At 53.2% G+C, this 135812-nt stretch overlaps 1 protein-coding gene across 7 annotated transcripts; it reads right to left on the bottom strand.

The window, feature by feature from the left end:
* Positions 1 to 15012: 15012 nt before the first annotated feature.
* PTPRS (protein tyrosine phosphatase receptor type S) lies at positions 15013 to 117621 on the bottom strand. 7 transcript variants are annotated; one of them, XM_081233483.1, is made up of 34 exons: positions 117473 to 117621; positions 78664 to 78863; positions 72207 to 72352; positions 71482 to 71623; positions 65238 to 65426; positions 59086 to 59196; positions 47963 to 48232; positions 45891 to 46472; positions 44705 to 44838; positions 44313 to 44457; positions 38559 to 38864; positions 36983 to 37176; positions 34612 to 34729; positions 32384 to 32992; positions 31834 to 31931; positions 30968 to 31221; positions 29989 to 30082; positions 29668 to 29883; positions 29022 to 29179; positions 28492 to 28503; positions 28200 to 28312; positions 26633 to 26680; positions 25345 to 25442; positions 25143 to 25266; positions 24383 to 24558; positions 24184 to 24303; positions 21246 to 21400; positions 20862 to 21147; positions 20460 to 20638; positions 19588 to 19714; positions 19377 to 19502; positions 17331 to 17485; positions 17004 to 17139; positions 15013 to 16267 (listed from the first exon to the last, which is right to left on the bottom strand). In XM_081233483.1, the coding sequence occupies exons 2-34, from the start codon at positions 78752 to 78754 to the stop codon at positions 16199 to 16201; spliced, it is 5781 nt and encodes a 1926-aa protein (XP_081089609.1). In that variant the 5' UTR covers positions 78755 to 78863; positions 117473 to 117621; the 3' UTR covers positions 15013 to 16198. The 7 variants fall into 7 exon arrangements, with proteins under 7 accessions (XP_081089609.1, XP_081089610.1, XP_081089612.1 ...); XM_081233484.1 differs by lacking the exon at positions 117473 to 117621 and adding an exon at positions 85831 to 85942; XM_081233486.1 differs by lacking the exon at positions 26633 to 26680.
* Positions 117622 to 135812: the final 18191 nt, after the last annotated feature.

Raw genomic sequence — 135812 nt, 5'->3', positions numbered from 1 at the left:
TGGCCAAAATCCAAAACACTGATAACACCAAATGCTGGTGAGGATGTGGAGCAACAGAAACTCTCACTCATTGCTGGTGGGAATGCAAAATGCTCCAGACATTTTGGAACGCAGGTTACAAAACTAAACATACTCAACTGCATGATCCATCCATCGTGTTCCTCGGTATTTATCCGAATGAGTTGAAAATGTATGTCCACAAAAAAATTGCACATGGATGTTTATAGCAGCTTTGTTCATAATTGCCAAAACTTGAAGCTACCAAGTTGTCCTTCAATTGGTGAATGGATAAATGGGACATCCAGACAATGGAATGTTATTCGGTGCTAAAAAGAAATGAGCTATCAAGCCATGGAAAGACATGGAGGAACCTTAAATGCACGTTACTAAGTGAAAGAAACCAATCTGAAAAGGCTACATACACTGTGATTCCAACTATAGGACATTCTAGAAAAGGCAAAACTGTGGAGACAGTAAGAAGATCAGTGGTTACTGGGAGTTAGATGAAGAGGGGTGAATAGGTGGAGTGCATGGGATTTTTAGGATGGTGAAACTATTCTGGATGATACTACAATGATGAATAGAAAAAAGAAGGAATCACATAATAAGAACAACACACAACTGCATGCTAAAGAAAGAAGTCAGACCCCAAGGAGAATGTGCTACATGATTTCATTTCTATGAATCTCAAGAACAGGAAAGACTAATTTATGGTGATGTAAATCAGAACAGCTATTCTTCCTGGGGTGGGAGCGTTGCCTGGGAGGGGGTGTGAGGGAACCTTCTTGGGGATAGTGCTGTCTCACAGAATACCAGAGGCTGGGTGGCTTTTAAACAACAGGCATTTATTCCTCAAAGTTCTAGAGGGTGGGAGTCCAAGATCAAGGCTCCTACTAGTATACCAGCCACTTGACATCAGCAGTGGTCAAATCAGAGCAAAATCCTTACTCTCCTAAAGCTGACATTCTAGCAACAGAGAAATATAATCAGTTTTTAAAAGATCATTCTGACTTTTGCATGGATAAAGTACAGGAGGAGGTGCATGCTGGGAACAGGAAGCAGGAGCAGTTACCAGGGAGGAGTGGGGATGGAGAGTCATGGGATGAAGGATGTGGTGAGGGGCTGGATATGGGGGTGGCAAGGGAGACAGGATTCCCTGGTCATGGCCCAAAGAAAAGACTGGAAGTCCAAGATCAAGGCACTGGCAGAACTGGTGCCTGGTGAGAACCTACCTCCTGGTTCATAGATGGCCATCCTCTCACTGTGTCCTCATATGATAGAAGGAGTGAGGGAGCTCTCTGGAGTCTCCTTTTTTTTTTTTTTTTTGGCTGTATTGGGTCTTCGTTTCTGTGCGAGGGCTTTCTCTAGTTGCGGCGAGTGGGGGCCACTCTTCATCGCAGTGTGCAGGCCTCTCACTGTTGCGGCCTCTCTTGTTGCAGAGCACAGGCTCCAGACACGCAGGCTCAGTAGTTGTGGCTCACAGGCCCAGTTGCTCCGCGGCATGTGGGATCCTCCCAGACCAGGGCTCGAACCCATACCCCCTGCATTGGCAGGCAGATTCTCAACCACTGCGCCACCAGGGAAGCCCTTGGGGTCTCCTTTTTAAGGGCACTAATCCCCTACACGAGGGTTCCACCCTCATGATATAATCACCTCCTAAAGGCTCCACCTCCACATACCATCACATTGGGGTGGGGTTCAGTATACCAAGGGAGGGGGCACATACAGACTATATAGCAAGCTGGAAACATTCTAATTATCTTGATCTGGGTGGGTAAGTAGATATAAACATTCATCCAGCTGTACACTTAATATTTGGACTTTGATGGTGTGTAAATTATACCTCAATTTTTAAAAAAGATAAGAGGAGGTTAGCAAGAGGTGAGGTGGTTGTGATAAGTAACACTCAACTGTATCTTTTTGCCTGGATCTGAACAGTAGAATTAAGAGAGAATTAAAACAGAATGTCCTTATTTTCAATTCAAAGGTATCTAGTGCCATTCCCTGGGCCATCTAAAATCATCCCCCTTCCCACAGATTCTACTTCCCTTCTGTGCTTTGGTTCCCAAACTTAGGAAACCAGGTACACTGGTTTGCTTGTGCTGCTGTAGCAAAGCCCCAGTGATGGGGCAGCTTAAATAATAGACATTTATTGTCTCACAGTCTGGAGGCTGGAAGTCCAAGATCAAGCTGTTGGCAGGGTTGGTTCCCTCTGCTGCTTCTCTCCTTGGCTTGCAGATGGCTGTCTTCTCCCTGTGTCCTCACATGGTCATCCCTCTGTGTGGGTCTGTATCCTAATCCAGTGGTCCCCAACCTTTTGGGCACCAGGGACCAGGTTCGTGGAAGACAATTTTTCCATGGATGGGGTGGTGGTGGGGTGGAGTGTGGAGGTGGGGGGGATGGTTCAGACAGTAATGCGAGCAATGGGGAGCAATGAGGAGCAGTAGATGAAGCTTTGCTTGCTCACCCGCTGTGCACCTTCTGCTGTGTGGCCCAGTTCCTAACAGGCCGTGGACTGGTACTGGTCCGTGGCCTGGGGGTTGGGGACCCTGTCCTAATTTCCTCTTCTTTTTTTTAATTTTTATTTATTTATATATATATATATATTTTTTTTTTTTTGCGGTTCGCGGGCCTCTCACTGCTGTGGCCTCTCCCGTTGCGGAGCACAGGCTCTGGACACGCAGGCTCAGCGGCCATGGCTCATGGGCCCAGCCGCTCCGCGGCATGTGGGATCCTCCCGGACGGGGGCATGAACCCGTGTCCCCTGCATCGGCAGGTGGACTCTCAACCACTGCGCCACCAGGGAAGCCCATCTCCTCTTCTTTTTTTTTTTTTTTATTATTAGTTTCTGTTTTATAACAAAGTGAATCAGTCATACATACACATCTGTTCCCACATCCCCTCCCTCCTGCGTCTCCCTCCCTCCCACCCTCCCTATCCCACCCCTCCAGGCGGTCACAAAGCACCAAGCTGATCTCCCTGTGCTATGTGGCTGCTTCCCACTATCTATCTACCTTACGTTTGGTACTGTATATATGTCCATGCCTCTCTCTTGCTTTGTCACAGCTTACCCTTCCCCCTCCCCATATCCTCAAGTCCATTCTCAAGTAGGTCTGTGTCTTTATTCCTGTTTTACCCCTAGGTTCTTCCTGACATTTTTTTTTCTTAAATTCCATATATATGTGTTAGCATACGGTATTTGTCTTTCTCTTTCTGACTTACTTCACTCTGTATGACAGACTCTAGGTCTATCCACCTCATTACAAATAGCTCAGTTTCGTTTCTTTTTATGACTGAGTAATATTCCATTGTATATATGTGCCACATCTTCTTTATCCATTCATCGGATGATGGACACTTAGGTTGTTTCCATCTCCAGGCTATTGTGAATAGAGCTGCAATGAACATTTTGGTACATGTCTCTTTTTGAGTTACAGTTTTCTCAGGGTATATGCCTAGTAGTGGGATTGCTGGGTCATATGGTAGTACTATTTGTAGTTTTTTAAGGAACCTCCATACTGTTCTCCATAGTGGCTGTACCAATTCACATTCTCACCAGCAGTGCAAGAGTGTTCCCTTTTCTCCACACCCTCTCCAGCATTTATTGTTTCTAGATTTTTTGATGATGGCCATTCTGACTGGTGTGAGATGATATCGCATTGTAGTTTTGATTTGCATTTCTCTAATGATTAATGATGTTGAGCATTCTTTCATGTGTTTGTTGGCAGTCTGTATATCTTCTTTGGAGAAATGCCTATTTAAGTCTTCTGCCCATTTTTGGATTGGGTTGTTTGTTTTTTTGTTATTGAGCGCATGAGCTGCTTATAAATTTTGGAGATTAATCCTTTGTCAGTTGCTTCATTTGCAAATATTTTCTCCCATTCTGAGGGTTGTCTTTTGGTCTTGTTTATGGTTTCCTTTGCTGTGCAAAAGCTTTGAAGTTTCATTAGGTCCCATTTGTTTATCTTTGTTTTTATTTCCATTTCTCTAGGAGGTGGGTCCAAAAGGATCTTGCTGTGATTTATGTCATAGAGTGTTCTGCCTATGTTTTCCTCTAAGAGTTTGATAGTTTCTGGCCTTACATTTAGATCTTTAATCCATTTTGAGCTTATTTTTGTGTATGGTGGTAGGGAGTGTTCTAATCTCATACTTTTACATGTCCCTGTCCAGTTTTCCCAGCACCACTTATTGAAGAGGCTGTCCTTTCTCCACTGTACATTCCTGCCTCCTTTATCAAAGATAAGTTGACCATATGTGCGTGGGTTTATCTCTGGGCTTTATATCCTGTTCCATTGATCTATCTTTCTGTTTTTGTGCCAGTACCACACTGTCTTGATTACTGTAGCTTTGTAGTATAGTCTGAAGTCAGGGAGCCTGATTCCTCCAGCTCCATTTTTCGTTCTCAAGATTACTTTGGCTATTCGGGGTCTTTTGTTTTTCCAAACAAATTTTGAAATTTTTTGTTGTAGTTCTGTGAAAAATGCCAGTGGTAGTTTGATAGGGATTGCATTGAATCTGTAGATTGCTTTGGGTAGTAGAGTCATTTTCACAATATTGATTCTTCCAATCCAGGAACATGGTATATCTCTCCATCTATTTGTATCATCTTTAATTTCTTTCATCAGTGTCTTATAGTTTTCTGCATACAGGTATTTTGTCTCCTTAGGTAGGTTTATTCCTAGATATTTTATTCTTTTTGTTGCAATGGTAAATGGGAGTGTTTTCTTGATTTCACTTTCAGATTTTTTATCATTAGTGTACAGGAATGCCAGAGATTTCTGTGCATTAATTTTTGTATCATGCTACTTTACCGAATTCATTGATTAGCTCTCCATCTCCTCTTCTTATATGGACACCAGTCATACTAGAGTAGGGCCCACCGTAATAACCTCATTTTTAACCTAATCACCTTTTTAAAGACAGTATCTCCAAAGAGCCACATTCTGAGGTCCTGGGGGTTAGGACTTCAACGTATGACTTTGCAAGGACACAATTCAGCCCATAACCAGCTGGTTTAACTCAGTATAGAACCAGAAGAAAGATTCAGCTGGCTGGACAAAAGCTTGAGCAAGGGCAGTCTCCAAGTGGGTGGGGCAAATCATCCTGGCAGTACTTCCCTCACTCCAGAAGCAGCTGTTTGTAGTCTATGGAATAGCGGGGGAAGGTTGACACCCCCTGGAGCTGGCTCAAGATGGCTCTATTATCTCCCAAAGATTCATCTGGTGGAGGGGCCTGCAAGTTGGGCCTGAGCGGAATTGCTGGGATAACAACTGTCAGTCAAGGGCACAGCCACCAGTCCTCTTCCTCCTCTAGGAGTCTGTGTCCAGCTCCCCCAGACCCCGGCCGGGGTGTATGAACATTAAAACTATCCTTTGGAGGGGAGGGCCCATTGTGAGCCTGTCTGGGCCCCTCACATCAATCAAAATGTGTTGCATCTGCCATGCTGTTTTCAAATGCCATGCTCTCTGACTGGTCCTTGCGTGAGTTGTGCCTTCTTCCAGGAACCTTTCCTCTCCACAGTGAAGAAATTAAAATCCTTCTCGCCTTGACCTCTGGGAAGACTTTCCTGACCACCCTCCCATCTATGTACCCATTGACCCCATGTATTCCACCTGGCAGAAAAGAACAGAAATGTCCTGTTTATGGGTCTGTCTCCCCAACTTGGCAACAAACCTATGAAGGCAGGGGTTATATCTTATGCATTCTTAAATATCCAGTTCCCAGTGCAATGTTTCTTCAATTCCTGGCCCTGCCATTTTTCAGGCTGTGTAACCTTGGGCAAGTTACTTAACCTCTCTGTGCCTCAGTTTTCTCATCTGCAAAAAGGGGGTGATGGTACTACTTTGTCACTGTGGTGTAAAAACACCACAGTTACCACTCAATAAACAGGAGCTGTTTTTCTATGATTGTGACAGGGACCCCAGGGGAGATGGCATAGTAAGCAAGATTTAGCTGTGCTCTCATGTCTGCAGGCTGCTGCTGTCCGCCCACGATGAGCTAAGTCTCTAATACCTGATAGTGGATGGAAGGGCTTTATTTTTTTTTAATTCATTTTAATCACAATTACTATATAAATGCATTTTCCATCATAAAAACAGAGTTGTTATAAGAACTAAAGTTCTCTTTCACTCATCTTTCATCCTAGTCTGGTCTTTGCCCTCTGTTCTAGTTTATATTGCTGTACAACCTCCACCCCCAACCTCCTGTTGTAAGCATCAGTCATTTTGTTATGCTCATGGGTCAGTCATTTGGACCAAGAGTTGTGGGGATGACTTGTTTCCATTACATGACCTCTGGGACCTGAGCTAGGAGGCTAGGACTGCAGACCAGGGCAGCTATATGTGGCCTCTCTGTGTGGCTTGGGCTTCCTCACAGTATGGTGGGGATCCAAGAGAGCATCCTGAGAAGATGCTTCCAAGAAGTGAATGTCTCAAGGGAACCAGGTGGAAGCTGATAGCCTTATATGACCTCATTTACAATCTTTCTTTTCTTATTGTGTTAAAATAACATAAAATTTACCATTGTAATAATTTTAAAGTGTGCATCTCAAAAAAAGTGTACAGCTCAGTGGCATGAAATATATGCACATCCCCATAACTCTTTTCATCTTGTAAATCTGAAATTCTGACCCTAATAAACACTAATTCCCCATTCTCCCCACCTCCCAGCCCCTGGCAATCACCATTATGATGTAGTGTCTTTTTTTATTTACAGTTTCTAATTGGTTAGTGCTGATAGTACAACTGGCTGATGACTTTAAAAAATTATTATAACTTCTTATTTTGAAATTTAGACCCACATAGAAGTTGCAAAAATTCCTGTGTAACCTTTACCCAGCTTCTCCTAATGTTAGCATCTTACATAACCACAGTACATTTATTAAAACCAGGAAATTAACATTGATACAACACTAGCAACTGACTTACAGACCTTATTCAGATGTAAGCAGTTTTTAAAAAAAAAATACATTTATTTATTTATTTATTTGTGGCTGCATTGGGTCTCCGTTGTTGCCCACGGGCTTTCTCTAGTTGCGGCGAGCAGGGGCTACTCTTCATTGCGGTGCGCAGGCTTCTCATTGCGGTGGCTTCTCTTGTTGTGGAGCATGGGCTCTAGGCACGTGGGCTTCAGTAGTTGTGGCACGTGGGCCCAGTAGTTGTGGCTCACGGGCTCAGTAGTTGTGGCTCACTGGCTCTAGAGCACAGCAGGCTCAGTAGTCGTGGCACACGGGCTTAGTTGCTCCGCGGCATGTGGGCTCTTCGCACACCAGGGCTCGAACCTGTGTCGCCTGCATTGGCAGGCAGATTCTTAACCACTGCGCCACCAGGGAAGCCCCCAAATGTAAGCAGTTTTGACTCTCAAGTCCTTTTTCTGGTCCATAATCAATCCAGGACCCATGTTGCATTTAGTCATCATATTCCCTAAGTGATAGGTAAGATTCTCATTCTTTGTCTTTTATGTTCTTGCGTACCTGAAAGGGTACTGGTCAGTTATTTTGTAGAAAGTCCCTCAAGCTGAATTTGTCTGTTTTCTCATGATTAGATTGAGGTTATGCATTTGGGGGCAAGAATGTCACAGAAGTGATGTTGTGTCCTTCTCAGTCGCTATATCAGGAGGCATATGATGTTGATATGTCTCATCACTGGGGGCCTTGACCTTGATAACTTGGTTAAGGTCCTGTAGGTCAGATTTCTCTATGGTAAAGTTACTGTTTTCCCCTTTGTAATTAAAAAAATAACATGTGTGGAGATACTTTGAGACTATGCAAATACCCTATTTTTAATCCTTTTCACCCATTAATTTTTTTTTTTTGGCTGTGTTGGGTCTTTGTTGCTGTGCATGGGCTTTCTCTAGTTGTGGGGAGTGGGCGCTACACTTCATTGCGGTGCACAGGCTCCTCATTGAGGTGGGTTTTGTTGCGGTGCGCGGGCTCTAGGCGTGCGGGCTTCAGTAGTTGTGGCATGCGGCTAAGTAGTTGTGGTTCGCAGGCTCTAGAGTGCAGGCTCAGTAGCTGTGGCGCACAGGCTTTGTTGCTCTGCGGCATGTGGGATCTTCCCGGACCAGGTCTCGAACCCGTGTCCCCTGTATTGGCACGCGGATTCTTAACCACTGCGCCACCAGGGAAGTCCCAGGCCAATGACTTTTTTTTTTTTTTTTTTTTTGCGGTACGCGGGCCTCTCACTGTTGTGGCCTCTCCCGTTGTGGAGCACAGGCTCCAGACACAAAGGCTCAGCGGCCATGGCTCACGGGCCTAGCTGCTCCGTGGCATGTGGGATCTTCCCGGACTGGGGCACGAACCTGTGTCCCACGCATCGGCAGGCAGACTCTCAACCACTGCGCCATCAGGAAAGCCCAGGCCAATGACTTTTTCTGGTGGCTTTGTTAACTGGTATTTTGTTGGATTTTCTTCTTACTTATAGTACAGTTTAAGATGATTCGTTCACTGGTAGGCTGGTAGGCAGTCATATTTCTTGCAGTAATGAAAGCTTTGTCGTTTTCCATTCATACTTGTAACTCATTTCTTGCTCTTGTCTTTTTGCACTGGCTGGGGTCCCTAGTATTATATGAAATGATTGTTATGATAATGGAATTCCTTGAATCATTTCCAAGTTCACTGGATATGTTTCTAGATCAGAGACTAGCTCGCTCTGGCCTGTGGGCCAAATCCAGTTCCCTACCTGTTTTTAAAAATAAAGTTTTATTGAAACACAGCCACACCCATTTGTTTTGTCTAGGGCTGCATGTGTGCTGTAGCAGCCCAGCTGAGTAGTTGCAACAGAGACCTTCTGGCCTGCAAAACCTAAACTGTTTGCCCACTTTTGTTCTAAAGTTTCAGCATTGTCAATTACTTTATCAAATTAAGGAACGGTGGTTTGTTTTTTTTTAAATCAAATGCTTTGGGGTGATATTTCTTTTTTCCATGGATTGATTTATTATTTTCTTATTGCAGATATACAAAAGTGATATAATGATATCATGGATGCCATATCCTTAACACCCAAGTTAAAAATTAAAACATATACATTGAGTTGGATATACATGTGTACCCTTTGCTGAATGCATTCCGCTTACTCCTGCCCAGAGGGAACAATTACCCTGAATTTGTTTACAGATGAGTTTTTCTAAGAGTTTTATAGTTTTAACTCTTTTACATTTAGGTCTTTGATCCATTTTGAGTTAATTTTCATATATTGTGTGAGGTGGGGTAAAGTTTCATTTTTTGCATGTGGATTTGCAGTTGTCCCAGCACCATTAGCTGAAGAGACTTTTCCTTTTTCATTGAATGGTCTTGGCACCCTGGTCAAAAATCAGTTGGTCACAGATGTATGGGTTGATTTCTGTATTGTCATTTCTGTTCCATTGATCTGTATGTCTATCCTTATGCTTTATCACAGTGTTTTGATTACTGTAGCTCTGTAGTAAATTTTGAAATCGGGAAGTGTGAGTCTTCCAACTTTATTGTCCCTTTTCAAGGCTCTTTTGACTCTTCAGATTTCTCTGCACTTCCATATAAATTTGAGGATTAGCTTTGCCATTTCTGCAAAAAAAATCATCATTGGGATACTGATAGGTATTGCATTGACTCTGTAGATTGCTTTTAGTATTGCCATATAGATGAGTTTTTATATATTTGCCGGTTATGCATTTATCTCTAATATATACTTGCTTTATGTGTTTTAATATGTTCTATAATGGAGTTATACTTTTCTTCCTGTGGCTTGCTTGTTTTTGCTTAGTGTATTTGAGATTTGTTTATATTGTGGTGCAGAGTTCCAATTGCTTCGTGTTCATTGCTGTATAGTATTTCATTGTATGACCAAATAAGAGTTCTTTATACATTCTCCTGCTAGTGGATATGTTTAAAAAATTTTATTGGAGTATAGTTTGATTTGCAATGTTGTGTTAATTTCTGCTGTAGAGCAAAGTGATTTAGTTATTATATATATATATTCTTTTTCATTTCCTTTTCCACTATGGTGTATCACAGGATATTAAATATAATTCCCTGTGCTATACAGTAGGACCTTGTTATCCATTCTATATATAATAGTTTTCATCTGCTAATCCCAAACTCCCAATCCTTCCCTCTTCCACCCCCCTGCCCCTTGGCAACCACAGGCCTGTTCTCTACATCTGTGAGTTTGTTTCTGTTTCACAGACATGTTCACTCCTGTTATATTTCATTTTTACAATTTATTTATTTATTTATTTTTGGCTGTGTTGGGTCTTTTTTGTTGCACGCACCCCTTCTCTATTTGTGGCGAGCAGGGGCTACTCTTCATTGCAGTGTGTGAGCTTCTCATTGTGGTGGGTTCTCTTGTTGCAGAGCACAGGCTCTAGGCACTCAGGCTTCAGTAGTTGTGGCATGTGGGCTCAGTAGTTGTGGTGCACAGGCTTAGTTGCTCTGCGGCATGTGGGATCTTCCCGGACCAGGGCTCAAACCTATGTCCCCTGCATTGGCAGGTAGATTCTTCACCACTGCACTATCAGGGAAGTCCCTGTGTTATATTTTAGATTGCACATATAAGTGATATTATACAGTATGCCTTTCTCTTTTTGATTTACTTCACATAGGATGATAATCTCTAGGTCCATCCATGTTGCTGCAAATGGCATTATTTCACTTTTTATGGCTGAGTAATATTCTAGATTGTGTGTGTGTATGTGTGTGTATCACATCTTTTTTATCCATTCATCTGTTGATGGACATTTAGGTTGTTTCCATGTCTTGGCTATTGTAATTAGTACAGCTATGAACATAAGGGTGAATGATCTTTTCGAATTATAGTTTTGTCTGGGTATATGCCCAGGAGTGGGATTGCTGGATCATATGCCAACTCTATTTTTAGTTTTTTGAAGAACCTCCATACTGTTTTTCCATAGTGGCTGCACCAGTTTACATTCCCACCAGCAGGGTAGGAATGTTCCCTTTTCTCCACACCCCCTTCCTGCTGGTGGATATTTAAGTTGATTCCAATCCTTTATAAAATAAAAATATTATTTCCAGGTTTTAAATTTATTTTTTGTTTATAATAAAAATGTATTATACAGTGTCCTTTTTAAAAAAAAAACAAATAATTCCACTATGGACAAACCTCTACATGTCTCCTTGGCCATATCTGCCCAAGACAAGTCTCTGTAAGATGTGTAGGAGTGGAATTGTTAAGTCGAAAGATTATGTACATTTTCAGCTTACTAGATACTGTCAATTTGCTCTCCAAGGTAGCAATTTATTCTAACTTTAGTTTGAGTGGGCTTTTTTTTTTTTTTTTTTTTGGCGGTATGTGGGCCTCTCACTGTTGTGGCCTCTCCCGTTGCGGAGCACAGGCTCCAGACACGCAGGCTCAGCGGCCATGGCTCACGGGCCCAGCCACTCAGCGGCACGTGGGATCTTCCCGGATCAGGGCACGAACCCGTGTCCCCTGCATCGGCAGGCAGACTCTCAACCACTGCGCCACCAGGGAAACCCTGAGTGGGCTTTCTAATGTTAAACCATCCTTGCATTCCATAAATCCTTCCCTATTGAGTCATAACATCCTATTTTGAAGAGATGCTAGATTTGCATTGCTAGTATTTTCTTAGCCTTTTTGAATCTAGGCACATGAGTGGGATAGATTTTTTTTTCTTGGCTTGTCCTGTACAGTTTGAGTACTATCTCTTTTTTTCCCTCTGTAAGCTGACATAGCTTATAAAAGACTCAAATCATCTTTTTCTTGAAGATTTGGCAAAACTCACCTGGAAAACCATCCGGGAAGGTGCCTGGTACGGCGGCTAGATCTTTGACCATCATTTCCATGTTCTTGAAGGTTATTCACTTTTTAATGACTTGGTTTTCTTAGATTTTTTCCAATTTTATCATTTATACAGTTAGTGGTATAAAGTTGTATATATGTAGTATATGCTCATCCTTTAAAATATTTCCCTTGTAAGAATTGTTGGTTCCTCTGTCATCCTTAACATTTATTTGTGCTGTCTTCTTGCCAAAGGTCTTCCTCTTTTATGGGTGTTTCCAAAGATCCAGCTTTTTATATTATTTTGTTATTGTTACTGTAGTTTCCCATTTCATTAATTTCAGATTTTCTTAATGTTTTCCCTTGACTTTCCTTGGGTTTATTTGTCCTTTTGTGGGTGCTTGAGTTGAAAGCTTAACTAGTTTATTTTCAGTTATTTTCCTCATAAATTCATATAAGGCTACGTATTTTCCCTGAGTACTTTATTTGACTACATATTTCATTTATATGCAGTGATCTCCCTCCCTCCATAAATGCACTTACAACTTTGAATTTACCTCTGAGTACATTTTTGGTTACATCCCAAAGGTTTTAATTTGCAGTTGTCTTATTCCGTTCTAAATGCTTTGTAATTTACATATGGCTTATCTTTAACTCATTTAACACTTCCACCTGTGTAAATTTGAGGAGCTACATGTCATCACTGATTTATAATTTTATTGCATGGTGGCTAGTGAGTGAAGCCTGAACTTTTTTTTTTTTTTAATGGTCTAATTCATGGTCCTTTTTTTGGCGATGGGCTCTTAGTGTTTGGACAGAACATACATTCTTTATTTGTTGGGCACACAGTACTGTACGTATCTATTTGCTCACGTTTGCTATTGAATTATTCATCTCCTCAAGATCCTTATTATTTTGTCAGTTTGGTCTTTCCATTTCTGAGTTAGCTTCAGCATCCAGCATCACTGTAGTTCTGTTCATTTCTCCTCATGGGTAGTTTTAAACATTTCAAAGTGATGTTATTAGTTATGGACAAAGTGTGTATTTAGGGTATTTGCACTTTCCAGAGCACTAGAATGCTTTGGCCCCTCATAGGTCCTTGCTGATGGGAGGTGGGGCTCTGTTTTAGGACCCTGTCCCTCTCAGCTTGGTGCTGATGTTGACTGTGGTCTGGAGGAGCTCCTAGATGTCTTGAACTTTCTATCACTGTGGGAACTGGCCAGATCTGGGCCCACGTCCAGATTCCACTACTTACCATCTGGGTGATCTTGGGTAAGAAACCTGGCTCCTTTGAGCCTCAGTTTTCCCACCTGTCCATTGGTGCATTGTCAGAAGGATTGATATTGTACGAGCTAAGCATATAGTAAGTGCTCAATAAATGGGGGATGGATGTTATGGAATCCTATGGAGGGTCAAGGCAACTGGAGATGCTTAAGAGTCTTGGTGTTCCTGTTAGTGGGTTGAGGCAATTCCTCAGGGCCTTCTTGTTCCAGGAATTCGTCAGATAAATCCGTCTGCCACCACCTACCCCAACTATAGCCATGAGCATCTCAAGGGAGGAACCTCAGAGCTAAGGGTCACACACTCAAGGAGGGCAAGGCAGATCCTATTCAGACACCTTAGCCTCAGTGAGCTTGAGTGAAACAGAGAAGGGAAATAAGAGATGCCTTCTTCGAGGAGCTTTTAGTACTGGGCTTTGAGGACTGAGTATTAGTCCTATGGGCAGAGAAGCCTGTTGATAGTCTTGGATAATTTAGGTAGGACCAGGCTTGGGTTAGACTCTGACTTTTCTATCCCTTTGGTCCCCCAGTCTATTACTAAGAGGAGGACCCCTCCACGACTTCTTGAATTCAGAACTCAGAGGCTACTAGATGTAGTCCTTTACATGCTATTTCTTCACCTTCCTCTCTTTACTGCCTGCTCTTCCCACCATCCCACAAGGAGGGAGTGAGGGACTTTTTCCCCATGTCAGCTCTGCTGTCACTCCCACTATCCCTCCCTCTCTACTAGTCTTTCCTGCTTGTCTCCCCTGATACTCATCTCACAATTTAAAAAAAGCCTCAATCTGTGGTTAATGTTTTCCCCCCTTTTCCTGGATTTGGATGCTCTCTTTTCTTGACTGTACTTGCCTGAGACTTATCTATTATGCTGTTTTTAAAGAAAGGTTTTTAATTCTGTTAATGCAGAAGAACCTCAATCATGCCCAATGAGTTATTTGAACTGAAAGTTTGGTTCATATATTTTAAAAGTTGACTTGTTCTCAGAATTTGTTTTCTTATCAACATGTTCAAGGCTATGTTTTCCTCTGGGTATCCCTTTGGCTGCATCCCACAGGTTTCATTACATAATGTACTATCTGAATTGTTCAGTTTCAAAAATTTGTAATTTCTATGTTGATTCCTTAACTCATGCCTCATTTAGAAACATGTTTTTAAAATTTCTCATTGTAGGCCTTTTCAGGGGAATCTAACTATTACAGAGTCTAATCCTGGGGCCAAGATCAGGTTATCTTATCTAATATTTGTTTCTCGAAATTTATGAACATCTCCACTGCTGGTTTTTATTAATGCTGATTTTTATAAATGTTCCATATGTGTTTGAGAATTTTAGGGGTGGGGATATAGGGTTTGGTAAATCTATTTGACTAAGCTTATTACTGGTGGTGATCACTTTTTTGATTTATTTACTTACTGACTACCGGATCTGATTGCTTCTAAAAGGGATGACCCCACTCTTTCCTAGGCTGGGCCCCTTCCCTAAGACCCTCTTCTCATCCCTGGAGCATCTCTGTGAGAACAGGGGGAATCTTTCATCCATCTCAGGGTCTTAAGCCAGATGGGGAAGGGACCCAAGCATGGGTGTAGACCCAGAATGGCTCACCCTCCATCCTCCAGGGTCTGACTCTGGCTCAGAGTAGGGTCCACTCACTGGGTGCCCTACAGCGTGGGGAAGAATAGTGCTCCCAACCCAATTCTTCCCTCCATGAACTCAGCTTTATCACTCACTGTTCTGTGGGCTGTGGATGAGACTGGCTGGGGTATGAATCCCAGGTCCACTTCAAACCACTATAAATTGGGTTGACTCCCACCTCAGAGGGCTGGCCCACGGTAGATGCTCAGTGGTGGTCACAGTTATCAACAAGAGTAACTATTATCAATGCGGCAGCCCCTGCAGGGCCAGGGCTTGGGGTTTGCGTTCAAGCTCTCCAGGCCCCCGGCTGCCCCAGGGAGATGGGGTAGACGAGGTGGGGGCTTGACAAAGACTCCACCACTGGCCGGGGTCAGACGATCTTCCTTTAATACAAAGTCGATTTATCTACATACACAGAGGTGGGAAAACCACCCAGCTGCTTCCGTTTGAATAAACAGTGTTGAAAGCAACGGCAGATCTGCTCTTGTACAAAGAGAAAAACTTACTTGCTCAGGGGTGGGGGTAGGGGTGGGGAATCCCATCCTTCTGCCCCAAAACTTGCCCCATGGTCCCAGGGGGCGGAAAGGGTCCCTGATCTGGGGCAGCACATGGCCTCTCTCTCCCCGAAGAAGTGAGAACCTCCTGTTTTGTTCAGTCCTTCTCCTCAGGGTGGGAGACCGGGGGATGGGGGCTGAGGCTGCGGGGAGGGGGTCGCTGCCATCTCCTCTGTGGCTCGAGACCTCACGCTGGTGGGCCTGAGTCCCCCTGCTCCCCACCCTCACCCTCCTGGATATGTCTGAGAATTTCATTATAAAAGAAGCAAAAAAAAAAAAAAAAAAAAAAGAAAAAGAAAAATCAGGAGCAAAAGGTCCTATTCTTGAGTGAGGCACACCTTTAGATGGTAGGAAAAAAAAAAAAAAAAAGCAAGCCACAGGGGCAAGCCTAAGCCCACGCACGCCTGCCAACACAGCTGGCACACAAGAACGGCTGCTACAGTGAAAAAATAGACTGTCTGTGAACAGAATAGGAATAAGCCAAGTTTTTCGTTTTAAATTCGTTGACTGTCTTCTTTTTTTTCCCGTTTGTTTCTTCTTTAAAAAAAAAAAAAAAGGAAAAAAAATACACTATTTAAAAAAACAGGAAATGTCACTGGATAGTTACACTGCGTTCGAAAGAGAGCTGCATCGGGTCCCCATCCCCGGCGCCCTCCAGGCTGTGGGGCAGGAAGGCTCCTCGGGGAAGGACGAGGGCCAAGTTCACAGCCCCCGCCCTCCTCCGGTTCTGGGGAAGAACCCCCCCCGTTTGCTCACCGCCTCCCCCCTCCCCCCACCCCGGAATCTCTCGTTTTGGAATCTTGTTCTGGAAGGAAATGAGGAATGTGCCGAGTAGCGAAGGCGGCGGCCGGTCCAGGGGGGTGGCTGGGGCCACGCGGGGGTTTGGGACCCTGCAGAAACGCGGCCGCCGCCTCCTGCTCCGGCCGCCGGGGTCCAGGCCTCGGGGCCCGCCCGGCACAGGAGGCGTCGGGGCCGGTGGAGTCGGGCCGGGCCGACAAGGCTCTAGGTTGCATAGTGGTCAAAGCTCCCGAGGTACTCCAGAGCCGCCTGGTAGCAGAACTGGTACTCGTCCTGCGTGGGGGAGGGGAGGGGTGGGCCTCTGTCAGCGCCTCTCCTGCTCTGAAGCCTCCCAGGGCTCCCCGGGACGCCCAGAGTAGCCTGCGCCTTCGCTGGGCTCTCCCCTCCTCATCTGCCTCCTCCTCTCTTAGGCCGAGGCTGCTTGGCCATGCCCTGCGACACTCCCCTGGGGGCTGGCAGGCTGCCACTCCAGCTCTGTCTCCCCAGGCACGGGAGAGTTTGGAGGACGTTGGTTTTTCTTTTGCTTTTAATTTTTTTTTTTTTTTTTTTTTTTTTGGCAGTGCCGCACGGCATGTGGGATCTTAGTTCCCCAACTAGGGATCCAACCCATATTCCCTGCATTGGGAGTGCAGTCTTAACCACTGGACCGCCACGGAAGTCCCTGGAGGACATTGTTAAAATGTCCCATGTGAACTCGATGGCAGGAAGTCCCTCCCTGCTCTGGGCCTCACTTCAGGATTTGCGGCCCGTGCCGGGGTCCTGGCTGAGCCTGACCTTGCTGTGATTCTGGGGCCGGGATGGACGCATCCCTGCCCACTCCAAGGGATGCTTCTCAGCTCTGGCCTTCAGCTTACTCTTGGGTCAGCCCAAAGCAGGAGGGGCTGAGGACCTTCCACCCACAAGCACCCAGAGAGTGGAGGGTGGCTGTGCTCATCTCACAGGGGAGAAAACAGAGGCCTGGGCCAGCACCGGCATGGGGCCCGGCCGCCGCCTCCTGTCCCGCCCTCACCTCCATCTGCACCATGGCTGGCCTCTGGGTCCGCAGCATCTTCACGGTCTGGAAGATGTCCACCACGCCTTCGTACCGCATCCGCTCCAGCACGATGCTGAGCGTGATGAAGACACCCGTCCTGCCCACGCCGGCACTGTTGGGGACAGTGTGGGAGTTCAGGGGTGGGTGCTTGGGGGAGCCTGACCTAACTGCCCGATTCCCATCCCTCCTGCTCTGATGCCTCCCAGGGATGGAAAGAGCCCAAACGGGACTGCCTGAGGCCGTCCTCATGAGGCCTCGGTTTCCCTAGCCGGGCCATGGGCCAGGGCTCGGGGAGCAGCTCACCTGCAGTGGACAGAGATGGGGCCGTCCTGGCCAAACTGTTCCTTGGTCTTGTGCACTTGGCCGATGAAGTCTATGAAGCCCTCCCCCGACTTGGGCACGCCCTGTTCCGGCCAGTCCGTGAATTGGAACTGCCGGACAGTCCGGGACTGTCCATCCTGGAACAGAGAGAGAGAGACAGAGAGCCCAGTCTTGTTATCAAGGTCAGTGGCGGTCGTGGTTGTTTTCCCACCCTTGCCAAAGTCCCATCCTCCACCCCATTTTCCGCCTTGTCCTACACTGTCTAATGGCACCATCTTTCACTGAGATGCTCCAATGTCGTCTTCACCACCCAAGGATGCCATGCTCGTCCTCCTCACCATCCTCTAACTTCACCACCCAGTGACACCACCTCATATGGCCATTGTTCACCCCCCAACTTCTCCTCTCTGCACAGCTCCAATCCCATCCACCACTGCTATCCGCCATCTTCCATCCTGTGCCGTCCCAGAGTGCACCCAACATCTGCCCTTCTTGGTCCCATTCTCCAGCTCCCTGGCATCCTCCACTCTGCACCATCTCAGAGTACAAGAGCACTGCCCCGTACCCTCACCTTCCAGTGGTGCCATCTTCCATCCCCCACCACTGACTGCCCATTGTCTTCGACCACCCACCAGCGCCATCATCTACTATCCGTCACCACCCCAGGGCGCCATCTTCCACCAGCCACCACTGGAAGCTCACCTTCCACCCGCGCTACCCAACACCGTTCCCTCCTAACTTTCACCATCCACTGCGGGTAACTCACAGTCCTCGAGCAGCCCATGATGCCGCCTCCCACTGACGTACTCCATCCCCACCACTCAACCATCCTTCTCGCCCATCCCATCTTCCCACGACCCAGCAGGGTCCAACATCATGGCTCTCTGCCACCTTCCATTCATCACGACCCAATGGTACCATCTTCCATGACCCGTCCCTGGTAATTCAGCACTCCTCCCCCTCTAAGGACCATCTTCCACTGACGTTCACTGCCCTCCTTTACTCATCATCCACCTCTTCCCAGTCACGGTCTCTACATCAGAATGGTGCCACCCAGTGATGCCATCTTACCCTGATGGTCTCCATCCTCCACCACCTAATGCTTCCTTCCTCCAACCCCACCTTCCTCTACCTTATACCATCAACAGCACTGTCTACTACCACTGATCGCTGAATGCTTGTCATTCTTTATTCTCTCCAGTCATTTCCCACTGATCGTCTCCATCCGCCACTGGCCAGACATCTGCCCTCTCCAATCTCATCTTCCTCCACCCGTTGCTGATAACACATCACCCTTCACTAACCCGCAGTACCATGTTCTGTTGGCATTCTCCATCCTGTTATCCATATGTTCCAATCTCCAGTCCCACCTTCCTCCTGTCCAACACCATCATTGTTTACCACCCTCCTCCACTACCACCCAACAGCAGCATCTTCCACTGATTCTCCAATCCCCCCATTCCACCAATCCAACGGCGCCATCTTGCACTACCAATGCATGATGACTAATGATGCTCTTTATCCATCAGGCTTTGCCATCCACTGGCAACATCCTGACTGACATTCTCACGCCCCATCATGCCACCCATGGATTCTCCGCTTTTTTCCCTTTACGGCTCCGTCGACCACCATCTGGCACCATCAATCCATTACCTCTCCCCCAGCCCGCTTTCAGCCCTCTAACACTACTACCCTCCATGGGTTGTTGCTTCCGGGGAAACACCCCACTCACTCCCTTTAACACGATGGCCTTGGGCCGTGTTCCCTAGTGAGTGGTGTGATGCATGCTCCAATGGGGAGGCCATGGGGTCAAGGCCCTCTCTTCCCCCCACTTGGTGGTGGGAGTGACTGTCCAACTGGCCAACTCACTCCTCTTCCAACCAGCCCTGGGGGCTTCTCCTTCCCCTGGGCCTTTGCTTCTACCCCCAACTAGGGAAGCCCTCTCCAGACCACTAGCGGAACGGTGAACAGCCTGTAGGGTCCCGCCTGGGGTTCTGATCCTTCCCAGCTCTCCGACCCCAAACTCACCCTGGCGTCTGTGACCTTGAACTCCCGCAGGATGTACTGAGGCATGTTGTATTCCGCCATCGGATCTACCACGAAGTACTGGTAGCGGGCGGAGCGCTCGGCCGGCCAGTACTGGTGACACTTCTCCTGTTGGGGAGGTGGCCGCCGTGGTCAGCCCTGCCCCCCGCCACTGGCCCGGCCCCTGCCACTCCCCCCGTGGCCCCCGGCTCACCCGGCCCATCTCCCGCAGCTTGGTCAACATCACCACGATGGTTGAGTTGTTCTCCCAGAGCATGCGCCAGAAGTCCTCTGTGGTTTCCGCCAGCGGCCCCTGTGTGGCGATGTAGGCCTTCTGCTGCCTGTGGGGCGCAGTGTGTGAGCCCAGGGCCACGGGGAAACCCCCGGCCCAGGCATCATCTCCCTCCCTGTCTGGTTCAACCCTCCAAATAATCCCATTTTCCACATGGATAAACCATCGGCCTGAGAATAGATTCCCGCTTCTCCAGGAGGCTACAGGACCGTCTGCTGACCTGTCCGTCCCGCCTTCCTCCTCTGCCCGCACTCAAGCACCATTAAACTAATTTCCGTTGTTTGCACAGGCCAAGCTCTCCCTAGGGCTGTGCATAGGCAGTACCCCCTCCTTGGAACAGCCCCCCTTGGCCAGGGTTTCTCAACCTCGGCACTACTGCCATTCGGGACTGGATGATTCTCTGCGACGGGGCCGTGCTCCGTGTACCCTGGGGTGCTGGGCAGCATCCCTGGCTTCTGCCCACTAGATGCCAGCAGTAATCCTCCTCCCTCACTCCCGTTATGACCATCCAAACGTCCCTAGATGCTGTCAGATTTCCCCTGGGTGGCAGAATTGCCCAGATTGAGAACCTCTGATAGAGAAGGACAGATAGAACCATGTTACGGACAGCAGCCATCACTTAAATAGATGTCTAAAGATTCCCTCCACCTCAGCTGTGACTGAGACGGGCAAGGTCTGTCTAGCTCTCTCCCATGCAAGACTGGAGGCCCCCCGAGGGCAGGGCTGGGACCTTCCTGGAGCCTCAGCATCGCCCAGCAAAGGCCAGGGCCCCTGCAGTGGCCAGGGGCAGGTACCTGTAGCCATCAATGAAGCTGGCGTTAATGTAGTCGGAGCCCTCCACGCCCCGGATGGGCTGCAGACAGACCCGTGTGCTCTCGTAGGGCATGATGTTGACCAGGCGGTTCTTGAACTTGTTACAAGGCAGATTGGCACTGATGAAGCGGGATGTGTGGGCTTTGGAGTTGGCCAGCCGCTGTGGGGATGAGGGGACAGGGGGCCACCATCAGGACAGCCTCCGGCTGGGAACCTGCTTTCCCCAGGGATGGGATGGGCTGTGTGTTTTCAGCCAGGGCGCTAACAGGGGCCTGGCAGGCAGGGGAACACCAATGCCCCCACCCTCTGGTCCCCTTAACTCTGGTCTCCCGCTCAGCCCCCTCCCCCAGCCAGCCCACAGCAACCTCTACCCCCCAGGCCACCTTGAACTCGAGTTCCATGCCGGTGATGTGCTCGCCGGGCTCCACCTGGGTCAGCTTCTGGATGTAGGCGTAGAGGCTGCGGGCAGGCACCTCCGTGTTGCCGCAGCCCACGGCCTCCAGCAGGGCCTCGTGGATGAAGCTGTACTGGTCCTCAGTCTGCACCATGTAGTTGCGCTGGGACCGCATGAGCGTCACGTGGCCGTACACGTCCACCGTCTTCTCTGGCTTGATCCGCTCAAGCATGGCGTCGATGACAATGAAGCAGCCCGTGCGGCCCACGCCAGCGCTGCGGAGACAGGCAGGGTCATCAGGGGCCCCCCGGGCAAGGGGGTGGGGTAGGTGCGGCGGGGCGCAGCGGGGAGCCGGGGACTGGGACAGGGGTACCTGCAGTGGACCACGATGGGGCCCGCGTCCGGCGGGTTGCAGGTCTTGACTCTCCGCAGGAAAGCCAGGAATGGCGTCGGGTACTCGGGCACCCCGTGGTCCGGCCACGCCGTGAACTGGAACTGCCGGACTTCCCGTTTCTCGCTGGAGCCGTTCTGGGGGCCAAAGGGACACCGCCAGTCACCGCAGCCCACCACCCACATGCTGGGGGCCACGTTCACGCCTCCAGACCACCACTACTCTGAATGCCTGACTCAGGTGCCCGGCTGCCCCGGGGCTTGGGGGTGTCTCTGCCTGGGAGTTTCACTGGCATCTCATGCTCAACGTGGCCAGCACTGTGCCCTCCACTTTCTCCCCAAACCCTTTCCCCCCATCTCAGCTGATGGCTGTGCCATCCTTCCATGCACTCAGGCTGGAATTTAGGAGTCGCCCTTGACTCCCCTCCCCTGCCTTCCCACATCCAAGACATCAGTCAGCACCGTCAGCTCTGCCTTCAAAGTCTACCCCAAGCCCACCCACTTCTCACTTGCCCCCTCCATGGTGACCACCCTGGTCCAGCCCCATCATCATCCATCCAGACCAAAGCAGTCACCCTGGTCCCCCGGCATCCCCACCGCAGTCTATTCCCCCCTCAGCAGACAGAGGGCACTGGTGAGCACCCAAGTCAGGTCCCACCCCTTCTCTGCTTCCTCTGCCCACAGCCCTCCCTGGTGGTAAAAGCCCAAGTCTCCCCTGCAGCCCACAGAGTCCTGCACGACCTGCCCCGTCCCCTCCCTGCCCTCCCCTCCTCCCTCTCTCCCCCTCGCTCACTCTGCTCCAGCCACACAGGACTCCTGGCTGTTCCTAAAACACCCCAGGCACAGTCCGGCCCCAGGGCCTTTGCACAGGCTGTGCCCTCTGCCTGGAATGCTGTTACCCCAGATCTCCTCCCTTCCTCACCAACTCTAGGTCCTCCACTACCCATTCTATTCGTCCCTGTTTTATGTGTAAGATTTCCTGTCATTTTACATATTTATTGTCTGTGTCTTGTTCACTAGACTGTAAGTCCCATGAGAACAGGATACTTTGGGTGTCCTGATGCCCAGGTAAGGGTCTGACACACAGTGTGTGCTTCAGGTGTGAATCAACTGAAAATCCATACTCCCTCGTGTCCGTTGACTATCTTCTGGCACCTGGGCCAGATGTATGCTTAATGTTGAGAGGCCCTGGCTGGTGGCCAGGGGAACACTGTGGTGCCAGGAGCACCTCCACTCCCCATCATGACTCTAAAAAGTGTCCCCTGTCTCCCAAGGCACTAGAAATAAAAACAAAAGTAAACAAATGGAACCCTAATTAAACTTACAAACCTTTGCACAGCAAAGGAAACCATAAACAAAAAGACAATGTACAAAAAATATCTGCAAACAATGTGACCGACAAGGGCTTAATTTCCAAAATACACAGACAGCTCATACAACTCAACGACAAGAAAAACAAACAACCCAATGGAAAAATGGGCAGAAGACCTAAATAGACATTTCTCCAAAGAAATACAAATGGCCAATAGGCACATGAAAAGATGCTCAACGTCGCTAATTATTAGAGAAATGCAAATCAAAACTACAATGAGGTACCACCTCACACAGGTCGGAATGACCATCATTAAAAAACTCCACAAATACCAAATGCTAGAGAGGGTGTGGAGAAAAGGGAACCCTCCTACACTGCTGGTGGGAATGTAAATTCGTGCAGCTACTGTGGAAAACAATATGGAGGTTCCTCAGAAAACTAGAAACAGAGCTACCATATGATCCTGCAATCCCACTCCTGGGCATATATCCAGACAAAACCCCAATCCAAAAAGATACATGCACTTCTATGTTCATAGCACCACTATTCACAATAGCCAAGACATGGAAACAACCTATATGTCCATTGACAGATGAATGGATAAAGAATATGTAGCACATATATACAATGGAATACGACTCAGCCATAAAAAAGAACAAAATAAGGCCACTTGTAGCAACATGGATGCAATTAGAGATTACCATACTAAGTGAAGTCAGAAAGAAAATGACAAATACCATATAATAGCACTTATATGCAGAATCTAATGACACAAATGAACCTATCTACAAAACAGAAACACACTCACGGACATACAGAACAGACTTGTGGTTGCCAAGGGGGAGGGGGTTGGGGGAGGGAAGGAGTGGGAGGTTGGGGTCAGCAGATGTAAGTTATTATATACAGAATGAATAAACAACAAGGTCCTACTGTATAGCACAGGGAACTATATTCAATGTCCTGTGATAAACCATAATGGAAAAGAATATGAAAAAGAATGTATATTTATGTATAAACGAATCACTTTGCTGTACAGCAGAAATTAATACACTGTAAATGAGCTACACTTCAATAAAAAAATTTTTTAAAAGTGCCCCCAGACATTGCCAAATGTCCCCACTGAAAACCACTGATGTACAAGAACACACGGAACCATGTTATGCACAGCAGCCATCAGTTAAATATGTATCTAAAGACTCCCCCTGCCCCAGTCTCGACTGCCCACTGTGTCTTCCATCCAAGACTGGAAGCCCCTTGAGTGCATGGCCAAGACCCTGCCAGGAACCTGCCATAAACCCAGGCTGGGTGAGGCCAGAGAGCAAGGAAGACCTGGTGTGTGGGGCAGGATGACTGATGGCAAGGGGACAGCAGGTTCCCTGCTAAGGAGGATTCTGCTGGTTTGTCCTCCTGCTGTGGCTGGAGACAAGAGCTGTTCCCCTCTGAGTCTCAATGTCCCCATCCATGAAGTGGGCCACCCGAGAATGTGGTCAGCCTGGGTCAACATGGTTTCCTCTCTGTCCCATGGGGAGCTCCCAGGGCAGAAGCTCGTCTTCCTCCTCCACCCCCATCACCCCCTCCCCAGAGCCCCCAGTCCCGGCCTGGGCCCCACCTTGTGCAGGGAGAACGTCCGCACGCAGAACGTGGCCAGCTCGATGGTGTCCAGCAGGGTGACCTGGATGAAGCCATAGGTCTCCGTGCCCCTGTTGGGCCAGTACTGATCACATTTGATCTGTACCAGGTAAGAGAACAGAGGTGAGTGTGGGCCGGAGCCGACTGAGGGCTTGGGGGCCACAGGGTCCAGGCCTCACCCGTGATTTCTCCTCTAGCCGTGTCATCATAACGATGGTAGCGGAGCGCTGCTCCCACACCATACGCCAGAAGTCACCGAAGGTCTCGGGCAGCGGCCCCTGCGTGGCAATGTATGCATTCTGCCGCCGATAGCCATCCACGTAGTTGGCGTTGATATAATCGCTGCCCACGATGCCTACGGCCGGGGTGAGAAGCCAGAGATCAGTGGGGCCACTCTGTCCTTCTAGGCTGGTTCCACCTGGTCCACCACTTCCCACTTACTGGAAGCCCTCCTGGACTGCCCCAATCTGTCCCCAAGGAAATCGTGCGGCATGTACTTCATGGTTTCTCCACCTCAACACTATAGCCATTTGGGGCCACATCATTCTATGCTGGGGGCTGTCCTGTGCATTGCAAGTTATTGAGCAGCATCCCTGGCCTCTATACCCTAGATACCACTAACACCCCCTTCCTCTAAGCTGTGACAACAAAAACATCCCCAGACATTGCCAAATGTCCCGAGTGGTGGAACTGCCCTGATGAGCGTCACTGATGTAGAGGAGTAGATGGAAATATGTAATGGACAGTGGCCATCAGTTAAATACATATCTAAAACTTCCCAGTGGCTTCTGACTAGTGTTGGACCAGGCCTCAGTCTCCCCACCTGTCTCCTAGCTAGTCCACTCTGGCCTGGCCCCGTGGCCAAGAGGAGGCATGGGGTCTATGCACTCTCTGTGGAACGAGGCTGGGCATGATGGAGCCTGGGGCCCCGCGTGCTACCTTCAATGGGCTGGAGGATGACACGAGAGTGGTCATAGGCGATGACGTTGGCATAGCGGTTTTTGGGCTTGTTCACTTCCAGGTTGGAGTGCTCCCACGTGAACTGCTGGCCCGGATCGATGGACTGCGGGCAAGGGGAGGCAGGGGGTGTCAGGGTGGGTGTCTGTGGGCCTGGGAGAGTGGGAGGTGGGGGCCAGCTCACCTCGTACTCCTGGGAGAGCTTGAGGCTATCGTTGGCCTTGAGGCGTTCTGTGTGCTCCGCCATGTCCGCGATGGGGATGGGTGGGTGGCTGAGCATGCCTGCAGGAAGAGAAGACCCAACAGCGGGGCCGGTCACTCGGGGGCCAGCCCGGGGGCCGGCGGGGAGGGCGGGGAGGGGTGCTCTACAGTGTGAGTCTGCGATGGACGAGCTGCAGTTAGAGGGAGTGGCGGGGAGGGGAAGGTTCAGGGCAGCCCCCGCGGGGGCAGGGACCCCAGGCCTGCGGGGCTGAAGGGGGGAGCACGAGGCGGCGGCTCTGGGCTGAGCCCCAGCTCCCAGTGCCCCCCGCAACCAGCTGGGGATGCAGGGGTTGGGGGAGGGTCAACCCGCCCAGAACTTCAAGCTCCTGGTGCCTCGTGGCAAGAAGCAGGCAAGTGACACAGAGATGAAGAAGCGGATGCAGCTGGCCGGGCTTTCGGAAATACCATCCCTGGGGCAGGGGCGGGAAGCCGATACCCCTTTCAGCCCCTTGGGGATCAGAGGGACCAAAAAGTCCTCTGCCAGGTGGAGCTGAGTGACCAGGGAGGGGAGACACGGGGTATGTGTGTCTTGGATGGTGGGGCAGCTGCCACGAACCCCTGACCTCTGAAGGCTCATTTTCTCATCTGGTACATGGGATGGTGACGTCCCTTATCTTTGGAGCCCCCGGGGAGGGTGGTTGGAGGGCGTGGGGTGGGCCTGGCTCTTTCCTCCCCATATCTGAGCCTGCCAGACCCCTGTCCTCTCCTCTCCTGGGGCCTGGTGGCCACGAATGCGCTCACACATTCGCTCTGCAGCTACAAGGAGGCTGACAGCTATGCGCCAGCACCGAAGCACTGGTGTTAAACCGATAAAGACGTGCTGAGCCAGTTGGTGAAGAGCTGTCTTTCTGAGCCCCTGCGTGTTCCCCGCGACCCCGGGTGCTGCCCCAGAGCCCACATCTAAGGGGTCTGAGGCTGGTGTCCATTTGACTGGTGGGTCCCCTATCACATGGGCGATACTTACATGTACATACATGTCTCGCCTAGACTCCTGCGCTCGCTCGCTCGCTCTCTCTCCCCCCCCTCACACACACACACACATACAGAGTCACAACCCGCGACCTCAGGGCCCGGCAGACCACCCCCCTCCCCCTGCCGAGAAGCCAGCGCAGAACAGGTGGGCAGAGAGAGAGGAGGCGGGATGGAGAAACCAAGGATGAAAACAAACAGGCGCGAAAGGAAGCTAAGAACAGAGAGACACAGGAACTAACTTTCAAAGTGAAACCCCGGCTCCCTGAGGGGGCTGCTGAGGCCTGAATCTGCAGAAACAGCAAACAATAAATAAATGAAAACACGCAGGGAGGCCACCTCCCCCCGCCCCTCGCTGGGTGCACGCACAGCAGCCGGCGGACAGACGCAAAGGGCAGAGCAACAAGTGAGGGACACACGGCCGCCTGGGCCCCAACCAGAGAACCAACAGCAGCTGCTGTGCATCCCTCTGGCTGGACATCGGCCAGTCCTGATTTTCAGCTGTGACTTCGGAAAGATCCCAAAGTTTTAGGTTCTTCTATCAATCAACATGTCCCCCCAGACCAACCTGGCCTTGGATCCCCTGTTGGGGTCAGCAGAGGGGATTTTGGAGGAGAGGCAGGATGGTGAGGGAGAAACTTGGGGGCAGGGGAAGGACATACGGGCCCATGCCAGGACCTTTAAGGAGGACAGCACCAATCACTTAAACATACACATTTAAAATCCTCATTTGGATGGAAACAGAATTGATATAAGCTGGTCCAGAGACAGAAAAGAGAAGGGAGTACATTAGGGGTGCCATGAGACCTTTCATGATCTCTTGTGGAAGACTGCAGCCATCAGTTAAAATAAATGATCAAAATCCTTGTTTGGATAAACATGGAACTAACATGAGACAGTCCAGCAGCAGAAAAGAGAGACAAATAAATATATTAGGAATAGCATGCAAGGCTATATGCATGAGCCCTTCAGGAGGACTGCAGCCATCAGTTCAATATAAATGTTTTAAAATCTCCATTTGGTTGGAAAGAGTTAATATGAACGAGTTCAGAGACAAGAAGTGAAGAGCTGGGCGCAAGCAGAGAGACAGACGTTACCATGCTGTGAGCTCATAAGGAGAACAGCAGCCATCAGTTAAATTAAAAATTCCTTATTTGGTGAGAAGCAGCTGGCATGAGCCCGTTAAGAGGGAGGAGGTGAGGGAATGAGAGGATCACGGCACATGAAGATGATCAAGGGCAAGGTCCTGATTCAGTTCTCCCACCAAGCATGGCAGGCGACTCGGCTGAATCCTATTAACCTACAGGGAACTAGAAAGAGGCAGGGAGAACATGAGCATCTGCGGCCATGGAGGGGAGAGAGACAGAGTGTGGTGGAGGCGGAATTCTTACACCTTGCTAGGGGCACATCCCTGGGGATTGGGAGAAACCCTAACACCCACCACCGAGTGGCCTTAAGACTAGAGGTGTGAACAGAAGCAGAGCTCTTTCTGTCAGAAGAAATGAGGATTCAGCAAAGTTTTGCTTTTGTCTTTGTCTGAAGATGTCCTTTAAGCTCCCAGAGAAGACAGCAACCACCAGTTAAATGCAACTCTTCGAAAGCCTCCGTTGGTTGTAAGCAGAATCAACCCATGACAGTTCCAAGCCCAGAGCCACGGCGGAATTTGGGAATTAGGAACTGAATCGTACCAAGCACAGTTCAGTGGGGGCAGTCCTCGGGATCCACCGAGGTGGCAGCTTCCTCTCTTCCTATGCTACCTCTCCCCTTCCCCCGTCGCTGTCGTCCCTGGCACCTGGGATCAGCACATACCTGGCGTCTGGAAGTTAATGCGTCTCATTTCCACGGGGTCCTTGGGGTGGTGGGGGGCGAGGTCGGCATTGTTCAGTAGGCATTTGGTGCGGGGCTCTGAGTCCTTGCGTTTACTTTGTAGGAGCAAGCAGACACGCGAACATGTGACCCAGCTGCGCGCAACTGGGGTTCCCACGACCACGCACAGACACGTGTGCAATGGCTGGAGCAGCCAGGCACCCGCTCACCCAACAGGCACGATGCCACCCCAGTTCCCCTTCCTTGGCCTCCGAAGGGCAGGACCAGTTCTTACCTGTCAGGCTTACTGCTCCCGAAAACAGACATAGGTGACGAGGTGGGGGGGAAAGAAGACAGGTGAGGGTGTGCTGGCCATCAAGGGCCTGTTCTGTGACTGTGGGTGGCTTTCTTTCCCTCTCTGAGTCTCGGTCTCCTCCAGAAAATGGGGCTAATCCTTCCTGCGTGGGTCCCCCGCCACAAGGAATAACATCTCAGCCCTCTCTTTCTAAGCTGGGACGTGTCCCACGTGACCTCGTTAAACTGGACAGAGGCAGCCCCCACCCCAAATCTTGCCGAGTGGAGTGCGAGACTTAAGAGGAGTCAAATCACTGGCTGGGTTGGAACACTAGCCCTGCCATTTCCCAGGCTGTGTGACTTTGATCAGGTGGCTTAATTTCTTCGAGCCCTGGTTTCCCTGTCTGGACCACACAGGGCTTCTGCGATGATCCTCTGAGATGACCGTTCCCCGCTGGATCTTTCCAGACCCCCCTCCTTTTTTAGGAAGCCTTCCCTCCTGTCAAGTGGGGGGCGGGGCAGGGGGCTCACTTCTTATAGAGCAAGATGGCAATAACGATGCAGATGATGAAAACCACAGCCAGCACGGGCCCGATCACCCAGATGAGCCCCTCCTCGCCGTCCACAATGGGCTGCGGGTCTGGGTTATCCAGCTGGAAGGGGTCTGAGAAGGGGCTTGCTGCAAATGTCTGCAGGAATGGGGTGGGGGGACCTCCATCAGTGCCCGTCCTCCTCACGGTGGCCACATGGGTCTTTCTCAAACACAAATCCATGTCCATCCCCTACTCTAAACCCCCCTACAGCTCCCAAGAACCCTGACCCTGGTGGCCTGCATGGCCTGGCCCTTGCCAATCGTCACTCTCTCCCTTCCTCACTCTGTTTCAGCCACTCTGAAATCCCTTTTGCTCCTCTTGCACCCCAGACCTTTGCACATGCAAACTGTGGGATGCCCTTTCTTTACCGAACTCCTACATATCCATCAGAGCCCTAGTTCCAAAGTCCTTTCCTCTAACAAACCTTCCCTATGGGATACTCTCAACCTCAAACTGTTCCCTCTGCCCAACTCTGACCACAGTTAGGAGGATCTGTATCTGGTTCTGAGGTCAGGGCCCTAGGGACTGGCCTGCCTCACTCAGGGGGTGTGGCTCGATATGGGCAGACACCATTTGGGACTTACGGGTTCGCTCTTCTGCAGCACAGCAAGCACAAAGAGAACATATCGGTGGCCAGGCTCCAAGCCCCTGTTGTCAAAGCCACCGTACTGCTTCTGGTCGCCGGGATGGAAGGTGGGTGGCAGCACTGAGAAGCGAGCCGCGATGTAGGGCCGGGGCACCTCCAGCTGGCGCGAGTGCCGCAGGCTGCGCCTCTGCAGCCGTGCGATATCCTGGATCAGCTGTGGGAACAGAGATGTGGGCTGCTCAGAACCTGGCTGGGAGCAACTGGGCTCACGAAAGCTGGGACATGTCTGGGCCCCACTGGTTGGGCCCCAGGCTCTTACCTCCTCCAGGTCCATTTCCTCTGGGCTGCCCAGCGGGGTCAGGAACTGGCCACCACGAGATTTACGCAGTGGCACCATCACAATGAAGTAGTTCCTATCAGGAGATGGAATCATGGGGGGTTGTCTACTAGCATGACCAAGGGATGCTATCTAGGGCTGAGCTGGGGAGCCGCCCCTCTCTGAATCTTCCCTTCTGCTCATACAATGGGCATATGGCCCCAGTCACATAGGACTATAGTTCCTCATTCAAGCCTCCAGGCTTCTGATGATACTGTACCTTTTGCCTAGAAAGCCTACCCTGTGCAATTACAGTTGACCCTTCAACAACATGGGGGTTAAGGGGGCCAACCCCCTGCACAGTCAAAAATCCATATATAAGTACAGTTGGTCCTCTGTATCCATGGTCCTCTATCTATCTGTGGATTCAACCAGCCGTGGATTGTGTAATACTGTGGTCTGTACTTCTTGAAAGAAATATGCATACAAATGGACCCATGTAATTTAAACCTGTGCTGTTCAAGGGTCAACTGTATATTTCTCAAACTCCTATACATCCTTCAAAACCCCAGCTTCCATGCCCACAGTCTTGTAATTCTCGATTTTTCCCTGTTTCCCAGAGTCCTCCTCTCCTTACTGGGGACTCTCAGCCCTGGTGCCTCTCACTGCCACACCATAGGACTGAGAGTGTCTGTGTCCAGCTCTGTCTCCCCACCAGTCTAGGAACCTAGAACCAGTAGAAGGTCAGGCATATGGGGGCGTCAGGGAATGCTCAAGGAGCAGACACGAGGCCATATTTAGCGACAACATCTACGAGAAGCACTGGACCTTCAGGGGAATCACACGGGGTGGGGCTGATGCGATCTCTGTTTTACAGACAGGTGAGGAAACTAAGGCACAGAGAGATCAAGCGGCTGGCCCCAGTCACAGAGCTGGCTGGTGAAGGGGTGCAAGATCCCTGAGGGGGGCGAGTTGAGCTTACTGGACAGGCACAGGGCTCTGGCCGTCGGGCAGATACACCACGATGTAGCCATCGGAGTCAGGCTTGGGGGTCACGCTGGGTTTAGAGCTGAGCAGGTTGAAGGCAGTCCAGGCAGTGACCGTCTGCTGGAGGCCACCCAGGCTGCTGCCGCGGTTGGTCAGCACGAAGTTGTAAAAGGTGTTGGGCTTGAGGTGCGTGATGAGCTTCTTGGTGGTGCGGCCGTCCACGTCCAGCGTGAGCCCATTGTACTGGATCTGTGGGACGGGCCAGCTCAGCAGGGCTCTGGGTTGAGCCCCTAGTCCTGACCGAGCCTGGATCCCAGACTTAGCCCTGACCCTGCCAACTGTGACCCCAGACTGAGCCTCAATCCCAGCTGAGCCCCAATTCTAACAGAGCCTTGATCCCAGACTAAGTGTTGACCCCAAACTCAGCCCCAACCCCAGACTGAGCCCCGAACCCAGGCTGAGCTTCAGTCACTGCCAAGTCCTGGTTCTAAGTCCCAGTCCTTAAACAGCCCTAATTCCAGATTGAGGCTCGAGCCTAGACTGAGACACTGAGCCTGAATCCTAGCTGAGCCCCGATCCCAGGCTAAGCCCCAGCTCTGACTGAGCACTAATCCCCTACTGAGCCCCAAACCCAGACTGAACTTCAACCCTTGGGACTGATCCCAGGCTAGGCCCCAATTCTGACCGAGCCTTGATCCCAGACTAATAAGTCTTGACACCAAACTAAGCCCCAACCCCAGACTGAGCCTCGAGCCTACCCGGCAGCGAGTCCAGCTGACCCCCAACCCTGGACCCAGCCCCAACTCCAGACCAGGCCTCAACCCCGGCCGAGCTCCACCCCGACTCATCGGGAGGCTGCACCTTGTAGGGCGTGGGTGAGTGGTAGTTGTCGGGGAACTCCCAGCTGAGCAAGACCGCCGTCTTCATGATCATCTTCACCTTGAAGTTCTTGGGCGAGACTGTGCCACGCAGCAGCAGGTGGGAAAGAGCAAAGGAGAGGTCCCGTGAGTGCTGGGGGGCGGGGGGAGCGGGGGGGACGGGGTTGTGTGTGGGGCGACCCAGGCGCTCCCTGTCGTCCGCTGTGCCCGTGGCCTTACTGCCTGGCCCTGGCCCGGCCCTGCCTGTTCCAAGTCCCTGCCACGGGAGACGGCGCAGCTGGAGAGAAAAGGCGGAGGTGGAGGGGGGTTGGGGGGGACAGGGTGGGCTGGGGGCGGTGGAGGGGGGCGGCGGTGCCACCTAGGTGTGTCCCACCTTTGCCAACGCCGGAGCCTCGGGGTCTGGACTGGCCTTGAGCATCCACGAGGAAGCAGAAAAGTGACCACTTACCTGGGCGGGGGAGAGGGAGGGGGCTGGGGTGGGGGTGGGCGCGAGGCCCGGTCCGGCTCTGGTGCGGGGATCACCGCGCGCCTACCTTGGTCCCGCAGGAACGTCCGGTAGCGGACGGGGGGGCTGTAAGGGCCGGGGCCGCGGCGCGTGTGGGCCCGCACTTGGAGGTCATAGGCCGTGTCGGGCTTGAGGCCCTGCAGCGTGAGCACGTTCTCGGCGCCCGGCTCGGCCGCCGCGGGCAGCTCGGTCTCTCGGGCGGGGCCCAGGGCGCCGGCCTCCCGCACGGCCACCGTATACTTGACAATGGCCCCGTTGCGCTCGGCGGGCACTGGTGGCAGCCAGCGGAGCAGGACTGTGCCGGCGGAGGCGTTGCCGGCCGCCTCGAGGATCTGTGGGTGGCCGTGGGGCGTGTCCTCGGGGATGCTCAGGACCTCGGCCACCTCCTCGCCCAGGCCGCCTCGGCTCCGGGCCGCCAGCCGGAACACGTACGTGGCGCCCTTGTGCACGCCCGACGCAGTGTAGTGGTCCTCGGTGGGCGGGAACTCCAGTGTGGCCAGGGGCGACGAGTCCTCGCAGCCGAACTGCAGGCGATAGCCCAGCACCTGGTCCTCGGCGGTGCCGGCTGGGGGCTCCCAGCGTGCCAGCAGGCTGCCCTCGGGGGTCTGCTGCACCGACAGGGTGGGGCGGCCCAGCACTGTTGGGGGAGGGAGGATACAGGGCCGGGGTCAGCCTGGGAGCACAGGGGGAGATAGCCATTTTTTTTGGCCACACCGTGCAGCTTGTGGGATCTTAGTTCCCTGACCAGGGATTGAACCCAGGCCCTCCGCAGTGAAAGCGTGGAGTCCTAACCACTGGACCGCCAGGGAATTCCCAAGGGGTTGCCATTTTTTAAAAGCGGTCTTGGGAAGGCTTCGCTCAGAAGCAAAGACTTGAAGGAGGTGGGGGAGGGAGCCGCGGGGAGGTCTTGGGGGAACAGTGATTCAGGCAGAGGGAACAGCCAGTGCAAAGGCCCTGAGGTGAGACTGTGCTGCGTGAGTGCAAGGAACAGCGAGGAAGCAGGGGACTCAGAGGACCCGATAAACGAAAACATCAACAGATGTCACAGCAGGCCCGCATCTATGTTTCTCCTTCTTCTGTTAGTACGTCACTCAGCTCTTGCCTCATTTATTCACCCCTTGCCTCCTGCCGGCACCTGATTAATATCCATGGAATGTAGGAGTGTCCAAAACCCTGTCCCTGCCCCCATGGTTCTCACCGTCTGGGTAGTGATCAATGTGTCAAGGCCCTGAGAAGCCCTGCAGTGCTGAAGCTCTATATATGAACAGGCTTCTCCACTGCAGGACTTATCAGGACTTTTAATGGATGGTGGTGTGAACAGTCACAGTGTATGCAGCCGGTTCTGCTTAGCAAGCATGGCTCTAACGTAACGTCCCTGAGAGAGGACAGCAGATCACAGGAAGCTTCCTGGAAGAGGTGACATGGGCGCTAGAGGACACAGAGACTAGGCAGACGAAGGGAATGGTAGGGGCATGGGCTGGCAGCAGTGTGGAGGGGTGCTGTGTCCAGCTGGGAGGCCTTGAACATCAGGCTCTGTGGTCAGCAGTGAGGCATGGAGAGTGCAGGAAGTGGGGTGGAGGCCATGGGGGCCTTTGTTCCTCTAACACACCAAGCTTGTTCCCTCCTCTGAGCCTTTGCCCAGGCTGTACTCTCTGCCTGGAATACCCTCTCCCCTTACATTTTCATGGCTCTCTCTCTCTCCTCACTCAGCTATGTTTGGCTGGTGAAAAAACAACCTCTTGGGACTGATGGGAGGGGCCTGAGGGGGAAACTGAGGCAGGGCTGCCAGGAGAGGAGGCTTCAGGGTGCAGCGGGGGAGACGGGCACACCACCCTGAAGTGACAACCCGCCTGGGGTGATCAGAGCTGGGATGGGGGAGGCACGGGGTGCTGGGGGCAGGAGGGGTGCAGCCTGACCAAGACTGTGGCATGGGGGTGAGTGGGAAAGGCTTCCTTAGGAAGTGCTGACTAACCAAAGACCCAAAGGATGCAGAGGAGACGGCCAGCCCGGAGAAGGGTATCCAGGCAGGGGGAACAGGTGGCAGAGGGTGAGGAGTTAAGAGCTGGCTGTTAAAGGTTTCCATCTGGCTAGAGCTGAGCGGGGCTGGACCACACTGGGTCTTAATATGCTCTGGAGCAGCCCCACACCTTTGCTCTCCCTGTTCCTCCTGCTTGGTGCATCCTCCCCCCACCAACAGGGGCTCAAGAACTCTGCAGGGATGCTCTGAGGGCAAAGGGGCCATAGAGGGTCTCGCACCTGCTCCCTTGGTCACTACCACCTTGGGTTTACTGCGAGCGCCATCGCCTTTCATGGTGTAGGCGGCTACCGTGATGGAATAGGCGGTCTCAGGCTGCAGGTTTGTGATGATCATCTCCTGCGGGTGGGGGCAGGGGTGGGGAATCAGTGACACAACCAGGGCTGCCCACCCTCCTCCCCAAGCTAGGGACAAGCAAGGCAGACACGGGGCCCAATCTGCGGGCAGAGACGTGCACCCGAGCTCATGCACAGACCCCGACACGTAGCACGTCCATGCTGACATGGGCACACGTGGTATGACATCTGTCATGGATCGCCTGGATCAGTGCAGTCCCCACCCCTCTGGTCCCCAGCTACCACTCTTGCCCCACCCCCGTTCTGTCCTCCCTGCAGTGAGTCAGGTCTCCAGGGCTCTGGTCTCCCCGGGGACAAAAGCCCAAGTCCTTCGTACCACCGGAAGTCCTCTGCCGCGCACGAGGCCCTGCACGACCTGCCCCGTCCCCTCCCTGCCCTCACCTCCTCCCTCACTCACTCTGCTCCAGCCACACGGGGCTGCCTTTCTATCCCTCCTCCAACCAGATATGGTCCTGCCCCAGGGCCTTTGCACTGGCTGTGTCCCCCCCAACCCGACCCCTGTCTCCACTACATCCATTGTTGTGCCGGAGATTCCTTATACCAGCTCTTGAAAGCCAACAGTCGAATTTTCAGAAAATTTGCAAGCCACTTATTAAATAGCCGTTATTATAAATGAAATTATATAAACGTACGATCAAATAAATAGTAAAAACAAAGGTAATTACTCAAAACCCACCCCTCCGTCATTATTTTACCGCGTTTACTATTATCTGTGTCCTCGAGATTATTCTATTCTCTTGTATCTGTGCAATACAAATACTACACAATGACGAGCTACCACAAATCTGGTAGGTAGCTTGAAATCGACATGGTGGGAGTATTTACACCATGGAAAAGGGCAAATGCTACCAGTCAGGATTGCACCCACCCAACAGCTGGCTGTTCAATCATTTACACCACTATCTGTGCCCCGTCCCCACCAGAGCTGTAACTAGACACGTATTTGTGCCTTGTTCCAAGTAACATCCGTCTCCCCTGAACCGTGACCCCAGGAAAACGGGCTCAGGTGTGTCTTGGTCACCGCCGCATCCACGGCACCTCGCTCAGGATCAGCAGGTGCTCAGTAAATCACTGCTCATTCAGTGAAAGAGCACCCTGACCCTCACACTCACACGCGTGTCCATGTCTCCCATACATGCACACCCACAAACATGTCCGGCATGCCCGGGAGCTCTGGGGTGGCCCCAGGTCAGGAGCATAGGAGTGGGGACAGGATGCACAAACAGAGGGTCTCCTGCCCCTGAGCCTCACATTCAGTCCTTCCCAGGGTCTTAGTGGGTTGGAGGGTCTGAGCAGGAGCCATGTGGGAACCTCCCCCAAGACTGGGGTGGGGCGGGGGAGAAGCAGAGTTACTGGAGTGGGTGGGGCCGTGTCAATTTAACATCGGGCTTGGGGCTGTCAGAAGAGCCTGTGGTCCCTATCTTAGGGGCAGAAAGACAGCCCAGAGAGATGCAGCGACTTGCCCAGAGCCACACAGCAATCCTGACTCTGGTTCAGGGCCTCCTGCAGGCCTCCTTTCCCACCTGGGGCCCACTGACCCCTCTGATCACTTCAGGGCCAGAATGAAGGGGACACTTTGGCCTAAGAGAGAAACTTCGAGGTCAGGAAGGGCTGAGTCAGGTGACAAAAGGGTCAGGCTAGGCTGGAAAGTGACTCAGTTTGGATCTGCCAGGCCTGGGTGCAACAGGGGAAGCTGTGGGCTGGAGGGGGGGTGGTTAACGCTGTGAACAGCTGGAGCAAAGGTGTGGTGGAGAAGACCCAGGCCGGGAGCTAGGCTGGAGGAGGGAAGTGGGAAGGCAGGAGGCCAGCGGAGTTCAGGGGCCATTCAGCTAAGAATGGATACCTCCGTGGTCCCCAGCAAAAAAGCCCACGTGCCTGATGCAAAACCGAGGCTGCCAGCTAGCTCCAAGAGGTAACTAGGTGTGCATCGGGGGCCCAGGGGAGGAGACCCTTTTACAAGGGGCGTGCGGGGGATGGGGTCACAGCACTGCACGGCCCGCCCGCGGGAAGAGCACTGGCAGCGGCTCGGGGTGGCAGGGGGACACTACTTACATATTCGGCCGTGTCGTCCGTCTCCCACTGAGCGCGGGAGGAGGCGGCAGGGGAGAGAGGAGGAGGTGAGCGGAGTAGCCAGAGAGAGAGAAACACAGAGAAGCAGCGAGAGGGCGGGAGCGCAGGGGGCCCGGGGCCCCACCCCCCACCCCACCACCAGGCCCCGCCCCAGAGCCCCGCCCACCTGGGCATCAGCCAGCATGATGTCCTTGATGCGCGGCGGCCCTCGGGCCTCAGCGCCCTCCATGCGCACGTAGTGGACCTGGTAGCCGCGGATCTGGCCGTGCTGCCGGCCGGGCGCGGGTGAGCGCCACAGCACGCGAATAGCCGTGGCGTTGAGCGCCTCCGCCTCCACCTTCCGCGGCGGCGCGCTGGGCACTGGCGGGTGGGGGGGAGGGGAGGGGAGGGGAGGGGCGGGCGGGGCCGTTACTGGGGTGCCCAGCCCTGCCCCGGGCAGCGCCACTGACCGATGCCAAGGTGCCGAGTGACTGCCAGTTATAACCCGGCGCTCTGAGCGCTCACCGCTGGCCCGGAGGGAATACTTCCTTCACGCTTCCCACAGCCCGGGGAGGGGGCTCTGACGGTGCACCCCATTTACAGACGGGCAACTGAGGTCCCCCCAGAGCCTAGGTCACCTGCCCAGGGCCACAAGACATGAGTGGGCCGTGCATGCCCCACTCTAAGAGGTTTACCCACACTGCTTCCAACCTCAGAGCATCCCTTCTAGATAGGGGTCCTTATGCTCCCTTTACAGATGGGGAAATCAAGGCACAGAGAGTTGATCCCAGGACCACAGGGTTATCAAGAGGCAAAGCTGGGATGGGAACCCGGGCAGTCCAGCTGCACGCTCCTACACATTCCAGGGTGCAGCCAGCGCACTCTGCACTGGAGCATTTTTTCAGCCAGCCCCCAAGCTGAGAGCCCTCGCCACCCACCCCACCCCCACCCCAAGGCCTGGCGTGAAGAACCGCTTCATTTCTTCCCCATGGTTAGGACAAAATGTTGGGGCTGCCAACCGAAACTTCCAGGCCAATGGCTCAGAAAACAGCTGGTCCAGGTTTCCTGCAATTTTATTGGGGAAGCTGCCTGCTTCATTTTGCCCCATGCCCTCAGCTTCTACTGTGTGACTAGCGTCTTAGAACTTTCTAGCTCAGCTACGGTGGGAATATTTACAACACAGAAATCGGCCAGTGCTACAAATCAGTCTCTATGCCCCAGAGAGCTGGCGGTTAACCACATCAGCACGCAATCTACCTACTTTCTAGGTAGGATAGCTCAGACCCAAGTAGCTCCAAATCTCAGGTTATCCCTAGAGTCTAAAAAACCAGGTTCCTGGGGTGAGGGACCATAATTTTTGTTGCAAGTGCTGCTTGCTGTTTCCTACACTCCATTTCCATGGCTTCCACCACCAGACCAAAATTCAGGGCTCCCTGCTTAACGTTCCAGGCCCAAGGCTCAGAGAGAAAATGTAGCCCGGAAGATCCAGAACAGAGAATTCCAAGATCAAGGAGCCCGGGTTGGCTTGGGGAGGCTGATGGCCACTTGTCTCCTTCTCCTGATTATGGCTTCTATGGTTGGCTAAAAAGTTCATTCGGTTTTTTCCATAAGATCTTACTGAAAAACCCCGAAAGAACTTTTTGGCCAACCCAATACCTTCTGACCACCAGCCAGCCCAGTTTTCCAGGGACAGAAGGCTCCAAGGCAGGGGCCGGGCTGGGGCCTGGGGGTCCCGGGGGTCCCAGGCCGGGGCCAGTGCTTACCGTCCTCGTCGGTGCGGATGACCACGGGCGAGCTCTCGGGCCCTGGTCCCACCTCTGTGTGAGCGATGGCCGTGATGCGGTACTCCGTCCACTTGTCCAAGGCCTCCAGCAGGATCTGGGTGGTGGTCGGGGGGATGCCGTTCACCTCCTTGGGTTGCGGGTCCTCTGAGCCCAGCGGTCGGTAGCGGACGCTATAGCTCACCAGGGCCCCGTTGTGCGTGTCCGGCGGCGGCGGGCGCCAACTTACCAAAATGGCCGTGGAGCGCGTGCTGACACATTTAACGTCTTGAGGGGGGGCTGACGGTTCTATTGGAGGGGGGGAGAACGTGGGGGTGGGGAAGGGAGGCGGGATGGGCGGGGAGGGGGTGGGGAAACAAAAGATGGGAAAGAGAAAATAAAAAAGAAGATGATAACAAACAAAACAGAACCAAACCAAAGAGAAGTCGAACCCAAAAGAAGCGGGTGTCAACCAAAGGTGAGATGGGCGGGTGGGTGGGTGGGTGGGTGGGCGGGCGGGGATGGGGGCAGAGAGGGCTGGCCAAGAACGCTGCACTCACCACATGGGGCTGCACTTGGCACACAGTAGTTCTTAGGGAGAGGGTAGCCACAGTCCCCAAGGAGCATATGCACGTATGCTGTGCACCGTGCCAAGCGGAACATCAGTAAAAGCCCCATTTACTGGGCACCTACTATGTGCCAGGCACCATGCCAAGTGGCACAGCAGTAAAAGCCCCACTTACTGGCACCTACTATGTGCCAGGCATGGTGATAAATGAAATAGCAATAAAAGTCCCCTATACTGGGCACCTACTATGTACCAGGCACCACGCCAAGTGGAACAGCAGTAAAAGCCCCATTCACTGGGCACCTATTATGTGCCAGGCACGGTGCCAAAACAACAGTAAATGTACTTATTTATTGAGCACCTACTGTGTGCCAGGTATAGCACCAGGAATACAATGACAATAAATGTACTTATCTATTGAACACCTACTGTGTGCTAGGCACTGTGCCAGAAGAATAGCAATAAAAGCCTCATTTATTGGGCACCTACTATGTGCCAGGCACCGTGCCAAGGGCTTCACAGAATAACAGTAAGTGTACTTATTTAGTGAACACCTACTGTGCACCAGGCACAGCACAGGAGCAGAATGACAGTAAATGTACTTATTTATAGAACATCTACTGTGTGCTAGGCACTGTGCCACAGGAATAGCAAAAGCTCCATTTACTGGGCACCTACTATGTGCCAGCCACTATGCCAAATACAAAAGCAATAAAAGCTCCATTAATTCAGTAACTACTATGTGCCAGGCACGGTGCCAAGGGCTGCACAGAATGGCAGGTGAAAAATCTACTTATTGAACCCTACTATGTGCCAAGCACCATGCCAAGGGCTTCACAGAATAACAGTGAAATATTTATTGCACACCTACTGTGTGCCAAGCACTGCGCCAGAAGAATAGCAAAAGCTCCATTTACTGGGCACCTACTATGTGCCAGGCACAGCACCAGGGATGGAATAACTGTAAGCACTAATTTACTGAGTACCTACTGTGTATCCGGGGAATAGCAGTAAAAGGTCCGTTTACTGGGCACCTACTATGTGCTAGGCGTGTCTCTAAAAGCTTCATAGGTTAACAGTAAGAGCATCTGTTTACTGAACACCTGTACTGCCAGGGACCCAGAGGGCAACCCTGTGGTTACTTCTTGGCCTCACTTGCAAAGAAAACAATGTCTGAGTCTTGAGCACCTACTGTGTGCCAGTTAGCATGCCAAGGGCTATACAGAGTAATAATAAAAGCCCCTGTGTATTGGACACCTACTGTGATGGCACTGGGTCAGGGCATTACAGGTAACACAGCCCACAGTTAGCACCTACTGTGTGCCAAAGTTTTAGTAACTCATAGTTCTTCTGTTTTGAGCCCCTACTGTTCACCTGATGCCAACCTAAGCCCACTGCAGATCAATAGCACGTCTCATTTATTGAACACCTACTATGGGCTGGTCACTGCAACAGCCCTCTGAAGATAAAAGTAGCCGTTGCAAAAAAAAAAAAAAAAAGTAGCCGTTGCCATTTATGCGGCACCTACTGCATGCCAGGCACTGTGCTAAGGTCTTTACTGAAACAGAAAAACAGTTCCCACATATTAGGTACCTACAACATGCTAGGTACTATACTAAGGACTATGTAGAACATTAGTTCTCATTTCTTAACAGGGCCTACTGTGTGTCAGGCCCTGTTATTTCTGGATAACAGTAATAGTCCCTACGTTTTAAGCGTCTGCTATGTGTCAAGCACCTTATATAAAAATAGTAATAGTTCTTACTTATTGAGCACCTACTGTTTACACACACAGTTCCAAGAACCTTGCAGACAACAGTTTCATGTTTGGAGCAAAAACAAAACCATGCTAGGCCCTTCCAGACTGACAGTGGCTCCCATCTGAGCACCGACTATGTGCTTAGCACCAGGCCAACCTCTTTAAAGTGCCACTTATTGAGCACTTACTGGATGCCAGGCACTGTGCCAAGGGTTTTGCAGAGCAATCATCGTAGCCCCCATGTTTCGGGGACCTACTGTGTACCTGGCACCAGGTTGACCTTGTTACAAGCTACTAATAGCTTCCATTCATGGACTGCCAACTCTGTGCCCAGCACCCTGCCGATCCATATTTAGACTGAAAATGGCAGCTGCCATTTATGGAGCACCTGCTGTGTGCCAGGCAGCATGCTAAGGACTTTGTTAGATAACAGTGATACTCCCCATATATTAAGCATGAACTGTGTGTGTTAAGGGCTTTATGGAATATCAGTAATAGTCTCCATGTGCCGAGCACCTACTATGGGCCAGGCCCTGTATTAAGAGCATTACTGATGATAATCCTCATGTTCTATACATCTGCTGCACGCCCAGCAGCCTAGGCCCTCTGCAGACTCAAAATACGGCCCACTGATTGTGCCTCATTTAATTCTCATGACCCTCTTACGTGGCTGGAACTAGCACCCCTCCACCCCCCCTCCACGTCCCAGGTGGGGAAATGGGTTTCAAAGCCCACCTGGTTTGCCTGGCATTCTTTTATCATTGGTTGTATAGCTACTGGGTGCCAGGTCCCACCCGTTCTGGGTGCTCACCTCCCATTTTACAGGTGAGGAAACTGAGGCCCAGAAAAGGCAAGTGGCCTGCCCAAGGGCACATGGCGCGAGCCAGGCCTTGAAGCCAGGCTCAGCTGCTGTCCATGGGCTGTCTTGGTTGAGGCTGGGAATTCAGACCTCAGCCTGTGCCTTTATCAGCTCAGGCCAGCTGAGGATGGCTGGAACCACACCCTCTCAAATGCCCATGACCCTAGAGCCCGCCTTGTCTGGAGGGAGGCTCAGAGGGGTCACTGGCCTTGCTTGAGGTCAAGGCATATAGAACCTTCACCATCATGCCAGCCGCACTTACTCACTGCATGGGTTTACAGACCACTTACTATGTGCACGTCCCATCCTAGGGTCTGGGACCCAGAGATGAATCAGAGGCCCCCATCCTCAAAGACATCAGGCTACCAGAGACCCCAGAGGCCACTCCAATGGCTTACTGCAACCAGAATGACTCTCTGGCCTCACTTAAATCGAAACACTGGGGTTCCCTCCTCTGGAAATAGACACTTGGGGGTCCCCTCCCCCATTTCTTGACCAGCCACCCCAACCAAAAGTGCCCGGGGGGAATCAAGCAGGAGTGGAAAAACCAACCGAGGAATGTGCCAGAAGGAATGGATTCGCTAAGAAAGGGGAAGGAAAAATAAAACCAAAACCATAATAAAAGAAGAAACAACGATGATGGTGATGATGATGAGAAAAAACATAATAAAAGAAAGAAAGACGCCTTCCAGAAAACTCCCAGTCTGGTTACCTACCTTCCACTCTTCAACTGCTAACTTAAAAGACTTTCTTACGAGGGAGGGAATGGCGGAGTGCTGAGCTACAAGGCCAGACCAAGCTCTGGGTGGGTCTCTGGCCACGAGCGGCCGCGTAGCCCTGCTCCGGCCCCAGTGTGGGCACGCTGCAGTTCCGGGTTGGCGCCGATGAGGCAGGAAGGTGGGACGGTGTCTGGGGAGACCCATGGCTGAGTGGTCTGGCCTCCACCTACCCTTGAGTTCAGCCTAAGAAGCCCGCACTCCCCGGGGGGGATACGCCTGGCCCTGCGTCTCGGCTGCCAGTTCTCTCGGGCCCCACCCGTCTTGGGGTGCGAAGTGGGGAGTCCCTTCTCCCCCACTCCCTGTCCTGGGCCGCCCCGGAGGTTTGGAGGTTCGCGTGGCTGGGCCAAAGCCGCTTTCTCGACGACCTTGGAGGCCGCCTCCTTCACAATCCGGCCCAACCTGCGTGACTTGTCGGGAGGGTGGGGGGCAGCGTGGATGCGCACACGGATGCGCGGTGTGGGAGGGGGAGGGGCGTGGTTCCGGATTCCACGTTCCTGGGCAGATGTGCCTCTCGACAGCGGGGTGCAGAGTTTAGGGGACTGAATTTGGGCTCTGGACGGTCTGCACAGCCCAGAGCTGCTGGGGCACATGGGGCACAGGGTAGGGGGCACGCAGGGTGGGCCGTTTTTGTGAACCCGCTGGAGACCAGCGCGTACTCACCTTCGCGGCACCTGTGCCGGTCTCCCACGTGGCCGCCCAAGCCACAGGACACCCTCACTGATCGCCTCAAGCACAAACATTCCTGTGAGTTGCGGAGCGCTCGGCTCGGCCCCGGTGGGGCGGGGAGGAGGGGAGGGGGCCGGGGGTGACAGTGGGGTGCTGTGTCTCCAAGTCCCCTGATCCCAGCGGCTCAGACACCCCAGCCCAAGTTGCTGTCACTCTGGACTGACCCGTGACCCGCTGTGTGCGCACGCCCGGGGGTGGGGGAGGCGGGGGCTTGAAGGTTTGAACACTGAGGCAGCTTCCGGAACAAGGCCTGGGGTGGCTACCCCGTGACTGACTGAGCAGGGGGAGAGGAGAAGAAGAAAGGCGGGGTCACGGCGGGGGCCACTTGGGCCAGACTGAGCACAGAAGAAGGAGCGGAGGGAGGAGGGGGAGGCAGGGAGGCGGCGGTCGGAGGGGCCTGCCTAGGCCCTGAGCTCAGAGCAGGCAGGGAGGGCACGGCGGGCGCCACGGTGTGGCCCAGAGCCAGCTGCAGTGTCCTGGCCAAAAGGTGACTTTCTGTGACAGGGAGGCCAGGCGGGCACAGCGAACAACTCCAGGAATTCGAGGGCCCTATGTTTTGGGGGTCCTGCGCTTCCCCCAGAACCTGGCATCAGCTCGGACTCCCCCATGCCCCCGAGCCCCTGGCGATGGGGACCCAGTCCTGGGGCAAGAAGGGCCATCTGGGGAGGTAGGATCATCTCTGCATCCTCTGCTCTCTCGGAAGGATGGGGTGTGAGCTGTGACCCCTCCAAACACCTGTGAGATGGGCGCAACGTGGCCATTCCACTAACCCCAAAACCAGAGGAGAAAGGCAGAGGAGAGAGGAGGTGCCATCAGTGAAACCGGCCATGGCTGAACCCCAGGGAGATGGAGAAATTGGAGCCTGTGGGGTCCACGGGTGAGCCCCTCACTGCACTGGTGGGGGAACCAAGGCGCAGCATGGACGCAAGCGCGTCCGAGGCGGAGGAGCGAAGCGGGACGGGCAGAGGCGCCCCCCACCCTTGCGCAGGCCCCGCCCGGGTCAGTGCGCAGGCGCCGGCCAGGTCCCCACCCACGCAGGTCAGGACAGGGTCCGCGAGACACCTACTGGACTGCAGCGTGCGCTGCCGCACCACCGAGGTGAAGGCGCCCAGGCCTTGCGGGGAGCGCGCCGCCAGGCGGAAGGCATATTCGGTGTTGGGCTTGAGGTCGTCCACCACGAAGGCCGTGGCCGGGTCGAAGGTCCTCCCGACCTGGGGGCGAGGCGGGGAGAGAGACGGAGATGGAGAGGGACAGAGAGAAACCAGAGAGATACAGACACAGACCTCAAGAGTGATGGAAATGGAGGAGAAAAGAGTGAGTGGTGGAAAAATTAGCAACGGACAGGGGCAAAGAGAAGGGGGGAAGAGAGACATTCCGGCACAGGCTCGGGGAGACAAGAGAGTCGCCCAGAGCGGGAGCCGGGGGCGAGCGCCAGCCCGCCTCCCCCCGCCCACGCACCTCTCTGCCGTGGTCGCCTTCCCGGAAGAGGAGCTCATACTTGATGATGCTCTCCTGCCGCGGGGGGCTCCATGAGAGCCCGATGCTCGTCTCCGACTTGGCCTCGGCCCGGAAGTTCATGGGCTGGCCAGGCACTGCGGGGCAGGGGCGAAGAGGACTGGCATTGGGGGGAGGCCTGGGAGGGATGGGCCCGCATAGGGTATCCAACCCGCCAGGTTCCCATTCTCCCAAAAAGGGCCCCGTGAAGCTCAGCACCACCCTAAAAGGAAGGGCTTGTTAGGCTCTGGATGCTTCTGGAGTGTTCTCCACTGTTCTTATTTCTCTTATTTTCCCAGGAACCCCCTACCGCCCCTTGTTGTCAGCTGCCCACCCCAATCCCCCCATCCTCTCTGCTGCCAGTGGGAAAACATTTTAAAAAATCCCCTTCTCAACGCACCCCAGCATCCTCCCCATTCCCCCAGTTAAACAGAAAACTGGTGGGGACCATAATTTGGAATGTGGATCTCCACCCTGTATCTGATTTACGGCAGCAGAGTTCCAAACCTCCTGTCCCTTTGCTTGGGCAGCTGCCTGACTCTTCCTGGATTTGAGGTTCCAAAGCCTGAGTCCATAAGAAAAAGCCCAGAAACCTGCAGAGAGCTGGGGCCCCACGCACCTAAATGCTCCACATCCCTACCCCACGTCCTTCACCCCAGCAGGTGAGAGACCAGCTCACAGACTTCGGGTTAACACACTATTATTTCAAAATGGGCGGCATGGATCCCCCCAGAGACAGCAGTGAACAGGGGTTCTCAAACTCAGAGATGGATGGGAGCCGGGGCAGTTAACAGAGAAGAGGGAGGCGAACGGAAACCACACCCCTTTTCTCAGATGCAGCCGGCGGCGGCATCTATCTGGATGCCATCGGATGACCGATTGTAGCCCTATGGGCTTGCCAAATCGGATTTTTCAAGGGTAGCCAGAAATCTGGGTTTTCTAGGACAACCTCCCGCTTTGCAACGCTGGCGTGAAAATACTTTAAAGCACCAGGCAGGCCAAATAAACCACGTGGTGGCTTCCAGGTAAGATCGGCCAGCTGCATGCTGGGAGACGCATCACCGCATGGCTGCCTCCTTCCCTCTGGTGGGACAGCCCCGAAACCTGCTGCCCCCCCACCAAGAAGCTGTGCTTCCCGCGGGCATCTCACCTCCCTGCTGTGTCTTGACCTGGATAGGGTCCGAGAGGGGCCCATCGCCTACGGAGGTGAAGGCCAGCACGCGCACAGTGTATGTCTCGTCCTCCAGCAGGCTGCCCACGGTGGTCAGCAGGCTGTCGTCCACGTTGTGCTTCTGCCAGTTGCCCACGGGGTGCTCGGGCTCCATGGTGTAGTAGACCCGGTAGCCCCGGATCAGGCCGTTGGGTTCCACGGGTTCCTCCCACTGGATGATCATGGTGGTGGCGCTGAGCATGCGGGCCTGCACGTTTCGGGGTGCGCTGGCAGGGGCCTGCTCGCCGGTGCGGGTGACCACCGACTCGCTGGGCGGACCCTGGCCGATGGAGTTGACAGCCGACACCCAGATCTCATACTCCGAGTTGGGGCTCAGGCCGCCAATGCTGTAACGTGTTGTGGTGATGTCCTCTTTGATCTGGTAGGGCCCGTCCTGGCTCTTGGATTTATATTCAATGACGTAGTAGGACACGGGGTCTGGGTTGCCAGAGTCCCACGTGATGGTGATGCTGGTGGCTGTGTTCTCTGTCACCACAGGGGTCCCAGGGGCTTTGGGGAGAGCTGTGGGTGGGAGGCAAGTTCACACATCAGGCACGCTGGCTGCAGACCCCAAAGGCTGTGTGACTTTTAGTCACACAACTGCCCTCTCTGAGCCTTCATTTCCTTGGTGGCAACCATGGGCCTAACGACCCCTAGCCCACCATCTATAGCAGGTGTTGGCAAACTACAAACCAAGGGCTGGCACCTGGTTTTGTAAATAAAGTTTTATCAGCACACAGCTATGCGTATGTATCGCTGCTGGCTGCTTTTGTGCTATGATGGTAGAATTGAGTGGCTACAGCAGAGACTAGATGGCCCATAAAGCTGAAAATTTTTACTTAAAAAAAAAAATTGGCTGTTTAAGAAAAATATTCACTTCTAAAGGAAGCAGTGGTGGCCCCTGGGCTACAGCTCTTCTCTGTGCTTTACTCTGCTTCACTCTGCTCAGCCACAGGGCCCTTCTGTCTGTTCACACTTCACACTTGCTGTTCCCTGCCCCTGGAATGCTCAGATGGCCAGATGGCTTAAGGCCACCCTCACCACCCTGGCTAAAGGTGCCCTTGCCCAGTTCTTATCACTGCTTGACGGTACGTCATGACCAGGTTTGTATGTTGTCCCCACCAGCAGGGACTGAGGATGGTTTACAGTGTGTCCCCAGCACCCGGATAAAACTGTGACTTCTCTCCCACTTGTCCCAAGATCTCATATCACACAGGCCCCAGGAAGCATGCACCAGAAGACGTTCAATCCCTCAGCAAAATGACCAACACACCAGCTGATGCTGACACTTTCTATGGCCCTAGGGCAGGGCTTGGCAACCTTTACCTGCAGAGGGCCACACAGTAAATCTTTTCAGCTTTGCAGACCACGTGGCCTTTGCTGAGAATCACTCAGCTCTGTCACTGTAGCCCCAAAGCTGCCACAAGCCAGGTGTGAACAAATGGGCAGGTGTCAATAAAGCTTTATTTATAAAAACAAGTGGAGGGCCAGATTCAGCCCATGGGCTGTAGTCTGCTGGCCCCTGTTACAAAGCTAGAAAAATTATTTGGGGTCACCCTCCTCTGAATCTCGCCACAGACTTGAGACATCAGGTGAATCTGTAATCCCTCCCCACCCCACAATGCTCTATCTCTCTGAGTTTTGCACAACCTGTTTCCCTTTTCAACTTTTAGTCTTTCCCTGACCTAGCTTTCCCGGGAGTTGGAACCTTTATTCTGCGGGTCTGAGAGTTGCTACATAGTCCCCATCACTGCTCTAATCAGTCTGCATCATAGCTGCCGGGCTATGTGTCATCTCCCACTTTGGACTGTGAGCCCAACAGAGCAAGACTGGGTCTCGTTCCATGGGGCCAGGCCCAGAATAATTTGTCACCAATAAGTGTTTGTTGACTGTCCTCTTCACAGCCAGGAATGACTGAATCCTGAAGAGTAACTCAGAGGTTTTCCACCCGTACCCCCCACCTACATATGAGGGCTGACCTGCCTCCCCCATGCCCCATGGCCCCTGCTTACATTTCACCGTGATCTGGGCCACGGCCTCGATGACACCCAGGCTGGACATGGCCACGCACGTGTAGTTGGCAGAGTCCTTGACGTCTGTGAGTTCCAGCACGTTCCGGCCCACGGGCATGTCATCCTCAGGCGTCAGGTCCTCGGCCCCCTGCATCCACTTGACGTATGGCATGGGCGAGCCCACGGCCACACAGGTGATGTTCACGTTGCCACCTGGCATGATCTCGTGGCTCGTGGGCAAGATGGAGAACCGTGGAGCCACGCGGCGGACTGGGGAATGGGGTGGGTGGGAGATGTAGGGGTGGGGGAGGGGAGGGAGGGGGAGGGGAGGGAGGTGCAGGGGGTTGTGGGGATGGGGAGACGGAATGCAGGGAAGAAAAGAAAGAAAAGCAGGAAGAAAGAAAGGAAAGAAAGAAAAAAAGGAAAAAAAAAGTGGAAAACAATTTAAATATAAACGGCTGTTTCCTTCCCCCCAATTGAAACTTTTTCTTCCAAATGAAAGAAAACAACAACAACAAAAAAAATTAAAAAACCAAATTCCAACACAAAGAAACCAAAACTTCAAAGGAAAGTACTTCACAAACAATATATAGAGAGATATATCGATATATAATAAAAGAGACATGAAGCATTATTCCATAGCAACAGGGTTTCAGAGACCAGAGTGGCTGGTCCACAGCACAGTTAGGAACACAAAAATTTATCAGCCGTTTCTCATCTTTGCTGACAGACATGGCTTTGGGGAGCAGCCCCTCCGCCCGCTCTCCCAACTGGGGAGCTTCGGAAGATTCGGGCTGCAGGGGTCGGGGGGCTCTGGGAAGGTTGGACGGGGCGGGGTGTGTGTGTGGGAGGTCATGGGAAGAGTTGGGACCAAGAGGCAGAGGGGACCAGGATGTCGGCCCCCCATCCTCACTCCCTCTGGTGACCCAGGGGCCCCGCCCACTTCCCCGGGGGGCCCTCAAGGAAAAGATGAGAAACTCTAATGAAATTTTTGTGGTTTTTTGGGTATAGAAACCCTTCTAAAAGCTTCTGTCGGATCTGACAAGTTTCCATTGATAGATGCAGCTCTCAGAATCACAAACAGCATGCAAAATAGGTTGGTTGAGAGAGAGGGACAGAGAGAGAGAGACAGAGAGAGAGAGAGAGACGAGGGAAAGAGACAGAAGGAGGAAAAGAGAGGTTAATGTGAAGAGGCCTGGATCTCAGGGGCCTTTAGTGCATACTCACGGAGGAGGGGGGGACCAGAGAGAAGAGATAGATGGGTCCAGAGAAAGAGAGAAAACAGGAACACAGAGAGGGAGGGACAGAGAAAGAGAAAGGAGGGGGGAGGGGGCCCACTTCAATGCTGCATATTAATTCTAGATGTGACCCAATGTGACATGTCACATTGTCACATCACAGCCCTGGCAGAATAAATAGGATATTAATAATAATAATAATAAACGAGGGAATGAACTTGAACGTTGAGAAAACAGGGACATGTTCTGTGCATTTCTTAGCAGGAAGCGAATGCAGCCTTCTGTCCCAATCTTGCAGACCATGAAGGCAGCAGGATGCATTTCGGGGGCTCCATTTTCGGAAGCTGCATGGGGTTCGGGGGGGAAGGGGCGAGTGCTAATGGACACCTGAACTGCCAAGAGGCACGGCTGCCCCGTCGGAGATGTTTCCCTGCAGTGGAAAGGACTTGGGTTAGCTAGTAAACCCTTCTAGCCAGAAGGAGCTTGTCCCTGGCTTCAAGGAGCCACGTGGACGTGGCCCCAGCTTTGGGCAGTTCAAGGAGTCTTGTCTCAAACTGTGGAGATGACGGATCGGAGGCTCAGCAAGGCTAAACAGGGCCACCAAGTGACTTTCGGCAACCCAACCTGCCTCTAATTTTCACATGGAACTGCGGTTGCAGCCGCACCCCTAAGGGGGTCGCTGTAGGGGTGTCTGCCCTGTTCTACGGAGGAGGGGACTCACTCGCTCTCTCCCTCTCTCTCTCTCCATGGGTTCCAAGCTGGAAATCTCAATCCCAGTTCTCTGAATCCCCGCTGGAGAGAAGGGGGAGCTCCGTGTGGGCGGAGGGAGGGCCAAGAAAGCTGGCAGCCCTTCGGAAAAGGAAGCCCCGCGAAAAGTCCAGGAGTCACGCTGGAGACAGGATGGAGGAAGTGGAAGGTGTTCGGCAGGGGGGAGGAGGTGGGGTGGGCAGGGAGGGGAGACAGAGGGGCCATGCAGACAGACTGGGGGTGAGGGGCGGGGCTCTGAGATGGGGGAGCGGCTCTCTGGCAGGGCTGGGTGGAGGTATCGGGGGAGAATGGGGTCCGGCCAGCCAGCGGACGCGGTCCAGGCCAGCCGCCGGCATCCACAGCGAGGCACGAGTGGGATGCCCAAACGCTGCGTTGTCATGGAAACGGAACACAATGGGGGATGAGTGTGAGGGAGCTAATTAATCAAGGACAGAAAACGGCATCGACATCCAAAACAAAACCAGGGCAAACAAATGAAAAAACAAAGTGGGGTGGTGGGGGGAAATAATCCAAAAAACCCAACCAAACAAAAAACCCCTCCAAAACAAAACACCTGAAAGCAAGAAAAAAACCAACCAAACAAAAAAAACATGGAATGGGTGTGGGGCTGAAAATCGGGGTCTGAAAGGAGGACGGCTGTGGCTTCCCCAGGGAGGTGCCCCCCAACCCTGGCAGAACACAGCATCTGGCCTCCCCACCCAGCACCCAAGGGTCCCGGCAGAAGCTCGAGGCGGCCACAGAGGTGAGATCCTCATCGAAAAAGAACCTTCGGAGCAAACCAACCCAGCCACAGGAGCCCCACTTCTCAGTGATTCTCCCTGCTCTTCGTTGAGAGCTAAACAAACAGAGGCCAAGTCACTTGAATCACACAGCAAGGTAAACTCCTCAAGACCTCAGAGTCCCATGGAAAACCTGCTCCGGCAGAGGTGGGGGGCTGATGAGGCTGGATGAGCCCTGGGAAGGGCCCTCATCCTCCGCGAGCCTCAGTTTCCTCCTTTGTGAAATGGAGGCCATCGGTGATGTGTTGAGAAGGCCATTAAGCTGACTGGGGCAGTGCCCAGCACACAGAAGATGCTCAGCCTGGGCATGGGCCAGTGAAGTTTCCTTCTGGCCTTCCAGGATGCTGGAAAGATCAATGAGATGCTCATCATTGAGGGAGTTTGGGGATGAATTAGTTAAAAAAAACAAACAAAAAAAGTAATGGGAAGAATTTCTATTGAATCCCTCCCACTTTGAGAGGCCAGTGACCTCATGCCCATTTTGTGGAGGAAGCAGTGGAGGCCCAGAGAGGCGCTAGGGCTAGTTGGAAGACACAAAGAAAGGAAGTGGTAGGGCCAGAGCTCAAAGCCAGGGATGCCTGATCCCTACCTCTGAGATAAAGTGAGCCTTCTCTTACCGTGGTAATTAGCAAGAATTATATCTACGTGTCCCTTCTTGGCTTTCAAACTTGTGTCCTTACCCTCTGGGGATACCAAAGAGGGCAAAAGTACCCATCACCCATATACACCTATCAACTGAATAATCATCAGTCGAAAAATATCCAGCAGCCATCAAAATAAATGTCCAGAAGCCATCAGTAAAAGGTTCGTACTGAAAGGGATTATTGGAACATCAGAGGGAATAAGGGCTAGCTTTAGGATTTAAAGGTTAATATAATCCCAATTTATGTGTGTAAGGCTCAACATCATGCCCCAAAGACCCTGTTCACATTGGATCTTATCTTAAAATATCTTCCCTTAGGAGTGTCATAATTTGGAAGGTACCTCTAACACTTTTCAGAAGTAGACACAAGGCATACATCTTGAACACGTAACAGACTTGCTGTACAGGGTTGTTAATTATAAGTCAGTTAAGTGTGGGACGGCATTTATCAACAACTGTAATTTTGGTGCTCACAATCCCCAACATGGCCGGCAGCCATCAATTAAATGGATCTGCCAATATGCTATAAAGGCTGACACCTAAGACACTTTGCCCACTTGCTTTCTCACCTACCCCATTCGTTTCTAAGGGTGTGCAGCAGGAAGAGGGCTGGTTTGCCACGAGTTAGGGGAGGATTGTGCCCATGAGCACTAGGTGGCTTAAAAACCCCCTGAGAGGGTCTCATAAGGCCTCTGGGCATCCTTCCAGTTGGCGAGGGCAGGCGGCTGACGCTGTGTTCTGCCCAGTTTGGTGCTGACTCCCACCCACATCATCTTTCCACCCCTGGCTGCAAGCTTGAGGTGCAGGTTAGAAAAGTAAGGTGGGCACGGAACCCATGGGACGGAGTGGCCCCGCGGGACCCCCGCCCCCAATTACCGACCTGAATGGAGGGTCCAGGCAGGTTATAAGGGGACCACACCAGCCTTGGTCCTCAGCACGCTCCAGCTGGCTCTCGTTTCCAGCTCTTCTCGTCACCGAGTAGCCGGGGGGGTCCCAGTGGGGGGGACCCGCGTGGGTGAGGGGATCAGAAGGGTGGGCGGTGGGAGGGTGGTGGGTTGGGGGGGGCGGGTCGCTTCAAACCCCGATTCACATGGAAAAACAACTCAAAAACCTTCAAAGCAACCGGGAGACGACCCCTCCCCCAGGCAGGAAGAGGCAGAAACTCAAAAACCAAGAAAGTGGGGGTCGGGGAGGGGTGCCCCAGGGGAGGAGGGGTTGGGGAAGGGTGAGGGGGAAAACTCAAAAGTGAGGTGATCTGGTTGGAGCACTAGGTAGGGAACTCAACAGTGTCAGACATCTCAACGATTCAGCAAGCCGCAGCTCTGAAGGGTTGGGGGGCTCTGCTGGGCATTTTGGGGTGGGAGAGGCTGCTGGGTGCTCCTCCGGACTCCAAAATGAGGATGTGGATGGGGAGGGGAGGGGAGAGGTGCCAGTTCTGCAGCCTCCACAGTGTTTACTTAAGCTTAGATTACACCTGTCAGGGGACAGGAAGGGGTCCGAGGCCTAATTCCAAAGCCCCTCCCTTGAACCACAGCCTGTGGCCCAGGGAGGGTGGGTACCGCCCTGAGGCCTGGCCTGTGCATCTTCCTTCCCCCCCACCCTTCTCCGCCACCCTGCCTCCCCACTCCCACCACCAGCTCCCTCCGCCATCGGGATAGCGTGCAAGGCCTGGAGGGACCTGGCTGGACCCCTGGCCCACGGGCTGACCAGCGGCCTTGACAAGCTCTTGTCATTTTGAGCTGGACATTTTGATGCGCTAAAGATACTTTTTATTGTTGTTTTTTTTTTTTTTGGTACCCTCTCTCTCCCGATTTTTTTTTCCTGGTTCTAGCAGAAAATGGGATGATATCTTGCCAATCGACTGATTCCCCTTGTCCCCTCGCCGCGGCCGCCAGAGACACGGGGCTTTCCGAATGACAAGGTGTAATCTAATGTTCCCCTCACCCCCCAAAAACAGAGGAAACAGCAATGCAAAGGGTGTGAGGCAGGCAGCAGGCGAGGTGTCTAGAGCTCAGTGTTCCTGGAAAACGGCCCCGCACCACCCACCCCGACCCGCCATGCCCAAATAAGCCTGCCTTCCCACCCCTGGAGCCCCCTCTCCCCTTGGGATGAGGGTGGGATGAGGAGAAGGGCTGGGTCTTGACCTGCCACTGCCTACCACCAGGGTCAAGTCAGGGGCTTTGGGGGTGAAGGGTGGGGTGGCATGCCAGGTGTGATCAGGAGCCAGGGGAGGTCGCCAACATACCCCAGTGGTAGTCTTTCTGGAGATACAGGAGGTGGCGGGGGGCGGGTTCCAGGCCCAATATCTGTATCTACTCTTGTTTGGGGGTGCCAGGAGGTAAGGGGAACACCTAGAGGTCACATCCACCAATTACACGGCTTGGGTGCCAGAGTTTTAATTTTTAAAACAATCTGCCCCACAAAATTCCATGCTATGAACTGATCTGAAGAGGCCTGGGGATGGGTTTCAGATAAAAGGTTCTGAAGAACACCTGGAAATTGGGGCAATCTGGATCTCCCTCTGGTACTGTATATTGAGTCCCGATCTCTTAGCTCAGCATTGAGAACTGGCATTAAATTATCCCCATCTGGCTTCTTCCAAGATCCTGGGAATATCCTAAGTCCCTTGAAGGTGGAAAGTTCTTTCCCCTGTCTCTAGCTCGCTCCAAGTTCTCCCCGCATGTTCCTATGTCATCAGGTGGGTGGCACACCATTTAACCGGGTCCTGCACCATGGTTCAATAATGTTATGATGCTAGACCAAGTGGTAAAGACACCATCGTTAGCCACTAATTCGCACCTTAAAGGCTGACAATTTTAAAGATGTTAAAGAATATTAACAGCCAGGGAGAATATAACCTGATCATGTTCCCACCCGTCAAAGTCTGAGCTGCATCTTCCTTAGGAGAGCTCTGGAAGCAGAGCTCCCAGCTGCATTTAAAAAATGGGCTTGGTTTTGACCTTGGTCCTTTGAATAGCAGAGATATACTGCAGGAGAAGGGTAAATCTGAATATTCCACCCCGTGGATCACCCAGGGTCAGCAGAAGCTGGAGACTGTGAATTGAAAGAAGAGTTAGGTTGAGGGTGGGGATTCAGTGCAAATAACTCCCAGGACTGGTTGCTCTGGTAACACTGTAAATGCTTGTAGCTTTCAGGCCAGAACATGCTAGGTGGCTCTTCTCTTCTGCTGGGCTGGTACTTATCTGCAAAGGTAGCCTAACATCCAAACTGTTCCTTTTTTTTTTTTTTTTGCCCCCTTCTGATACTCTGGCCATAGAACTTCCTGGGGGCGTGACAGGGATTAAGATGAGAGATGTGGCTCTGGGGAGGCCACTGATCTCATGGGAATGGGGTTGGAGCCAGGAGAAAATGAGACCATGAGATGGGCTCAGAAATGCATTAGCAAAAAATGAGATCTGAGCAAATGAATTAACATCTTCCCTCCAATTCTTTTCAAAGCAGTTTCCTATAAGCCATCTTATTCAAACAGTGGATGTTTGAAATACATGATGGGGAAACTGAGGTCCCCAAAGGAAAGCGACTTGCCCAGACCATTTATCTGAACTCGATTTCCCTGTTTTACAACTTCACTTGCAATTTCCTATGTGCCATGCAGTACACAGGGCACAAGATGAGCATTAATTTGCTCGATGGAATCCTCCCAACTACCCTGTGAGCTAGGTAAATCAATGCTTCCTATTATTCAGATGAAGAAATAGGGACTCCAAGCAACCAAGTGACTAGCCCAAGGTCACACAGCCGGGGAGGGGCAGAGGCAGTACTTGAATCTAGGTCTCCCCAAGCAGCAAGTCTGTGCTCCCACCACCAGTCTATACTGCCCCAAAAGTCCAAGTGGTCTTCAGAGACCCTCAGCCACATCTCAGTTTCAATTCACTGGGACCCAGCTTTAGTGAAGGGGCCGGGAGACCTCTGTCTTCCATCTTTTGGAGAGGTTCTGCCTGGCAGCTCTCACTCTGGATTCAAAATAAGACAGGAAAAATAAATCCCTTGTTATTGCTTCTGAAGTCCTCTTGCCAACTTGCCCCTGAACTTAATAACTGGGAGTTTAGAGAAGGCAGGTGAGGGACAAGAGAGAGAAAAAGGTGACCCCAAACAAGCTGATCTCAGCCCTCCACTATCATCAGTGTTGGGTAGTAAGCTGGGGGCTAGTGGCTATAAATCTAAAGGGATATTTTATTGGGGGTTGTTTTTTATTTGGGGTTGGAATGGGGCTCTCAAGGGCTTGCCTTTCCTCAGGGAGGGAATAGAAGATGGGAGCGAACATCTCCAAAGGTTTCAAGAGTGAGAGAAACACACAGAGAGAAAGAGAGCTGAAAGAGAGAGAAAGGCAGAGGGAGAGCTGGGGAAGTGGGGGTGGGGGGTGGGGGCTGTGCCCAAAGTTCCCCAGGGTTTTCTCCAGAATTCCACAGTTCTGATGCTCAGGTACTCAGAAAGTGACCGTGCTGTGTTGCTGGACAAAAGACGCCTGTGACTGGGCCCAGAGCCTGTGAGGTGGTGGGGGAAGCAGCCAACATCATCTGGGAGGCAGAGGCGTAGCACTAAAGGGCAGAAAAGGGCAGAATAACTGGCCAAGTAGTTCTTCCAAAGTCTGTCATGCTACATTTTCTGATGGGTGGATCCGTATTGGTACCCAGCCAGGATGCAAAAAGTCATCACACCAGCTACCATGTTGAGCACTGCCTATGCAGTGCCAAGCATGCATCATTTTGGGAGGACGGTCCACTGAAAGGTGGCCAGTTCTCATATTTGGACGTGTTGCTCCAATGAACAAGAACTCAAAATGCCGGCTACCCATTCAGCTGTGCTTCAAATGCCTGTTTTGGCGTTGTTTGCGAGGGTGGGAGGTGGTCTCATGCTGAGGCAGAAGGATGGAAACATGCCTGCTTAAGCTCCCTTCCAACATGGCTGCCCTGTGGGGCTGAGGCATTAGCTCTGGGTAAAACAGAGCTGGCAAATTGGGCTGCTCTCCTCACACACCCCACCCAGGTTCTGACCTCCCACCATCTGTCTATGCCACCTCCCTTGTGCTCTTGAGCCCAAGCGGTCACTTTCTGCCCCAGCATCCCAGCTGTGGGACCCCTTCCGCCCTCCTGGATGGTAGTTGGGACAGGAACACTGGCTTTTAAATCACAATGCGTTTGGAGAACAACCACACAACAGCTCAGCCCAAGAAACCCAAACCAAAGAGCACGGAAACACAGGACAGAACCAAAGACGAAACGCTTTGGGGGAGGAGGGGGTTGGGTGAAGGGGATGGGAGGGGGGAAAAAAGAACGAACCAATTGGTTTTTCCCCCCCAAACGAAACAAAATCAACATTAATAATTAAATAAAAGGAAGTTAGAAAGAAAAACACGAAGAAAACCAAAGGAGAAAAACGGAACGGAAGACGAGAAACACTCCAACAGAAGGCGTTGGGAATTCACCAAACCGAACCGACAAGAGTGGCATGCAGAGAAGATTTTTACATTCTCCCAGCATGCATCAGGCCCAAGTTACCATGACGACGAGGAGTGCAAAAAACTTAGCAACAACATTACCAAAGGATGCATAGAGGCGACCACAATGCAAGCATCGCATGTGTGCGGCCGGCCCTAGGCCGGGCTGGGCGCGGCTGAAATTTTCGTGTCTTTCTGGGTTTTTGCTCTCACTTGGTGGTTTTTTGTTTTGTTTTGTTCACGTTGAGCTCATTATTTGTATTCGTCATTTTTTTTTTTTAGTTCGTTTTTCTATTATTTTCTGTGTGCATGTCTGCGTGTGTCCGTGTGCCTGTCTGTGTGTGTTTCTTGCGTGTGTGTGTCATTTTCGGAATGTAAAAATGTGGGTAAAGAAAGTAAAAAAGAAAAAAACACACCAACCTTCTCGAAGCTCTGAGGGATGTAAAGGGGGTTTGATGCAGAACACAATGACATGGGGAGAAGAGAAAAAATAGGGGAGATACAGAGAGTAAAAAGAGGACTTCCCAAGGCTAAAAGCTGCAATAGTTTGTTGATTTTTTTTGTTTTCTTTAAACCAAAAAAAAAAAATTAAAATTAAAAAATAAAAAGAACAGCAACGACCTTTTAGTCTTTCCTCCGTTCTTTCCTTGACATACAAGATCTACATTTGCCTTCCACGATTTTTTTAAAATTCAATTTTGGAGCGTCTGAGACCCAGGCAAAGAATGGGAAGCTGGACCCCCCCAAAAGAAAGGACCCCACCTCTGGGACGGGGCGGGGGGTGCTGAGGACACAGAAGGCCCCCCTCCCTTGTCGCACCCGGGCTAGAGGCCCCGCCCCCGCCCTGCCCCATGCCTGCTGCCCACACTGTCCTCCTTGAACTCTGCAAGACTTACAAACCCCCATCCCAGGTGTTTGCAGAGAAATAAGCAGGTTAGACGAAGACCAGTCAGTTGGAGTCGTGGACACGCTATAACTCACCAGAGGTGCCGTGGCATCAGATCGGATGTGTGCCCCCTGCCCGCCCCCGCCCCGGCGTCCCCGTCCCCTCCCGCCAGGCAGCCTCCTTCCTCCTCAGAGACGAGATGCAGAACCCAAGGGCAGCCAAGGTGCTGCTTCAGGGCTGGTTGGGGCCGTGCTTATTGGGGACCAAGGGGCTGAGGGTCTCCGGGTGAGGGAGGAGCCGCACGGCCTCCCAGGTGGAGAACGGCAGGAGCGTGGTGCGTCGAACGGGGGAAACGGAGGCCCGAAGATGGCTGGCATGGGGTCAAGTATACAGAGCCAATTGGGGCAGCCCGGGGGGATGAACGGGACCCTGTTTCCTGGCAGGCGGGAGCTGTTTCTACCACGAATCGGATCAGAAACAGCCAAGGGGATACAGGAGATGGAGGAGGAAACAAATTAAAATTTCTGAAAGGACGGAAGAGAACCGACCCAGGGATGAGACGGGGTCCACAGAGACATCTAGGAGTAGGGGCAGCCCCCCCAACCTGGCACCTTTGAGGGGACACCAAGGGCCCAGAAGAAAGTATGTGTAGCCGCTTCCCAGGCCCTCCTTGGGTGGGTGGGAGTGTCAGGGCGAGGACCCCTGTGCTTCCAGGCGTGACTAAGTGGGAAACTGACAAGCCTCAGCCCAAGCCCCAGGGTGTCTGCCTAAAGGAGCCCTTCTCTGAGGGTGACTAGGAGAGCACCGGGCTCAGAGACAGCTGAGGGCGTGGGGCTGGCAGGGGCAGCCTTGAAGACCCCTCCCCAACTCTTAGATTAGGGGGACGGTGAAGCAGGGAGCTACGAGGCCACGAGTCTGGAGAAGCGAAGCGAGCACACAGCAAAGGGGAGGCACTGCACGACACACCACAGAAGCCGACTCGGATGGGCGGGCGGGCGGGGTGGGGCAGAGGCCTGCAGGCTCCCCCGGCCCTGTAGGCCCACGACTGACCCCTCCGGCCCTGCCCCATTCCCTCCTGCCGCCCCCCACCCCAAGTCCTGCAGCCCACGGGGCAGCCATCACAAGGCACGGGGGTGGGGGTGGGGGTTGAAGCTGCCCCCATTTTACAGGCGAGGACACTGAGGTCCAGAGAGGGACACAGCCTCGCCCAAGGTCCCGCGGCCACAAGCGGGGCTGGGCCTGCCTGCTGGGGTCTGCAGGGGACAGGGGAGCCCGGAGGCTGTGAGCCCGAGGAGGAAGGGGGACGGGTGGGGCGGGTCCCTGCCTTCGACCTGGACGCGGCATTCCCTACCTCGCACGTAGAGATTGGCGGGTGAGGAGTAGCGCACGCCTGCGCTGTTGGTCGCCACACACTCGTATTTGCCCTGGTCGGTCTCCTCGCTGCTCTCAATCTGCAGGGCTCCTGTGGGTAAAGGGGACAAGGCCTGGCCCATTAGGGGACACCTCGAGGTAGGGGTGGTGGGAGGGCTGTCCCAGAGTCCTGTCTCTTAGTCGGTCTGGGCCGGAGAGGCAGATGAAAAAGCTGAGTCAGCCTAGAAGCCCCCACTGGGTCAGGGCCTCCCTGCCTGCCTTTCCCCACCCCGATCCTGGCCCATCCTGGCCTGAACATACCGCCTGCCCCACAAATCCTCCACCCTCAGCTGGGACCTCGTAAACGACTGCCAAGTTGAGTGACAAAACTGGGGAGAATGTGTTTTCAGGAGAGCACCAAGTGATGTTCTCCAGGCAGGGTGGGGTGCAAAGCAGGTTGGCAGTCCCAACCCACAGCAGCCGTTCCAAAGACCCTGACACGTAAGGGGCCACCACAAATGATGTGCCAATTCAGGGAGCTGGTGATCGCCTGCTGGTTTCAACCAGTGCCCGTGTGTAAATGACCGTGGGTCTGGGTTCCTCAAGTATGTTTGGAATCACAGGCCTCAAGGCCCACGGTGTCCAGAAACGGAGACAGGGGTGTATATCTTCGAGGGTGCTTAAATTTCAGGATATACAAGTATGTTTGAAAGCAAAGGCCTGGATCCACGCTTTCTGTACCTGAAACTGATTGAAGAGTGAATTTCCCCAGAGATTTAAAGTCATCTAAGTCAGTCAGTCTGAATTCACAGATCTGTTTTAAAACCACGGGCCTGGATTCAGGATTCCGGATGCTCACAAGTAAATGAATTTTCTCAAGTGTGTTTGCAATCACAGACGGAGACCCAAGTCCACGGTGCTCATAGCTTAATGGGGAGAATTTTCAAAAGTGTTTGAAATCAGGTGTGAAGGAAAACCTGTAACCCGTGCAAATAAAGTTGAGGCTGAAATGCCCCCAGCGTGCTTGAAATTATAAACCTGGATCAAAGAATTTGTTGGTCATGAGTGAATAAGAATTTTAAAAAGAGGTCAATTTTCTCAAGCTTATTTAAAATCACAGGCCCAAATCAAAGGTCTTGGTGCCCACAAGTAAATGAAAATAGGGCAGATTTTCCCACAATATGTTTGAAATCACAGGCCCAGATGAAAGACTTCACTTCCCATGAACATGTGAAAATGAATGAAACTTCTTAAGAATATTTAAAAGCACAGAGCCTTGATCACACACTACGGTGCTCACAACTAAATGAAAACGTGGCCAAGATTTCCCCAAAGATATCTGAAACCACAGGCCTGGGACAAATCTTCATTTTCACAAGTAAAATACATCTCTAAGTATGTTTGAAATCATGGGCCTGGACCAAAATCCTCCTTTTCATAAGTAAATAAAACTGCGTAAATATCTATAAGTATGTTAGACTCACAGTCCTGGACCCTGTGACTGGTTGACTGGTAAATGAAGGTGAGGGAGTATCTCCAAATGTGTTTCAATCACACATTGTTTTTGTTTGCTGTTCTTCTTGTTGTTTTTGTTTGCTGTTGTTGTTGTTTCTCCCAATCACAGGTTTTGATCAGAGTCCCTGGCACCAGGAGTCCAAAAATCCAGTCCAAGGTCCCGAGCAGACCCCTCCTCCCAGCTTTGTTTGTGGGTGTCCCACGGAAGTGAGGGGAAGTTCTCTCTGGGGTCCGTGGATTAGGCTTCTGCCCCTCCATAACACTTCCTACCAACCTCAAGGTTCCAGGGAAGCAGGCAGGCAGGTATTACTATGGAGGCCCAGAGAGGGCAGGGAGCCTGCTCAAGGTCACACAGCATTTCGTGGCAAAGTCAGAACTAGACATGGACTCTTCCCTAGGGCTCCCACCCAGGCCTGTTCTAGTCTATTCTCTAAGGGCAGCACCATGGGGCTGCCTTTGAGACTGCCTGTCTCTCTGCTCCCTCAAGCTGGACCCTCCACTCCTCCTGCCCCGCCACCCAAATCAAAGCTTCAGAGCTGGAAGGCCCCCTCTGCACGTCCATTGTACAGATGGGAAAAACCAAGGCTAGAGACGGATGAGGGCTGCATACAGAGCAGTGGTCAGAAGCCTGACGGCCAGTGCTCTGGGTGGGCATGGGAGACGCTGCCCCTTCCTGAGGACACAACCCCCTGACTGCGGCCAGGTGACCCAAGGGGCCACCACGGCCACACTCAGCCCCCAGCCACAGATAGTGACATAGACACAGAGACTGCACAGACACTGGGCGGGGTGGCGAGGAGAACACATGTGGAGGGGGGCCTGGGGCAGCCCCCCGTGGAGCCTGGGGGGCTGGGCGGGCAGCGAGAGAGAGTGTGAGTGGGTGGGTGGGTGAGGAGAGAGCCTCTTACCTCGGATCGGAGTGCTTTCTGTAAGGGAAGCAGAGAGAGTCAGGTGAATGTCAGAAGGCAGTCCTGGTGGGGCCAGGGGGCCCCAGGGAGGCGGGGCTGGGCCACGAGCCAGGCCTGAACACTCTGCCCCCGGGGCTGGGAGGGGGCGCTGAGGCAGCCCTGGGCCTACACACCCTGCAGGCCTTGCTGAGGAAGAATCCGGAGGGCTTCCCGTAGGAGGCAAGAATCTCCTGGGGAAGGAGGGGCTGAGTCTAGAAGCCCCTCTGGACTGGCCTGAGGGGCGCGGCCATGCCCCAGGGAGGTCCATGGCCTCGCCTGGCCCTGTGGGCTGCCTTTCTTCTGGGCTGAGGGAGGGAGGTCCACGACCTCCCCTCCTATTCCTTCTTGGGAGGGTCACGGAATGATGGGGGTCTCAGGGGTCTTGTTAGAGAAGGGGGAGAGGGGTTAGTGCCCCAGGGCTGGGCATTAATAAAGCAAAGGGAAGGTGTTACAGACAGGCCAAGTAGGAGGGACAGGGGAGGGCAGTGAAAGGGGATGGAGGGCAGAGGGAGGGCCCGGCAGCCTCCTTAACGTCCAAAAGGAAAAGAGGAAGAGAACGATCTATGTGTCTATATGGGCGCTGGGGGCTGGGACACCTCAGGAGACCAGAAATGGTGGTGCCGGGCTAGAGTTTCCCACCCTCTGCTCATCTTACCAGGGGAGATCTGGGCCCCCTCTCTCTCTGCTGAGGACCTGGGCACCCCAAGGCCAGGGCAGGGAAGCCACCGAGGGTGAGAAAACACAGCTCTTTCTGTCTGGCCCAGGCCCGTTTTGCAGATGAACAAACTGAGGCCCACAAGGGGTCAAGGAACTGTCACGCCATGAGTCAGAGGCAGGGGTGAGCCTTGAACCCAGCTCTCCGGCCTCCCAGGCTGGGGCCCCTCTAGAACTTTAGGGGGGCCCTATATTATCTCTTAGAAAATCCCCAAACTAATGGGGCCACTCCCCCTCTTCACACGGAGGGAGGGGAGAGAGGAGGAGGGAGGGGAATTTGCCTAAGGCTGCACCACGGAGAGCGAAAATCTGGGTCAGTGGGAATCTAGGTCAGCTCTGGCTCAGGCTGTTTTACTACACTTGGACTATCACCATAGTCCAAGTGGCAGAAGCCAGAAGCCAAAGGACAGAACTTCCCAAGATGGCCAAATAGCCCATGGCCACTATGTTGAGAGGAAAAGATACACCTCTTGGATATTAAAGGTGGTTTTGCTTTCTACTCCGAGGAAGATGAGAAGTTACTATCATGGGCCAATATCAGTCATTCTTACCTTAGTAAGAATTAGCCCAGCAAGTTGGATTCAGGGGATTTAGGCTGGGCTGGGAAAAGAGGAGGAGATACACCCAGTACTAGCCCAGCTGGAACATTCCTCCCTCTCCCTAGATCCAGCCCGCAAACTTCTGTAATTTCACATTTTCCAGCAGTGTCAAGGCCCAGAATGGGGCAGGGGGTGCCGTATGTGCGAAGCTCCACTAGCCCCTCGTGGTCTTGTCTTTTTTCCTCTTTTCCTTTTGGGCTCCTCTCTCTGCAGCCCCCGGGTGCCCAGATGGGGAGGGCTGGGTGGTCAGGGGCAGGGGGGTGGGTGGGGGGAGACGTTAGTAAACATGCCACGTGGAGTGGGTCACAGTTACTGTCACGGTGGCCGTTAGTCTGAGGGGAGGGGACGGGAAGGGGGGGACACGGTGGTGGGGGGGCGTTAGTTGTTGACGTGGTGAAGAAATTAAACTTACCAAAGGTTTCTGAACGTTTACAACGGAGGGACAAGAAAAGAGAACAGGAACATTAACGGGTGGTTATGCAGAAGCCTGTATCCTCGTGGGTGCGGGAGGGGAGGTCAGAATAATGATCAGATTGATTACAATTTTTTTTTTCCTTTGGCCGTGCTGTGCGGCTCGTGGGGTCTTAGTTCCCCGACCAGGGATCAAACCCGCGCCTCCTGCAGTGGAAGCTCGGAGTCTTAACCACCAGACCACCAGGGAAGTCCCTTGATTATGATTTTTAAAGCAGCTGATGTTCACTGAGCACTTGCTACATGCCAGGAGGCCTGTCAGGGGCCCCTCACAGAAACGCTAGGGAATAGGCACGGTGTATGAGGATGCTGAGACCCAGGGGATGGGGCACCGAGGTCCACACTCTTTATCATTTCATTATATTGGGGCGACAATGGTGGAAACCAGCAGAGAAGCAACTGGACCCCAAAGGTTGCCATCACTCCCCCAGCTGAACCCCCCAAGCTGCAAATATCCTCAGACGGGTCGGGACAGGGAAGGCTACGTCTCTCCCCAGTGCGAGGTCCAGGTCTCTCCCGGGAAGAAATTCTGGGCTTAACATCTGCCCCTTTTCAGGGTTTGGGTCTTTGTTGAGGGAAGGAGAAAGCAGAGGATGGGCAGACAGGACTCCTCAGAGGACGGGACTGGGCAGTGAGTGGGGGGGGAGGGGAGCTGAGAAGGATGGGGTGGCCTTCAGGCAGGGGTGGCTCCAGGGCGGGGCCCTCAGAGGAAGGGGAGAGAGAAAAGAGAAGGTGCACCAACAGGTGTCCATGTGACTGAAACATGCGTGTGTGCCCGTGGGCACATCCCGACCACACACGTGTCCGCGCCCACAAGGACCAGCCTGAGACGTGCACACGGGACTGTCACGTGGATACACGTGTGACCGAGACACACGTGGACAAGCTTTGCTATGTGGGGTGGGGAGGCAACCCTGGGCCGATGGCACAGCCTGTGTGTGCCCACAGACGGGGAGCAGGTCAGGACACACGGGGAGCCCGGACACACACACGCGAACATTCGTGAGGCAGTTAAGACAGCCGACACAAGGCACACACAGCCCCCCAGAGAGATGGACCCACAGACAGGGGCACAGAGGTGCTGTGCTAAGACACGACTGTGAAGTGCCTGGCCCCAAGGTGGCCAAGGCCTTGTGCTCTGTCCAAGGCTCCCCTATCCCGGCCGGGGCCTAGACAAACAGGCTGGACTGCCTGTCCGTGCCCCATCACGTCCTTACTGCTTCGGTCTTGGAGAGACTCTCTCCCTGTAGCCCTCTATGGCTCCCCAGTACCTTACCTGTCTATGCCCACCATCTCCTCTGGAGACACCCACTGCTTCAGCACTGGAAATACTTTCTTGCCTTTGCCTTATGCTCCCCTCTACTCCTACCTGTCTGGACCCCATTATATCCTCACTGGACAAGTCTACTGCTTTAGCACAGAAGATACCCTCCCTCTGCCACCTTCCATAGCTCCCCATCACCTCTGTCTGTCTGTTCCCCCACTGTGTCCCCGCTGTTGGGGCACTGTAGACACCCACCCTCCTCTGTGGGTTTCCATCACCCGCAACTATCTGTGCCTCATAAGGACCCCACTGCTTGGGTACTGGAGACCCTCTGCCCCTGCGGCCGCTGCAGCTGCCCCTCATTGTACATATCTGGGTCCATTATACCTCCATGCAGGCACTGAAGAACGCTCCCCCTACCATCCGCCATAGCTCCCCATTACCCCTGCCCATCTATATCCTATTACATCCCCACTGGTTCAGCGCTGAAGACACTTTCTCCCCCAATACCAATGCCCTCCGTGGCTGCACATCAGCTCTGCCTTTCTGTCCTCCATCAGTCCCCAGGGCTTGGGCCCTGGGATGCTGCCCTCCCCCTTCTACCCTCTGTGGCTCCCGCATCCTCCTGGCCACCTGTGCTCACCTGATCGCAGCTGCTTGATGCGCCCATTGCTGGCACTGGGGTCGACGGGCAAGAAGTCCTTGAACCAGGTGATCTCGGGGTCAGGGTTGCCACTCGCAGCACAGAGCATAGTAGCTGTCCGTGTCCGCTCTACCACCTTCAGCTGGGGGCCCATGTCGATGTTGGGGAAACCAGGGGGCAGCTGGTCCTCTGAGGGTGGAGACGGGAAAAACAAAGCAGAGGCCCAGTTGTCACAAGGCCATCCCACCAGGGTGGGGCTCAGGGACGGGCCCTGGGTCCAGCCCCTGCCTGGCTGGGTGACCTCCTGTGGCCTGTTTCTTTCTCTGTCTGTGAGAAAGACCACTCTCATGTCGGGGAACTGTTGGAAGAACATCAGGCTAGATCAGTACCTCTGACTCGGGGCGATCCTGCCCCCAGGCGACACTGGGCCATGTCTGCGGACATCTATGGTTGTCACTCCTGGCATTGAGTCAGTGGGCCCAGGGATACTGCTCCACCCCTCCCAGCGCCTAGGATGGCCCTGCAGAGGATGATCCAGCCCTGATGTCAGCAGCGCAGAGGCTACAAAACCCTTGGGTTATTTTACAGCAGCCAGAAGGAGCTTTTTGGAATGTGAATGGCACCACACTGCCCCCCTGCTGCCCATGGCCCCCACCACCCTCTGGAGGAACCCAGCCTCCTTGCCCGACGCTGGCCCCCGCCGGCCTCGGCTGCCCCGTCACACGCCAGCCTCACACTTCTTGCTCTCTCCATCCAGCCACACCAGCCACCTTGGTCCCCAAAGTCATCACACCCCCTCCTGCATCACCCTTGGGCATCCACGTCACCTCAGGCTAGCTCGTGGCCCCAAGTTATAAATCCTCCTGGGGACTTCCCTAGTGGTCCAATGGTTAGGACTCCATGCTTTCACTGCAGGGAGCATGGGTTTGATCCCTGGTTGGGGAACTAAGATCCTGCATGCCGCACAGCATGGCCAAAATAATAACAATAATCATAAAAAATTCTCCTGGACTCCAGAACATCCAAGTGTCAAACTCCATGGATCATGATGTATCCGTGTCTATGCCACGTCCCTACCGCCCCATGCAGGTCCTGGCACACAGCAGGTGTGCCTACTACTGAGTCCATGCTCTAGAGCCCACGAGCCACAACTACTGAAGCCCGTGTGCCACAACTACTGAGCCTGTGTGCCACAACTACTGAGCCCACGTGCCACAACTACTGAGGCCCGCGCGCCTAGAGCCCGTGTTCTGCAGCAAGAGAAGCCACCGCAATGAGAAGCCCGTGCACCTCAACGAGGAGTAGCCCCTGCTCGCCACAACTAGAGAAAGCCCGCGCGCAGCAACGAAGACCCAAGAGCCAAAGATAAATAAATTAAAAAAAAAATCTTAAAAAAAAAGAGTGGATATATGTATTTGTATAACAGATACACTTTGCTGTACACCTGATACTAATACAACACTGTAAGTCAATTATACCGCAATAAAATTTTTTTTTAAAAAAAGAAGAATGTGGTTCTGGCCTGAGGCGATGGGGCAGGTGGCCTTCGTTCATGTAATTTGCACATCGCACCATGGGCTCCATGGCCTGACTCAGCTGGAGTTGATGCCACGGTGGGGTATGCAGCTCAACAGCCTCCCACCAGGTCCCACCCCCTCCTGCACCTTTGCCCTCCCCGTCCAGCACCTGGACTCCTGGATTCTTTTGTTCTCACCCCTAAAACCCCCAGCTCTGGTCTGGCCTGTCATCTGCAGTGGACAAAGGGTCCCCTGGGGTAGGGTAGGCTTCCTCAGCTAAACTTAAAACAGCCACTAGCCCCCTTGTTATGGGCTGAAATGTGTACCTTCCCCCTCCTCCAATACATAGGTTGAGGCCCTAACCCTCGGGACCTCAGAATTAGATTGTACTTGGAGACAGAGTCTTTAGAAAGGTCATTAAGTCAAATGCGGTATTAGGGCGACCCTCATCCAACACGACTGGTGTCCTCATAAGAAGAGGAGATTAAGAACCAGGCACACACAGAGTGGAGACCACGTAAAGACCCAGGAGAAGACGGCTGTCTCTGAGGCAAGGAGAGAGGCCTCAGAAGGAACCAACCCTGCCGACACCTTGATCAAGGACCTCCAGCCTCCAGACTGTGAAAAAAACATGTGATGTAAGCCGCCCAGACCGTGGTACTTTGTCAGAGCAGCCCTAGCAAACTAACACAGTCCCTGCCCCACCCCTGATGGACAAGTGACAAAAAAGTGATCGCACGCAGGGCTGATGAGACCGAGGAGAAACAGGCCTGCGAGTCGGCAGCTGGCAGGAATGTTCGTTGGTACAGCGGGGCCAGAAGGGGCGAGTTGGTACCATCCACCTGAGACCCCCGAGCCCTCAGCTCAGCGGCTGCCTCCCCAGGCCCGTGCACTCAAGGAGGAAGGCAGACGTTTTCCTGAGGCACCAACAGTAACGGGAAAATGCTGGCGACAATCTAAACACCTGTCAGCAGAGACCTGGGCCATCTATGGATCGGTCCCCGAAACAAGCAGAAGGAATCGCCTCACAGACAGATTCGTAACAAACTCCAAGATGCATTCCTAAGTGGACAGAGTTCAGTGTAAAAGATGTGTAGACCAAGGGTCAAAAACTACAGCCCCTGGGACTTCCCTGGTGGCGCAGTGGTTAAGAATCCGCCTTCCAATGCAGGGGATGCGGGTTCGATCCCTGCTCGGGGAACTAAGATCCCACATGCTGCGGGGCAACTAAGCCTGCGTGCTGCAAATGAGCCTGTGCGCTCTGGAGCCCGCACGCTGCAACAAGAGAGAAGCCCGTGCACCGCAATGAAAGATCCCATGTACTGCAACTAAGACCCAGCGCAGCCAAATTAATTAAAGAAAACAAAAACAAAAAACTACAGCCCCTGGGCCAAACCTGAGGCCCCGCTTGTTTTTGTTGATAAAATTTTATTGGTGCACGGCCACGCCCATTGGTTTCCTCATCATCTACACAGCTTTCCTGAACTGAGAAGTTGCAAGAGACACCGTCTAGCCTGCAGAGTCAAAAATATTTACTCTGGTGTTTTATAGAAGAAGCTTGCTGCCTCCTGGTAAAGATAAAGCTGCTATTTGTGTAAAAAGGAAATAATAAATGTGTATTTGCTTACAAATGCCCAGGAGGGGCACCGGGCATGGTGGGTGTGTTGGGGGATGGACCGGGGGCTGGGGAAGAGGTGGGCCAGAGGCCACCATGTGGGGGAGGGAACAGAGACCCAGGTACATGGAAGGGGCAGGAGGCCAAGACGGGGAAAGGGAGAGCCTGGCCGGGGTACCATCACCCCGTGTCCCCAGTTAAACAAGAGAGCTGTGGTTCCGGCCCAGGCAGGGGTCGCTTCGTAGAGGAAAACGGCCCCAGTCCCAAGTCCTGAGCACTATGTACCAGGCCCTGTAAGGTAGCTTTCTGTGCCCACCTCTGAGATGGGATCTATTTCACAGAGGGGGAAACTAAGGCTCAAACACATGCGTACCTGCCCGGGTCATACAACCAGGACACAGCAAGGCTGGGATTTGAACCCAGGCCGAGGTAAGCCTGGAGGAAGCTGGGTGTGGCCGGCATCTGCAGAACCCCCAAGCCGGGCCTGGACCTGTGGGGTCAGATGGGGTGGCTGGAGCCTGTCTGAGCTCGGTCCGCACCCAGTTTGTTCTTCCCGGCCGGAGGCCTGGACCACCTCATGAATGGTTCTGATTGGCTACTGATGACGTCACCGGAGGTTCGGGCCAAGACAACTGGGCCTCAATTCTTGGTGCTCAAAGCTGGCCCAGGCGTGCTGGGGGCTGCGTCTGCTGGCGTCCCTCTGTGCACCCGTTTCCTCTGTGTGTATGTGCACGGGTGCATGAGTGTGCATGCGAGCTCACCCATGTATGCACCCGCACCCCACGCGTGTCCACACATGAGCACTTCCTGGGTGCGTGCAGCCCCGCGAGGGGCCCCCATGAGTGCCTGTGGGCGGCAGCCAGCCAGGGTGGGGGAGGCCGCGGCCGCCTGACGTTACCGAGAGCTCCTAATTAAACAAAAATGTTCATCGAGTACCACATTGTGCCTGATTCCTCGGAGTTTAATTAAAACAACAGCGCGGGAGGTGTGAGCAGGGTCCACAATCAGATGGCAGCGGAGGAAGGGAAGCTGGGGGTGCTGGGCCCGGCAGCCCAGACCTTCCCGCTCAGCCGCGGGGGGGTGGGGGTGGGGAGGGTGTCCCTGGGGCTCGGGGCGGGCGGGGGGGCCGAGGCGGGGGAGGCAGTGGGCACAGGCCTTCTGGGTCAAACGCTCTGGGCTGGGCGCCCAGCCCAAGCGCCACGTCTTTCTAGGCGGCTCGAGAACAGAGAGATGCCAAGGGTCTTGTTGGGGGAGGCGGGGAACGGAGATGTGTCTTTCCCAGACTCCCAGAGACTGGGCGGTTAATAGATTCACAGCGTGTCCTTTTAACTCTCTGAGCGCTTACAATGGAGGCTGGCACAGTAGGGGGGGGGCGGGGCGGGAGGCGGGCTGTTCCTGAGAAAGGTCAGGGCAAAAATATCTGCTGGGAAGAGGCGGGGCGGGCTGGGGCAGGCTGGGGCGGGTGGACCCCTCCCCTTCCCTCCTCCTCCCTCAATCCGCCAGCAGGATGGGCTCCAGGACACACACACAATGAAACTATGAGGCCTCTTGTTAAAAAATTACTAGGAATTTCCAGGCGGTAACGGCAGAGCCTTCTGAGGGCGGTCGCACACCAGCGTCTGGGACCACGTGCCCCTGCAGCCAATGTGACAGCTCCTCCCAGAGCTCCAAGCTGACCGTGGCTCCACTGCCTGGGAGGACACTGGATGACTCCCAACCTGGGAGCCACATGTGGGGGCCACCTGCCCCCAATGGCTGGCAGTGGCTTGTATTTTTTTTTTTTCCTTTTGGCCATGCCGCGCAGCATATGGGATCTTAGTTCCCTGACCAGGGACCCCACATCCCCTGCAGTGGAAGCGCAGCCTTAACCAATGGACCACCAGGGAAGTTCCAAGTGGCTTCTACTTAGAGATCAGACAGGGTCAGGGTGCCCCTGTAGGCGACAGGCAGAATCCACCTACCCACCCACCCACCTGACAGCTGCAGTATGGCTGGTGGCAGCTGTCTTGTCACAACCAGAATAACAACAACGACAATGATAATAATATCAGATCGGTAGAATCAACCAAATGCTTGTTCCCCTCGTGGCACCATGCTGGTCCCCCACTTGTATCTGGTTCTGAAACAATCCCTTGTGGTGAACATCATTATTATCCCACTTTGGAGGTGAGGACACTGCAGCTCAGAGGCTCATTAACTTGCCCAAGGTCACAAAGCTACAGAGGGGCAGTGCCAGGACGCGAACTCAAGTTGCAGGCCCCTGGGTTAAAACCACCTGGCAAGGGAGAAGGCAGCAGGGAGCAGCCGGGGTCGGGGGCAGGCGGGTTTGTGGTGAGACTGTCTGAATGATGCTGTTTTACAATAAGGAAGCCATTTCCTGGTCCCTAGTCCACCTGAATGAGGCCAGCAAGAAGTCCACAGGAAGGATCTGTGTGAATCTATGAGGAGGTGATATTTAGCTGTTTCTGCCTAGCCAGCCTCTATTCCTCCTTTGTTTCTTTAGGGGAACCACCCCTTACTGACCCCATCTACTTGACTCCAGGGAAGACTCTGCCCATCAGAGTACTTGTTCCTCCAGACACACTGACCAACTCAGGGATGGTCATCTGACCCAAGCTGGGCCAACGAACAGCAGCAGTCCTGGGTCATTTAGTCCAGGGGGCCCCGGAGCCTGGGGCTAATGGGGGAAATCTCACTAAGGATACAGTTGATAGGGAAGAAAACAAACCCAGAGGCAGAAAGTGAACTCTGAGAACATCATACGAGCTCCTGGATCCAGCTAAACCTGAAGCTAGTCTACTCCACAGATATTTTAATTCCATGAACCAATGAATTCTCAGTTTGAGTTGGATCTGCCTCTTGTAATCAGAAGAGCATGATTAAGATGACAAATGGAGATGATTCTAGTCCCTTAACACTCTTCTTTTCGGCAAAGACTCAGTAAATTCCTACCCGAAGGCTCTAGGCCCCAGTTGTATTACAGGCTAAAAAAAGGAGATCAAGGTCCCCCCAAAGAGAACATCCAAAGCAAGACTTTCACGAATCCCTTTGGTATTTGTCCCCAGAGTCCAGGCCCCAGGTCCTCCCCGACCCACCCTGGGGAGCCCAATACCTCGGAGGACAGTGAGCTTGGCATGGACGGTGATCTCCCCTACTGAGTTTTGGGCCACACACTCGTACACGTTCTCATCCCGGGGTGTCCGGAGTGGCTGGATCCTCAGCACGGCCCCTGCACTCCCATCAAACTCAATCGTCTGCCACGGGTAGGAGACAAAGGTGAGGGTGAGGCTGGGGTCCCAGGCGTGAACAGGAGAGGAGCTGGGGGCTGTACACACATGTGTGTATACATCCATGTAAAGATGCTGGAGGCAGAAAACGGTCTGTACAAGTAAAGGGTATTGTGCATAAGTGGGTGTGTGACACTCGCACGTAAGTCTGGTGACAGGCATGTGACAGGCATGCGAAGGCATGCTGGATGTGGAAATGTGTGTGTCTGACCATGTACTTGTGCACAGAGTTGTGAATTCCCTTCTGTGTGCAGTGGTGAGATAAGATTCAGATAGGGCAGGGAGTTGCTTGAGGCCACACAGCACAAAGGTGGCAGAACAAGCGAGCCTGAAGGGCCCTCATGGGGCACATGGTGGGGGGGTGCATGTGGCAGAGAGTGGGTGGGAGAAGAGAAGGGACCTGTCTGGAGAGGGTGCCTGCCCTGACTGCCCGTGCTCCATCTGGGGAACGTTTCTGGGATGGCTTCTGTGGCTGAGCTGCCGTGGCCCGTCCAGGGGTGGGGCTGGCCCTCAGCTGTCTCCCCTCCCCTCCCCCCTCCCCCTGACTCACCTCAAAGCGCTGCGAATTGACCTTCTTGCCCTTCTTGTTCCAGGTCACGCGTGGCTTGGGATCTCCCGTGGCCTGACACACAAAGGAGGCCACGCCCCCTGACACGCCAATCTGGTCCTTGGGTTCTTTGATGAACCTGGGGGGCTCTGGGGAGAGAACAGGAAGCGGAGGGGCTCTGCTGGGCCCGGGCATGTGACGAGGACCCTATGGGGCCAGGTAAACATGCCCTCCAGCCTCTGTCCAGCCAGAGGTACCATGTGGGCCCGACAGGAAGGCTTGAGAGAAGAAGAAATGGTACCACTGCCCCCTGTGGGTACCCCGGGCCCTGCCCAGCACCTCCACCCCCCCACCCGGATACAACAGCCACACATACTCACACGAGGACACACCTCACGTGGGCACACCTGCTCAGACCCAGTGCCACAGGGGAAGGTGAGAGGGGATACCCCTGAGACTTTGGGGTCCCTAAATTCAGCCCCTGAAGGCCCTCAGTAGTGACCAGCCAAACTATGGAGGGTCCTTGATCTTAAAAAGACTCGAGAGGAGAGAACTTGGTCTCATCCCCTGATGGGACATGTGGGGAGACTGAGGCATCAAACAGGGAAGCAGAGGGGTGACCAAGGGACCTGAGGTCAGAGCCAGACCAGAGATCGAACCCAGGGCTCCAGCCTCTTCATCCGTGGGAGATGTCCTAACACAAGGCGTCAGAGCTGGAGGCCAGAGCTCAAAATGGGTGATCGGATGCTGCCAACCACTAGAGCAAGTGCTTATTGAGCGCCTACTGTATGCAGATGGTGTACACTCAGCAACATCACATCCTTCTGACAGTGCTGGGGGACAGAGCCACCATGATCCTCATTTCACACTCGAGAAAACCAAGGCACAGACCAGGCAAGGCACTTGCTTCGACACAGCCAGCCAGTGGCTGAGCGGGGATTTGAACCGGGCTGGTCCTGTGCCCCCGTCCTTTGCCCCTCATGATGATCTGATGTGCTAGGTCTCCCCAGGAAAGTCTCAAGTGGGAGCTACTATGTCTTTGATGCCGACACAGCCTCAACTCTGCACCTCGGACAGGCTACAGTACCTGAGAGTTCATTAACGTTGTCCTCTTTTTTTTATTGACTTTTCACAGTAACCTATGAATCACCCAAAGGGATACTGGATTTCCATCCACAGTAATGCTACAATGTATCCCATAAAATGAATTCAGTTACTTCTGAGAGTTTTACCAACAGACCCAAGGGCTGCAACATACTTACAAGGTCCCGAGGGAAACAACCTACATATACAACAAAACAACAAAAGGGGATGATTAAATGAACACTGGGCCACCCACTAAGTAGAATACTATGCAGCTGTAAAAAGGGACAAGGATGCTTTTGTAATGAACTACTAGGACAGGAACAGCAAAATACACTATGAAATGGACAAAAAGTGAGGGGTAAAAAGTATAGTAAATGCTCCTGTTTGTGTGATGAGAAAAATGAAAATGGGGAAAGTGTGTGTGTGTGTGTGTGTGTGTGCACGCACGCGCGCATGCACAGAAACAACAGCTGCCCCTGGGAGGAGAAAGCAGGTGGCTGGACACGGGAAAGAAGGTTTCATACCCTGGTAACTTTTTTACATTTAGAACTATTTGAAGATAAATTGAAATTATTATTTTTGTAAGGTTTGAATAGAAAGGTGAGCCAATTAAAGAAATATATTAAGTAAGTAAAAGTTTGGGGCCTGAGGAGAGGCAGAGAGAGGATTGAACAACTCAAGCTTGAGCAACGCCAGGCCTCTGAGCACTGAGCCACTCAGGTTCACCTAGAAAGTTCTGGCTGCTCAGAAGTGCCGAGAAGTTCAAGGAGGCCTCAGGTTCCAAGTCTGGGTGCCACAGAGCCCAATTTCTCCCATCTGTGACTCAGGCTGAGCTTTGAACAAAATAGAGTCCCTGTCTCAGTGGCTTGACTGGCCTCACCTCCCTCATTCCAGGCTGTGCTCCCGTTGATATGACCATATAAGTCTACACTGGCCACCTCTCTGGAAAATCAATAGATCCACTGCATGCAGGCATCAGTGGGCTCACTCAAATCCTGTGTATCTTGCTGGGGAAGTGATTGTTAATTCCACTGTACAGATGGGATTGTACAGATTCAGGGGGGTTAATGAGCTTGCATGAGGTCACACGGCTCAGAAATGACAGCACCAGGGTTTGATCCTGGGTCTTGTTGTCCCCAGGCCCACGTCTTCTGTTCCTCTCACCTCCAGGCCCCGAGCCTGATTTTTGATGTTTTTGCTCCACGCTGAGCCCTGGGTTGGGCCTGCCTCTCTGGCTCTGCCTGCCTGGGTTGCCCCTCCTACAGGAATGGTGACTGGGGCCATATGGGTCCCCAGCCAAGGTCATGGGGGGAAGTCTCTGTGGTCAGGTCAGGAATCTCGCTTCTGGGAAAAATCCTCCCTGGGGAGCCACTGGAAGGAAGGGAAGAAGCGGGCTGCAGGGAGTGAGACGCATCCAGCTGCCTTTTTATGACTCGGAGCCGGGAAGACACCCCGAGCACCCTCCAATCCGGGAAACGAGACACGATGGGAGCCCGTGCTGTCCCTCCTCCTCTCTTCATCTGGCGGCTTCAACCTCAGCTCAGCCAGCACCTCCCCCAGGGAGCCTTCTTGGACTACCACTGGCCGGGTCAGGACGCCCTCTGTCCCCATCCTTCCATGGGTGCCTCCTTCCATCATGGCCCCGATCACACTGGGTTGAAATACTTGGTTATGTGCCACCTGGCAGGGTGGGCATGAAACAGACCCCACTCCTTGGGATCCCACCACACCACTTCTCTGTGCCCAGTGACCCTTGAAAAACTGGGGCTTTGAACCTTGATGCTTGCCTAATGCTGGGCCCAATGAAGCTGCCCACTCGCTCCCTGGCGCCCCCTCGCTGCAGGGCAGACGCCTCTCAGCTTACCTCCAGGCGGCTCTGGGATCCCAGCCAGCCCGGAAGAGCTTTCTCCGCCCGTTGCATCCCCCATTAGAATATTTCTTGCAGACGCTTGGATTCTCTCATTTGGACAAACCCTCCCGTCCTCTTCTTGACAAAGGGGCCCCAGACATAAGAAAGACACACTGGGGTATGGCCGCAGCCTGTGGCAAGCAAGCGCTCCTTTTGTGCTGGGCCTGTTCTCACACTCAGCTCTATTCTGAGGCTCAGAAAGGGTGAGCCACTGGCCCCCAGTCACCCAGCTTGTGATGGGCAAGAGTTAAGATTCCAACCTGGGCCTATTGGGCTCCCAAAGCCCTGCAAATAGTACACTTGATATACAGGGTTGTGGGTCTTCAGTGATGGAGAGCACCCTGGGTGTTCCTGTTTCTTAGATGAAGAGACCGAGGTTCAGAGTGGCGATGCCAACAGTGCAGAGCCTGGGAAGGGCTTGGCCTGATTTCTGTTTTTCCATTTCAGATTTTGCAGAGAAAAATCTGGTGTCAGAGCTGGAGACCCACCCACCAGTCCCCTCCAACCCAGCCTAGGCTGGCCGCACAGCACCCTGGGAAGGCCCCACAGGACCAGAAGCTGTTTTTAGGGCAGAAATCACTCTTCTTGGTGCTGGATGGTGGACACATCAGCTGCCTGCCCGGGCTCTCTACCACCTGACAGTTCCCACCTGAATGGTTTCCTGAGGACCTGGGCTACTCCTTGAAGCTGGCAGTGCCAATCACAGTGCCCACAGCCCCTCTGCTGGCCCCCAGATGACAGGGTTCCTGCTAAACAGACCACCTCCTGGGGTCAAGATGCCCCAGCTTTGGAGACGGAGACCTGGGTTTGAGTCTAGGCCACTACCAACACCTAAAGGGATACAGTAGTAACAATTCCAGGGGAATTCCCTGGCGGTCCAGTGGTTAGGACTCCGCACTTCCACTGCAGGGGGCACGGGTTCGATCCCTGGTCAGGGAACTAAGATCCCACTACACGCAGTGTGGCCAAACAAAAAAAGAATTCCAGGGCTCACTGAGGGAGCATCCACAGATTTGGCCCCGGCTACATGCCCCGTGCTGATAGCCTGGGTCACACTCCCTCATGGCTCACCTGGACCACTGCAGTCTCCTCTGCCCTGGCATCCCCCCATCCTGTCCTCCCTCAGCAGCCAGAGGGCACCTGTGAGCACCTCAGTCAGGACCTGCCCCTCCTCTGCCCACAGCCCTCCAGGGCTCCCACCTCCCTGGGGTACAAGCCACGTCCTCTCTGCTGCCCACAAGGCCCTGCACAACCTGCCTCATCCCCTCCCTGCCCTCCCCTCCTCCTTCTCTCCCCCTCGTTCACTATGCTCCAGACACACGGGCCTCCTCACTGTTCCTCCAACACACCAGGCACAGTTCTGCCCCAGGACCTTTGCACAGGCTATGCCTTCTGCCCAGGACACCTTCCCCCTAGACATGCATGGGGTGCACTCCTCAGCTCCTTTACGTTTCTGCTCAGATGTCATCTCCTTCCCTGATGCCCTCCCACCCATTTAAAATGCAGCCCCTAAACCTCCACTCACGCGCTCATCTCCCTTCCTGTTTATCTTGCTCCCGGGCACGTCCACCATCCAGCACACTCGGTGTCTCTCCCTCAAGATTATCAGCTCCAAAAGGGGGTGGGATATCTGTTTTGTCTCCCAGGTCTAAACCAGTGCCTGGCGCACAGTAGGTGCTTATGAAAAACCCACTGAATGAGAGCACAGCCCCACCCATGGTCACACGATAGAGCGAGGATCCGAACTCAGGACAGGATAGCCTCCAAACTCTGTGATCTCTACCCCCTCCTCACAATGGCCACTTCGCAGCCTCAGTTTCCTCACCTGTCAATGGGAATGATCTCAGCATCCTGCCCAAGGCTGGTTAATTATCACTGGAGCAAGATGTCAAAGTCGTAAATATATGATTTATTCCACTAGTGTAAGTTAAATCAGTGGTTGTCACGTGGGGGTGCCATCGAGGGGATGGGGCCAGGGATGCTACTCCGCACCCCACAGTGCTCAGGACGGCCCCCCACTCCCCGAGAATGCTCTGGCCCCGACCTCAGCAGTGCCGAGGGCAGGGGAAACCCTGCGTTAAGTGAATGAATGAAAAACTAAAAATACTCAGCCCTCGGCCCACTGTTCCCACTGCAAGGAATAGAGCACAGAAGACACAGGCCCTGGGAGGTGACCAGATGGATCACAGCCCAGGCACGCCTGGCTGTGTGGGGTGATGGGTAGCAACCCGGGCTCTGGCGCCAGGCAGACTGGCCGATTCCTGGCTGTAAAACATAACCTCACTGTGCCTCAGTTTCCCCATCTGTACAACTGGGATGGGGAGAATAGCCTCCATCTCATCGGGTGGTGGTGGCTGATCTGAATGTGTTAGGCATTTACTACAAAATAATATAAAAACTAGAAAAAGCATGGATGGATGAGGCAGGTGTGTATGTCTCTGGTGTTCTCAGCCAGGAGCAATAATTATCATGCTCATGGTAACCCGGGATTGTGGACCTACTGTGTGCAAGCAGCATGCAGGGGCTTATCGTGTGTCCTTGTCCCAGGAATGCTGGGAGATGGATGATGCTGAGTTTCATTCTGTCAAGGTAGAAATGGCCGCTGAGCGAGATTGAATCACTAGCCCAAGGTCACACAGCAGGTTAGCAGCGAAGTCAGGATTCACACCCAGCCTAACAGCAGATCCCAGTTTCCTTCCCTCCTGACCTGACCCTTTGTGTCCCCATCAGCCTAATGACACCTCCTCTAGGCCCCTCGTGGTGGGACAGACCGTGGCATTAGGACTAGGACTGACTCTCATCCTCTCCATGTTACTGCCAGAAGCACAGCCTTGCCCATCCCCAAACTACACCAACCTCTTTCTTCACCTCCAGGCCTTTCTGTGTGCTAACACCTTTGCCAGTAATGCCCTTTCTAGTGGCAAACTCCTATACACCCACAAAACCCCAGCTCCAATGCCCTCTCTCCCAAGAAGCCTCCCCTGGCTCCACCTGGGAAGGTTTGATTGCCTGTGTGTCTACGAACTGGGTGCTGGTATTTCTACCTGTGGCAAGGGAAGGAAAACTCTGTGGTTACCTCAGGAGTGACTTCAAGTAAGCCCCAGTCCCCTCTGAGCTTTGGTTTCTCTCATGGAAAAATGGGGATGGTAATGAAACAAGCATGCTGGGTTCTGTGAGGTGGAGGGAGATGAAGCAGGTAAAGCCTGCATTTAGCACTGGGCTTGGTGCAGATTCAACGCTGGGCAAACAGACACTGTCATCACTGTCACTATGACTGCTTTTTCATACCGTTCTTGTTATTCACCTCTGCACCTCTCAGGACCCAGCGCACAGCAAGCATTCTACTCGGCCTCGTTCACAGAGCACAGAGGCTCTGCACTGCAAAACCAGCGCCCTCCCCCACGCCGGGGGGGGGACGACACGTGTTCACACGTGCACATGCAAACTCAAGACGCCCACACTTACCTTCTGTGGCACAGCCTCCTACCAGCAGGACCACGAGTAGGCCCATGGGAGCAACCACAGATGCCACACCATGGCCCCAGGCAGGCGCCATGCTCGGCCGTGACCTGCAACCTCCAACCTCCGGCCCTGGAGGGGGGATGCCCCCCCCGCCACGGTCCCGCACAGAGAGGCCTCAAGCCAAGCGTCAGTTGGGGCAGCGTCTGCAGAGACAAAAAGAGAGGCCGTGAGAGGGGAGCAGGGGAATCCAGGGGGCCTCCATGGGGGAGGCAGCAGGAGGATCACAGAGGGGCAGACGGGAGTCACAGGATGCGAGGGTGAGGGTTACAGGACAATGGGGGAGGGTCAGGGGGTGACGATGGGGCAGAAAGAAAGCGCTGAGCCCCCACGACGAACTGAATGTTGTGCCCCCCAAAATTATTATGTTGAAACCTAACCCTCAGTGTGATGGTCTTAGGGGACTTTGGGAGGTGATTAGGTCATGTGGTGGAGCCCTTGTGAATGGGATTGGTGCCCTTATAAAGAGACCCAGGGAACTCCCTCGCTCCCCGCCACCATGTGAGGACATAGCAAGGTCGTCTGTGAATCAGGAAGCAGGTTCTCACCAGACACCAATTCTGCTACCGCCTTGATCTTGGACTTCTGGCCTCCAGAACCGTGACAGATGCGTGTTGTTTATAAGCCACCCAGTCTATGGCATTCTGTTATAGCAGCCAGAACAGACTGAGACAGCCCCTCCCCCTGGCTGAGCCCCCGACCCCAGGGCTGAGCCCCAAACCAGGACTGAGCACCCCCTCTAGAAAGCACTCTGAACATCTAATTTCTCTCCCCTCGCAGGCTGGGCCACCCACCCAAAGGAAGAGGCTCCAGCTAACACTTCTGACTGTCCCTACAAATCTGCCCATTTGGCCACCAGACGGACCTTCCCCCCAAACACACCTGCCCGTCCCTGCCCTGCTCTAACACCTCCCATGGCTCCCATAAGCCCCAGAGGAAGCTGCTCCTACTGGTGTCATCCCCTCTCTCATGGGAGGTGCAGCCACACAGCCCCAGCTCAGTCCCACCCTGCTGTGCTCTCTGCTGGAAATGCTGTCCCCACACCTACCGCATGACAGGTCTCAACTCCACTGTCACTTCCTCTGGAAGCCCTCCCTGCCCCTGGCAGGTCAGCCCCCACCCCCAATTCCACATCCCACGGCTTCAGAAATGACAGAGATCATCCTTCACAGCATTTACCCCAGTCTGCAAATCAAGTGAGAATATCCATCACCCAGCATCTGTTTCTCTGGTGAGAATCCAAACTCCTCTAGGGCAGAAGGGTCCTTTTCAGGGGCCAAACCCTAGGATGGCCCCCTCTCCACTTTGGCCAGGGCCAGGGTGGAAGAGGGGGCAGGAGGAGGCCCAAGGATGAGGCCCTCGTGGCCGGGTCAACCTTATACACCCACCCCAGGCCATGCCCCAGGCGGGTCCGCACTATGGCCACAGCGACGGGTGTCATGTAATCATGGGGCAGCCCCTGTGATTCTGGCTCCCAAAATATCCAGCTGTGGTCACTACGCCCAGCCCCAGAGTGGCCCCAGGGGAAGGCTGGGCTGGTGATGGCCGAGTCATGGCCCAGGGTGGAGAGTGGAGAAGGTGGGATGAGGAGGGTGGGGATAGGGGCACTCAACGGGCACACAGTCAGACCACGGACAGTCAGACCAGACAGAAAAGGAGGATGCTTGCACATAGGCCAGCCACAGACAGACCCAGACACACGGTCAGACCACAGACAGACAAGGAGACCAGACACAGTCACAGATGTATTTGTACAGTCAGGCAACAGAGATGGGTCCACATGTGTAGTCAGGCCAATAAAACTGACACACAGACCACAAACATGGACAGGCACAAAATCAGACCCCAGACACACAGATCAGACAAGATACACACAAAGGGTCACAATGGGGCAGACAATACATATACACAGTCAGACCACAAGCAGTCAGGTCAGAGACACACAGGTACATGCCAAGACCACAGACACACAGCCAGATGAGATATACACACAGGGTCACGGTCAGACAGGCAATACCCATACACGGTTGGGCTACAGGCAAGCATGAACACAGAGGCACGTCGGAGCTCCACAGGGCGTGGCAGGTAAAAACACACAGCTCACAGACTCGGATGTGGGCACACAGTGGGGCTACAGAGATGGGCAGTCAGCAGAGCAAACTTGCACCCAGCCAGACAATATGCACAGACACGTAACGTCAGATCCCCCTCATCCACATGCATGTGCATAGACAGGCAGGCGCACAGTCAGACCACAGATACACACTGGGACCCAACCACGGGCCCTTTAAGAGTACACGTGGCTGATGAGGACGGTGAAGGTCCCAGCTGGGGAAATGGCCCATGGCCAGCTGGGGCCAGGGTGACCACAGCAGTTGGTCCCACCCACAGATGCACATCAGCTTGACCACATCTGGGGAGGGGGCTCAGCTCTGGCCCAGACCACTTGGATTGGCTGCCCAGGCCCGCAAAGAGCATCTGGGGCAACTGAGGTAGAATTTTAACACGGAGGGGCTCAAACCCACCACCCTGGGGCGGGGTGTGTGTGTGTGTGTGACCTCCCTGCTCTAGTCTCCTCACCTCCGATGCCAGCTGGCATGGGCAGGGGTCACCTGCATGAAGGGCCCTGGCCACAATGCCTCCCCCACCCCCTATGCCCCACTGGAGCCAGGGACAGCTGCCTTCTAAAAAGGAGGCCCCTAATTACCCCTGGCTCCTGCAGCCCCGCCTTCCCAATGACTGGGCAGGATGGGGCCGATCCAGGCACAGGCGGGGCCCAGCCATCAGCTCCCAACTCCCCCAAAGAGGTCATTCCAGCCTGCTGGGCCGGGAGGCGTGGGACAAATTCAGGGTGGAAAGGATCAGACAGAACACAGAAGGTTAAAAGTTCCAGGGTTGGGACTTCCCTATCGGTCCAGTGGTTAAGACTCTGCGCTTCCAATGCAGGGAGCGTGGGCTCGATCCCTGGTCAGGGAACTAAGTAAGATCCCACATGCCGTGAGGTACAGCCAAAAAAAAAAAAAAAAAAGTTCCTGGGTCTCTTAGGCCCCCATTCTCCCTGGAAGAACTTGCCATGGCAAAGCCCCAGACCCTCCCACCTCTTCCGGCTTCCTGCAAGACCAGGGGTAGGCTCCCCTGCAAGGGGCTGGGGGAGAATATAAGCAAATTCTGTCAGCTCTGTCTCCAAAACCTAGGCTGAGACTGTCTACTTCTTACCCCTTCTGCCTCTACCCGGTCCAGCCCCCTCATTGCTCACCTGGACCAATGGAGCCATCTCCTGCCATGCCACCCCCCACCCCGTCTGTCTTCCCCTCAGTGCCAGAGGGCACCTATTAGCACCCGAGTCAGGTCCCATCCCTCCTCCTTTGGTGGTAAAAGTCCAAGCCCTCCCTGATGCCCACAAGGCCCTGCACGGCCTGCCCCGTGCCCTCCCTGCCCTCCCCTCCTCCCTCTCTCCCCCTTGCTCACTCTGCTCCAGCCAATGGGTCTTCTGGCTGTTCCTCCCACATGCCAGGCACGGTCCTACCCCAGGGCCTTTGCATGGGTTGGAACCCTCTGCCTGGACCTCTCTGCCTCCAGATTTAATGTTAATATTTATGACTTGACTGAGAATTAAAGGATGAATGGGAATGGGGGTGGGTGTCTCCACAGAAGGAACAGCGTGAAGAAGGACAAGAAGCAATACTGAGCAGTCCTAGCAGGGAGATGGGGAGAGATTAGGGCAGAGCGGTGGCCACACACTGAACCCACAGAGCAAGGAACCCTAGGCAGCTCTGAGCAGGAGGGGATGTGGCTAGGTTGGCACCACGCCAAGCCTCCTCTCTGACGGGTCTTGCAGTAAAGCAGCCTGAGCCATCAGCCTCCCCACTGCTGAGAAAGGGAAACTGAGGTAGGTGCCTCAGAGCTGCACGACGCGGCAACCCCCAAGTTCTTGGAGGATGAACGTGGCCATTAAGAAGGGAACAGCCACCGATGGGAGTCACAGGAAATAACTTGGGTGGGAAATGAGGCTGGGCAGGGAATGGGGAGGAGGGAAGGGAGTGGCCTCGGGACCTGGAACCCAGGGCCCCGGAAGGGTCCCTGCCCACCTCTGTGCCAGGCGCAGAGCTGCCCACCATCTGTTCCCAGCAGCCGGGCAGACGTGGGTGCCCGTCTTGCACAGATGAGGAAACTGAGGTTCACAAAGGAGCGGGGACTGTCAAGGACCCCCAGCTGGGTGGGGCCTTGGTTCCAGAGACCACGTTTACACAGGACTGTGTCCTTCCCTGGCCACTGTGTGACCTCAGGAAAGTGGACGACCCTCTCTGGGCCCCGTGCGGCCTGCTGGATGGCCTCTGGGTGCTCCCAGGCCTCGCTCACAGGGGGTGAGTGGGCATCCATTCCAGTCAGGTGCCGGGGTGCAGGTCACGCGATCCTGGAGCCAGCTCTGTGTGCCCACGCAAAGCAGGGAGCATAAAAGGGTGATTATGACCCAGGACTGGGCAGCAAATAGGCTCCGTGTCACTTGTATGGGGCCGGGTGTCCCAGGGCCTGAGGACTCTCCCTGCCCTGCCTGAGGGTCTGGTCTGTCCTGGGGGTCTAGGGGCTCACCTGCACAACCTTGACTCTCAGGGACTTCCCGGGGCCAGGGGAAGGAGAGGTGGGTGACACTGGCAGCAGGGCTGAAGGAAAAGCCCCCTAGGGACACACAACGTCTCCGCCCTCACACCCACGCCCCACACCTCTCCAGCCCCAAAGCCTCCCTTCAGGGCCAGGGGACTTTCTTGCTGCCTGGAACCCCTTTCCCAGGGCCTCAGAGCCCCTGGAGGGCAGGACCCGGGTCTCCAGCCTCCCTGGGTTGCTGTGTCCCCAAAGTGTGAGACAGGGTCCAAGCTCTAGCTCTGTAGCCCCTGGTGGGCTCCAAGGGGCTCTGGTCAAGCCCATCTCCCTCCTGGGGCCTCAGTGTCGCCCCACCAGGCAACGGGCTCAGGATGTAGCTGGGTGGGACTGGCCCTGCCACCTTCCTGGAATGGGCTAGGACCAGGGCTGAGGGATCTGCCTTTAGCTGACTATCGATTTGTATTGAGTGCTGTCCCCAAGGGTCCCCACCGCCAGGAGAGGATGGGCAGGGCAGCTGGGGAGCCAGGCCCAGCCCCAGAGGGAGTAACGGGTAACACCAGCTGGGTGCCCCCCTCCACGTGCCCAGCCCTCTTAAATGTTCCCTGTGCTTCCTTCTGTTTGACAGCAGAGGAAACTGAGGCTCAGAGAGGGCTAGCTGCACATGGAGGGTCACGCAGCGTGGAGGGGCTGGGCTGGGTTAAGATTTGAGGCCAGAGACCAGCTCTCAATCAAGTCCAGAGTCCACGCTCCCTGCGTGCCCAGCCTGCCAGGATGGCCCCTGCCGGCATGTTCCCCACGCCGGCTTCATGGAGGAGCCTGAAACACCAAGATCTGGGTGCACCCCTGCCCTGCTGCTCACACCTGCCAGGGCTCCCCAGCGCCTCTGCTCAGTGTCCTGGGCTTGCCCTGCTGCTTCTTCCCACAGGTCACCACAGTTCTCAGAATGCACCGGTCCACCTCTGGTCCTTTCTTAATACAGGTCCTACTTCCGGGGGGGCGGCCCACCTGTCAACTCATCCTTCAAGCCGTAGCCGCAGACCTACCCACCCCAGGCTGAGACTGGACTCTTCCCCCAGCCCTGGGACCCCTCCTCTGCCCAGTCTTGACCCCCCACCCCAACCCTGGCGCTGGAAGTAGCTGTGTTTGACTCTGCCCCTCCTCTGCTCTAAAACCTTCCATGGCTTCCATCAAAATCCATTGAAATCTAGATTCTTAACCTCAGCCTCCAGAACTGCCGACTCCATCATGTTGCACCCCGACTGCCCTGTTTGCCCTATGGGTGTCCCTACTCACTGCCTTCTGGCTCACACAAGGATATTTGTGCACGCTGTTCCTTCCACCCAGCGCACCATTCCTCGTTCTCCATCAGGCCTCAGCCTTCACGCTCATCCTCAGGTCTTGGCTGAGCTGGCACCTCCTCCAGGAAGCCCTCTTGGATGCCGCAGGAGGGACCAGGGTCCCCTCTGGGCTCCCTCAGCGCCGGTATCTCCCACCCCAGCTCTGCTCCTGTCACAGATCCATCATCCTCCAGGATGGGAGTCTTCTCCCCACCCTAGGAACATGCATTTATTAGATGCCTACTACATGCCTGGCCCCACCTGACACTTTACCCATACCATTCCTGCGGTCATATCCATTTCAGAGAGGGAAACTGAGGCCAGGAGGAGCCACCACAGGCAGCAGAGGCCAACGTAGACATGGCCTCCAGGTGCAGCTTACATCTGCTCTTGGTTGCGGTGGGGGGGATGTCTGCTCAAGCCTTAAGGGATGGAGGTGAGGCTCAAGGAGGGTCAGCCCAGGAGTCACAGGAAGCCCCTCTAAGGTCGCCCAGGACTCTGAGTAGGAATCCTGGGAAGCAGGATTCTCCAGGCAATAATGGGGGGTTCAGAGGCATGGAGCTTGGAGACAGGTATGGAAAGTGGGACGGTGGGAGCTGATATGCCTGCCCAACCCCTCAGTTTATTAAAGCCCCGACTAGGCACAGCATCGATCTGGAGTCCTTAAGCCTGAGGGGCGCAGGGACAAAGTGAGAGAGGAAAACTTTCTGTGAGTTTTGGGGAGTGGCTAAGAGCAGGGATCCCAGCCACTAACCCCCCACCCCCAGCCCAGCAGTCCTGCCACCTCCTCCGCGGAGCGGGTCCCCAGCGGAAGGAAGGATGCCAAAGCACCCACCCGCTATCAGAGCACCGCCCCCCCTCACGGCTGGCAGAGAAGGCTGCCCCAGCCTGGCTCCGCCCCCAGGAGGTGGGGGAAGAGGTCGGGCTGGGGGCCAGGCAGGGGAGGGGACCCCACAGAGCATAACGGTCTGGAGTTTTCCAAAGTACGAGAGCGACCGGCCTGAACGGGGTGGGGCGGCGCGCCAGGCAGCGGCGGGCTCGAGCTATCCCTGGAGGGCAGCTGGGCCAGGCCGCGCGGGGCGGGGGTATGGGGGGAACCCGGGGTGGGGGGCTAGGAGACGGACAAAGGCCAGTGCAGACTGGGCCTCGAGGTGGAAGGGGGTACCGACGCACTCACCCTACGGCTCAGAAATCGGGGACCGGGCCCCACGCTGCCTCGGCCGTGCCCGCTGCAGCCCTACCCAGGGTCCGCCCGGAGCGCAGCGAGAACTCGGAGACACCGAGGCGCAGCGAGCTCGGCCTGGGGGCGGGGCGGGGCGGGGCCAGGGGCGGGGCGGCCAGGGGGTGGGCCCGGGTAGGGGGCCCCAGAGCGAGCCTCGGGCGGGGCCCGGCCGGAAGTAGGGCGGGGGACCAGTCGGGACCCAGATCAGCGGGCACTGAAATCCTACGTGGATGGGGGTCCTGTGTCGGGGAGGCCTCCAAGGAGGTCACTGTTTCCCCGCAATGTGCACATACATGAGGGAGTGCCCCCAGTGGCACAGCTCAGGACCCTCCCTTTGGAAGCCTGATGCCAGAGGGATCCCCTACCCTGCTCCCCGTTCCCTTCCAGGAGCTGATCGTGGCCATGGCAACGGATGAAAGGGCTGGATGCTGGACAGGGCGGCAGAGAGCTCCCCAAACACACCCAAATACAGGAGGTCGAAGAAGGGGCAGAAGATCCCCTCCCAGTCTGGGTTGGATGGCAGAGGCCGCGCCCCCTACAAACACAGAAACCCACAGTGTGGGGGAGGGGCAAAGGCACAAAGAGGCTTCTCTCCTGCTGCGAGTCCAGTTGGGGTCGGGGTGGGGGGGGATGAACGGGGACACCGTGGCAGAGGCCTCAACCTTAGCCACAACCCTGAGGGGGCGGAGAGCGCAGGGCCAGATTGGAAACAGATGGGGCCACCGTGCCAGGCCCGAGACACCCGATCCCGAGCGGGGGTGGGGGGGGGGAGAAGGGGCGTCCCCACCCAGGCAGCCAATCCTGGCCGGCGCTGCTGCCCGGAGCGGGTTTGAAAACTCCAAGGGAGAGGCCGGGAACGCCAAGCCCCAGCGGCGTTGGGAGCTGGGGAGCTGGCGGGAAAGCGTCAGGGAGGGGTAGGGACCCTGACGGAGACCTAAGGGCAGCCGCCAGGGCGGGGTGGGAGGCGTTCCCCCATCTGATCCCATCCCTGGCGAATTGGGATCAGTTCCACCATTAGTGCTCTGGACGACTCCCATAGTCTATGTGTACTGAGATCTTAGTATATTCCAAGCCCTGTGACGGCTCACATCACCCTACCATCAATCAGCCCCATCAACCAAAGGGGTTAGGGAGGAATAGAGAGAAATTACCAAGGTCAGGAAGAGCAGCGATTCGAACCAATGTTTGGGTCCAGAGGCTAAGCGTCCTTACCCACAATGCTACAGAGGCCTGGAGCCAGAAAATGACAAACCACTATAAATTTAAAGCCCAGGAGGAAATGGCAGTGCTGGAGACAGACAGGCCCCAGCCTCTAGAAGTGGGACAAAGAACATGGGCTTTGATGGGCGGCACCCAGGCAGCTGCTTGAGCCCCGAGGCACCCCAGATAGGGACAGGGACGACTCACTTCCCAAGGTGGCCCATCCACGCCCTGCTATGGCTGCCTTGGCAGGTCCGCCCCCCATCTCTCCCCAGCACCAAATGCATCCTCCCCTGGGTGATCTGCCCTTTCCAGTCCGGTGCCTCAGTCCCTCGCTTTGCAAAATAGAGCATATAATCCCACCTCCCCTGGCACTGGGGAGGCACTGAGCACAGAGTAAATGCTCTGTGAATGTCCGCGTGCAGACTCTCCACTTGCCCCTTCTACATGGAGCACACAGTAGGTGCTGCTAAACACGGGATGCTCCAGCATCTCCCCTCCCCCACACAGCCCTAACCCTGGGAGGCCCACAGTTGGTGCTTCATGGAGGTGGGACCCCTGGCGCCACAGCACCATGTGGGAAGCACACAGGAGGTGCTCTGGGTCAACGTGGGGGTGAAACTGAGTGGCAGAACCTCCCCCAGCATGGCAGGACACACAGTGGGCCCTCAGAAAACGCCCCCAGAAGCATAGTAGGTGCTTTGCAGGCTGATGCCCAGGCAAAGGGCTCGTGCAGAATCGCTATGAAGATGAACAAAGCGGGGGAAGAGAGGACACATGGAGTGGGATGCAGCGTTAAAAGGGAGGGTCAGGGAGTGGGGAGGTGACATGAGTAAGACCTGAAGGAAGTATGGATGTTTAGGAGGAGTGACCCAGGCAGTGGGCACAGCATGTGCAAAGGCCTTGGGGCAGGACTGTGACTGGCATGGTGGAGGACTGCAAAGAGGCCCGTGTGGCTGGAGCAGAGTGGAGGAGGGGAGGGCAGGGAAGGGACAGGGGCAGGTCTTGCAGGGCCTTAGTCTACCCCGAGGGAGGTGGGAGCCCTGGAGGGCTGTGGGCAGAGGAGGACAGACTGGGGGTGGGGGGAGCCGGGGTACCAGGGCAGAGGTGACTGCACAGGTTCAGACAAGCAATGAGGGGACTGATCAGGTGGAGGCAGAGAAGGGGGGCGTGCGGGAAGCATGTACATTCTGGATAGATTATGAAGGCAGAGGCAAGGACATTTTCTAAAGGACTGGCTGTAGGGTGCAAGTTAAAGAGGGGACTCAAGATGAGCACCTTGACAACTCTGGCCTGAGCCCCTTGAAGGTTAGGGCTGCCACCTCCGGGAAGCCCTCCCTGACTGCTTTGCCCACCCAGTGCCCCCGAGGGCTGACCCCGGGAGCCCACAAACGTTCAGTTGCTACGTCCTCTGTATACACCCAGGAGGCAGCTGTCCTTGGGATGGAGCATGGGGCTAGATCACGTCAGCTCCTGCAGCTGGGACATTTGGGGGGATAATTTTTTTCAAAATAACTTTTCTTCTAATTATAAAATAGGCGTGTGCAGCAGAAATTGGGGAAAATCAGCATAAAGAAGAAAATAAAAATGGCCCACAATCCACCCCTCTCCTGGAGAGAATCTGTTAGGTCATTTTCATTCATTCTTTCCAGAAACACTTACTGAGCACCTACTGTGTGCCGGCCCACTGAGGACACAGCAGCGGAATGACAAGTACCGCACACGCGCCCCCCCCCCTTCTCCCAGGGCTCAAAATAAGCAGGAGAGACAGACATTCCCAGAGAAACAAACATTGTCAATAACATAAGGCTGGAAGTACTGAGAGGCATGAAAAAGAAAATAAAATGACCTGTAAGGTTCTAGAAGCGTGGAGGGGTCTGGGGGTACCTCTCAGAACACCTGGATGAATTGAGCAAATCAGACAGACAAACTCCTAGGGGAACAGAGTTTCAAGCAGGAGGAACAGCAAGTACAAAGGCCAAGGCTGACTGCCTCCTTCCAGTCTTTCTCCGATGTGTTTAAATGGGTACACAGAGATCACCAGTATGAAACCATTTGCCAGGGTCCAGCCCACAGAGTTTACTGGGACCTCACTTGATCTGTAGTATAAACAGCAGAGAGACATGTCCTCAGATGAAGCTGTGACCCATCGTTTACAAGCAAAGGGTCATTCCATTGGGATGGTCACAAGCCTTTGAAACCTGCCCTGATGTGGCAGTCCCAGGTAAAACTACGCCCTGGACACCCTGGGCAGGACGTCCCACTCCCAATCCCTTCCCTGACTTCACCTTTGGGGCCAAAATTTCATTTAGGGGCAACCACCAAACTCCACACCCTTGGTTTTGGGAGCAAGAGAGAAACTGGTTGGGCAGCTTCCTCCTTTCTCGGGCTCCAGGGCTCCCAGGCCCCAGGTTGCCCAACGGGGCCCCTCCCTACCCAACTCAGCATTCATGCCCCGGAGCAGCAAGCATGTGCGGACCAGCCCAGTGCCTGCCTCGCCCATACTCACATCTCAGCCCTGGCGCCGTGTCTGCCTGCCAGCCACACCGCAGCAGGCATATAGCCCGCCACAGGCACGCACCAGCTCTTCATCTGCCTTTTTCACCTTCTGGTTCCCCCAGGCCCGGCTACCATCCTCTCCTTCTGGACAAATCCAGGATGCTTCCAGGTGCAGCTGGATCCAGCAAACCTGCTCTTCCCTCTGTCCTCCCCTGCTCAGCTGATGGCAGCTCCATCCTTACAGAGGCTCAGCCTAGAAGCTGGGGGCTGACCCTGACTTCTCTTCTTCCTTCATGCTGCGCCAGTCTGGAAATACTCTCAAGTTTCCCTCCTAAATTTTTCCTGAGTTTCTTCATCTCTCTCCAGATGCCCTTCCCATCCTGTCCAGCCCCCATTAGTGCCCACCTGGACCAGTACAGTCACCTCTGCCCTGGTCCCCCAGCTCTGGCCTTTACTCCCCACAGTCTGTCCTCCCCACAGCAGCAAGAGGGTGCCTGTGAGCACCTGAGTCAGCTCCTATCCCTCCTCTGCCCACAGCCCTCCAGGGCCCCCACCTCCTTCCAGGTAAAAGCCCATGTCCTCCCTACTGCCCACAAGGCCCTGCATGACCTGCCCCATCCCCTCCCTGCCCTCCCCCCTCCCTCTCTCCCCCTCGCTCACTCTGCTCCAGACACACGGGCCTCCTCTCTGTTCCTCCAACTCCCCAGGCATGGTCCTGCCCCAGGGCCTTTGCACATGCTGGTTCCCCTGTGCCTGGAACATCTTTCCCCCACATTTTCATGGCTGTTTCCTTCTCGCCATTCAGGTCTCCCTCAAACATTGCCTCCTCAGAGAAGCTGATCACCCCGGCTCAGGTACCACCTCCATCAGCCTTTATCATACATCCTTTCTCTAGCTTTTTTTCCTTTTTAGCACTTATTTTCATCTGAAATTATCTATTTCTTGTTTACTGTCTAGATCTGTGATGTCCAATAAGGAACCACTAGCCGCATGTGACTAAATTAAAATGAAATAAAGTTAAAATTCAAAATCCAGTTCCTCGGTCACACACGCTGTGTTTCCGGTGTGGCTCGTAGCCACAGTATTGGCACAGACATCGCATATTTCTATCAGCGCAGAAAGTTCTGTGGACAGCTCTGATGGAGGAGGTGGGAGCCCGGAGGGCAGGGCAGGGTCGGTTTCGGCCATTGCTGGTCCTAGGGCCTGGTGTTCAGTAGGTATTCAATAAATGCTTTCTAAATGAATGAAAGAGGGACTTCCCTGGTGGTCCAGTGATTAAGACTCCACGCTCCCAAAGCAGGGGGCCTGGGTTCGATCCCTGGTCAGGGAACTAGATGCCGCATGCCGCAACTAAAGATCCTGCGTGCCGTAACGAAGACACAGCAGAGCCAAATAAATAAATAAATATTATAAATAAATGAAAGAACAAACTAATGGCTAAGAGGCCTTGTGAAGTCTGGTGGGGCTGATTTGCAGGACAGGGCAGAGGTTGGCAGGCACCATCTGCAGCCACAAGTCCACAAAGCTGGGAATTGAACCTGGGTCGTCCGTCCCAGGCACCCTCTGGGAGCTGCTGCTCCGGCCCCAAGGGCAGAAATTTGTAAAAAGCTGCTCCAAGCACAGCCAGACTCCGCTCTCCAGCCAGGCGCCAACATGCTGACTCAGCCAGAGGCAGAGGGTGGAGGGGTAGTGCCCTTGCCAGGCACGGTCCCTCCAGGCTGGGCCCCCGCCAAGCCCCCCATCTCCCACCTTGGACCAGCTGTGGCTGCTTTAATGGATCTGGCCGCATTCTCTCTGTGAATGCCTCTGCGCTCACCAGGTGAGAATGTGTGGCATTCCCCCCCAATCCTCCCCGCCTTGTCCCCTACTTCTGCCACATCCCAATAACCCTCATTAAATCTTTCAATCAACTGGCTCACGCAGTTCTCTTAAACTAATTTACTTTAGAAACTAACTCTATAATGCAAGGCTCTAACTGCGGAGCCTTGAAAGTCACCAGAAAAAGTATTACAATGAAACTATGTACCGAATTCTTCCATTTTCCCTGGATACTGTTGCTAAGGCCAGCAGCCCAATGGGATTTGGTTATAGAGAGATTGGCAGGTGTTGGTTTTAAAAATCACCCTGCACTGGACTGAGACTTTCCCCTTGACTTGTTATGGACCAAAAGCGGAGTTGCTGCTGGTCTGTGTAGCTCTGTGCTGTCGGACGCCTCCTCCACAGGTCACCCCAAAACAACCGCATCCTGGGGGCAGGTCCCCCACTTTAGAATTCATGGCCCAGAGGAGGCAGGAGGCCTAGGTTCTCTTCCCAGCTCTGTCCCCAGGGGGCTATGTGGCCCTAAGCAAGTCCGTGCCCCTCTCAGGGCCTCTGTGTCCCCACCTGTGCAGAGGATGATTGGGTTTTCAGTGCCTGGGGCTGATTCTTGTGGGTTCAAGGCCTTTGAAGATCAGGGAAACTGAGGCACTGGCCAGAGAGGTCCCCAGGAGAGGGCTTCATGCAGCTCCTGACTGACTTCCCTTGTGAGGGTGGGATCCAGTCTTGGTCACTGCTGAAACCTCAGCATCTATCCTGTGCCAGGCCCTATCCTGAGTTTGGGGGACACAGCAGGAACCAGGACAGACAAGCTCCCAGGGCTTCTCTTCTAGGGAGGGAGAGCGACATCCTTTTTAGCACTTATTTTCTTATTTTTAGCACTTATTTAGCGCTTATTTGCATAGCCATGCAAAGATGGGGTGGGGAGGGAATTCTGAGCAGAGGACACAGCACATGCAAAGGTCCTGTGGTAAGAATGAACACACTATGTTCTAGGGAAAGAGAGGGAGAGGGGATTAGAGAGGTAAGGTGGGGGGATGTCATTTGAGGAATGCACACACTGAGGCATGAACGATTATCACACTTCAGTAACAATTCTTTCACACACACACACCTGCATTTATAGAGCACCTGCTGTATACCAGGCTCCAGGCTGAGCACTAGGGACACAGGATGACCCAGGCAGCTTTGGCCTGGCGTCAGGAAGTTCATAGGCTGTAGGGGAGGCAGATGGGGTCTCTGGCAGTTAAAAACCAGAAGTGAGATGGGGAATGCATCTGGCATGGGGGCGGGGCAGGCTTCTGGTAGGTGGTGATATCTAAGATGTGAAAGAAAAGGGGAACTGGGAGAGGAAATCTAAGTGGCACTGGACTGAATGGAAAAAGTGGGAATGGGAACCTTAGGCCAAGTCCCATCCCATAGGTGAGAAGCCTGAGGGACCGGGGGCTGCTGAGGGGTATGGGACAGCAGAGCTAGGTTCCCTGCTTGGCCCAGACTTGTTGTGTGAGCTCAGTTGCAGGCACAACCTCTCTGGGCAGCTCCCCAAGCTCTCAAGTCCTGGGTGACCACGGGGAGGGTGACATCTTTGGACAGGGGTTGGGACCTATACCCAACCCCTCCTCTCCCAAGACCTCAGAATGCTCATTAAGACCTAGTATGGGAGGGACTTCCCTGGTTGCGCAGTGGTTGAGAATCCTCCTGCCAATGCAGGGGACACGGGTTCGATCCCTGGTCCAGGAAGATCCCACATGCCGCGGAGCAACGAAGCCCGTATGCCACAACTACTGAGCCTGCGCTCTAGAGCCCGCGAGCTACAACTACTGAGCCCACATGCCACAACTACTGAAGCCTGTGCACCTAGAACCCGTGCTGCACAATAAGAGAAGCCACGGCACTGAGAAGCCCGTGCACCACAACGAAGAGTAGCTCCCGTTTGCCACAACTAGAGAAAGTCTGCACACAGCAACAAAGACCCAATGCAGCAAAAATAAATAAAATAAAATAAATAAATTTATTTAAAAAAAAGACCTAGTATGGGGCAAAGTGCTCCAAACCAAGCTGGGCACACAGTAGGTGCTCAACGAGCACACTAGCTCCTATTCCTGGCTCTTCCCACGGGCCAGGCCTCCATGAAGCCACTCACTGAATCACCTCAAAGATTGGTGTTATTATTCTCCCCATTTTTCAGTTGGGAAAACTGAGGCCCAGAGGTTGGGTCCATATTCTCACCACTAGAACAGAACTAGGACTTGAACCCAGGCTGGGTTCTCAACTTCTCTCCCCACGCCACTCATTCAGGCCTTGGCTTCCTCTCCTCCTGCCTGACTGGAGGTCAGCCAGTCCTGGAGTTTGTGGCATCTCGAACCCAGCCCATCTGTGATTTTGCAGCCCACACGTGGGTGGGGGCTGGCTGCCTCGTGGAAGCACAAGGATGGACCACTGGTTCCCAGATGTATCAGTTATTATGATCAATTATTAATTATTCCCCAGCAGTGGCCCCCAGCAAGCCATGCTCATTTGGGAGCCGTGATGGAGGAGGTAAAGGTTTGGGTGAGAACAGTGGTTTGGGCTCAGCAACTGTCCCCGCAGATGTCACCTCCAGGCCTTTGCATTCTCTGTTCCTCTGCTGGGAACACTCCTCCCCCTGAAACCCACATGGCTCCCTCCTTCACCACCTCTGTTCAAGTGTCACTTCTGCAGTAAGGTCTTCTGGAATGCCCTCTTTAAAATTTTGCCTCCCACTCTGGGCCCTCCCCAGTCCCCTTCTCTAATTTTTTTTTCCCCCTAGAGCAACATACCACTCTCTGACATTTGATTTTTTGTTTTTTTCCCCCTGTGCTTTGTTTATTCTCAAGCTCCCCAGCTGGAGTGCTAGCTGCAAGAGGGCAGGAGATTTGTTCTTTCAAATTCCTCCTGTTGAGGACAGGAAGCAGCTGGCACACAGCAGATGCAAACCTTTGTGGAATGGAGAGTCCCCCTTATCTGCCCCTAGAAGCAACCTCTGTTGCTCGTTTGTGTCAATCTTTGCATATCTTTCCTAAGCAGTTACAGGCCAAAGGTAACACCAGAATACAGAACGTTTTTCTTTTTCTTCCGTGAAATTGTATCATCTTGTCTGTATCACTTCCCAACTTGTGTTCTTTCACAAGACACTGTATCTACAGTGTGCATACACATCCCTAGACTCTTTCTACCTGCTGTGTATAATCTTCCATTACAAGGCTGTGCCCAGTTATTACAATCCCCCGTTGATGGACACTTAGGTTGGTTCCATTTTATTTCTCGGTCTCGACCAATGCCTGTGAATCTTTGCGTCCATGCCTCCCACATCTCAATGCAGAGAGATGGGCAGCTGGGGTGTCTGCACCTTCCCTTTGGGCCTGCTAACATCACCTCTCAGAACTTATCTGAAAGACACATCCCCATGAAATGACATCTGTAGAAAGTCCTCAAGGCAAAAGACTTGAAGCAACCTAAGTGCTCAACTATAGGGGACTGGTTAAACATATAACAGTGCAAGGGACCAAATAATGCCACAAAAGATTAGTATCTTTTAATATTATGAGACTAGTATTGCAGTTGTGAAAAGGAGAGAGCCAGATGTATAATTATGAAATTACTTTTAAGATACTACATTTTTTTTTTTTTTTTTTTTTTTTTTTGTGGTACGCGGGCCTCTCACTGTTGTGGCCCCTCCCGCCGCGGACCACAGGCCCCGGACGCGCAGGCCCAGCGGCCATGGCTCACGGGCCCAGCCGCTCCGCGGCATGTGGGATCCTCCCGGACCGGGGCACGAACCCGCGTCCCCTGCATCGGCAGGCGGACTCTCAACCACTGTGCCACCAGGGAAGCCCCAAGATACTACATTTTTAAGGGGGGGGGAACCCCAAGGTACAGAACAGATGCTACCATTTGGTTAAACAAAGGAATACAAATCTACCTACCTACTTAATGTTCACCGAAGATGTCTAGATAACTGCACTGTCCAAAATGGTGGCCACAAGCCACACGTGGCTATTTACATTTAAATGCAATAAAATGGAATGAAATTGAAAAGTTGAGCCCTCATTTGCACTAGCCACATTTCCAATGCTCAACAGCACATGTGGCCAGAGGCTACTTTATTAGAAAGCATCAGCAGAGAGTATTTCTAACATTGCACAAAAGTTCTGCTGGACAGCGCTGATATTGAGCAAGGGCCAGCAAGCTACAACCCATGGACCAAATCTGGCCCACTGGCTGTTTGTGTCAATAAAGCTTTATTGGCACACGGCCACAGCCATTCATTCACGTATTGTCTCTGACTGCTTTCATGCTACAATGGTGGCATTGAATAGTACTGACAGAGACCACCCGCCTCACAGCAGGGCTGAAAAGATTTACAATCTGGCCCTTTACAGAAAAAGTCTACCAAACCCTGTCCTAGCAGGACGCTGGTGCTGCTTCTGAGGAAGGAGCCGGGAAGGGGACTGAGGATACGAGGGGAATGGTGGTAGAGAGGCTCTCCCCTGTGTATTCTTCTGTACATCCTCAGTTGTGTCTTACATATATGCATTATCTGGCCAGAAAAAAAAATTAAAAATAAAAGATGTTGCAAAGTGGCAATGCTAATTTATTCTCCCGCTGATGACGCCCAGGGGTCCCTCTCCCATCTCCACTCTGGATATCATCAAGCTTCAGACATTTTTGCCAAGTGAACGGGCAAGAAATGGATCTTGTTGTTTTAATTTGCATCTTCTGGGCAAGAGATGGGGAATCTTTAAATATAGGATAAATGCTTGTCTACTCATCCATCAGTTCCCAGACTCTGAAAAGCCAGGGACCCCATCCATCTCAGTTGCTGCAGCATCCCAGCACCCGTGTGGGACCAGGCAAACAGTTGGTGCCCAATAAATGTGTGTCAAGTGGATGAATGAGGGCCTGAGGGAACTGGGCCCAGGGCTGGGGCTGCATTACAAGGTCTGGGATCCTTGGGGGCAGCAGTGAGCATCGAATGCCAAGCCGAGCTTCTCTGAGGCAGGCTTACCAATGGACCTGGGGCCGGCCTGGCTCCCGAGCAGGCCAGAGTTGCCAGCCCCTTGGGCAGGAGCCTGGGGACATCCTTCCTAGGGACAATTCTCAGCAGACGGGGTGTGGGCAGGGTGGGGGGAACCTCGGGCTCCAGGCGGGAGAGAGATTATATATTCATCAGAATCTTAAACAAAAGCCCCACGGCTGCCTGTCAGCTAGGCTCTGGCTTTTATGGTAATCGGGGATGAATTACCCACAATGCCCAGCCAAGCGCAAGTGGTTCTTGGCCCAGATCCTAAACTAATTTTTATATGTTCGTGTGTATATAATTTCGTTCACTCCCTCCTGTCCCACTTCCATCATTTGTGGGAGTATCAGGGAAGGGGCAGGGGCAGAGGGAGCCCTGGGTATAAAGCAGAAGATGCTCATCAAGACCCCCACCCCCCGCCCTTGGGCCCGCCTGGCACCAGGCCCTGGGCCCAGAGCGCGTGGAAGTGGGAGGTGAGTGCCGAGCTGGAGCCAAGGGGAGCCTGGAAACCACCAAGAACTAAAGCCGGCAGCCCCGGGGGTGGAAAACACACAGAGGAGAAGGGATAGGAGCAAGGTGGGGAGGATGTGTGGGCCCATGGGTGCTGTGCCACATGCTGTATGGCCTGGGGCAAGTGCCTTAACCTCTCTGGGCTTCAGCCTCCTGGTCTGTGAACCAGGCCTCCTCTGTATCTTGAACTGGAAGTTCAGTGAATCTCAGAATTTCTGCCCCAAGAGCCCCAGTGGAGCTTGGAGCTGGCAAAGGCCCAGCCCCATCTAAACCCAAACGTGTAGCTGGCTGTGTTCTAAGTACTCTGTACATATTAACTCATTTCATTCCCTTCTGTTACCATCCCCATTATACAGATGGGGAAACTGAGGCTAAGAAAAGGATGTGCCTTGGTCAGGGGCCACTGGCTTGCTTGTAGCATGGGACACTGGCCCCAGATCATACCCACGGGCTAACTTAGGAGCCACCAGATCCAGGAGGTCCCCTCCAACACCTGCAGAGAGAACCACTCCCTTTGCCTTCTGGAAACCTTGGCGGGTGTCCTGTAACACGGGGGTCCCCATGCCTGTCCCTCCCATCCTTGCAGATGCTCAGCCCAGAGATCTAGGAGTTATCCTTGATGCCTCTCAACCCCACCCTGCACCCACTGCTTGGCCAATCCACTGGCTCTTCCAAAAACAAAATCTCTCCAGCATCCACCCACTTCTCCCCCTTCTCTGTCTCCATCTGGTCCAGCCCCATCATTGCTCACCTGGACAAGTGCAGTCGCCCCCACCCTGGTCCCCAGCTCCTGCAGTGGCAAAAGGGCGCCTGTGGGCACCTGAGTCAGGCCCCGTCCCTCCTCTGCCCACAGCCGTCCAGGGCTCCCACCCCGCTGAGAGCAAAAAACCAAGTCCTCCCCTCAGCCCACAAGGTCCTGCACGACCTGCCCTGTCCCCTCCCTGCCCTCACCTCCTCCCTCTCTCCCCGTCACTCACTGCTCCAGCCACACAGGTCTCCACACACCAGGCATGGTCCTGTCCCTGGGCCTTTGCACGGCTCTCCCCCCAGCCCCCCCACCCCAGGAACACCTTTCCTCCAGATCGCCACATAAATCACTCTCTCACCTCCTGCTGGTCTTTACTGAAATGTCACCTCCTCCGAGAGGCCTGCCTTGATTCCATAGCTAAAATAGTCCCTCCTTATCACCTACTCCTCTCCCTGGCTTCATTTTTCTTAAAGGCATGCTATAGCTCCTTAAATATTTAACCTATTTATTTGTGTACTGTTCTTCTCCCTGCTATGCTTCACAAGGACAGTACTTTTTCTTGTCTTCTTCACCACTTTATTCCCAGCACCTGGGTCAGGGCCCAGCATACAGTAGGTGCTCAATAAATATCCACTGATGAATCTCTAGATGCCCCCCAGAAGGATCCTGGGCCCAGAGGAGGCACTGTGATTATTTTCTCAACACTTAGAAGCTTTTCCTGGGGTCTAAAAGAAAATTTTAGATCTGAAACCATGGGAGGTTTCTGCAACTGGTCTGGTGGGAGCCGCCAAAGAATAAAAACATTCCTATCCTACTACACTGTTAAGTGGAAGCCTGTGCTCACTTGCTGGTGGCTGGAATGGAGATTACAGACACTCTGTAGGGTGACCAGGTGAGATCCAACAAATTCTAAAATGTGCATTCCACATAGAACCTCTTACTTGTGCTTGAAGCCTATGTGTGAAAAGCACTGCAGCTCATCTCACAGGAAAGTGAAAGAGAGAGATGGGTGGGCATGACGGTCAGGAAGGGGCTGGACAACCCAGTGGCATAGTACACAGCCCAGAAAAGGGAGATGAAGGCTCTGTACATACTGAGTGTGTTTGTGAAAAAGCACGGCACGGAAGAGTTGGGTGTAGGATGTGTGGGAAAGGAGAGAGGAGACCAACAGACCTAGAGGTACTAATCCTGAAATAACAATAACAATACTTGCTAATATTTTAAGACCATGTATTATTTGCTAGACACATATCTCACCTAATTCTCTCCATTTTACAGAAGACAAAATTGAGCCTCAGAGAGGTCAGGCCACTTATCCAAAGTCACACAGCTTGGAGGTGGCAAAGAGGGGATATGAGCACAGGTCAGCTGGGCCCAGAGCCTGACCTAGGATGAGGCGAACAAAGCTTGCTAGCAGTCGAGCTCAACACCTGGTAGACAGTAGGTGCCCAATGCCATGGAGATGCCCAAGGGCAAAGGGAGCAGAGGACGGACTGCTCAGGTGGAAACGGTGAGAGTTACTGAGCCGTCGGTCGGACGTTTGCTGGGGAGAAGGGAGGAGGGCTTGAGCAATCAATGCAAACGTTGGAAACCGGGCATCGGGGAGCGAGGTGGCTGGCTCGGAAGAGAACAACTGGCTGCCAATCTCATTTCCTCCTGTGACAGAGATGGGCAGGGCTGGCCGGAACCCACAGCTGGCATGAAGCCAGGGCCAGCAGGGACCTCCTCACCTGTCACCCGTTATGTGTTCATCAAGAACAAGGGGTAAGTCATAACTATACAGGGTTGGTGGCAGGAGGGAGTGTGCGTGGGCCCTTTTGGTGGGGGGAGGGGAGAGCCTGGCCCAAGGTCAATGTGGTCCCTGGCAAACCTTTCCTCTGCTCTGCCTCAGTTGGACCAACTCACCATTCAACCTGTGTTTACAGAGAACCATATGGTATGAGGTCCAAGACCACGAGTTTGATGTGAGTTTGGTCCCAGGCTCTGCTCCTTGCTTACTCAATGGCCTGAAGTAAGTCATTTCCCTTCTATGAACCTCAGTTTTCCCATCTGTAAAATGGAGTCATCACTCCCTAGCTTGGGACAAGTCACAGGCTTTAGATTTAGAGCAACCCGAGTCTGAACTGTGGCTTAACCTCCTAGCTGAGTGGTCTCTGGCAAGCAGTTTAAGCAATCTGGGTCTGCTTTTCTTTCTCTTTAACAAGGAGTTAAAGGATCCTTGTCTGAGCCCCTGGATCAAGCCATGCCTGAAGCTGGTCTATTCTAACATCAGTCTTCTCAGTTACAAGAGCTAATCAATCCATCTGCTTTTTTTAAAAAAACTAAAGTTAGTTGATTTGGGTTTCTCCTCCTTTCAAGCTGCATGCCTACTGTGCAACTGAGGATAGAGCCTCATTAGTAGCATGGCAGGAAGCTGAGGATAACCTTCAAGGTTATCCCTGCTCAACAGTCAACCTGCTGAGGGACTTCAAACAGATTCAAACCTCTGGGTCTCAGATCTTTCAGAACGCAGATGCTGGCAAGCAACACCCACACAGCATCATCCACATCTGGGACTGAGGGCAGGGCCTGCTTACTTTGCACCTACCTCGTGCCCATTGACCGGCTGCCTATTATGGACCCATTGGTCTAACATCTACCATGATCCATTCAGTGACCACCTACTATGAGCTGGGCCCCATGAAAGACACAAGATTTAACCACTTCACCTTGAAGGCTCAGAGTGACTTTGCATGGGAAATCTTTGCCCATGCTGTTCCCTCTGCCTGGAACACCATTCCCTTCTCTCTCTGCCCAAGTAACTCCTACTCAACCACCACATCTCAGATCAGCTGCCACCCCCTCCAGGAAGGTTTCTTTGACCTCCCCTCCTATTGTTCACTCTTAGAGCCTTGCATCCTCTCTCCCTCCTTCCTCATCCCAGTTCCAGAGCTGACGATTTCTGTATTTCATTGAGTTTCAGTTGCATAATTATTTTATGTGTCAATAAGAAAGAAAAAATGCTACCAATTAAACTGGACATGACTTCCTTATCACACAGAATTATCATTTGAGAGCGACTGAAAGAGCTTTCTTAGACTTCTTTGGACATACACTTTGATCACCTTTCTCTCCTGAACATAAATGCAAAGTGTAAGTAAAATATATGCTTCAAGTTTTTCTAAACCACCTCTGTGTTCCAAGTCCACCTCTTCTGATTTGCTTTTCACCCCAGTGCTGCTGATTTCGGGTTCTGCACGTGGCACCAGTCCCTGTGCGGCCAGGCCCCAGGCACCTAACATTTCCCATGGGTGGCTGCCCCAAGGTCTCCCTCCAAGCCTCTGACACCCGCACTAAGGGATCCACGGAAGGTACTGATAATGCATGGAAGGCTCCCACCCACCCTCGAGTGGCCCAAGCACTGTGGTTTTGTCAACTAACATTTTGGGGGCCGCAGTGGTCAAGACAGGAATAACCAATCTGCCTAAAACTACCTGGCGCACAGCAGGAGCTCAAAAAATATTACTGGGATGACGAGCAAATAGCTGAGTCTGATTTCACAGTAAATGAGAGTTCAGAGAGGTTGGGCAAAAACCATGAAGTCACACAGCCAAGTAAGAGGTAAGGGCAGATTCAAATCCAGGATCCCTGGCTTTGTCCCAGTCTACCTGCCAACAGCACTTACAATGAATGTATTTTTCTAAAATGGGGCAGGGCGGGGACCCCAGCCAACATCTTGACTAAGAGAACTCAACCTCACAGGAGCCTTTAAATACACGGCATAAAAAAAAAAAAAGATACAAATGAACTTATTTATAAAACAGAAACAGACTTACAGGTATCGAAAACAAACTTATGGAGTGGCACTGACATATATACACTACTAAATGTAAAATACATAGCCAGTGGGAAGCAGCCGCATAGCACAGGGAGATCAGCTCTGTGCTTTGTGACCACCTAGAGGGGTGGGATAGGGAGGGTGGGAGGGAGACGCAAGAGGGAGGGGATATGGGGATATATGTATACATATAGCTGATTCACTTTGTTATATGGCACAAACTAACACAACATTGTAAAGCAATTATACTCCAATAAAGATGTTAAAAAAAAAACACAACAGAACAAACTTATGGTTACCAAAGGGGAAACGTGGGGGGAGGGATAAATCAGGACCTTAGGATGAACATACACATACTACTATATATAAGATAGATAAGCAAAAAGGACCAACTGTATAGTACAGGGAACTCTACTCAATGTTCTGTAATATCCTATATGAGAAAAGAATCTGAAAAAGAATAAATATATGTACAACGGAATCACTGTGCTGTACACCTGAAACTAACACGACATTGTAAATCAACTACACTCCAATAAAATTTTAAATAAACAAATAAAGGGGGTCAATCTATACATAAATTAGGAGGAAGTGACAGATGTGAAGTGCTTAGAGAGCAAGCTGCACCCCAGCCAGGCCACCCAGCCGCTGTGCAACATCTAGCTGTGTGACACTGGGCAAATGACTCAACCTCTCTGGGCCTCAGTTTCTCCACCTGCCAAATGGGTATAAGAGTCCCTGCCTCACAGAGCTACCATGAAGATTAAACCTATGAAAAGTCTGCCTTCAAACTCTATCCCAAATCTCCCCACTTCTCCCCCATCTTCTGTCTCCACCTGTTCCACCCCACCATCCTGCCGGGACCAGTACAGTCTCCTCTGCCCTGTGCCCCCCACTCCCACCGTCTAGCCTCCCTGCAGCAGCCAAAGGGCTCCTATGAGTGCCTGAGTCAGGTACCCACCTCCCTCCTCTGGGTAAAAGCCCAAGTCCTCCCTGACTGTGCTCTTACATGACCTGCCCCCACCCCTGTCCCCTCCCTGCCCTCCCCTCCTCCCTCTCTCCCCCTCGCTCACTCTGCTCCAGCCACACGGGCCTCCTCGATGTTCCTCCAACACGCCAGGCACGGTGCTGCCTTTGCACAGGCTGTGCCCTCTGCCCAGAACATTCTCCCCCGACACAGCCACTTGGCTTCCTCCCTCACCTCCATCAGAGTTTTACTCAAATTGTCAACTCCTCAATAAAAAGCCGTCCCTAAAACCCCATTTAAAATGATGGCCCTGGGGGCTTCCCTGATGGCACAGTGGTTGAGAGTCTGCCTCCCGATGCAGGGGACACGGGTTCGTGCCCCGGTCTGGGAGGATCCCACGTGCCGCGGAGCGGCTGGGCCCGTGAGCCACGGCCGCTGAGCCTGCGCGTCCGGAGCCTGTGCTCCACAATGGGAGCGGCCACAACAGTGAGAGGCCCGCGTACCACAAAAAAAAAAACAAAAACATAAACGACAGCCCTCATCCCTCCACTCACGTATCCCTTTTTCTCTTTTACTGTGTTCTCTTATCACCACCTGACATGACACATATTTTGCTTATTACCTCTTCCTGATCAGAACGTGAGCCCCACAAAGGCACACACTTCTTCCCCACCGGGCCCCAGCAGAGACCCACCACACAGTAGGTGCCCGGATGACAAGGCACAGATGTGGGGAGGCGGCAGCCACAGCTGAACCAGCCGCCGGTCCTCCAGGGCTGGCTGGCGGAGGAAGCAAATCCACGCCTCCTCCGGGGGGCCCTTCCTGTCCCCATTTCTGAGCTATCCCTGGACTCTGCCCTCTGCCCCCTTTCCTGAGCCTCCAGCCAACACCTGCTGAGAAAATGCAGGAAGCAGGGGCGGCCTCCGTAGTGCCTGTGGCCTGGGATGGGCATGTTCCTCCGGGCAGTTTAATCCCTGCCCCGTTGGAAGGGAAGCCCCAGAGGTTGAGCCAGCACCTCCAAGCCAAACAAACAGATCGACTCGAGAAGCATCCATCTCCCTGATCCCGCTGCCAGGAAGAGGTGCCACTCTGGAAGGTGCCTGATGACTATTTAGGGAATAGACGTATTATGTAGGGGCGCCGTGTCACCCTCACTCTGAGCCCAGCAGTAAGGCTTCACCCTTGCTAACTCATCGGATCCTCCCAAGGACCCTGGGAGGGTGGGGTCATCATTTTCCCTGTTTTACAGATGGGGACACTGAGGCCGGGAGGTGAAATCACAGCAGACGAGGAATAGAGCTGGGACTCGAACCCAAGCCATCTGGTCCTAGAGTCTGGTTCTTAACCACTAATCTACATGGTCTCAATGAATACAAGTATAAAACACGGCAGGAAAACAGCTGCAACACCTACGGACCATTTGCTGTGTCCTTGGCCTGGTGGGGGAGGGGGAAACAGCGAGTGTACCTTATGCCTCAGCCACCCTCCAACAATCTGGTAACATGCCCCATTCTACAGATGAGAAAAACTGAGTCCCCGAGGGAGGAAGTGATTTCCTGAAGGTTCCCAGAAGCGGCAGTGCCCAGACCTGGCACCAAATTCACTCCATCCTTCCCTGGGATGGGTAATGGAGGCCGTTTCAGAGGTGGCCCGAGTGCTATAACGAGGTCGGCTCACAGCTCAAGAACACCCACTGTGTGCTGGCCTGAGTGAAAAACCATCAGGGGTCTTATTTCCAGGTGGGTATACTGAGGCTCAGAGAACTTCAGCCATGTGCCTGAGTCCCGAGATGTCCCCATTTCACAGACTGGTGAACCGAGGCCCAGAGAAGTTGCTCCACATGCCTGAGGCCACACAGCCAGCAAGAGGCAGCCCTGGGACTCGGACCCAGGGCTTCCTGACCAGACTTGGAACTGTGGGCTGGCGTGAGCCTGCAGTGGAAGCTCTCGGCTCTGCAAACCAGACACCCCTTGGCCGCGATGGAGGATCAGGATCCACAGGGACACACAGTGCGAAACCCCAAATGACAAGTGTCAGGATGGAAACAGCCTGTGGGTGGCTGGGCTTCTTCAGGCGTAAAAATGGGGGTGGGGAACACCTAACACCAACTGTATTTTTAAAAATCCCACAGCAATAAAGAGGCTGGACCGTCAGCACGGCATCACGTCCGTGGGCAGGCAGAAGCCCCAGAATGCAGGGACACGGCTATTTTAAAGGGGCTATTTCTGGAGGCCGAGGTGAGAACATGGGGGCGGGAGGAAGGATCAGGAGCAGCGCTGGGTGGCCCGAACTGGCCGACTGCAGGGGGAGGGGGAGAGGCGAGTGAAAAGGGAGAACTCGGGAGCCACCTGCTTGGTTGGTGCCAATGCAGGCGTTGCCACCAGCCAGCTGGAGGACCTCAGGCATCTCAGAGCCTCATTTCTTGCCCTGTGAACAGAGATCTGTGGGTGCAAAACGTGCACGGGGCCCTACTGTGCACAGGCGCTGCTGTGGACACAGCAGAGGAGACGGCCGAAAAGGAGGTGGATGACACGTAAAAGGCATAAGACATGGAGATGGCGACAGCAATTCCAGTAAAAGCAGAGCAGGCGAGGGGAAGATGGTGGCCAGGTAGAGAGGTGGATTTGCAAATAACACTCTTACAAATCGTTTCGCAAGTAATAACTTTGCAAATCTTCACAGGGAGGTCAGGGGAAGCCTCACTTAAAAATGAGCAGAGACCCGAGGAGAGAAGGAAGAAAAGCACTGTGTCCTGAGGCTCACCTACTGCCGCTATTAGGATCAAGTTGGGCTGCGGATGCCGAAAAGTCACAAGAGAGGCATCTTCACATAAAAGAAGCTCCCAGGTCGTCCTTTCAGGGCTGTTTTGCCCACCCCATAATCATCAGGGTCCAGGCTCCTTCCATCTCTTTGATCCCCCATTCTTATCACTGATACCTGCCTCATGGTCCAAAATGGATGCCTGGGTGCCTACCATCACCTCCGTATTCCAGCTGGGGGTGGGGAGAAGGAAGCATGTGCTACCTCCCTTTGAAGGCATTTCCAGGAAATTCTGTTCATTTATCCCACTGGTCAGAACTGAATCATATAGCACAGACAGCTGCAAGGTACAATGGGAAATGTTTGTTTGTTTTTTTTTTTCACCAGGTGGCTATGTGCCCAGATAAGTCAAAGCGTTCAATTGCTGTGGAGGAGAAAGATGGGATATTGGGAGACCCCACCAAAAACATGTAGCCCGATGGGGTTAGGTCTTACTTTTAAACCAGTGTATCTGAGAGACTTTGGCCTGCATAGAGAAGACAGATGTTATCAGGGCCAGCCCCCCGCCTCCACGCCAGGATGCTTTTCATTCATCCCAGGCTCCGCCTCCCCAAATACCCCAAGGTCAGAAACTGGCCGCAGACCAAGTTCAGGCTCCGTCTTTCCAGGGGCCCCTCGGAAGGCAGGACCCCACCTATGGTCTGTGCTCGCTAAGCACCTGGGCCCAAGGCACCAGGCATCTCCCGTCCCACCTTGCGCCTGCCTGGTGAGGATGTCCAGCCAATTCATCTCCTTCTCCTCAGTAAACAACTGTCAGGGAAAATAAATAGTTTTTAATAGGCTCATTAATTGAATTCAGGGAGAAATAACCTTCTCCCCAGGCTGTTGAGAAGGAATACTCAAGACACACACAAGAAAGTCCTAACACCCCGGTCCGAAGGTGGAGACCCCCAAACAGTTCTAGCCATGTTCAGCCACACGGATTCGACCAGCAAGGGCGCCATCCCCCTCCCCGGCTTTTTCCAGCCTTCTCAAGGTTGGAAGTCTCCGGTGGGTGCTAACTGGGCTTTAACGCCTCAGTAGCCCTTGGCCTCTGCTCTATGCCTGTGGGCGGCAGCAGGATGATTTAATGTCAATTTTTTTTTCTTTTTTCTTTTGGTTCTCATCACATTTACTTCAAAGGTTCTGCCTTCTTATGTCAAGGACATACCAGGTTGCCCATTCATGACAGTAAGACAAATTTTTCTCCTTTAAGTTTTCAAAGAGAATGGGTTTCAAGAAAACTACCAAGTCACTAGGAGGACCAGGTAGATGGGGCAAAAGGCACACGTCAAAGTGAGTGACTGAAATTTGGGTGATGTCGGGGAGAGCACTGGATGGGGAGTCCAGAGGCCTCGATGCAGCCCACAGGGTGACTGAGGCACAGAACTAGAAGGTCAGAACTGACCCCCTGCACCTGTCGAGGGCTCTGGCCACACAGGTGTGACTCGGTTTCCCCACCGCGGCTCAGGTGGTCCTGGGGCAGGCCTCCTGCCAGCCTGCTCTCAGCACTGCAGCAGGAGACTTGACACCCCTGGGAGAAGCCAGACTTGGGCCCTGCTGCTCCCAGGACCCCCAAACCCTTTGTCCCCCAAAGCTCTGTATGCAGGTCCCCCAATTTGCCCCCAGAAGGCATTCATCATCATGCCGTATTGTATGATGTTTAGCCAGTTACATCTTTGCCATGTCAGCACTTTCCAAGCACACTCGGTTCGGATCTTTCTAATCATTCAAGAGACAGTCTTACTCCCATTTTAAGACAAGGAGACTGAGGCCCAGGCAGGAGAATCCGCTGGCCCAGGGTCATGCTGTGCGTGAGGCCAAGACTCACACGTGGGTTATTCAGACATCCAATTCAATCCCTCAAAGAAAGCCTGGCCCATTCCTGGGGGCTCCTAAGTGACTTTTCTACCTATCTGGCCGGATGCACACGGTGTCAAATGAACATCAGGGCTACTTGAGTCTTAAAAATCCCCTGGCCCAGTTACTATGCCCTTTGGGGGTTCCCTGCTCCTTTGGGCTTCTCACCTCCTCCCCAGGAGACAAGAAACCTCATGGACTGTTTCAGGGTTCCCTGACCCCATGACACCTGTCCTCAGGGCCCCTGGCTCTCAACAGCCAATCATCACGGCTTCTGCGCCAAGCAGCTCAGACATGCAGAGACTCATGAAGGCAAGCGAGTGGCCGAAGTCACACAGCATCTCCACTGGGGACTTGGTCTCCTAGCCTCCCTGCCCAGGGCAGTGGGAACTGAGTCAGGGCGTTTCAGCTGCCTGATGTGGGGCTTTCCCAGCCACCATGACCCGCCTAATCTGGACAATTAGACACGCTGGTTCTAGTGCAGGAGGGCAGTGGCTCTCAAAAACCAGGGTGGCTGGTCTGGGGAGAGGGAGCCAGGTGGAGCTCCCATCCTGAAAAGGGGGGCAGACAAACCGCAAAATAGCAACTGAAGAAGTAAAATAAAAAGAGTGCCGGGGAACACTGGCTGGATAGGGTTGGCCTGGCCAGAAATGGAGCTCCTGGCGGAGGAAACAGCAAGGACGAAAGCCTGGAAGTGGGAGAAGAAGGAAGGTCAAGGTGGTTGGCACAGAATGAGTGAGGAGGGAGTGGGTGGAGAAGCCAGCAGGGGACTGGCTGGCAAGCAGGGTTTGGGTGCAACTTCCCTGAAGTCACACAGCTCGTAAGAGGCAAAAACATATCTCAGATCCAGACCAGCCGACAACATGTCCCTCCTTCTGCGACCAACCTTCTGGCTCCATAATTGCTATGTGCTCCAGCTGGGCAAAATGAAACCGCAGAGCCTCCTTGTGTAAAAATTATTAAGAATTTCAAGAAAGCAAGAGCAGATCATTCAACCAAGTAAAGACCCACTGAACCTCCACAAGCACAGAAATGCCACCTCAGTTCACCTGTGGGCACACAGGCAGCCCCAGGAAAAGGCTCCAGCGTGCCAGTTTCTCATCCTCACTCCGTACCTCAGTTTCCCCATCTGCCAGGTGGGGCGACAGCTGCCACCTCTCAGGGCTGTTCTAAGGATGAAAGGAGAAAGTTTGAGTGAAGCCGGAGCCCAGGGCCAGACACGCAGTGTAGGCTCCATGACGGGGACTTCATGCCTGTTTGGGTTATTTCTCCTCCGTTGCAGTTCTTTGGGAAATTGTGGGTGTGGAGCTCCATCCACATCTCCCCCAGCGGTTCATGAAGATGGGGGATGGGAGAGCACAGTCATTTAGTCCCTGCTTGTGTACCCTGGGTCCCAGGTCCCATATCAACGTGACAGCATTTAACTCCCAATGACACAGCAGGCAAGATGTATCCCCATTTCATGGATGAGAAAAGCGAGGCTGGGGGGAGGGAATAAGGGGTCACCTCACACAACCAGGGAGGGCCTGTACCAGGATTTGAACTTAGTGCTCCGGCCTCCAAAGGCCAGGTGGGGAAAAAGGGGAAAGACCTGCCCGCAGCAGCCCCTCCATCTCCCAGATCCAGCACTGTCACCAGAAACCCCAGCCATTCGTGCTTCTAGAATCCATACATCAGGGGCAATTACACGCTTGTGATAATCAACTGGGCCGTGGGGCCGGGACAGGTGGGCAGCGGGAACCCGTTAGCAATCTCGGCATTTGAGTCCAGCAAGACGGTGCAAGGCATGGGAGGCGGGCGTTCATGGACAAGCCAATGGCCCGGCTGCCTGATTTCTCTCACCACTGGGGTCTGGAGCACAAATCAGGTTTTCTAAGGCTCAGCATTACTGACATTTAGAACCTAATCATTCTCTGTGGAGGGCCATCCTGGGCGCTGCGGGATGTTGAGCAGCATCCCTGGCCCCACCTGCTCGATGCCAGGAGAGCCCCCAGTCGTGATGACCACAGATGTCCCCAGACATCGCCCTGTGTCCCCTGGAGGAGCGAAATCGCCCCTGGTTGAGAGCCACTGTAATGAACTCTACTGATAACGCAGGTGACCCGGTGCCCCAGCCCCGAGAGCAAACAGGTATTTCCGGAAAAGACAGGAGGCGAGGAACGGGTCCTGCAGCAAGAAGATAATTCACAGCCCTGCCCCGTGGGATGAGCCGGCTTCCTTCCGTGTAGCGTTTAAGTTTATCATTATGACCAATATTAATATAATCAGAGCCAACGTTTATCGAGCGCAGCTGCTGGCCCAGGCCCTGTTCTCAGCCCTCCCCGTGAATAATCACGCCGCTGCCTCCAAATAACCCCTCAAGGTGGCTGTGATTCTTCAATCCATTTTACAGCCTGGGAAACTGAGGCTTGGGGACCACAAGTGAGGTGTCGAGTCCACACAACTGGCAAACGGAGGTGTTGTAAGGAGAAGAACGATCAAAGAATGAAAAAATAGGGCCATTTCATGTAAAAAAAAAATCTAGATTTCTGGTTTATCTTGGAAAACCAAGCAGATCTGGCTGTGGAGCCATTCAGGGCTGCCCGTCTGGTGCCCACCACCCCTTGGCATGACCTGTCCAGCCCTGATGGGCACTGGGGTTTGAGAATGACATTTCTGCCATGTCTTTTTTTTTTTTTTAATTTCTAGTGGAGTATAGTTGCTTTACAATGTTGTGTTAGTTTCCACTGTACAGCAAAGTGAATCAGCTATACATATACATATATCCCCTCTTTTCTGGATTTCCTTCCCATTTAGGTCACCGCAGAGTACTGAGTAGAGCTCCCTGTGCTATACAGTAGGTTCTCATTAGTTATCTACTTTATACACAGTATCAATAGTGTATATATGTCAATCCCAATCTCCCAATTCATCCCTTTCCCCCTTGGTATCCAAACGTTTGTTCTGTCATGTTACCCTCTCTGGACTGGTGTGAAGACATCCAGCCCACCCTTCTAGTGCGAGGTCCAGCTGGGCAGGCAGGCAGGCAGGCGTGGCTGTGTGGCTTTGGGCAAGTTCCTCTCCCTCTCTGGGCCTCGGCATGACAGTTGTTCCAAGAGGTGTTTCCCCAGTTTCCAGGTCTCCACTCTGCACCCAAGCTCTGGGGCTTTCAGCAAACTCTAGCTGTACGTGTGGAAACTGCAATGTGAACTCCTCAGTGTCGGGACCCCATGTGGTCACCCACCTCTTGCTTCTGCTTCCCTCACCTCCTGCCACACAGCTGAAGATGCTCCACCTCCCAGATTTGCACCTGCTGTTCCCAATACCTGTTCAACTCAGAAAGGTCCCCCTGATCCCCACCCCCAGACAAAATAGTGGCCTGGTGACCTGCCGGGGGCCATGGGATTTCCAGTCTCTGCAGAGCCCTACTGCAGCCGATATTTTTCTTGCTTAGCTTATTTATGTATTCAGTCTCTCCCAATAGACTGCAGGGTCCAGGGGATGGAGGACTGAGCCTGCCTTGTTTACAGCTGTATCCCCAGAATTCGACTTTCATTTGCTTTTATTTACAAAAAGAAAGGAAAAGAATGTACAAAGCGCTTTCTGTCTACCTGGCATGTATTTGTTCATGAGTAAAGCAACACCAAAGCACCCATTTTACAGATGAGGAAACTGAGGCACACAGCAGCTACATAACTAGTCCAAGGCTCCACAGCTGGTCTACATAAATAGTCTGAGGCCCCACAGCTGGTGAGCAGCAGAGCTGGGATTTGAACCCAGAGTCTGGCTCTTGAGTTCTCTGGCCGCCGGTATTCAACAAATACTGATTGATTGAATGAACGAATGAATTGGAAAATGAATGAATGAAGGCTCACACACCAAGCTTATAAACTGACTGCTTTCCTGAGCACCTCTCAGCAGGGCCCGAGTCAAAGCTGAGCCCACACGTCCCTGAATTGTCCCGAACCTCCCCCCAGGCACTCACCCAGATCCACCATAGCTCTGGAAGTCGGGGGGCCACTGTCTGAGGTCTCAGGAGTGCGGGAGCCACCTGCCCTCTCCGCCTGCCTTGCCTGGCTTCCTATGGCTCAGATCCTGCCAGGCCCTGGCCCGGTCCTGCTGCACAAGTGGGGCGGCCTTGATTAGGCAGCCAGTGACGGGGAACGCCCCAGTTTGCAGTGGCTGAGTCATCCTAACATTTCTCCCATGCTAGACCCCGTGAGGGGCTGAGGGTTGGGGGGTGCTGCTGGGGAGCCCCCACCAGGCAGGTCTGGCTATGGATCAACACATCACTTTACACGCATTAACTCATTTAATCCTCCCAACAAAGCTATGAGGTGGATAGCATTACTCTCCATTTTACAGATGTGACCATGGAAGCACAGAAAGGTTGGGCAACTTGCCCCAGGTCACACAGCCAGCGAGTGGCAGAGCCTGGATTTGAAACCAAGCAACCTCGGACCAGCGTCCATACTCTTACCCTCTGAGGAAGGCAGGTGGGAGCCCCGGAGTCTCCACAGTGACTCTCACCCAGCACGTGAACCGTCATCAAAGCTACTTCTTTGACAATGCGGCAGAGCCCTGGCTCCTTCCCAGGGGTTAAGACTTCAGGTTCTGGCAGACACTAGTCCTGGGTAAGATTTCCAGTTCTGTCACTTGTGGACTGTGTGACCTCAGGCCAGTGAAGACCTCTCTCTGTGCCTCAGTTTCCCTTCTGCAAAATGGGGTTCCGAGCATGCTCTTAAGGTGCTTACTCAGCGTAGGACCTGGCACAGGCACCAACTCCAAATAAGTCAGAGCAGCCATTATTATCCCCCGACATCCCCTCATTTGCTGATCACAGGGTTAATTATAAGTGGCATTAAATTATACACACACAGACGCATCGACCTCCCTTCCCCAGAACCCCTGAATTTCCACCAACACTCAATTACCCACACGACAGCACGACAATAGAGCATCTTCCCGGCCCCTCTCCACCTGGCCTGCCTCCATCCGAGGGTCCCAGGCCTCTGGCACTGAGGCTGCGACACCATTCGGGGGCCGGGCGTCATAAGACAGATGCAGCCAGCAACCGATGACACGTCCAAGAGCTGAGGGAGGCACTTTACCTACAGCATCTCCTGTCCAGGCTTGCCATGAAGCAGGCTGTGATTGCTCTGATCTTAGAGATGAAGGAGCACAGAGAGGTCAACCAACCAGCCCAAGTATGCACAGCAGGGTGGGTGCTGGAAATCAGGCCCCCCCACCCCGAAGCCAGAGGCATAACCTCATTTTGTAAGTGAGGAGGCTCCCACACGGAGAGGTTAAAGGGCAGAGGCGATGCCACACAGAGAGGGAGAGAGGAAGGAGAGAACCAGGAAACAAAAAAATCGGGATTTTCAGTTTCCCTAGGAGCAAACGCCTGGCCTTCCTACAGGGGACTGATGTAACAGCAAAGAGTTCAAAAAACAAACCGAAAAAACTCAAAAGCCGCAGGGACCATCCAGGGAGTTCTGGAGAAAATCTGCCCCTTCAAAAAAAGGGTATTTATGGGAGCGGGGTCACTGTGACCCAGAAACCCAAGCTCGAAGCCTCAGATCAGGGTGGAATCCATGGGAATGAGTATGGGGATCTCCGGGGAAAGAAACCTCGGTGTGTTTTCAGGTCTGGAATCCTTTTGGCCTCCGCAGGACTGGGAGGGCGCCTCGATTCTGAGAACAGGAGAGGGATTCCAGGGCCAGCCCGGAATAGCACCAACCCCCAGGTCCAGCCTGGCCAGACCAGGGGGGAGGGGCAGGGGCACCGGCAGCTCCTCAGAGGAGGGGAGAGAGAAGAGAGACAAAAATAAAGCAACACGAAAGTCGGGGCCTGTCCGTGAGTCACTCCCACCCGCTCGTTAATTTTCGCCTTTGCAGAAGTGTAAGCCAATTGATTTTTTTCATGCTCCCCCTACACAACACCCCGCCCCCCGCCCCCCGACAACGCTTCTGAAATATCAGAGACAAGACAGAAATGGTACGTCGGGGTTCTTTTTTTTTCCCCTTTGTGTGTGTGTGTGTGTGTGTGTGTGTGTGTGCCTTTCTTTCCTTAGAGAAAAAAGAGAGAAGGGGGAAAAACCCCACAAACCACACTCGAAACCCGTGAGCTTCTAGAAGGCCAGAGGGGGTAACAAGTTGGACCGCTGGGTCAGCAGACCCAGGTGTCACCACTTCCTGTGCATCTCAAGCTAAGATCTGCCTACCTCCGGGCTGTCCGTCCTCCTGGTGACAGGCTGACATGCGCTTGAATTTCACCCCCTTCCAACACCCCATCTTCTCCGGCTATAAGCCAGGAGCTTTCTGGTTCCAGACTGAAGTGAGACAAAATGTTTGAAACCATCTGAAAAGCCCTCATTCTCCCCAGAGCAGTGGTGTGACTTTTGTCCACGGACACACACGGGGTTTTGTCAGCTTGGCACCTGGATCTTGCCCCCTGTCCCCACTGGAGGCTGAGCCCCCCTGCCTGGCCGGCAGCTGGGGTCTCTCCACACACACCCGCCGGGCATCTTTTGTAGCGGGGAAGGACAGGGCAAGGGCAGAGAGGGGCACCTCCTCCTTGCAAATTCTGGGAAACGGGCCACCCACCCACGGAGGGTGTGCCAGGAGGCTGTCCTAGGTGCAGAGGAAAGCGGGGTGGCATCTCAGCGCCCCTGCCTAGGCCCCCTGCCTCTTTCCAGAAGCACAAGCCCTCCCTCTACACCCAGAAAGGAAGCCACGGCCCGCAACGTGCTGGCCAAGCCCACTGCACTTCCCAAGGACCTTTCTCAGGCTCCAGATGACTCTACAAATGGAACCTAATGCAGCTCCATCTCAGGGGCGGGGGGGGGGGCGGGGATAGCTTTCAGCTGCAAACATTAAGCTTTGTCAATTATTCCCCAAACCTGCCAGGTTTATAAATATCCGTCTTTATTTTTAGGGTTTTCCTCCCCATCCTGAAGTCTCTCAATGCCCCCCCACTCCCCCCATATGCAATGGCTACACTAAAGTCACGCGAAGCAGGTGAACCCGGGGCTCCCGGGTGCCGCGCCTCAGAGCCACGTAGTCCCTGCCCGTTCCTGCCTGCCCCTTCCGGGCCACCTCGCTGACCATTGTTTGGTGGAGTAATCAGCGAAGCCACAGGTCTCCCAGCGCCTGGCTCCTGGGAGCGGCAGCTGGAGGTGTGCTGTGCTCCAAAACCTGCAACAGGCTGTTCAGTGCCAACCCAGAAGGCAGGAAGGGAAATCGAGTCACCCCTGGAAAGCCGTTTGCTGAGGGGAAGTGGATCTGTCTCCCCAATCCGTCCCGGGTCTAGGGAATACCAGGCAAAGCCCCACGCTCTGAGCAGCCCAAAGAAGAAAATGAGCGCACAGTGATGGCTGCAGAATTGTCCCCCCAGATGCCACCACTAAATCCCTGACATCCAGGGAGCTTCTCCCCTTCCACCTGCTCCTGACACCTCGGCCCAGAACCACAGCCCCAGTGTTGGGAAAAAAATGCCCCATATCTCTGAACGCGGCCCACGGATATGTGAAGATGCCCGGGATCCCCTGGGAAGCAGGGAAAAAAGAAAGGTGCTTGGAATGCTGCAAGGGGCTAGAAACAGAAGCACGGTCAGTGGGCGATGATTCCTGTGCAGGCAGCAGGCAGGCGCCTGGCTGGCAGTGCTCCTCTTTCTGTGCCCACCACAAGGCCAGGGCCCCTGGGGGAGGAGGGTTCCCCCAAGGAGCCCAGCCCACACCCCAGCAGCGCCCTCCAACGCCACACCCCGGCCACACCAGAATGACCCATCCCCCTGTCCCCGCAGAGGGTGAGGAGTGGGCCAGGCGTGGCCTCTCCTCGCAGGATGGCCACCGACAGGACAGCACCAGCCCCCGTCCCCCCCTGGGGGGCCGATGTCATCGGCTAGGTGGCAGGAATAGAAAAGCGTATGAGCTCACCAGGCAGGCCGGGTCTCCCACGACGTTTTGTTTGCCTGTGCCCAATTATACCAAACTCTCAGGGCAATCAAGTATGGCGGGTGGCTGCCCCCAGGGGGCTGGTGGGGCCGGGGCCCCAGGCAGAAGTGCACCGTCATGGTGAAGGTGCCCCCCAGGCCCGGGCACAGGGCAAGACGAAGCTTTCTGGAGGGGGAAGAATGGAGACACAACAGCAGGCATCAAGAGATGCCTCTCGGAGGGCATTGTCGGGGGCGGGTAAGGGGAGCCAGCCAGAGACCCAGGCCCAAGTTGGTGGGCTCTAGGATTGGGGGGTGGGAAGCAGCCGCCCCCCAGCCCCAGCTGCCTGCCTTCCGCAGCCAAAGTATCAGCTGGCAGAGGAAGAAGAGAGCTGAGGGACAGAAGGTAGGCGAGATTGGCAGGGGGAGGGGGCACAAAGGAAGGGGACCCTGGGAGGGGGAGGGGAGCTATGCAAATGGTAGAATCGACAGAGTCCCTCAGCGATTAATAAAAGCTCCAGCAGCGGCGGCTGGTATCACAGGAGTCGAGGCGCGGGCTGGCTCTCTCTTCTCACTGGCGCAAGGTGGCTCAGAGGGGGAAGCAGGGCACCCCAAACAAAAGGAACCCTTGCCCCCTGCACCCCAGCAACAGCAACAATGGGGAACATCAAGGGAAGAACAGAACCCCGGCAGCCAAAGTCCTGGGGAGGGGGGGCGCGGGGAGACCAATGGGAGCCCAGAGCAGGTGGGTCCCTGTCCTCGGGACCCTCGGGGACCCTCCGGCTTTTGTCCCCGCTTCTCAGAGTCCTAATACCCGGTCTGGACACCTCAGACACCCACCCACCTCTTCGCGAGCTGGGGGCCAGGCTGGTTTTTCAGGGGTTTGGCTAGAGGCAGAAGGGCCCCACACTCAGAATGAAGACTCCCCCAGATGGAGATGGGGGGACAGGGGAATCCCAGTTGAGCCCGAGAGGGGGAGGGGAGGCACCCCCAGATGAAGGCGCTGGGGAGGTTTGTTAATTTGGGGGATGAGGACCCTAGCGGGTGGCTAAATTTGAGGAAGGGTTGCAGAGGAAAGGACACTCAAAAGCTGCTTATTTAGGGGGCTACTAGAGGAGGATTTGAAATCGGGGAAGGATCACTAAAGAGGGATTTGGGGGGGTGTGGCTGAAAAAAAGATTCCACTTTGGGGTGGATTCTCTGATTTGAGATTTTTGGAGAGAAAGCAGCCAAAGGAGAGTTCTCTGATTTAGGGGGAGTTTCGTGGGGGTAAGTGTCCAGGATTTGTGTGTGTGCTGAGGGGGGGAGGGTGGAATTCTAAATTTGGGAGTGATTTCCGTAAGGAGCAGTGAACTTGGCCGCAACCCGGACAAAACCCTTGCGCTCAGAGTATGGGCGCTCGAACTCGGGGGGCTTCCCTCCGGGCACGGCGCCCCCCACCCGCACCCCCTTCAACCTGGTTCAGACGGCTCCGCCCCCCGGAATGACGTCACCGCCCCTCCCCCCCAAGCCCCCGAGGGGGCTCCCGGGGCGTGCAGAACCCGCGAGGCTGGCAGCTCCAGGGGCGGCTTCCCCTCTCCCGGGATCCCCACGGGGCCCCCAGCTCCGAAGGGAGGTCGGGGGCCGGGCGCGCGCGCCCGCCCGTCCGCCAGAGTCCCTGGGGCCGGGGGCTGCCTTGCCCCACCTGGGGGAGCTGGGAGGGGGAGCTGGGGCCACAATAGGGTGGGGCAAGGCTAAGGTAGAGGAAGGCTCCCCACCAAAGGATACATGAGGCCGGGAGGGCGCTAGGGGGAGACAGCATTGAGTAGGGGGGTCCTCTAGGGGAGGGGGATTGGAGAGCGAAGGCGGCGGGCACAGCAGCGGCCCTGGGCGCACCGGCCAGTCGGTGATCCCCTCGCTCCCACCTGGAGCCGACTGTCCCGGGCTGGTCTCCACTCCGGGGCGCCCGCGCGGCCCCCACCCCCAGCACAGCACCCCCTGCCTCCGGGACCCGGCCGGGGAGCCTGGCCGGGCGCCGCTGGAGCCAGCACCCCCTCCCCACACACGCGCGTCCTCCCTCCGCGCCTTTGCCCCGCCCGCAGCCCGGGGTGGTGCAGCCGGCGGCGCTGGGCAGCTTCCAACGCCGCGCTCCGGGCGAGTCCAGCCCAGCCCCCTCCCCCGCCGCGGCGAAGCCCCCCACCCCGCCCGCCGAGCCCTCCCCGCTGCCCCTGTCTGCCCCGGCCCAGCCCCTCAGGGGCATTGTTCGGACGCAGCTTGCCGGGCTCAGCGGCTGGGCGTGCAGCCGGCTGCAGCGGAGCATCCTCCAAGCACAATGGCCGGGCAGGCTTCCCCGGCACAAAGCCGGCGCTTTGCCCACTCCGCTGCCTCCGAGAACCCCATTGGAGCGCCCGCATTTTTTTAAATCGAATTCATGATCTTTTTTTCCCCCTTTACCTGGAGGCTGGCTGGGCTGGGCTCCCCCGGCTCTGCCCCGCTTCACATCCTGGCTGTTGCATGGGATTCGAGCGGAGCCCGAGCGCCAGCGGCTCGCGGCGTGCGCGCGCCGGCCGGGCTGCCGGGCGGGCGGCGCGAGGACACTCACTGCGGCTCGCGCTCCCCTCGCGCCGGCTCGCGCGCCCCCCCAGCCGGTGACGTCATCCCTTCCGCTAGCGCCGCCGCCGCCGGCTGGGGGCGGGGCCGGCCCGGGCCTGTCACTGCGCAGCCGCGCAGTCGCCACGCCCCTCGGCCAATGAGGCGGCTCGGCGAGGTCACCTGGCCCTGGGCGTTTAAAGGGCTGTGGGAGCACGTGGGGGCGTGGGGCTTCGCGCTACACGTGGGAGGCGGCGTCAGCCTGGGTTACCCGTCTGTCCGCGGGTCCGCCCGAGCTTGGCCCAAAGGCCATGGTGTTTGCCATGTGCTGCTCTAAACTCTGCCATGGCTCCCCAGTGCCATGGCTTCCCAGTGCCCTCCGTGTAAAATCCAGCCCCCTCTGGGGGGCCCACTTCTCTGCGTTCGCACCCATCACTCTGCCCCCAGGTGTCCATACCTAAGCCAAGCCAGCTTCTTACAGTTCTTTCAATCTGTTCACTGCTGACTCAGGGCCCTTGCCCCTGCTGTTTCTTCACCTGGAATAGTCTTCCCCCAAGATCTTTCCCTTCTCTTTTTTCCTGTCTCTGCTTAACCTGCAGCTCCTGGGAGGAGCCTTCCTTGACCATGACCATCAGCCACCCCACGCTCCATTCTCTGTGCCATTGTCCTGATTTAATTCTGGTCATGCTAGGGTGTGGATCTCCATGGGGCCTGGAGATCCCTGTGTCTTGGCTGCATGAATGAGGGAATGAGTGAGGGAACATTGCCTGCAGAGTAACCACTTTACAAACATCTCTTCTAATTACCATCAGCTGCTGCCCTTGAGGCAGGACAAACCACAGGAGGAACCCCAGCTCAAACACTAACTTGCCGTGTGGGGCCCTGCCTCAGCTTTCCCACCTGCAAAATGGGTTTGCTTCTCTGGGTCTCAGTTTCCCATCTGTGAAATGGGGCAAGGTGGCCGCTGCTCACAAGAGAGTGTAAGGATGAAGTGTGATACTGTGCCTGCCTGGCCTGTAGTTGGTGCTTGAAAATGGGATAATGAGAAGAGGAAAAAAAAGAAGAGAAAAATGGAAAGATTACCACGGAGGGTGGGAGGGCTCAAAGACACCAAACAAGATTGCACATAAAATTATTGTATTCTGAACCTGTTGGAAGCGTTTTATTTCTCCAAGGTATGTGTTTGGAGAGGGCCTCATCCTCACAAAAGGACTCAAGTTTAGAATTTGGGGTTTTTTCTTCCAAAACCATTGATTCATTCATTCCTGTCCAAAGATGCAGATATAAACAAAAGGCATTAACTCAGGGAACAAAATGAGAAGGCGGAAGTCATAAATAGGAGAAAAGAGAGGAAGAGAATGAATAATTCAACAAGGAACCTAAATTAAGCTTGGAGTTTCCCAGCGGCCAGTGCAGGTTTGCAGAACCTATTTTGTCCTCCTTCCTAGCAGTGTGACCCTGACCTAGCCATTGACAGTCTAACCTTGGTTTTCTCATCCAAGCAATTGGGAAACAGCCTCATCTTGAAGAATCAAATGGGATGGTCTGTGCACAAACGCTTAGCTGATCTGAGGTACACAGTAGGTGCTCAAGCCTTGCATACTCGATGGAGGTAGAGTGAAATGAGACTGCTGGCTCTGGAGGGGCTGGACATGGCATGAGCCACACTCAGCCCTGCCACCTATTAGGAGAGGGACTTTGAACAAGTCACTCAGAGGCTCACTGTTACCATCTGCAAAAAGGGTACAACCACATCTACCTCTGAGAGTTCTTGTGAGCGGCAAAGGAAAACAGTTGTAAAATATGGTGCAGGAAACCAGCCCATTCAGGCCATCAATCTGTGTGCCAGGCTGTTTTTAGGGCTGGGGCACAGAAATAAACAGAAAGGCTAAAACATTCCTGCCCTCCAGGAGTTGAGTCCAGTGGAGGAAATAGACAATATCTCACTTGGGGTAAAAACCCAAGTCCTCCTCACAGCCCACAAGGTCCCCCACTGCCTGCCCCTATCACCTCCCTGCCCTCACCTCCTCCATCTGCACCCCTTGCTCACTCCATTCCACCCATGCCAGCCTCCTCACTGTTCCTTGCAAACATCAGGCACAGTCCAGCTTCAGGACCTTTGCACTGGCTGTTCCCTCTGCCTAGGATGCTGTTCCTCCTGCTCTTCCCAAGACTGGACCCTCCTCATCCTTCAAATCTCTGAAAGACCCTCCCTGACCATCTTGCCAAAGTTTATCTTCATCTCAGTACCAGATTATTTATTACAATTTGGAACTGATTACTCTCTGGGGCAGTTTGCTTGTTTTCTGTCTGTCTCCCCACTTTATCTGTGCCTGTTTGCCCATCTGCCAATGTAGGATAGTAATAGTCTCTATCTCCTAAGGTTGTTAGGAGGGTGAAATGAGTTACACCATCTAGAGTCTAGAAGCGTTGATAAATGTGACCACTGTCAATGGAAAAACCAGGATAACTAGCCAGGTGATCATAAAAATCAATACAAGGAGAACAGAACATCCTAGTCTGATATTGTTGCAGCCTCTGGCCAGCCCCAGAGGGTTGACAAGTGTCAGAAGGGCATTAAAGATCCTGTAACACCAAACCAAGACCTCCTGCAAGCTGAAGCTTGTAAAGGAAAGAGGAGAGAATGTTCTCCCTGGGGGCACAGCTTAAGCCTCAAAATTCTACAAGGTGGAAAATACTAGAATTGGGAGGTGGGGCATAGTAGGTTCTGGGTCTCTTTTGTGTCTGCCAACCACAGGGACTAGCAAGCTGTGGATGTGACTCATTGCTTGTTGGGTGAAACGTTCAGTTAATGAACATCTCCACCTTTTGCAGGGGAGTGGTGGGTTTTCTTCACCCTTCCACCACACTCCTCCTTCCCTGACAGCCCAACCTCCACCCCAGTATCTCCCAGAACCTGGTAATTAGCTTCATTGTGTTTTTATTGAGACAACTCCAGAGAAACCATCAACAGCCCATCATGGTATGTACACAGGACTCCTCATGCCAAGTTCACGGAACCCAGCCTTAAATTCCTTTTTTTTTTTGTTTTTTTTTTGTGGTACGCGGGCCTCTCACTGTTGTGGCCTCTCTCGTTGCGGAGCACAGGCTCCGGATGCGCAGGCTCAGTGGCCATGGCTCATGGGCCCAGCCTCTCCGCGGCACGTGGGATCTTCCTGGACCGGGTCACGAACCCGTGTCCCCTGCATCGGCAGGCGGACTCTCAACCACTGTGCCACCAGGGAAGCCCCCAGCCTTAAATTCTTGCAAGCCATTTCCAAAATATCTCCCCTACAACTCTGCCCTATGCCAGAGAGTCCACTGTCTTTGTGCCTTCCTTCAAGTTAAACATTTCTCTCTCTGTCTCTTCCCAAGTTCACTTCAAATGCCAAAGAGAAAAGGGGCAGACGGAAACACTCCATTTGCTGACTGGCTGCTCTTTACAGGGTTCAATGTGGGGCCCCTTTGTGGGGCCCCTGATTTAGTTTATCAGGTAAGCATTAGGGCTCTGGAGTCAGAAAGACATGGTTTCAAATCCTGGTGGTAGCACTTAACAGAATTCAACATCCCTTCATGATAAAATACTCAGCAAACTAGGCATAGAGGGTATTTCCTTGACCTGATAAAGAATATCTACAGCTAACATCATACTTAATGATGAAAGACTGGATGATGTCCCCCTAAGATCAAGAGCAAGACAAGGATGTCAGCTCTCACCAATCCTATTTAACATTGTACTCAAGATTATAGCCAGGCAATTAGGCAAGAAAATGAAATAAAAGGCATCCAGACTAGAAATGAAGAAGTAAAACTATCTCTATTTGCACGACATCATTTGGTAGATAGAAAATCCTAAGGAATCCACTAAAAAAAAACTATTAAAACTAGTAAACAAGTTCAGCGAGGCTGCAGGTCACAAGATCAATACACAAAAATCCACTGTATTTCCTAAGCATTGGCAATAAACAAGCAAAATGAAATTAAGAAACCAATTCCATTTGCAACTGATCAAAAAGAATAAAATACTTAGTGATACCTTTACTGAGAAATGCAAAATTTTATACTATGAAAACAACAAGACGTTGCTGAAACAAATTAAAGAAGACCTAAACAAATGGAAAGACATCCCATGTTCATGGATTGGAAGACTTAATATTGTTAAGATAGCAATATATCCCCAAGTTGAACTACAGGTTCAACCCAACCCTTATAAAAATCCCAGTTGGCTTCTCTGCAGAAATTGACAAGCTGATTCTAAAATTCATATGGGAATTAAAGGGACCCAGAATAGCCAAAACAATCTTGAAAAAGAACCAAGTTGAGGGGCTCACACTTCCCAATTTCAAAATTATTGCAAAGCTACAGTCATCAAGACAGTAGGGTCCTGGCATAAGGATAGATGGTCAATGGAATAGAACTGAAAGTCCAGAATAAGCCCTCTCATCTATGGTTCATTGATTTTCACAAGGTTGTCCACTCAGTGGGGGAAAAGAATGGTCTTTTCAACAGGTGGCACTGGGAAAATTGTATCCACATGCAAAAGAATGAATTTGGACCCCTACCTCACACCATATGTAAAGATTAACTCAAAATGGATCTTAGACCTAAATGTAAGAGCTAAAACTGTAAAACTTTTGGGTAAAAACATAGGCATAAATCTTCATGATTTTAGACTGGACAATGGATTCTTTGGGGATGATAAAAATATTTTAAAATTAGATTGTAAAGGATTGGTGATGATGATGGTGGTTTGTGAATATACTAAAAACTATTGAATTATATAACTCAAGTGGATGAATTGTATGGAGTGTGAATTATATCTCAATAAAGCTGTCATTTAAGAAACTCTTGGTTAAACTTAAAAGCTTTTGCACAGCAAAGGAAACCATAAACAAAACAAAAAGACAACATACAGAATGGGAGAAAATATTTGCAAATGAAGCAACTGACAAGAGATTAATCTCCAAAACATACAAACAGCTCATGCAGCTCAATATCAAAGAAACAAACAACCCAGTCCAAAAAATGGGTGGAAGATCTAAATAGACATTTCTCCAAAGAAGACATACAGATGGCCAAAAGTCACATGCAAAGATGCTCAACATCATTAATTATTAGAAAAATGTAGATCAAAACTACAATGAGGTATCATCTCACACTGGTCAGAATGGCCATCATCAAAAAATCTACAAACAATAAATGCTGGAGAGGGTGTGGAGAAAAGGGAACCCTCTTACACTGTTGGTGCGAATGTAAATTGGTACAACCATTATGGAGAACAGCATGGAAGTTCCTTAAAAAAAACTGTAATAAAAGTAGAACTACCATATGATCTATCAATCCCACTCCTGGGCATATATCTGGAGAAAACCATAATTCAAAAAGGTACATGCACCCCAATGTTCATTGCAGCACTATTTACAATAGCCAAGATATGGAAGCAACCTAAATATCCATCGACAGAGGAATGGATAAAGAAGATGTGGTACATATATACAATGGAATATTACTCAGCCACAAAAAAGAATGAAATAATGTCATTTGCAGCAACATGGATGGACCTAGAGATGATCAAATTAAGTGAAGTATGTCAAAGACAAAAACCATATGATATCACTTATAAGTGGAATCTAAAATATGACACAAATGAACTTACTTACAAAACAGAAACAAACTCACAGATGGAGAGCAAACTTATGGTTACCAAAGTGGATAGTGGGGGTGGGGGGAAGAGATAAATTAGGAGTTTGGGATTAACATATACACACTACTATATATAAAATAGGTAAGCAACGAGGACCTACTGTATAACACTGGGAACTATACTCAATAAATTTTAATAGCCTATAATGGAAAAGAATCTGGGAAAGAATATATACATACACGTATAACTGAATCACTTTGCTGTACACTTGAAACTAACACATTGTAAATTAACTATACTTCAATTTTTAAAAAGACATTAAAACACACACACAAACAAAAACACTTGGTTATGCCACCTCTGTGTTACATGACTCTGAGCAAACCATGTGTGTCTCTGTTACTCTCAGTTTCTTTGTCCTGAAATCAGGTATAATTAGACCTACCCCACTCAGGCTTTCTGTGAGGGTCAAATGAGCCATGTCACAGGAAATTATTTTGGCAAGTGTAAAGAAATACTTGAATCCAAGAGAAGGGAACAAGCTTGAATTACTAGGTACAACCCCACTGGGGACTAGTATACAGCTATGAAAAAGGATTGGTAGCATGGACCCATGAGGAAGGATCTCCAGGATAATTTGTTCATGATAAATGCAAGTGGAGAGCTTTGATTATCATGTTCCACCTTCCACCTACGTTTTCAGCTTATCCTTCCTTATTTTAATATGAGCAAATGCATACATTTGCATATCTATAAACCCAGTTCACCACCATCATCCAAAATAAACAAAAGATGGGATGGATGGGTCATTCAAACATTTCTTTGAAAATGGCATCTTCCTCTTTGTGGTGACAGAATAGTTCTGAATCTTCATTGTGGTTGTGGTTACACAAATCTGAACATGCGATAAAATGGTAAGGACTACACACACATCACACACACACACACACACAAGTGCATATAAACCTGAAAAGTCTGGAAGATGTCAGTAGAATGTCAGTTTCCTGATTTTGACAATGTTCTATGATTACGGAAGATGTGACCACTGGGGGACGCTGGGTGAAGGGTACATGGACCAATCTGTACTATCTTTGCAACTCCCTGTGAATCTATAATCATTTCAAGATAAACGCTTCTCAAGGAGCATATTGGGAGGCTGAGGTGTGGTGTGCATGTTCTGTCTGCTCCCCATGACTGGGCTGGGCATGGGTGTTGCTTCCTATTTGGAGGGCCTACAGACAACACTATGCTAAACATTTTGACTCTCACCCATCCACGCAAGCTGCTTTCCCTAACGCTCCAAACCCAGCCATTCTGCATTTAAGCTCTTACAGACGGTTAGTGAGAGAAGAAAGTGAGGCAGCCCTAAATTTTTGGAGCATGAAGAATAGGGAACCTATGTGGGTTGGAGCCCAGGCCTCTATGTCTGGACCCTTCTGCTCCCCTGGCATTTTGAACCTGTATTAGTTTCCTAGGGCTGTGGTAACAAAGCACCACAAACTGGGTTGTTTAAATGATGGAATTCTATTGTCTCACAATTCTGGAAGTTGGAAGTCCCAAATCAAGGTGTTGGCAGGGCTGTGAGGGGAAGCCTCTGTTTCAGGCCTCTCTCCTTGGCTTATAGATGGCCATCTTCCCCCGTATCTCTTCAGATCATCTTCCCTCTGTGCACGTCTGTCTCTGTGTCCAAATTTCCCCTTTTTTTAAGGACACCAGTCATTTTGGATTAGGACCCACGTTGATGACCACATTTTAACTTGATTACCTCTGTAAACACCCTATTTCCAAATAAGGTCCCTTTTTGAAGTCCTGATGGTTAGGACTCCAACATAACTTGTTTGGGGGGGGGGACATGATTCAATCCAGAACAACCTCCCCCAGAAGGTGACTCAGCTGAAATCCATCTAGGACTTCAGCTGCTGCTGGGTAATTAAGGGGCTTAGCATCCCGAAGACATACTACTAGAGACACCAGACCCTGGCCCATACATCAGGAGCACCCTTTGCTGATGGCAAGAAGATCCAGGCTTTCAGGGAGGCTGGAGATGCCATGCCTCAGGTCAGCTCTAGGGCCTGCCTGGAACATGGAGAGATCAAGGGACTTTATTGCACTATCTTCCTGGGAACTCAATGACAATCTTCAAAACTGGCCTCTGTTACCACCTACCTGGTGTAGATGTGGTCTCTGGACTCACCCATTTTAAGGGACAGCGGCCTGGATTTTCCACCAGGTGGGGGCTGGGTCTTATATCCAGGGCCCAGGGGACACACCTAGTCTCACCATCCAGAGCCCCTGCTTCAACCTCACCAAGCCAGGGTCCTCCTACCACCAACACCTTGGGTCCCCAAGCATAGCACCTGAACATCTGGGTGGACCTAAGGTGATTTTAAGTTCTGCATACACAGAGCATGAAACACCACAGAATCACGCTGGCCAAAGCTATTCACTTCTCTATTTTCTTTTCCAGGAGAAAGTCTTGGGTGGTGCTAGCTGAGTCATGAACGCCTGCCTGCTCACATTCTCTCAACACTTTCTCCAGGAAGGAGAGAGTTGGTCTTTCTGGGAGTCTGTGCCCGAGAATGGTGGTCACAGCTCAGATCGGATCATTGCCCTCGAATAATTTCAAGGCTGGGCCTCCATCGTTTTTCCTTGTAAACTTTGGCCTTACTTATTCATTGGATTGGTTACTTTTACTTGCTTTTGTGTATTCATTTCATTTGCATCCAGCTCTAGAGAAGTGTGGCCTAATGTTCCCTTTTTAAAAAGAAGTTTGGTTACCTAGAAGTAAACAAGTGAACGAAAAGAAAATATGAAGTAACCAATGGTCAAGCACCTCCTCCATGTTTGAGGAGGATTAAAGTCCAGGGCACATTGAATTATCTTGATGAAGCTTGGTGATGCCCGAGCAGTATGGGCCTCCATGAGACCCATTTTACAGATGAGGAAACTGAGGCTCCAGGAGGTGACATTACCAGCTCAGGGACAAGTGTGGAACAAAGTTTAGCCTGACCGCAGAAGTTATACTCTTTCCTTCCCCGACGGTCCTCCCTCCAGACGTTTCCCAGACTCTTCCCACTTCCTGGCTTGCTCTCTCCGCCACTTTCTGCCACCCCACAGTTTTGCCAACTCCAGCCTGCCACCTGCAGGAGGCCCTTCTTACTCTTCCAGCCCCCAAATCACTCTGAAAGCTGGGCTGGGGGCCCAGGATGGGATGGGGGCTCATCAATCCCTCTTACAGAGCCAAGCACACCCTGGGGCTTGCTGAATACTTGTGCAGTGTGTGGGACCGTCCCTGTGTGTGAAAAGGGTTAACTCACTTCATTTGCATACCATGCCCAGATGCATTTTGGGAACAGACTGCAGCATGATGCAGGGGCTTGGGGTGGGGGCGGGAGGGTAGTCCTGTAGCACCAGGAGAAGTGGATGAAAGGGACAGGGTTTCTTCTGGGCAGAGCTAGAAGTGTCTGAGTGGGGGATGTGGGCAGGAGTGAGGCACAGATCACCCTAACTACCGGGGGGGTGCTTAGTTAGAGTGACATTCCTTTTCCCTGTAATGAACCAATCAGAGAGGTGCAGGCATCCAGAGGGGGGTCCCCCCCAGGAGCTGTCCTCAGTTTACCTATCTGCAGTTTGGGCATATGGTACGTTCTTCCAAAAGTTTAAGCGGCGCAACAATTCAACCCAGCCTGGGTTAACCACTGTGTGAATTTAATCACATGCATAGTAGGCATTTAATAGATGTCAGAGTGTTCATTTTTCACACCTCTAAAGGCAACCAGGCCTCGGAGAAGGAACGTGGCTTAGCCAGAACACACAGTGGGCAGGACACACAGCAGACATGGATGTCCCAGCAGGGCTGGAGCTTAGCCCTCTTGCTGCCACCCTCTCTGGCTCCCACCCGACCACAAGTGGGATCGTCCTGGCAGCAGAGATGTGGCGCAGGATAAAACAGGAAGTGCTAAATAAATCCACTTGCCTGGCGTCCCAGTTACCCATGGAGCGCCTCTCCTGGTACCTGGCACTCTGGGGCTCTGGAGGGGGGTGCTTTTCCTGTGCCCATGAGACTCAAGGCAGCTGCAGCATTTCAGACACTGTACATGGGTCCCCCAGGCTATGGTCACTGCCCTTGTCCCCCAGTATTGTCGTGACTTTTCTGAACTGAAAGAAACTAAAATATCGGGATGTTTCTGAGCTGGGAGCAGGCCTCCTGCTGAGGGAAAGGGGAGGGTCGCTGACACAGGATAACAGAATCCATCTGATGAGCACCTACTATGTGCTGGGCTGTGGGCTGAGAGCTTCCCTTGCCACCAAGCAGCTGGAATCATCCCCATGGAGTAAGACTGATGATTTCTGCCCATTTCACAGCAGAGCAAATTGAGGCTCAGAGAGAGAAGGGATGTACTGGCATTCATATAGCTTGGGACAAACAGGGCTGGGTATAGTCACCAGGTTTGACTCAGCTCATTTCTTAATTTATTCATGCATCTGACAGATACCTATTGGGCACCTACTGTGTGCCAGGGAGTGGGAACACAGCAAGGAACAAAATAGGCAGCAATCCCTGGCTGACTTTTTAGAGGAAGAGATGGACATAAAACCAGATAAATAAATGCAAGGTGGGAAGTGCTAGGGAGGAAGAGAAAGTAGGAGTGGGGAAGGGTTGGGGGTGCAATTTTAAATCGGGTGGTAAGGGAAGGCTATGCTGTGATGAACAAAGGTCTGAAGGCATTGGATGAAGATCATCCCAGGTAAAGGGAACAGTCAGTGCAAAGGCCCTGGGGTAGGACAGTGCCTGGCATGTTGGAGGAACAGCAAGGAGCCTGTGTGTCTGGAGCAGAGTGAGGGGGTGGGGAGAGGGAGGAGGGGAGAGCAGGGAGGGGATGGTGCAGGTCATGCAGGGCCTTGTGGGCCACCTGGAGGACTTGAGCTTTTACCTCCAGGGAGGTGGGAGCCCTGGGGGGCTGTGAGCAGAGAAGAGGCAGGACCTGACTCAGGTGCTCACAGGCGCCCTCTGGCCGTTGCAGGGAGAACAGACTGTGGAGGGCGAGGGCGGAAGGTAGCTGGGAGACCAGGGGAAGGTGCCTATGCTGGTTCAGGTGGCTGATGACGGGTGTCAGACCAGGGTGCAGGCAGCTTAGGGGGAGAAGTGGCCAGATGGGGGACAGACTTGGGAGACAGAGTGACCCTTGACCACACTTCCCTTTCAGTCTTTCTGGGGCCTGGGCAACCTGAAGGGACTGAATGGGGACACATTTATATTCTAAACCCTGATAAGGGGTGGTGCCCACAGCCCGCCGCCTGAATCCTCTGGCTCCTGCAGCTGTGCCACAGGTGTTGTGTAACGAGGTTGAGATGTGGGAGCCCCCGCCCCCCAGGCAGGGCAGCCTGTGCCCCCAAGCCTCAGTAACCAGGTGCCCGCTCTACCCTGAGCACTTGAGCAGGAGTCCCCAGAATGCTGAGCCGGAGACACCAATGACATCAAACCTAGAGGCCCATTGCCCACTCTCAGCCACTCCCAGTGTGTGCCACACCCTGCCGAGGCCCCAGTGACAACCACAGCCAACCAGTGACCGGGGCTGGAGGCATCACCAGAAATGACATTTCCCGAGCACACTCTCTGTTCCAGACTCTGTTCCCAGCGCTTTCTGGTGACCCTTCACAGCCCTGGGAGGTCTGTGCTGATACTGCTCCCACTTTACAGGTGAGGCATAGAGAGGCTGAGGACAGCCCAGGCTTCAGTGAGTCAAGCTGAGCCAATGCTGCCCTGTGGTCTCGGGTTAGTGGTCCCCTCTGCCCTTGCACTGCTGGCTCTTGAGGGGCCTGGAAGGTCAGTGGATTTCCCAGAGCAGAAACCCCTCCCTGACACAGGCCAGTCTTGAATGCTTCCAGCGATGGGACCCCCACTCCCTGTATGAGAGGGCTGCCTTGGTTTTGGACTGTGCCAAGAGTTAGTTTTTCCTTTAATCCATCTGGTCTCCGACCTCTCCCTTTAACCTCCGTCCTTTGGCCCGGGTCCTGCTCTCTGGAGGCTGCTCAGGAAATGTGCCTGTCTTCGCCCTCCTCCTTCTCCTCTGCCCTTCCCTCCACCACTTCCTCTCCTCCGCCTCCAGGCAGCCCTCAGCTTTCAGTCTAAGGAGCAGAATTGGAGAATCAATGAATTCCAGGCTTTGGAGTCAGACACACCTGCCACTTGGCAGTTCTGCGGCCTTGGGCAAGTCATGTTATCCCTTGGAACCTCTGTTTCCTCATTTGTAAAGAAGAAGGCAATATCCCCTGTCTTCGTCGCCCCTGTGGCCGCCATGCCCAGCTCAGGGTCTGGCACACAGCAGATGCTCAATAAACATTTGTCAAACGAATGTTTTTCCTTTCAATGATTGGTCCACTGATTACTACTCGCATGTTCCAAATCTTACCCTTCTTCTTCTTTTTTTTTTTTTTAATAAATTTACTTATTTATTTTTGGCTGCATTGGGTCTTCGTTGCTGCACGCGGGCTTTCTCTAGTTGTGGTGAGCGGGGGCTACTCTTCATTGTGGTGCACGGGCTTCTCACTGTGGTGGCTTCTCTTGTTGCGGGGCACAGGCTCTAGGTGCATGGGCTTCAGTAGTTGTGGCTCGCGGGCTCAGTAGTTGTGGCTCGCAGGCTCTAGAGCGCAGGCTCAGTAGCTGTGGCTCCCGGGCTCTAGAGCACAGGCTCAGTAGTTGTGGCGCACGGGCTTAGTTGCTCCGTGGCATGTGGGATCTTCCCGGACCAGGGCTTGAACCCGTGTCCCCTGCATTGGTAGGCGGATTCTTAACCACAGCGCCACCAGGGAAGTCCCCGAATCTGACCCTTCTTAAGAGCATTCCAGAATAACCCCCTCACCAGCGCCCAGCCAAACTCTCTCTGCTCTGCCCTCGCTCTTCTTCCTGACTCACGACCTTTGCACACGCTGTTCCTTCTACCAGGAATGCTCTTCCCTCCTGCTTTGCTTTTCATCCTTTATACGGCAGTTGAGGAGTCCTCCATCCGGCTCCCTCCCTTCTCAAACAGTTTGCATTTAAATCATTAACTGTGATAGTTAATCATGTAATTAACCGCTTAATATCTGTCTTCCCACACATTCTGTCACGATGGCAGGACTTTTTATCTGCTTTTTCATACTTGTAGCCACAGCAGCTTGGACAGCACCTGACACATACTAAGTGCTTGATAAATGCTTGTGAGTGAAAAAAATGAAGGACTTGTGTTACACCACCATTCTGCCTGTTTCTTCCCTATGCTCCAGTTTACCAGTTTTTTGAATTGAATACATTCCTCCTAGTGAGAATGCAAACAGAGAAAGTGATAGCATCGCCTCCCTGTTTTTGCACTCCATACTCCTCTTGATACAACCAAAATGTTTTCACTTTTTCCCCCCTTTTTCAGTTTTTCTCATTCAGGAGCAGAAAATGTTAAAATATGTTGATGTAGTCAGAAGTGTTTTAAGCCTTCAGACAATTCAGACTTGAGAATCAAGTGATGGCGGAAGAGCTAAAAAAAATACATTCTCGCGTATTAGGAGGAGAAAGAAAATGCCATTTCAATAAAATCGAGACTCGTTAATGCTGGAATATAAAGATAGACACTTCCTGTCCTCGACACGCAAACTTTACCCACAGCTGTGGGTGCCAGGCCCTGCAGAATGGCTGGGGCAGGGCGGCCACAAAGAGACTATAATTGCTCCGGAGTTGAAGCCCTACGTGTTCGCGGAGCCATGCCAAGATTGGATGAAGGTCACAGAGGATGTGAGATGCTGTGGGGAAGAAATTGTCCTTGAGGCCCTCCCAGGAGATAGGAAGGGGAGGGGTTCAGCCTCCAGGAGAAGGGATTCTCATGCCCTGTTGCCTATTACAGGTGGAGTCTTGTCTCAGTCAGGTCTTGCACAGATGTTTATCCTCCTGGGGGGGGAGGTTTCTAGTGAACACCCAAGTACCCCTATGTAACCTTGGGTAAGTGGACACCTAAGTACCCCTATGTAACCTTGGGTAAGTGGACACCCAAGTACCCCTATGTAACCTTGGGTACATTGCACACCCCCTCTGTGCCTCAGCTTCCCTATCTGCCAAATACAGGCAATAATTTAATATTAAAGTTTTTTTTTTTTTTTTTTTTTTTTTTTTTTTTTGCGGTACGCGGGCCTCTCACTGCCGCGGCCTCTCCCGCTGCGGGGCACAGGCTCCGGACGCGCAGGCCCAGCGGCCACGGCTCACGGGCCCAGCCGCTCCGCGGCACATGGGATCCCCCCAGACCGGGGCACGAACCCGTATCCCCTGCATCGGCAGGCGGACTCTCAACCACTGCGCCACCAGGGAGGCCCAATATTAAAGTTTTAATATTAGCTATGATTATTTGCTATTATTATTAGCTCTTTGTATTGTTTTTGTTGTTGCTTTTATAATACCCTATCTGCAGGGAGTATGCCCAGCCCCTGGACTTTTCCTGACAATTGCCCCTGCCCCTCAATCCCACTAGCACAGCGCCCCCTGTCTCATTCACAGTGTTACCCCACCCTCCTGTCTTAAGAGCTTAGACCAGGGAAGCTGGCTGAGCCAATCAGATTCTTTTCCTCTGGCAGTTTGAGTGAGGGCTCCAAAGCACGCAGAACATACCACTGCCTTGGGGGAGGGACAAGCAAACTGAAGAATAAAGATGGTAATTGCAGATCATGACAATTGCTACAAAGAGATAAAAGCACAGTAATATGATGGAGGGGTACGTGTGGAAGAAACTTTAGTCAAGGGGGCGGGGGGTGGGAGACCTCTCTGAAAAGCTAAGAGATGGCACGCAGAGCAGAGGGTACAGCAAGGGCAAAGGCAGGGCAAAGAGTATGAATTTCATCCTCGGGGCAATGAAAAGAAGCTGAAGGGATTTTTAACAAGAAAGGGATTAAATTTGTGGCTTAAGAATGTCAATCTAGAAGATGAAGGAGCAACATTTCCTGAAAAGAGCCAGCCTGTGTTTAACCCACAGCCCCGATTGCACATCTGCTCATTGATGGGAAGTTGCTGCTTGGAGCCTGTGTTAAGAAGGATTCTGAGCCTGAGTCCCAGTTCTGCAGGGAAAGGAGTGCTGCAATCTATTAGTGATGCCTGGGTCCTGTCTCCTTGTGATAGAGTTCTGTTATTGGTTAGTGATGTCTGTCATAGGCAACTGAACAGACTATTGTTGTCTGTATGTTACATGTTTGCTGTCCAGGGTTAAGAGGCTGCTTCTGCTCAGAGAAAATTCTCTACACCCTCCTGGGAAGGACAGTGAGATGGATCCTGGACCCAGAAAGACAGGGTTCCATTTTTGGCCTGAGTGCTCCCTCCCTGTGCGGCTTCGGGCAAGTTGCTTTCTTACACTGAGCTTCATTCCCTCCTCTGGGAAGAAGGAGCAGAAATCTCACCCTAAGGACTTAGTCTGTGGATTGTATGAAGTGGCATGTGGGACATCCTGCCATGCAGTAGGACTTGGCTGTAGTGGATATTGGCCTCTCCAGGCCCCCCCTTGCTGCGGCCCATGTTCTGAAGCTGAATCCATTTCATTTCCAGACTCAATTCCAGGGTTGGTTCCAACTCTGTCCCCCAGACATTGGCAGATACCCTAAGCTGCGTCTTGCACCTGGGTTCTGTCCCCACAGCTGCCAGAGCCTTGGCATCCATCACCCACAGACAAGCCCCCACCTGGTGACGGTGTGCATGAAACAAAGTGGGCACAGGGACAGATGGCCTGGGACTCTCGTGGAGGGGGAGGTTTCCCACACCTGGCCTCCACTGGCTGCCCCCCAAACTGGGCCCACCAGGGAGGGTTGTCCTTGCCAACTGGAGTGGGGACTGTCCCAATGCCTGGCTGCCTCCCAGCTCTTGGCCTGCTCTCCCACCATCAGCATTTATGTTTGCAGGTGGCTGGGGCCACTTTGCCTCCCCTGTTACTTGGCACGGACGGAGGGATTTGGGGGTACTCTGAGGAGTGGGGGACACCACAAATGCATATTGCTGAGGCCTGACCCAAGGGTGACTTTGGAAAGCAGGAGGAGACAGGGTGAAACCAACCTGGGGAACATCCTCCACTCAGCAACCAGAGGGACATTTTTTTCCCCACACCATGTGGTATGTGGGATCTTAGTTCCCCGACCAGGGATAGAACCCGTGCCCCCTGCATTGGAAGCCCGGAGTCTTAACCGCTGGACCACCAGGGAAGTCCCCAGAGGGACATTTAAAAACACAAACTGTATCCTCTCCTTCCTCTGCTTGGATCCTTCTGCAGCTGCTTTTGCCCCTGGGCTAAATCCCAGACTCTTTGCACTGCCTAGGAGGCCCCCACACCCCCTGAGCCATCCTCTTCCTCTTCATTCCCCTCCCCCATCTGGCCCCCATTCCAGGCTAAACTCTGAGTCTCTGAACTTGCTTCATGCTTCTCACAGGCCAACTTTGATCTCACTTCCAGGCCTTTGCGCATGCTGTTCCTCTACCCAAAATGCTTTTCCCTCCCCTTCACCTGGCCAACTCTTCAATCTTCAAGTCTCAGCTTCAATGTCACCTCTTTAAGCAAGCCCCCCCTGATGACGTCCCCCGACCCCAGTCTGGGTTAGATGCCCCTCCCTGTGTGTCCACCATCAAAGCTCCGATCACCTGTTGAGCCCCAGCTGCAGCAGGCACCCAGCTCCTGGTATGCATCATCTCGATGGAATTTTCACCCCTCCAGGGAGTCGTATCCGTGAGCGTCCCCATGACTCAGGTACCAGAACACAGGCCTGCCTGGCTGGCTAGGGTTCGAAACCCAGCTGTTCCACCCATGCACCGTATGACTTTGGATCAGTGACCTCACCCATCTTGGATACTGTTCTCTCATCTGCAGATCATGACTGCAGGTGGGGCTTGTTCAATGAGTGACTCAAGAATAAATGAAGGAATGGGACTTCCCTGGTGGTCCAGTGGTTAAGACTCCGCGCTCCCAGTGCAGGGGGCCCGGGGTTTGATCCCTGGTCAGGGAACTAGATCTTGCATGCCTCAACTAAAGATCCCACATGCTGCAACTAAGGACCGGCGCAGCCAAATAAATAAGTAAATATTTAAGAAAAAGAAAAAAAAGAGAGAAGGAATGAATGAACCAGCCAACGAATGAATTGTGCTTGTCAGCCTGTTTCACACACGACAGCCAGGGGCGTCTCTTTAAAACCTGAATCAGAAGATCCTGTCACTCCTGCACCAAATCCTTCCATAAGTCCAGTACCCTCTCAATAAAGTCCACATTCTTCCCCACAGCCCACAAGGCCCTGCACCACCTGCCCCCATCCCCTCCCTGCCCTCCCCTTCTCCCTCTCTCCCCTCACTCACTCTGCTCCAGAACATGGGCCTCCTCCCTGTTCCTCCAATATTCCAGGCACAGTCCTGCCCCAGGGCCTTTGCACATGCTGTACCCACTGCCTGACACACTGTTTCCCAAACTCTTGGCCAAACCTAACTTAACCGTCACCTCTGCTGAGAAGCCTTCCCTGATCACCCTACCTGAGCACATGCCCAATTATTCTCTGCCCCATTCATTTTCTTCTTAGCTCCAATCCCCATTTGGTAAAAAATCCCTGCATTTGTCAGGGATGACTTACCTGTTCAACGTCCATGTCTCCTGCTAGAGCTGTGTCACCTTGGGCAAGCCTCTGCCTTCCTCTGAGCCTCAGTTTGTTCATCTGTCAAATAGGGGTATGAGCCACTAGGCAGTGGGCCCACAATTGGCCATCTTGTTCCCTGCTGTGTCTCAGCACCTAGAACAGTGCCAATAAATGAATGGATGGATGAACAAACAATGAACAGATTCATTCCCTCTCAGAGCCCAAGTTTATCCTGCTTAGCCCCTCTCTGGTGGCCTCTCAGAGCTCTGTCTCTCTGGGGCCAATGAGCTGGGCTTAAGTGAAGGGGTGCTGGGTCCAGATGTCACTGTGGCATTTGTGTCCCCCATATACGTCCCTGCTTCTGCCTGTGAGGGAGGCAGATGCGCTTATAACATCCAGTGAGTCTCGGCCGCTACACCTCTGTCTGGGGACATGCCCAGGCCACTCGTCAGAGGGCCCATGTGGGAGTGTGTGCAGCTGTTCTCCCATGTGGGTCAGGACCCTCGTGGCCACCTGGGCCAGCGTCACCCCTGTAAAATACCAACCCGCATCCCCTGCCATGTGTTTCCTCCTGCCAGCTGCCTCTTGGCTGTGAGTTTCAAAATCTGTCACATTGGAGGGGGCCAGGAGGGTGAGGCACATACAAATGTCCCAAGAGGAGTAATGTTAATTGAGCACTTACTATGTACCAGGCCCTGTTCCAAGGCCTTTATTACAGTTTCCACATCTAATTCGCTCACAGTCCTACAAGGTAGGATGTCTGTATTATCAGCCCCATAGTATAGGTAGGGAGACCGATACACCAAGAGAAAACATGACTTGCCAAAGGCAGAGAGCTGGCAAGGATGTTTGATTGCAGCACTATCTCCAAAAGCAGAAAGAACATGGAAAGCAACCTATATGTCCATCCACATGGACCAGTTACAACAGTCTCATATTCCAAAGAATTGC

Source organism: Mesoplodon bidens, assembly GCF_964165515.1.
Source record: "Mesoplodon bidens genome assembly, chromosome: 4".
NCBI lineage: Eukaryota > Metazoa > Chordata > Mammalia > Artiodactyla > Ziphiidae > Mesoplodon > Mesoplodon bidens.
The sequence above is the reverse complement of the archived record's forward strand: the minus strand, read 5'-3'. Positions and strand labels throughout refer to the sequence as shown.

Coding starts and splice junctions, on each gene's coding strand:
- PTPRS (XM_081233483.1), bottom strand. CDS start 78,754: ATGGCGCCTGCCTGGGGCCATGGTGTGGCATCTGTGGTTGCTCCCATG. Junction 44,458..44,704: donor AAGGCGACCACGGCAGAGAG/GTGCGTGGGCGG, acceptor CCTCGCCCCCAG/GTCGGGAGGACCTTCGACCC. Junction 19,503..19,587: donor AGCTGCGGGAGATGGGCCGG/GTGAGCCGGGGG, acceptor CCTCCCCAACAG/GAGAAGTGTCACCAGTACTG.